Here is a 144,179-nt window from a genome sequence, read left to right as displayed (position 1 = left end):
AGGAAGCAGAAAGAGCAAACTGGGAGTGGCCTCAAAGCCTGCCCCCAGTGACACACTTCCTCTAGCAAGGCCACACCTCCCACACAGCACAACCAACTGGGACCAGGTGTCCATGCCTGTAAGGAGTACGGTTTTTCCACCCTGCCACCGCTGGTCTTGTCCTGCTGCCACGCCAGCCCCAAATAACACACAGAGACTCTGTATTTGATATAATGCTGTTGGCCCATTATTTGTTTCTTATAGGCTAGCTCTGTCTTAATTATTAACCCATTTCTGCTGATCTATGTATTTCTCTTACCGGGGAGCGGGCCAGCATACTGCTTTCTCCAGACTCTCCATCTTGGCTCCTCCTTACTACTTCCTCTTTCCTCCTTGTCTCCTAGTCCCTCCTATCTTCCTTTCCTATTGGCCAACAGTGCTTTATTATTAACCAGTATGAGAAACATATATACATAATGGCATCTCCCATCAAATGCCTGTTAATTAATACATGTTCTTATGTATACATATAATCTTAATAGCAATATAAAATTCCTTTCCACTGGTAGCCTGCCATAACTACATTGACCCGAATGCTTGGCTGACTATGACTTTGAAATGCTTTAGGGCACTTATCACTTCTACACTTGGGACCAGAACCTTAAAAAGCTATATAAGAGTACTCATACATATTTAGGGCATTTTACTTAAGCTGGGTATTCATCCTCTTCTATACATCATGATTTTAGTGTGTCTAAAACATTTCAGTGGGAACCACACTTGGTGAAAGACAAGAAACTAATGTGTACAAAAGTGACATAGAAGGAATCAAAAAGGGACTGGAGAGATGGCTCAGAGGGTAAGCGCACTGGCTGTTCTTCCAGAGGACCTGAGTTCAATTCCCAGAAACCACATGGTGGCTCACAACCATCTATAAGGAGATCTGGTGCCCTCTTCTGGTGTGCAGGCAGACATGCAGGCAGAGCACAGTATACATAATACATAAACAAATCTTTTAAAAAGGGAATGAAAAGTCCCATTGTTAAAGTAAGGAATGTGTCTTACATGACAATTAGCCAAAGGAAGCTCTCCATGTTTGCCCACATCCACCGCCTAGCTTACACCCATCACTACTTTCATCCATTCCAGCTGAAAGTTACACCCGAGGCTTCTAAACATAGTGTGCATCTTTAGCGTCTTTTTCCTCCTCTTGGTTTGCTTCCTCTTCTCTATCTCAACCTGCCAAACCCCACCACTTGGAAGTTTGATTCAGTCCTTCCAAAACAGCCCTTTCTTTCGCTGTGTGAACACAATCAGTGTTTAAAAAGCATAGCTTAAAAATGGTTGTAAAGCACTTCACACTTCATCCCCGTAACAGTCCTGTAAAGTACTATTTCCCCTTCCCTGATCTTCTCAGGTCCCTAACCATCATCTCTGTGTTCTCTTTTTCTCACTCAAAAAAAAAAAAAAAAAAAAAAAAAGGCGCGCGCGCGCGCACACACACACACACACACACACACACACAGTGGAGTCTATTTTGTGTTGGCCAACTACTCCTGGGCATGGGGACTCTCCATTGGAGAGGTATCTATTGAACATAGTTTCTTGGTTGGGGTGGGGCTTTGTGTCCACTTCCCTTTGTTGGGGTCTCTGCAAACACCATGATCAACAGAGTGCCGAACCACATGAGGCAAGAAGGGAGTCCGGTTCAAGATGACTCAGTAACCAGTGTTGGCTCAAACACACCGGGTAGTTTACTTTAGGCCTATTTAAGTGCAGCACAATTTGGGAAAAAGTTTCCTGGTGATAGTGAATTCAACCCTGTGTGTGCAACAAAAGCTTAAGACATGACTACATCAACATTCTTGTAAGGTACAAGTAACGTCTTCCATAAAGATAGGTTCCCTGGATAAACTGAGGAAGCAGGCTCTAGGTAAGCAATGTTCCTGGTGAGGGTCCTAAGGGGTGGAGAGACAGAGCTCTAGACTGACTGAGATAAACATGAGGGTCTGGCGGAGGCAGGGTGGCCTGGCCGCACAGATAATGCTGAGGTCACCAGATATATATATATATATATATATATATATATATATATATATATATATATAATCAATTTTGCAAGAGAGGGTTTCTCTGTCTAGCCCTGGCTGTCCTGGAACTCACTCTGCAGACCAGGATGGACTCACAGATAGGCTAATATGCTCCAATGTATCATTTTGTACATTTTAAACATACATAACAAAATTTTGTGTTGAAAAAAAATAACAAATATGTAAAGCTGGGTCACAAATCCAAAACAAATATGCAAATTCGAGGGCAACAATGTAAAAATCCTTAGTTCCTGAAGCAACACACACATCTAATAACTTAACAAGCTAATAATTTAATAAATGATTAGATGCTGATGCTCTAAACGTAGAAACAGTTTACCCAATTAGATGATGAACCCAGTCTCCTCCTTAAATTACATTCAAGCGTCATAGTTCAAATCTTGAACCATAGACTGTAACCCTTACAATAACTTAGTACATCTTGGTAGATAAACTCAAGAAGCAATGGGATTGCATCTTACCATTCTCTACACAGTGCCAAAACATCTGACACAGGAACTTAAGGAAGAGAGATTCACTTGGCCATCACAGTGGGGAGGAGTGGCGTGGTCCATGGCGGCAGGGCTTGCACCAGACCAGAGCAGGTGTGACCTTCAAGGGCTGTTCCTGAGCCATCGGGAGGTTTGCCAGCTCCAAGCCACCCTTATCTACATCCCAAGAACGTGGAAAACATCAGGTTTTCATGTAGATAAGATGAGTTTCTTTCGCAGAGTATGCTGCAGGCTCAGATAATATTTCTCCTTAGGAGAAGCTCTGCTGTTCCAGGCATAAACTTTGTCCATGAGATTGACATGGAGATCCACGAGTGAGCATTTCCTAGTGGAAAAGAGAAAGGTAAATTTTAATGCCATGCAAATGCCAAAAGGAAGACACACGGTCATTAGGGTGTCAGTAGGTATGAACACCCTTTGAAACTCACCCTTTTTAAATGCCCCGTAAGATGTTTAACAAATAATCCAAACAAGTTGGCAGCACTCTGGCCCAAGTGTCCAGTGTCTCCTTCCACAGAGACAGCTGAATTGTACTGAGAATGCACAAGCTAGGTGATAAGCCACCTGCATCACATATGCAAAGACGGGAAGACTGTAAAAGGCCAGCACTACCCCTGATCCCTGGAGCATCTCCTCTGGAATGCTGCATCACTCCCAGACACACACCCTACTGAACCGGCATTGAGGACCCTGGTGAGAAAAAGCTAGAGAGGCACCTCAAATATAAGAGGTCCTCAAATATAAGCATTTTTGACTAGTAGCTCAGAAACATTATTGCTCATTGTAATTGGGGGGGCAAATAAAAAAAGGCCAATCTTATACTTGAAGGGCACTGTAGCTTCTTTCAATTAACTAGAAGCCAGGACAGTAATGGAACCTTTAGGGAAATACTCCTAATAAACATTAAAAATGTTTACAGTCATGCATTTATCTGTGGACGCCAAAACCCTTAGTGGACGCCTGTCTGAAAGCAGGCCAGCATTGAACCCCATAGTGAATACACTGTGCTTTTTCTATAATACACACATACCTATGATAAAGCTTAATTCATGTTAGCAGAATATAAGAAATACATACAAACCACAACCGAAGTGTTGATAAGCTGTGCTAAATCCATATCATACCCCAAAGCAACCCGAGTGAGAAGGGAAAGTCTCTCTCCTGGGGAAGACCGTCAGACAAAGCATAGTGCTCACCTTTCTTGCTGCAGCTGCTGGGAGAGGTTCTGCAGGTACAAGGAGGGTGAGCTGGAGGGCTGCTCCAACTGGGACACATCCGCTGTGCACAGGCTCCAGAAGAAGTCGGCTTCCTGGTGAATCATGCTGGGGCCACGACACAGGGCCTTAGAGTCCCAGTTTCTTATTGCTGGCCCATCAACCTCTAGGCTGCTGTCCTTTGACTGGCTACCTATCACCTCATAGTTCTGAATAAAGAAGAGCTTTGGTTTCCCTATGAGAAAAGGGCACATGTCCCCCATGAACATCCTCTTGACACAATCAAAGGTCAACCCTGAGTGAGCCAGATCCACGCCCATTATTTTTTGGGAGGCTCCTCGGCTCACTATAACACATATAAAGCTGTCATAGTCTCGGTGTTGGCGCAGATGGACAAATCGGTTGAGAATCTGGGGTATATCATATGCACTAGGAAACAAAAAAGGCTGGACATAATAGCCCAAGGAAGTGAAGGTCTCTTGAAGATACTCTGCAGAAAACAAACAGAAAACAACACTGGAGTGAGAAGAGCCAAGAAGACACAGGATGTGGCTCCTAGCATGGTCTAGACCACTACATATCTGTTTCTGTGTAATGACACTCTGAGGCCTCCCGGTTCAGAAGTGAGGAAACATGAAAATGTGTGACTTGCATGTCCCAGGCTTCTCACAAAGGCACATTTCCTGCTACACTGCTGTCTCTGCCCACAGCCACCAGCAGATTTGACAGGGCTCAGATGCAACCCATCCAATGCAATGAAACCAAGAAAGAACAGAACAGTTCTCTTGTCAACCAAAATGAAGTGAAGGTTCTTCAAATGGTCCTTTCCTCAAAATTCATAGGAATGGGAAGTGTTGGCAGAGTGCAAATCCAGTCCAGATGGCTGCCAAAATGGCAGCATAAGTTATGAGTTCCCTCTGCTCGCTGTGGACTCAGACAGAGGTCCTTAGATCTAAGTTGTGATTATTTCTAGACTGCCCAGTTCTACTCCTAGTCTTGGGCTGCCTTTACCTTGAAAGGCAGTATAAGGCAGTAGAAAGAACAACAAATCCGCTTTCTAATCCTGACCTTACAAACACCTTGAACTGCAGGACAATAAGAAAGGCGGGTCTCCCTAGCTTTCAATGGAAGCATTAACAGCCACCAATCAGAAAGAATTCTGTAAAGATTAAGCAAGACAAATAAAGATCTGGTGCTACTATAAATAGTATTAGTTCTTATTATTTTGTTTAAAAGACTTTCCCCATATTCTAGAAGTTTCTATGGCTCTAGAGGTCCTATCAAGTCCACTTCTTTCTTATTTGTTCAGTTTGTCTTTAGTGGAAGAATAAAGACAGCATCTTAAATCAATTAGTATCTTTTATAATAATAACAAAAATAAGAACTCCTTTCTCTTCCCCATTCAAAAATTCTACATCCTTTCACATTACCCACACTTTTCTGTTATTTATTGGATCAACACCTCCAGTTCTTAATTTACTGAGCAGAAAAACTTCTCCATCTTAAACGCAGACACTCAGCAAGCAACCCCATTTCAGACTGTCTATCCGCTTCTCTGGGTCTGCTTTTGTGACTTGTCCCTAATGCCAACCCTTCTCCTGTGGTGTGGACTTCCACAAGTCTACCCTGAATTTGCTCCAAACCAACCACACAACAACTATAGCCCTGCAACTTCTGCTGAGAACAAAGGCCTGAGACTGCACAGCAAGGAGTCAAGGGGAGAACACAACTCATGACTACTGACAAGTTCTCCATGCTCCGTGTCAACTGGGCCCCATATGAAGTTCAGACGGTCACAAGCAAATCACATTCACAGCTGTGGCCTTCTTACTTGGCCAACTGCAAATAAGCTAGAAATGCAAGACGGGGAAACCTCAATTTGTCTCCTAGGAGAGAACTGGAGCAGAAAAATAAAGATGAAAAGGGAACACAGCTTTGGGTAAGCAATGATCTGGGATAGTCCCCTGACCGGTGGGAGCTAGCTTGCGTGTTTGGAATTTAACCTACTCAGACTATGAACAGTACCTGTGCATAGTATATACTGGAACTTTCCATGCCCTGCATCGTACCAAGACAAAGTGGTTTTAAAATATGTTCGCAGAATCTCTGACATTCCTCTCTTATAAAGATGAGTGGCACTTCTTTTTTTAACGGTAGACCAGACTTGCTAATGTCTCTACTGAGCCCTGCAACAGAAGTGTGTACATGAACTAGGGATATGACTAGTTGAGGAAGCCTGCCTAGCACGCACAAGGCCTTGTGTTTGAGCCCCAGCACTGAATTAAAAAAAAAAAAAAATGCAGCTTCCTGCTGGCCCTGTCTTGCCTTCACACAGCTGACTCTGGGAAAACCAGTACTGTATCACAAGAGCTCACTGGAGAGGACCACCTACAGGACAACGGAAGCCTCTCCCCAGCATCTAGCATCAGCTTTCCAGGCAGCCAATGAGTGGCCTACAAATGGCTCCTCCAATCCCAGTCAAGTCTTCAGTTGGCCCCAGCTGACTCAGGGTACCCCATCAGAGACCCCAAGCCAGAAGAGCCTACCTAAGCTGTTTCTAGAGTCCTGAATCACAGAAACTGGGAGAGATAATCAAATAAATAGTTTACTTAAGCCCCTTAATTGTAGAGTGATTTATATACATTATGAGATAATGCACCAAGTCTTTTGCCCTCTCTTATTAGTAAGAAGTATAACCATCTTTACTTAAGACTACAGTTATAGTCTACATACATCTTTATTTAACTAGAATATAACTGTAGTTATATTCTATAGACTTTTATCCTCTCCTAAAAATGAATTCCATTCTCTAACACTGAAGAGATATAAAGTACAGACATCATTAAGTCAGGATCAGCAAGCATCTTATTAAGGAAATGGGGATGTGATCCACAGGCTGCTGATAACCTATTGGATACCCCTCCTCCCCTCATAAGATCTGGGTGACAGAATGACTGAGCCACACTGACCCACTCTAGTCACCTCTCTGGGTTGTAAGCAAGGCTTTAAAGCCCAGAACTAAACCCAGGTTGGGTCCAGGACAAGAAAACAAGAGATGCTACATTAGGACTGTAACCACCTCTCAGAAATGAAGACACCCTAGAGACATATGTGCCTTTCCCTATGACAGACTTAAAATAACCAACCCCAAGAAATCAGGATTACCCTAGAACCTCAAGCTGGGAAAAGGAAAGGGCTAAAGCTCAGTGAATGGGAGATAGATTTGCCTGAGAGACTGGAATAGAGCAGACAATGATGGGCGGGACCAGACCTTGACCAGGACGGCTGGTACCTCCTGTCTTCTATTTAAACATAAACTTCCTGTAGGGACCCTGAAGGATTAGCGTGCCACTAAAGCTCTTCGTTTTTTTTCCCAATGTGGGCACACTGAATAGACGTCCTTTCTCTGCTTCTCACTAGTAATTGTGTTTTTAATTGTTCTACTGAGGAAAGGTTACAGAGCACAGCTTGTTAGCGCTGCCAGGGCTAGCAACTCCTGGGTAACAGGACTGCAGTCCCTTTCCAAAAGGTTTCCTTTCTCTTGCTATGTCGTGTTCTGTCCTCTAGGGGGCAGAAGTAAACAGGGAAATGCAGATTACAAAACATCATCAGTGAAGCCTCTTCACTGATGAAGTCTTTGTTTATTAAAGCCTTGACAGAAAGCTCAGCGGGCTTCCTTTCCAAACTGATGAGCACAGGCAGGACAAAGGCTGACTCATTCTCCTTAGGTTCAGTGGTGGCGTCCTGTCCCACTGCAGTCAGTAGATAGCAGCATGTGCCCGGGCTCCCTAGCTCCTCCTTGAGTCTTAGCCTCCTCAGAGGGGCTATGAGGAGGACAGGCAGGCATCTACGATCTAAAGCAGAAAATCCTTCCCCAGTACAAGAAGTGCCACAGACACTACCAGGAAGAACCCCAGATCCGAGTGGGATTTGGAACAAAACATAGCAGCCCTCCAATATGCTCCTGGCAAGGGGAAGTCACCCAGCAGATGCAGCCTGAGGTCATCGCAGCTGACATTCCCACCAGTACCATATTTCCTCTGTTAGATTGGCAAGGATGCCAGACAGAGTGGTACGCACATCAGTGTTCCTTTCCTTCTTGGGCCAGTAAAGACAAGCAGGTAACCCAATCTGATTCATAGGTGGGGACTGTGCAACTCTGAGTAGATTTAGAGCCTCCATTTATTCATCTATGATATAGGATTAATACCAACACCTAAACGAAACGGTGGGACCCAGCAGGGTTTCAGTAAAGATGCTACAAACTGCACTTATTCGAGGGTAATGATTAATTTTAAAGGAGATGAAGGCAGCCACATCAACACCCAAATCAGGGACCCTGCCATGTATCTCTTCATAAGTGCCACTTCTTATGACTTGGATGGAGGTCTCCCTACTCTAAACCAAAAGTCTTGATTCTGTGTCCCACGTACGACTTAGCTGCTATACTGGCTGGTTTTCTGTGACAACTTGACATAAGCTAGAGTCATCGGAGAGGAAGGAGCCTCAGTTCAGGAAACGCCTCCATGAGCTCCAGCTGAAAGGCATTGTCTCAATCAGTGATAAACCCAGGAGGGCCCAGCCCATGCTAGGTGGGGCCATCTCTGGGCTGCTGGTCCTGAGTTCTATAAGAAAGCAGACCGAGCAAAGCATGGGGAAGCAAGTCAGTGAGCAGCACTCGTCCATGGCTTCAGCATCAGCTCCTGCCTCCAGGTTCCAGCCCTGCTTGAGTTCCTGCCCTGCCTTCCTCCAATGGAGGAATATGATCTGGAAGTGTTAGCCAAATAAACCCTTCACTCCTCAACTCACTTTTGGTCGTGGCGTTTCGTTGCAACAATGAAACCCTAAGACAGCTGCCATGCTACAGGGTACAAACAGAGGAAGAAACGGTTGGGTGCTGGATTTGGAAAATAAAACTTGAACAAAATGCAGAAGGCCCACTTCTCCTTCCCCCACCCTGGAAACCCCACTCCCCCACCCAGACATAGCTTGGTAAGTTGCAACTGCTTTAGAAAACACTTCTAGAAGTCATGAAATGTTCCCTGGCCTTGCAGTTAGTGCAAGACAGCCACACGGCAGCTCACAACTGTAAGTTCAGTTTCGGGAAATCCATGGCACCAGACACACACATGGTGCACAAGTATATGCACGCAGGTAAAATACCTAAACATATAAAACACAATAAATAAATCTTAAAAAAATTCACTTGAGCTAAATAAGCAGACTTATCTTGATGCTTTCTATAAATATATGTGGAATAATTCACAAGAGACCCCCTCACCGGTCTATTTACAATCAGTTTCAGAGTGCCCTCCATAAGCCAGCACAAGGTGGCCAGGATACCCTGGGAGGAAAAGGGAGAACTCCATCAAACTGTACAGGAGAGGCATGGAGGGCAAAGCCAAAGTGGGTTTCTGAGCGTGTGCACACATGGACGTCTCAGGATCTCCCTGATCATCCTTCCATCTTGCTTGAGAAGCTCTCTTGACTGTTCTGTCTCTGTGTATGTCCGGCTAGCTTGCCCATGAGCTTCCAGAACATCTCTTGTCACCGCACAATGGGGCTGAGACTACAGTCACTTGAACTATATGTTGGCATTTATTTGGGATCTATGGATTAGAACTCAGGCCTTCGCATTTGTAAGCACACACTTTTACCCATGAGCAATCTAATCCTAAAATTACTTATTTTTTTTAAGGACCATGTGCTCCAATTTTCTTTCCTTTCCTTTTCTTTTCTTTTTTTTTTTTTTTTTTTTTTTTTTTTTTTCTTTTCTTTTCGGCTTGAGGACAATCAATTTTTATCACTTTAAAAGAAAAACCTCTAGGACTAGGAAGTTAGAAAATTCAGCAGCTAACAGGAGGAGGAGAATTGGGAAGAACAGAAGAACTGTCATGCCACTTGAGCCAACACAGAGGTCAGACATGTGACAGACAAGCAGCCACGTGGTATAAAATAGGCTTCTTTATAGGAAGCTATGTGTAACTCTGCACCTGGGAAGGGGACAACTACTAACTACCTCCTCAAACGTCTGTTTTACTAAGTGCCCCTTATCCCCTTACCAGAAGCTATGACAAGGGACACAGCCGGCCAAGCACACAACTCAGTCAATGTCTTTCAAGGATTGTAAAACCTTGCTGGGGAAGTAAGACAATAAGTGTGTTCATGCAGATGTCTGAAATGTCTCATGGTTCATTGGGTTCTTGGGGCAAATCAAAACAAAGGGCAGTGTGGTCTCAGGCACTGGAGCAGGCATTGTGGGAAAAGGTGTAATGTAAGCCAGAGCCTGAAGGATCAGGGCAACAGGAAAGCCTCTCTAGCCATGCCCCTGACATGGTGGAGATGGGGGTGAACGAAGGCACACTTAGGGGCAACAGGGGGTGGGAACAGAGCCAGCTGGCATTTACCTAACTTTGTCCTTGCTCACCTAGGCCAGCTAAGGCTTACACTGCTCCAAGTACACACTCAAGGCTATAAAGTACCTTCTAAGACTCTTTAATAAGCAAAGGTGACTACTGGTAATTCTTTCCAGGCTACCTCGGGTCAGGGGCAATAATATCAATGCTACACAAGTCAGAACAGGAGTCTGGGATACCTAAGACAGCTGAGAGTACTCTGTGGTACATACCTGTAACTCATCCATAATCCCAGCACTTCCAACACTCAAAGGCCTTACACTCCTTTCTGCCAACTCATTTTCTGCTAACGCTTTCCACGAGCCGAAGAAGCCTGTCCCATACCATGTGAATAGCAAGTGGGATGTTAACATACTTATCAGAGGGGGTACCGGGAGTGCATGTACCACATCACCTTTCTTTTTTTCTTTTGAACTCACAGAGATTCACCTGCCTCTGCCTCCTGAGTGCTGGATTTAGAGGCCACCACATTATCTTTTTAAACTCTAAAATACGAGGGCCTCCAGCAAGGGCCTGTAGACCTATGCTTCTTAAGTACATCCTGGACTTAAGCCTTGTGAAAGAGAAACTCAAAGGGAAACTCCGTGAATAATGTTAGAGTTTTAAGCAAATGTCTGCTTGGGCCCAGAGGACAAAAATGCCCAGAAAACCAATAGTACCTCATCACACACTCCTGTTCCCAGGAAGACACCACCATGAGGGGCTGGAAGGGCTTGTCTACCGCTCCTCTGAACAAAGTGTCCCTCTACCATTTGGAATGTCACTTGCCCCTTGTCCCCATGAGAAAGGGTCATAGTGAGTTCTCCACTTCCCCTTGCAGGAAGGTCCCTATTATATAAATATTACTAGAAGAAAATAATGTCCATTCAAGGTTCTGTCAGTTCCGTTAAAAGAAAAACCACAAAAGGAAGCATGGAGCAGCCCCTAGCCTGTCGCTTCCATAAGAGGAAGTTTCTTCACCATAACATCACAGTAGAAACTGCAGTGTCCGCTAGAAAATGCGTTTTGTCAGTTAAAGCATCACAAAAATATCAGAAGCAGCAGAGGGAAAACTATTTCCTCTTAAAAAAAAAAAAAAAAAAAAAAAAAACTGCAAATGCTGTCATTTACACAGGAACCTGCAAGAAAGCCAGACCCTTAAACCAGGCCTTGCGTCTACCTGCCAGTGATTTACATTTGCTTCTACACACCTAGGAAGATCAAGGCTAGCACAGCTCATCAACCAAGACCCAGCCTTTGCTAGGTTACTGACAAAGCTGTCTGCACACCACAGACATGTGCTTTCTACCAAACTGACATCATGAAGCCAGAATCCTCCAGCACTGCTATCCACCTCAGGAGGAACTCATTCTATAAGGACTCTTTTCAAAAATAATTTACCAAAAAGTAACCTTGTCTTTTCTCACTGGCCCTGAGACCAGACTCCACTTCAAATTTGTTCCACATGGGGCCAAAGAAAATAATATGCCTATAAATATTTAGGAGATTTGTATAGACTTTAGTTAAAGTCTGGGGTTTTTTGTTTTGTTTTGTTTGGGGGTAGGCTAAAAAAGAGAAATAATTCAAGAGACTCTATTAAACTCTGAACATTAAAGGACCGGTTTCGAAACCATGTTATTAGGAGAGCCTCCTCCATCAGGGCACCCCTTCAGTAAATATTTACTGAGTACCTGTGTGCGTGGTGCTTGCTCAGCTGCTGGTGACACACAGAGAAACACACAGGTGAGCTCTTCCATCTGCCCTTATAGAACTTCTACCAGCAGCCAGAAGCATGTGCTTTGGAGACAAGTCTCAGAACCCAGTTCTAAGGTAACTCGAGAAGCAGTTAGCAAGGTACCTGCCACACAGCAGGTCCTATTAAATGATGCACACTTGACATCAGCCTGTTTGTGCTGCTTGTGTTCAGAGCCTTTATTTCAGTTGGATTACCTTGTCTGCTTGCTTATTAACTAACCCCTGCCAAATGTTAAACATTAACCAGTTGGCAAAATTTACTAGACAGAAGAAAGCCCCTAGACGAAGGGCTCTAGCGAGGGAAAAAAGCAATGTAGTCTTTGCTCTGAAGCAGGGTCCCAGAGTGCTCAGTGAAAAGTCCCCAAGGGGAGTGTGACGATAGAGCTGGATGTGGGTGAGGAGACTGTCCTTTCTGTCCTTCCATTTCTGGTGACTGATGGCCTCCTGCTGAACCTCACAAAGGGATCTGGGATCTCTCAGCTGACAAAAGCACAACCTGCTGATTGGCCAGCGGAGCTGGAAGGTTTTATAAATGACCTCCACTCCAGTTTTACACTCAGAGGCAGAGTACATGAGTCAAATAATCCTGATGCTCCCTGAAGTGTGTGTGTGTGTGTGTGTGTGTGTGTGTGTGCGCGCGCGCGCGTGTGTGCGTGCGTGCGTGTGTGTGCGCGCGCGCGCGCGTGTGTGTGTGTGTGTGTGTGTGTGTATGTGCGCGCGCGTGCGTGCGCGCGCGTGCGTGCGTGCGTGTGTGTGGGGGCGCGCACGTGCACAGGGTAGTGATGAGCGCTTAAGTGCCCTTTACTCTAGCCCCATGATTAAAATCTAAGCCATGATTAAAATCTGGGCAATCATTTGCCAGGGCCCAACTCTGATGTACTCCTATAATTGGAGAAATACAGGTATGCATTTAGCCCCCACCCACAACTCAGCAACAGAATTCAGCACAGGCTCTGGGTGTTAGCCATGAATAACTAAGTCCTTTGGATACAGCAGGTTGCATCTTAATCTTTGTGAGTCCTTTAACATAAACAGAAAGCTGTGTGTTTAGATACTTCCTGATGGTGAATGAAACAAGACTGGGTACAATCAAGAATCAAAGAACAATTTCACAATATCCTTTACAACAGTAAGTGGCTCATTTAGAAGCTATTTCCTCATTCTTCTGTAGAGGTTAACAGGTAAAAGGGTGCCTTAGAGTTAGGGCTACTCCTGCTGTGATAGAGCACCGTGACCAAGGCAACTCATAAAAAGGACACATTTGTTTGGAGGCTTGCTTAGTGTTTCAGAGATTAGTCCATGATCATCACAGCAGGAAGCAGACAGTCATGGCACTAAGCGGTAGCTGAGAGCTTTACATCTGATCCACAGGAGTAGGCAGAGAGACACTGGGCCTGGTGTGGGCTTTTGAAACCTCAAAACCAACCCCAGTAACACATCTCCTCCAACAAAGCCACACCTCCTAATTCTTCTCAAACAGTTATCAACAGGGGCCTAAATAGTCAGCTATATGAGCCCATGAGGGTCACTACAAAGGGAAAGGACACCTCTCTACAGCTAAAGAAACACATTCCTCACACCTACCAAAAATACAACTTGAGAAAGTGGGATCGTAGCTGAAATCCTGGGAAAATAGTTTCATCTTTGCTAACTTGACTTTCTTTTCCTAAAACTCCCCATTGTAATATTTCAAGCGAGTCATCTCTGACTCATGCTAAGGAATGTTGACAGGCACGAAAGCCATGAGCTGCAGTGTTCACTCCTCTAAAGGAGGGGAGTGATGATTAAATGGGATGTTATTCCCAGCATCTAGGCTCTTCTAGTTCTCTCTTGATGCATCACCAGTGACTCAGTTTGCATCAGACATCCAACAACTGAACAAAAACAATTCAGATCCAAATGATGATGGCTCACAGGTGACACGTGGCTCAAACACCATTCACATCCCTCTAAGTAAACAAAGAGTTAACCTGTTTTTAATAGCCCCTGGGAAGGCTTTCATGCCCATCTGTTCCTCCTAACACATGGCTAGACTACCTATGTCCATCGTTGTTAGCTTGAGCCACTTGGCTAAGTTCTGGCCAATAGAATGTGGTTAGATGAGGCACATCACTCTCAGGCCTCGTCTCTGAAATCTGTAATGAGATCCTCTACACAGTCTCTCTCCCCTCACCTGTCAGTCACATAGGGGACGCTAGAGAAGACTCCAAGGCCCCAAAAGATGATGGAACCACTGACTGACCAACCACAAGGAGTAAAATGCAAGTAGCGAAACAGAGTGCACTTTGTGAGTGCAGCTAGTATTTACCGTGCTGCAAACCCAGCTTCCTTGGCCATGACCATGCCCTAGGGAATCAGTTAATCTGTGGCTTCTACACCTACCTGTGTCATTGCCGATGCAATCGATGATCAAGCAGATCCCTAGGGGCTTGCTCTGCATCCTGTAACTCTCTTCATATATGTGCTAGAAGAAAGGCAGGCATCATTAGAGATACTGGGTAATTCTCTGTTCCCTTAAGGTCTTGCCCCTGTGTCATTTCTTCTTTTGGACTGTCTTAAACATTCCTTTGGCAGGTGAGTCACTCAACAGACGTGGTCTAAAGTCATCACAGCTGACATTTTCCATTAATGTCAAATTTTTTCCTCCGTTCTGATAATGTACTGTTTCAGTTCTCACTTAATTTTAATGAGAATTGTCATCTCTTTACATGTGTCTTAGCTTTGCAGAATAAAGATAATTTGAAAGAGAAGAAAGATGGGTCATGTACCTTCACAGAAGCCTAAAGTAGCAACAAGAGACATCTTCCTAAGCCAGAACAAACAATGGCCTTCCACTGCCTCCTCCGCAGAGGAGGTTGTCAACCCAGACAAAAGCCAGGGCACAGCACAATTCAGTACAGCGTCACCGGCCACTTGTGTGTTCAGTAGTTACCCAGCCAAGACATGGGCTGCCACTTGGAATTTCCCTGCATTCCATGGTTCATTCATGCCATCCATTTGTTTTCTCTGCTATATTCAAGTTCCTGACCAATGAATTCTCAAGGGAATTATACACAGGCACCCAGTTGTCACAAATAACTTTTCCCAATGGTTTTGGCTATTTTGTTTGTTTGTTTGGTTTTTTTTAGGATGTCAGTGTTCAAGAAGATACATGTGTATACAATATCAAATCAGAGAATTTGTTCTTTACCGGAGGCAGAAAAGCTCCTGATTCCTGGATGGATGTCTTCACTGGTTTTCCTGAGGGTTAAGAGAGAGAAATTCGTTATGGAGCAGATCTTAACCACGCCCATGCTGGCTGAGTTCTTTCTATCATGGCTGTTTTCTTTGCTCATCCCTTAACTACCTATGCTTTCTCTAGCTAGAGATTCAGCCCAAAGTTCCAACCTCACGTGGAAGAGCCTGACTCAAAAGAAAACTCAAGAACCCCTGTCATCCCAGGACTATGTAGAAAAACCATTACACACAAGTGCAAGATGGCTCTCCTTTACCCTCCTCTGGATGACTACCCGGTGGCTGGTGGGTTTTTAACCTGATAAGGAGAATTCAAAAAAATCTCACTTCACTATACTGATAGCTTTCCTCCATGGACCAAAACTATGGATAACATCTAAAGGGAACAGCTTGGAGCGTGCAGGAAAGGGAAGCTTATGTATGTGTGCCATGTACAGAACAGATGGCCAATGTTTTCATAGCTCAGTGATGCTGGGAGATGATAAACTCAAATGTCAGCAGCAAGACACTGCACAGCAAGCCTGGAAAGTGGTGAGCCCACAGAAAACTCTTCTCCTCAACAATGACTCAATTAGCCTCCACAAGGGGGGGACCAACTGGCTCCTGAAACCACGGAAGGGCTGGCTCACACCTTCATGCTGAGCAGTTGTCATCCTGTCTCCTCATTCAAGCTCTAGGCCAAGACTGCAGCAAAGTGAGAAATGATGTCTAAAGATAGGACCAAAAAAAAAAAAAAAAAAAAAACAAAAACAAAACAAACAAAAAAAACCTAGTTAAAAAAAAAACAAAAACAAAAAACAACCCAACAACAACCTTACCAGAATCTGCAAGATTTAGGGGAAATGAGTTGGGCTCTTGTTTGTTTGTGCTCTGCCACTGTTTAGTTTTAGTTTGTTTTGTTTAGAGGCAGGCTCTTGATACGCAGCCCAGGCTGAGCCTGCCCCAAACTTTTGCTTCTCTTGCTTCAGCTCATGAGTGCTGGTATTACAGTCCTGGGCTGCCACACTCGGCTTCAAACTGCAGCTATCCCTGTTACTGAGATTAGAAGGGGATTTTGTTTGGTTTTCTTCTGTTATAACAATCGTTGATTAACAGAAAAGAAGCCCCATTAGTGAGGTTCCAGACAGTACTCTGGTTCCTGCCCAGCTGCTGTCCCCTTAGGACAGCTGCTGTCCCCTTGTTCTAAGCAACAAGCCTTCCTTAGAAAATATGTGTGTGGCTCACACCTTTAATCTCAGCACTCCGGATGCAGAGCTAGGTGGATCTCTGTGAGTTCGAGTCCAGCCTGGTCTCCAGAGCAAGTTCTGAGACAGGCTCCAAAGCTACAGGGAAACCCTGTCTCAAAAAACAAAACAAAACAAACCAAAACAAAAAAGTGTATAACACACCTATCTATCTCAGTGACATGCCTATCTTGGTTGAAGATTTAGAAAGAGCTAAGTGGTATTCACCAGCACCATCTAGATCTTTCAGTTTGGAAGTCCAAACTGATGCAAACACATGGCTTGATTATCTTAAACTTCTTAGTTTAAGGCCAGTCTACCTGAATGCTTTTCCTTTGATTAGTGAGTCAAGGTCAGGCCAAGACAGAAAGGCTAACAGTGTGCCCAGGTGTTGGGAGCCTCACCTACTTACCTGGACCAATCTATGATAGGGTCGCAGTGGAAAGAAAACATTTTTTTTTTTTTTACATTCCCAAGCAAGCATGTCGGGTCTCCTGTTTTTCATTTTAAACAGCATTGAGACTGCTAACTCTCCCACCCCACCAGTGCTTTAAGAAACAGGCTGTCACTTTGGGAATTAATTCCGTTCTCAACAGTTTTCATTGGAGAGACAAATGTTAGCTAGGGAGCGGCAGGCGTGAGTGGCACCATCTGGCTAGTGTGTGTGTGTGGGGGGGGATGGTTCTCAGCTTCGAGGAGCACACGCTGCCTGCAGGGTACACAAGCTACAGACAAGGCTCCATCGGGGCACAGCCCCACACATGTTAGTGCTCCTCTACTGCATACACAACAGATTCAAAGGTCCTTGGGTAGCACTGCAGTCCTCCATCATGGAATAGAGGCCTATTCATGCTGACTCTAAGCACGGGCTACCTCACCAGCACAAGGCTGAGTCTTTAGAAAGGCCTCCATGCAGCAAAGAAATGTTTTTTTTTGTTTTTTGTTTTTTTTTTTTAAAAAAATGATGCTATAAGGCAACCGTGGTAACACAGTCCTGCAATCCCAGCACTCGGAAGACTAAAATGGGAGCATTGTGTGAGTTTGAGGTTAGTCTGGACTATATAATAAATACCAGTCCAGCCAGGGATACAGGGCAAGGTTCTGTCTGCAGTTATCCCAAACAAACAAACAAATAAATAAGAATTTACATAATGCCGTAAGCTCAAGTGCAGACGTTTTAAGATAAAAGAGAACACATGGGTTGAAATGGACGATCTTTTAATTGTGTTTCTTTTCTTTTTACGGAAGAGACTGTCTGCCCTTGAGTGTCATTCTTCTTCCTGAAGCTAGAAATTTGGCTCACTATATTAGACCTGTTTAAATAGCTCAGTGTTTTTACACATGTGGCTCACTATCATGGCTGAATAATGTTTAACGTGGTCTGGTTATAGCTCCATTTCAGATGTCACATGTCTTGCAAATACAGCCAAGATGAGCTAAGTCAGAGAGGAACTACAATTCTCAGTGAATACATTTGAGGAATGTGTTTACTGCCCTTTGAGGGCTTAATTAAAATATGTGGATAAAAGAACTAGCCATCTCTAAAATGGAACTTTTTCTCTTTTTCTTTCCTTTCTTTTCCTCTTTTTTAGATGTCAGGGTCTCACTACGTTGCAAAGTATGCTGGTCTTGAACACATGGGCACAAGAGATACTCCTACTCCCGCCTCTCAAGCAGTTAAGTCAATAAGCAGGAACCACCGGGCACAACAGTGTGAATGTTTTTCCTGGTACTGGAGAGCAAACCCAGGGTCTCTTTCACACTAGTCAAGTGTTCTACCACTGACCCACACTTCAGCCCCTCATTTTTAAATTATTAAGCATTTATAAAGACTAGATATAAGAGATTGATGATGGCCTTACTTTGAATGCCAAGGTGTTCCACAAATCTGTGTTCTTTACTTCGCCCATTCTGGAACTTCAAATATAAAAAAGAAGGTCACACTGTTAGTTTTTTTTTTTTTTTTTTTTTTTTTTTTTTCAGAAGCTCACTATGTTACACCTCTTTAAATAGCTCAATATTTTTACACAGGAGGGAAAAATAAAAATATCACCTTCGCGGTTACCTAAAAATGAGCTGTGGGGACTGTTAACTCCATAAGTTCCACACTATACTGTTGAAGATCAAATCAACTCTCAGTAAGAAATGAAAACATGCTGGGCAGTGGTGGCGCACACCTTTGATCCCAGCACTCGGGAGGCAGAGCCAGGTGCATCTCTGTGAGTTTGAGGCCAGCCTGGTCCACAGAGAGAGTTCCAGGACAGGCTTCAAAAAGCTACAGAGAAACCCTGTCTCAACAACAACAACAACAACAACAAAAAGCAATGAAAGTATTATGAAGGTGAACCTAATAAACCTTGCATGCTAGGCTGCTTCGGAGAGCTCTAAGCCTGCTGTTAGAGTACAGCATGGGAGCTGGAACAGTCCCAACTTAGACCATGCTGAGACCAAGACTGACACTCAGCCTTTAACACAAAGGCACGCGCAGCATGGCTGCAAGTGTGAGGTTTAGCCATAAACTTCTGGCTGTGAATCCTGACTCCGCCAGTTCATACTTATGTAGCCTTGAGCAGCCATTTTACCTCACTATCTGCTTCTTCGTCTGCAACAGTGCAGATAAGAATAGAATAGTATCTGCCATATGTATGGTAGGGAGGTTTTTGGGTTTCTTTTTACTGTGTGCGTTTTGCATACATGTATGTGTCTGGTGCCATGTAGAGCAGAAGAGGGCATCAAATCATCCAGGACTGGAGTTACAGACAGTTGTGAGCCACCATGTGGGTGCCAAGAATGGAACCTGTGCTCTTAAATGCTAAGCCACCTCACTAGCCTTAGCCCAAAAGGGTATTTGTGGTGTTCCAATACTCACAAACACCAAGCCCAGTATAACATGCACAGAAGCACTTGATAAAAGCCTACACCCAAAGTCCTGGGTACAATCTGCAGCACTCCTAAATAAATAAATAAATAAATAAATAAATAAATAAATAAATAAATAGATGAGGTCCGTTTATGGCTTTTTAGAGATTTATTTGTTTTATGTATGTGGTGCTCTATCTACATATAGAGCTTACATGCCAGAAGACTACATCAGATCTCATTATAGATGGCTGTGAGCCAACCTAAGGTTGCTGGGAATTGAACTCAGAACCTCTGGAAGAGCTGCCAAGACTGAGCCATCTATCCAGCCCCCAATTATGGCTTTTTAAAAAAAATTATTTCTAAGCTACAAGATAAGTGATATGTGGGCATGATTCTTGACTATCTAGAACTCTGCATGAATCACCCCTGAAACACTAAACTGACCTCTCAGATGTCAGGACCTGTGTAAGATGACATCACTTCCTGACACCCTCTGATCACTCATATTTCAACAATAGCTGATCTCTGTAGCTATCCTAACCAAAGAAAGAAGTACATTATCCATTAAGCTTCATCTAAGAGACGGCTGTGTGTAAACTGAAGAAAGATATGCAATCTATGGTTTCCCCCAAGGAATAATATTGACTTGGTCAGAGCCTGGTCAGTGCCATCCCCTGAAATCAGATGCACACTCACCTTCACATGTTATTGAAAATGATCAAAATCAAAGCCAGACTTTAAAAGCATGACAGTGCAGTCATGTAATTGTTTGGTTTTTTAATACCTCAGATTCTTGTGCCAGGTAATACCATTGTAACTTCCAAAGCACTGTTGTAGCCTTCTATGAGATAAAACATAGCCATGTAGCCAGGCAGTGGTGGCACACGCCTTTGATCCCCACTCAGGAGGCAGAGGCAAGCGGATCTCTTTGAGTTTGAGGCCAACCTGGTATACAAAGTGAATTCCAGGACAGGCTCCAAGGCAATACAGAGAAACACTGTCTCGAAAAAAACCAACCAAACAAAAAAGCATAGCCATGCAGTTACTATATCTTGTGAGAAAACTTCCAGGTTCATATACTGTAGCGCCTGCTTACTAAATGGGAGCTCAAGCCACATGCTAGCTAGTGAGAAAGGAAGCACAAAGCATGTTGGAGCCAAGCAGGCTACATGGAGAGTGAAGATGTGTAGCTGCATTTGCAGAACAGAAACACAGTAGTGAAAATACAGAAGGGTTTGAACTAAGACAGCGTATGTTATAATAAACAGGTAGTGGGAGAAAGAGCTCAGAAAATCCTAAAGCTGGGTTGTCTGTGACTTAGTATATCAGAGACTAGAAGGACAAATTAAAAATTGTTCCTAAGGCCAGGCAGTGGTGGTGCACGCCTTTAATCCCAGCACTTGGGAGGCAGAAGCAGGTGGATCTCTGTGAGTTCGAGGCCAGCCTGGTCTACAGAGCTAGTTCCAGGACAGCCAGGGATACACAGAGAAACCCTGTCTCAAAAAAAACAAAACAAACAAACAAAAACTGTACCTAAGCAATGAGACGACTGCAGTTTATGGATATGTCAGGAGGGATAAGCAAAGGCCGGGCCTGGTGGGGACTGCAGGAGGTACATGTACATAGTCACTGTGCTTTACACATATGTGTTCAGTCAGTGGGTGGAGCAATGTTGCTCAGTAGTACCTCCTATTGCTAGTATTCTCCAAGAAACTGCTTATAAAATAGGAGAAATGTTTTCATGATACGCATTGATAGAAGTGTTAATAATTCAACCACAAAACTGGGCTCTAGTCTGTGTCCATCTCAGTCTGCATAACTTTAAGTGGGGTTAGGTTGATATTATACCAAGGTTTTTCTCATGATAGAGATTAACCAGGGAACAAGCCCAAGATGATCTGTGCTTCTTAAACAACCATAAACAACCATGTGATATTTATGACCATTAACTAGAAAAAGAAATCTTTTGCTCCATCACTAATTTTAAAAAAAAGTTTGCCAATTTGTAAATTATTAAGACACACTCAGTAAAAAGGTAACAGGAAGACTGGAGAGATAGCTTAGAGGTTAAGAGTGCTGACTGCTCTTTCAGAGGTCCTGGGTTCAAGTCCCAGTATCTACATAGTGGCTCACTAGTGCCTGTAACTCCAGTTCTAGGGGTCTGATGTCCAATTCTGACCTTGATGGGCTCCTGAACACATATGGTGTACAAAAACTCATACAGGTATACATGCATACACATAAACAAAAAAATAAAACGTAAAATATTTTTACATTATTTTTTAAAAAAGGAAATGCACAAAGAAGTAAGAATCAGGATATTTATTTTGCAGCATTGTTTCTAGTAACAAAAGAACAGAAGCAATCTATGTACATCAGCAAGAAAGAACTAAATACATTTTGGTGTATGTAGAAAATGGAAGCCACGAGCACTCCTGGTGGGACATGCCTATAACAGGCATTTAGGAGGCTGAAGCAAGAGGAGGGTCATTCATTGCAAGTTCAAGGCCAGCCTGGGTTACATATTGGATTCCAGGCCAGGCTGGGCTACAGGGTGAGATCTCATAAGAACCTTATAGCACAATGTCTAAGAATTCTCTATTCAGAAGAGTGGTGTGGTCATGCTACCCCTTGTACACTGCATGTGTGTAGACTATTTCTGCATGGTCAACAACTGGTCAAGAATAGTTGCCTTAACACAAAGGAACTGGGACATGAGTATTATGAGGTAGGAAGAAAACACAATTTTAAAATCTCTTTGGGGACACTTAAGTTTTTCTTTCTAATGGTACATCCTATCTACTTTTATTTTAAAAGTGAATCTTCAAACAAATAAACAATGAAAAAATATCCCATTATAGAAATAGACACATTTACTAATGCACATAGGGATGAGACTAAAAGAAAGTATCCCCAAATATTAATAGTAGTCATACCTAGGTAACAGACACACCACACATATTTTTTTTAGTCTCCAAATATATTATTGAACACTTTCTTTTTTGGGGGGGGGTTGTTGAGACAGGGTTTCTCTATCTAGCTCTGAATGTCCTCGAACTCACAGAGATCCTACCTCAGCCTCACAAGTGCTGGGGATAAAGGGACGTGCCACCACCGCCCACCAGCTGATCACTTTTAAGGTTTATAATCATAAGAAGGTATACACATTCTTAATCAGATACATGTCTACATAATTTGTTCAGCTCTTACAACACATGAAATGAGATGCACACTTTTATTACATCTCTGAAACCAGTTCATGCTGGCACTCAGCACACTGGCTCCAGACTCACCCTTGAACTATATGAAGGCTCTCTGATACTCAAGTTTGGGAGAGAAGCCTGGAGAGAGTTCATATAATTTGATGCTGCTCCTTGGCCTGTAAAGACAAAGAGAGAGGCTAAGGTCCATAAATTGTCAAGTGAGTCTTCAACAATGCTTCAGTCCCAGGCCATGGTCATCTTTCAAAACACCTTAGACCTGAACCATCTGAGTTCAGAACATCAGCTCAGATGACTTCTGCCCAGCAGCAAGAATGACTAATGGGGCAGCTGAGCTGACTCAGTGGGTAAAAGCACTCACCACCAAGCCTGACAAATTAATTTCAATCCCTGGGATTGGGTGGAAGGGAAGAAAAGACCACCACATGGCATATGGGTGTGTATGCATGTGTGCACATAGGTGCACACACTAAATAATTAAATAAATAAATAAAAATAAGCATACTTGTAAATTAAAAAGAAAATTAAGGGCCATTCCTATTTCTGATTGTCATTCAGAATGAGGACACACTGACCTATAGATAAGCAAGTCTCTGTCATGACCTTTATCCTGTGACCCTATGGTGATGGTGTAAGGGACAAGACCAACACCCTTTATTAAAGAAAAAAACAAAAGTGCCCTTTTCCATGAGGTTAAGCGAGACACAGCACACATGTAGAACAGCAATCAGGCCCAGAGACACCGCCCATAGTTGGATGGTGGTCATCAGGTCCAACATGGTGCGAGGTAACAGGGTTCAACCTACAACCCAAGTCGTGAAAGTTCACAGTCTCTCTACCCTTTAAAATCAGAGATGCAGACCTCTTTAAAGGCCAGAATGTTAAGATCTGCTTGGTGGCAACTTTCAGAGGGAGGAGATTTGCCAGTGGGGTTGGGACATTGGGATATGAAGGCTATAAAGGAATACGATTTCTTGAGACAGGCTGGAGGGGCCTGGGTTCTATTTCCACCATGGATAGACAAATGATGCCACCAACCATTCCTACTGCGCACTAAGACCACTGAGAGGCCAAATTTCTTACCAGACTGCATGTACTTCTGAATTTTTGTCTTCAAGTCTATTCTGTGGATATTCTTCAGGCATTTTTCTAATAAACTCAATTGATCTGAAGCAATCAGATTCAGTTTCTCCAGTTCAATCACCAGATCCAAGAAACTCTAAGAGCGCCACCAACAAGAAACACATGTGAGTAAAGGGCTCACAAGTCCCAGTGCAGACTCTAGACCATCTGGTCATAACAGCAGGAAAAGGTGACAAGATGAGACCTTCTGGTAACCCTTGGAGATCCCAATCCAGGCAGTTCTGCCCAGAACAAATCATCCTCCTGAATTTCACTCAAAGAGATGGGGGGCTAGGGCTGTAGCTCAGGTGGTAGAGTCCTTGCCTAGCATGCACGAGTATTCCCTGGACTTGACCTCCAACACCACACACCATGAGGGCTTCCCAGAGTATGTGTGTGCTTGGGGGTATGTGGCTGAGTAAAGGATTGATATGGGAAATCTTCATAATGTTGTTTGAAAGTTCTTAACATTCCAGATCATTCTGTCTCAAGAGATGGCTACCAGAAAGGGTGGGGCTCTCCTATTCATTCAACCTGAAACACCAGGGTCATTAAAGAACTAGATTTCTCTTGCTTCCAGTGTTACAGAGAAACCATCTGAGATGCCTAGCTCCTGGGACCACGGCAGAAGGCTGTCCACTTCCCTCTCTCCACAAGGAGCAGGCCCTACTTCTGACAGCTCTTTGGAATGGGCACCAAGAAAAGACAACTCACCTTGTCCTTGGTTACCTTGCCTCGGCCTGTGTAATCTCTTGTAAGGAAAACTAACGAGGAAACATCAGATTTATCCAAATTCTCACCAATCTCCATCATCAGCACCCTGTAAATCCCAAAAGTTTCTTTAGTAAACCCAGACAAGAATCCAAGAATCCAAGAACCCAAGCCTCACCAAGGCCAACAACTAGACTAATTCTTGTCCCATGGGATGTGTCCCTACTCTATAAAACAGGAAGCCTTGATATTCCCCCCAAGCCCTGACTATCTTAGCACTTACTGTGTAGACAGACTAGCCTCCAACCACTCCCGCCCATCCTCCTGCCTCTGCCTCCCAGGTGCTGGAATTATACATACATACCACACCTGGCCTTTCCTTTGCAGTAGAACACAGCACTTCCCTTTCTAACTAACAGCTCTGAAAACAACTGAGCAAGCAGACTTTTCTGAAAAAGCCCCTGGGTCCCCAGAAGTAATAGTGAAATGAAACAAATGAGTAACAGGAAAGACAGAGTTCGGAGTGGCCTTGTCCTCTCTGACAAGCTCCCAGTAACACTGGTCAAGAACCGAACTTTGACTCTCAGGAGTCTGAAGCAAAGAAACACTTCCAACCTCTTGGCCCGTGTTTGAATTTGAAAAGTAAAAGACATCCACCCTGGGGCTCCTGACCACAAATGTTAAGTCTGGAAAGCGCCTCCTGCCTTGCTGGCCTTAGCTCTGGCTGGAGCAGCTACCACACTTTGCCAGGACTCCAGTGAGGAGCCTTTCCCAGGTAGACTTCCACATGCTTAGGGATTCCTTTTGCCCTAAGTTTAGCTAGGCACTGGTGAAGCCTGCTGAGCAGATGGATGAATGGATCAACCACATCACCTCAACTGCCAGCCTCTTCTACAGGGCTTTACACCCCATTCCTACTCACTGCACCTGAACCTAGTCCCCAAGACTGGATCCCCCAAATGTGAGATCACTGACATCAGGTGATGGCTGAACAAGTGAAAATTTATCAAGAATAACAGTAACCCCAAGCATCTCACATAGAAAGCCACTTGACACAGTATCCAAAGAGACTCGAACTTGTGAAGCTCAGTTATTGTCTACGGTGGGGGAACTGAACCTAGAACCTTACACACCCTAAGTGAGCGCCTACCACTGAGCTCTGGGTCTACACATGTCCCTTCTATCTTTTCTGACAGGGTTTTAATTAAGTTATTCAGGCTGGCCTTGAACTCACAATCTTCCTGCCTCAGTGTCCTGGGGAGCTGGGGTTGTAGGCCTCTGTCACCAGCTGGGCTATATTAGTCTTTATTTGTAAAGTTAGTTACTGGCTCAGCCTGAGTGGGCTGTAACTTGTATGTCTGAGGTTTAACACAGTCCTTCCAACCCCAACTCTCAACAGTTTCCAAAGCCCATGCTGCCTTCAGCTCTTTTCAGTAGTTTTCATAATAGACACCATCCCAAAATACATATTACACAACCGACAAAACTTGCAGCCTGGAGGAACAGGAAGCAATTTAGAGGAACAAGGAGGGGAGGGGGAGCAGCTCAGAGGCTCTGGGACTTAAGGGACTCCAATGGTCCTCCTGCTTTAACCAGAAGGGAGCTCAAAGGTAGTTCACTGAAGAAACAACAGACTTGGGCTCCTCAGAGCCAGCAAGGCAGGACTACAGGAAGGGAACCCACCCTGTTTGTTGTACTTCCTTGGCTGGCTGGGACAGAGGAAAATTTAGAAAGGGCTACTGTTCTATGGAGGTAGGAAGATTACTCACTCTTGCTACTTCCTTTCTTGGTACCAGAATTTTCCAAAGCACAGCAGCTCCTATGCCATCAGGGACTGGCTCTATGCTGTCTCTTCTTTCTTCCTTGTTAATCTGTCCTTCAGGCACGCACAGACTATCTGTCCATTCCGCTTCCTTTATGATCTTTACTCAGTAAGCAATCCGTGTTTTATGAGTTCAAACAAGCTGTGATCCCACACCCGAGGCAGGAGGATTGCTACGGGTTGGAGGCCCAGCTTGGGCGACACAGTAAGTTCCAAGCTAACCTGAGCTATAATGGGCTTCCAAACAAAAATACTAAACACACAGAATCCAGAGAGTTCCACGCCATAAGTGGTATCACAGGTTGTTTGAGCAGAAGAGAGTGGAAGGGATGAGGTTCTTCTCCCTGCCCTCACCGTCTAGACCACCAAGCTCCCTCCCTCCCCGACTCAGAGCTGGGGAGTTACCTATAGTCAGAAACAAGGTGAGGGTTTCTGCGAAGGTGAGCCTCCACGGCTGCTTTGTCTGTCTTCAATACCCTCTTGAGCAGGTCGAAGCGCCTCACTCTATAGAGCAGTTCAGCCAAGGTAGCAACAGAGAGCTGACCTCTCTCACTTAAGCTGTCCAGGAGCTCCCTCAGGTTGGGTGGGGCCAGGTTCTCTGACACATCTCTACATAAGAAAAGCATCATCTCCTTCTCATCCTCATCAAGCGACTCCTCCACCTGGTGGATGACCTCAGCAGACACAGGGTGCACAGCCATGTCCCAGAAGTTGACAGCCAGGCTCTCACCCAGCTTCCATCCACTTAGCAGGGCTCCGAGTACCATGAGATGTCTTCATTTCGGAGGGCTTTCTTCATTGCTTTCAGAGTTCTTGCAGTAGAGGTGCTCTGTGGTGAGAGAACACTTTTTATCCTCCTTATCGGGATCACCTAAGATTGAAAGCATAGGCTTTCCCTGTCTTGCTGGTGTCTGTGAGTAGCTTCACCCTTGTAAGCCAACAGAAAGAGATCCCCAGTAGACAGAGTCAAAGATTGAGCCAAAACCCAAAAGTCACAGAAGGAAACCCGGCTGTTCAAAAATGAATTCAACGACAAAATTACCTCCCAAAAAATCCCACATGGTCTAATCAGAATGTAAAGAGGCAAGGGGAAATCACAGTTGGGGAACCAATGACTAAGTTACCATGAGAGAACTCAGAGGAAGAAGAAAAGCCCAGTGAGTAAGCAGCTGATTTGAGAAATTTGTCACAGGAATTGCTACTCTCACCCACTCCTTAGCCCTACCCAATGCCCTGGGTTTTGGTGAAGGGGCGCCTCTGGCCTCCGTGCTGCGGCAGGGCGGCTCCGGTACTTTCCTCACTCCCCTTCCCAGTAGCTCTTCCATGGTTCCATCCCTCACTCACAGCTGGAGGCTTCGCTGCAGCCCCACCCTTCCACCCTGGCTGACTTCACCATGAATGACCACAGGGCCCTCCAGCGGGGCTGGGCAAAGAGCTTTTTTAAGTTTTGACCTTGTTGACCTTGAGCCCTAGCAATGTTCAAGGTCCCCCAACCAAAATTCTCAAAATTCTCAATGGCACCATCAGTGGAGGTGTATGAAAGAGCTGGGGGTGAGATCTGGTGAGATGCCCAGCTCAAGGCAGGGAGGGTCAGGTACTGTCAATTTCTTCATCAGAACTGAGCAGTTTTCAAATTTAGGCTATAAAGGATAGCCACTGTGCTTCTGGTTTTAACTTAAAAACACATTTATTTATGTATTTGTTTATTTATTTATTGTGTATACAGGGGAGGGATTTGTGGGCATTCCACACACACCTAAAGGTCAGAAGACAACTTTCAGGAGTCAGTTCTCTCCTATTATTCGGGTTCAGGGATCAAATTCAGGTCATCACACTTTGCAGCAAGCACCTTTACCCACTGAGTCACCTTGCTGGCCATTATACATGAGACCATGTCTCTGAGCAAAAACACATAACAGAAAAACCCTCTGATCTCAGTAAAAAATGGAAACATAATCCAACTCTTAGTTGATAATGGCTTCACATATTTTGTATTTAAGTATTTATCTAAGACTGGTGTGGCTATGCCAATCTCAACATCCATTTATCCAAACGACTTAAACAGGACGATTTATAACTAAAGGGATGGAATTTACTAAAATCATCACTCAACGCAGAAAAAGCAGTGCTCAGAATACTTTTTTTCTAAAGTTCCAGTGACTAACTATGAGCCCCAGATAGCAAAAGCCTGCATGCCACCCACGGGGGCGTGCCACCCACGGGGGCGTGTCACCCACGGGAGGTGCCACCCACGGGGGCAACACTTTAACCTAACTGCCAGTTTCTGCGACAAGAAGGCCAACTTCTTTTTCTCCTCTGTCACTAGAAGCTGTAATGTGCTTAGTCGATGCTATTATAAGGTAATCTCTAAAATATTTATGTGTACAACAAGAAATAAATGAGGGAAAATAAATAAGAGACCATTAAACATATGAGCAAGAAAAATCCAAATTCTCCAGACATACTTGGAAAAGAACTGAACAAATCCAGTCTGCAAAGGCAGCCATCTAGCTTGTGTGGTTCCTCACAAACGAAACAACATGTCCAGTGTCAAGGCAGAGCAGTAGCTGCTCGAGTCGCCTTCTCCCACTATCAGGCCCACGCAGTCACGAAAGCTCACAAGAGCACCACTGTGCTGCCCCCCCACCTCGCCCCCGTGCTGAGGGAGGACAGTTTGGCAGCCAAATCTCAATTACTCAGGGGGAACAGCTGGTAGGGTGAGAAAATATTGGAAGGAAAACACAAATTCCTGTGCAGAGCCAGGCCATGCTTGGAAGCTGGGGTGCGGCTCAGACAGTTTTTGTGGCTGCCAGTATTGAGCACTTGACAGAGAAAAGCACAGAAGAGGTTGAACTATAATCTAGATTTTACTAGGTTTTCTGTTTCACCAGGCCAAAAAAATTATCATTTGAAAAATCCCCAAGACTGGGTTAGTCAATAAGGGCTCCAGAAGCAAATGCAAAAGCCCCACAGAAGATTCCCTTCCTTCCCATGTAAGAGGGTTTCTTTTCTTACTTTCTGTCCTCCCTCCCGCCTTTCTCCCCTTTTCTTTCTTTGTAAACAGACCCTTGCTGTGCAGCACAGGCCAGCCTCTGGAGTGCTGATAGGCTCCATCAGCCTCCATCTCTAGCTCCATCATATTTGAGCTAGAGAAGAAAATATCTTCCATTGAAGGGAAACTCATGTATTGGTTAGCATAAAAAAAATTACAGTCATTGCCTGCAGGAGGTGGCTCCCTGGTAAAGAGCACTTGAAACTTTCACAGAAACTTGGGGGGTTTGCCTCCCAACTTACAGCCTTGCATAACTCCTGCTCCCAAGGAATCTAGCACCCTCTTCTGGCTTCCGTGGGCACTGCATGCATGTGGTGCACATACACAACACTCATACACATAAAATAAAACCAAATAAACCTTTCAAAAATTAAAATCACCACAACAATAGACAAAACAAACAGACTTCAAATCCTCAGGGCCAGCATCTCAAAGTTCACACGTGAATGTGCTCAGGTGAGTTTAAGAAGAAACGGGGCCTGTATACGTTCCACAGGCCAGGTCAATAACTCTTATGCACAGAGAGTTTGTTCCCCAAGGGCCATTTAATGATCTCTGCTTTTGGTCATCATCCCCCAGTGATAGCACTTGGATCTGGTGGACAGAGGCTAGGACTGCTGTTAAATATCCCGAAATCTCTCATCTCCCTGAACTCAAGAACGATCAACCTCCCATGTCCATGGCACTGAGTCCAGGAAATCTCCTCAAGTTTCAAGTCTGCCTTTCTGTGCCTTATTAATGTCTTCTACCTCAACTGCTCCATGGCCAGAGACTGTGATGTGAGGTGCACTGCCCTCCTCCCCTGAGGCTTTGCATTCAGTGTGATCCCAGTGCCAGGGGACAGAAGGACACAGAGACAGGGGGATTCCTGGGCTCACTGGCCAGCTGGACTTGCCCACCATGAGAGATCATCCATGTCTCAAATAAAACAAGGTGCTGATTAATCTGAAAAAACAAAACATACATATGTAGAACGGAGCACAGAAATGCCTGCTCAGGTACACAGCTGATGTAAGAAACTTAAAAAAAAAAAAAAAATTACAGAAGGCCAAAAAGAAAGCAGTTTAAAAACTAATCATTCAAAGTTTACCATATATTATCACATCACACGGACAACATGTAGGAACCAAAGAGAAGCTATGCAAGACCTTGAAGGAACAAAACATGAATTATTAAAATGACATCACTAAAGATCCAGATAAGTGGAGAGCCATACTTTATTCATGAGTAGGAAGATTCAGTCTAATAAAAATATTAGCTCCTGGGGCCTGAGAGATGGCTCAGAGGTTCAGAGTACTGACTGCCCTTCCAGAGGACCTGGGTTCTATTTCTGGAACCCACATGGTGGCTTGCAATCAACTGTCACTCCAGTTCCAAGGGACCTGAAGGGTATGATCCCTCTTCTGGCCTCCACAGGCACCAGGCAGGCATGTGGTGCACAAACATACATGCAGGCAAACAAGCACACATATGAAAAAAGTAGCTCCCCCAAACATTAGTGAATAGGTTAAGAAAAAGAATTATCTTGCCAGGCAGCAATGTAGAAACATCCAAAGAGCAGTCATGAAGGAGGAAAAGCCCCAGCAAGTATTGTTCTTTCTGGTGAGGTGTTAAAAGGCAGTCAGTCCCTTAAAATCCAGGCTGGAGATGGAATATAAACACTATATTCAGCAGTTTACTGAAGAACAAAGCAGAGACAATAAAAAATAGATCATAACCAAACAATTAACTGTGATTATCCATGGACAAGATTTCCCATGTGGACAAATCCAAATATAATGACAAGCAAAATGCTAGATTAATGAGAGGTCAAAGTTTTGAAATCTACGACAAATAGAAGCAAGTTAGCTACAATTCCATAAACCAGAAACAACCAGGATGAATTCAAGTTTCAAAAAGACAGCATTTAGATAGCAGTAACACCTCATGTTTAGTAATAAGACATTTAAAAGAGAAATCATGAAACTTCACTAGAGTTAAGCAGATGGTTGAAGATTCATATTATGAGGTGTATGTGTGTGTGTGTGTGTGTATACAGGTGCATGTGCACATGTGTGAAGGCCAGTGACAACCTCAGGTGTCATTCCTCGAGCATCATCCACTTAGATATTTTGAGACATGGATGATCTCTCACGGTGGGCAAGTCCAGCTGGCCAGTGAGCCCAGGAATCCCCCTGTCTCTGTGTCCTTCTGTCCCCTGGCACTGGGATCACAAGTGTGCGGCGCCACTGAATGCAAAGCCTCAGGGGCAGAGGGCAGTGCACCTCACATCACAGTCTCTGGTCATGAAGCAGTTGAGACATTAATAAGGCACAGAAAGACTGAGGAAGTCTAGGACCTGAAACTTGAGTTTCTGTCTCTTCTGTACTAAGTCTTTACCAGATACGAGTACTATAGACAGGGCAGGGTTTACTGGTTCAAATGATAGAGAGGGTTTGGGGACAGCTGTAGGAGTTCTTGTTTTATTTCTTTTGAAATAAAACAAAGCCAGGCTGGCTTTGAACATACTATTTTCCCCAGTGCTGGGATTATAGGCTCATGCCACTACAACTGGGATTTTTGTTTTGTTGGTTTGTGGGTTTGGGGGATGGGTTTTTTTTTTTTTTTTTTTTTTTTTTTTTTTTTTGGAGATGTTGTTATGATTTTTTAAAGCAGGATCTCACTATCTAGCTTTGTCCTAGATCTCACTATATAGACCAGGATGGCCTTGAACTCACAGAGATCAGCCTGCCTCTGCTTCCCAACTGCTGGCATTGAAGGCATGCACCACTAGGCCCAGCACCAAGCCAGGTTTTAAGCAGTGCTGGTGACTGAACTCAGGGTTTCATTCATGCTAGGCAAGCACTCCACCGATAGAGCCACATTCCAAACCAAAGTCTCTTAAGCTCAATAAAAAGACATGGCCATCACAGTCCCCCTTTGGGGACTCCATTCAGCACTCCACTTGCCTCTCCTGAAGAATCACTTTCTCCTGACTCCTGAGAGGCATTGATTCCTGCCTGCTTTTCAAATACCCAATCCTGACTGACCATCATCCCACCACTTAACCCCACCCCTGTTTCAAACAGTGTCTATGGCCACACAGAACTGGCAACTGGACTTTTTCTAGATTCTAAAGGAATTCCCCTTCTCTTCAGATGAAACTCTCCTTCGACGTCTCGCTTCCCGTGCTTTCCCACACACACATATTTTCCCATTTGGTACACACTGCCTCGAACCTTGGCAACCAGTCTCAGTTTCATTTCAGGAGTAACCACTTAAAACAGCCACACAAGCTCAGCAAAGGAGATGAAAGCTCAGAAAGATAGTGAGCGGCAGACAGGGTCTGAGACAGCAACACTCCCAGCATTACAGTCGGAAAATGCTTAACATCGGGATTTCCAAAACTGCTGAGAAGGCTGAAGAAAGAGGCTCTAGGCAAGCTTCTAACAAAGGCCGTGGAGCTCCATGAGCCACCTGGCCTAGACCGGGGCACAGGCAGCCTGATGGTCACTCTGTTCAGGCGTCTGTATCTGACTCAGAGCTGGCACTGTGCACGTGTGCAAAGGGATGAATGAATGGCTTACATATGAGAGTACTGGGAAATGATCTCACTTCCTTCTCTCTGTACTGAACCTGAAACCAAACTCTGTGGCCAGTCTTAAATTCCCCCACCTTCTGCCTCCTGACACCACCCCTATAGTATCTGGGGTAGGCAAGTGAGCCAGGCATGCCCAGAACTTTTCGGTATTTTGTACCAAAACTCCTGTATCACTCTGGCCTGGGCTAACTGGGACGGCTGGTCACCCTGTACCCCATTTTCAGATCCCCAGTCTTTCCCACTCACGGCTAGAGAGGTAGAAGCTGAAGGGGAGAGGAGTTAACCAGAACTAAGGATTAAACCTATTTTGTAAGCTAATTAAAATACACATTTTTAAGGCGTTTGAACAGATACTCAGCATAGGTGAATAATTCTCATTAGAAGCCAGAAGTCAATGTACTCGCTATAAAATATAACAGAGGGAAACGGAAAGAGAGAGAGAGAGAGAGCCGCAGGTGCCTGTCACCAAGCCTGAGAACTTGAGTTTGACCCACATTGTGAAAGGAGAGAAGGGAACCGACCCCTCTGGGTTTTTCTGAACTCTACAAGTGCACCTTACTCCTTACTCCGTGCACGTGTAAACGCGCACTCAGGAGCACACACAACAAACAAACAAACAAACAAACAAACACGATTACAGCAGGGAGCTGAGGAAGGAGGAGCACACAGCACCGAGCCCGCAGCACCACTTCCTGTGTTTGGGGCATCCTTGAGGCAGTTTGTTTACAGGATTCTGGTCAGCCTCTTTTCACACACACACACACACACACACACACACACACACACACACACACAGACTCCAGCCTTCACAGTCCGTCCGCCCCAGTCCGCCTCCACTTTCCTGGGACACAGCACTCCTCAGCAGCTCCTACACAGAGCCAAGGTTCTTCCATCTTAAACAGTAACCATCACAAAGATGCTGGACCTGAGACCCCTAAGCCCTTGCTTTGTCTCCTTTCACACGAAGCTAGGACCCTGTGAAGGAATAGGCACACTGGGGTTCAGTTTCTTCTACTTTGACCACTCCTTGGCATGACTCCACCTGGACCCCCATCCCCACAGAGCCCTTAGCGCTGCCTCACACTGGACCCATCTAGAGCAGAAGGAAAAGCCAATGATGCTGAAGCTTTTTATTATGCAAAATTCTAATTTCATTCATTCATTTCGATTCTTCGAGACAGGGTTTCTCTGTATTGCTCTGGAGGCTGTCCTGGAACTAGCTCTGTAGACCAGGCTGTCCTGGAACTCACAAACAAAGATCTGCCTGCCTCTGCCTCCTGAGAGCTGGGATCAAAAGCATGCACCACCACAGCCCTGCTGTCTAATAACTTTCTTATTATAGACTTTGATGTCTATGCTGACTTTTTTAAATGTTGCGCTGAATATTATTTATCTTGGTCACTGAAGTTTTGAGCACTCTCCTCTCTTATAAATGGTGTTGGAAGGTGAATACCTACATTTGCCTCACCCTGCCCAGTCTTGATGACACTGCTCTTCTCCAGGGCTCTGTGAAGTCGGAGCTATCCCTGGCAAGGGCTCTTAGAAGTTCTTACTGATACTCAGCAGTCCTTGTTCTGAGTGTGTGCCCATGGGAACTTAGAGAGCAATACAAGCACTGGGGCTGGAGAGATGGCTCAGGGGTTGGGAGCACTGACTGCTCTTCCAGAGGACCCACATGGCAGCTGTAACTCCCCAGTGCCACCCTCTCCTGGCTTCCTGGGGCACAAGGCAAGCACATGGTACACAGAGAGAGACACCCGCATGCAAAACACTCACACACATGAACTTTTTTAAAATTTTAGGAGACATCGGCACCTCCTCTGCACTGCACCCGTATTTTAAACAAGATATAAAAAGGCATCAAAGGACAAAGGGATAAATCATTATAATCTCATAATATACACGTGCATATAGCAATAAATATAACATACATGTGTGTATAACATACATGTGTGTGCACATATGCCATTGAATATAACACACATATGCGTGTGCACATAAACACCATTGAATATGACAGCCTCAAAAAGAAAAGTGCCGATTCTGCCACTTGCCACGTGGGAATCCGAGGATACAATGTGAAGGTAAGAAAAACACAGGAAAGTCTGCATTTATATGCAGAATCTAATTTTTTTTTTAAGTCACATATGCCAGGCGGTGGTGGCCCACACCTTTAATCCCAGCCCTTGGGAGGCAGAGGCAAACAAGTCTCTGTGAGTTCCAGGAGAGCCGGGTATACAGAGTCAGTGCTGGGACAGCCTCCAGAGCTACACAGAAAAACCATGTCTCAAAAAAAAAAAAAAAAAAAAAAAAAAAAAAAGCCACATACATGGAAATGGAGACTAAACCGTGGTTACCAGGGTCCAGGGTGAGACGGGAAATGGGGAGAAGACATCAGGTCAAAGGATAGAAAGTCACAGACAGGCGGGATGAGCAAGCAAAAGGCTGAATTGCAGTCTGAGAACCGTTGCTCCTGGGGTTTCTTGCTCAACGTGTTTTGTGCTGAAAACTTTTGCTTAAAGTGTATTATATTTAGAATTTCTGCTAATGAGGGGATTTAGAATTGTTCTTACCACAGAGGGAGACATGGGCATCTAGGTTAAACAATGCCCTGCCCATCTGTCCAACTATACAAGTATTTTACTGTGAAACTATCTTAACAGGTATGTGTTTTAAATATACACCAGAATATTGAAATAAAGTCTTCATGCACCTGCTCTGCCCCACCAGATACCATCAATTTCTCCTTAAAATTCTTTCCCTCCATGGCCCCTCTCCACTATTCCTATCCAAGCCTTCTCTGGCCATCCTACCCTACCTAGAACACTCTCTGCACCTGCTGCCTAGAGTCTCCCTAAATGACTCATTCATCCCCTGGCCTCCGACTTTAAGCTGTGCACACCTTGCAGAGGTTCGGGTTCATGCCTGAAATTCTCCTAATTCAATCCTTTTGGTGACAGCTCTTCTTCCGCTATTGTTTACACGAGGCTACTCCTGGTCTGCTGTCTCTCTTCGTCTTTATCAATAAACACACACGGCCTTAATTAAAACTTAATTAAACAAGTTGTCTTCCATGAGCATTTGCCTTGATGATTACACTTCTCCACCCATCTGCACAGCAAAACCCTTCTTAACTTGCAGGCCCAGCTGAACTCCACCTACTGTGTCAATCTCCCCTGGAAGGGCCCACATGGGTGTAGTCGGTAACTTCATTGCAGAGAAGCTTCCAGTCAATCACTTAATACACCCTTTGGTATCTAGTATTAGCCAGAACAGGTAACAATAAAATGTTTGCTTTACTAAAGCAAACTTTAGTCATACTTCTGAAACTGTTTCACGGAAAGTCAAGTGCCTCCTAGCCATCTCGTGTCCAAAATACAAAATGTTCCCATCAGCCACACGGCAACCAGTATGACCAGTTAGCTTCCTTAGGTCATATTTAATCTGTTACTTGCCCTGCCTTTTGCCTGAAGCAAGGAGGGGTGTAGCAACAACAGCAAAGTCACCTCCATGGAGGCAGTGTGAAAACAAATGTAAATCTCAGCAACTTGGGCAGTCTCACGTTAAGTCTATCCTGCCAGGAGCAGAAAACAGCATGCAAACTCAGAACTTTCCTGGACCCGAGAAGCTATAGCGAGGTAAGAACATGAAGTACTTGAGAACAGAGGAGTTGCAAGATTCTGAACAAAATGCAACGTGGCCACCAAACAGAGCTCTGTACACTTACCCTGAATGTCACAGAACCCATCTTCCCCCTCCATTTGTGCCCGGGAACCATAGATGGTGGCGAGCAGAATAGCTAATACAATAAAACCTTTCCTCCCCCAGCTGGGCACTTTAAATATAAGGTATACCTCAAACACCGCTTTCTGCCCCTTCTCAAGTTAGTCAAAGGAAAGATATGCATGTCATCTTGTGGCTCCCGGTTGCTGGCTCTACAGATATGATTTAAAACATAGTCTAGAAGGCCACTGGCTGAGGCAAAATAATAAATACATACTAATTTGCGATGTTACTAGCCATGATTATTATTGATGACAGAGCAGGTACTAAAAATTATTTGGCTTCACAAGCAACACATTTCATTCATAAAAATAATAATGGTACAGATGATAAATGGTCCTGATTATAAAATGACACAAAAGTAGGTGTACTTTATATAGTTCTTTGATGAAACTCCTCTGCTTTGCATGTGCTCCTCCCAAACTTCCCACATTGCCAAGGTAAGAGAAGCTTGGTGACACAGACCCACAATGAACAGGAAGCTGAGGCAGAAGAACTGAAAGCCCAAGACCTGACTAGATTCAGTGAGTTCAAGGCCAGCCGGGGCGCCTTGGTGAGCACCATCTCCAAAAGCAGAAACAGAGCTAGGGCTGTGGCTCAGTGGTAGAGCCCTTGCTTAGCACATATGAAGCTCCAAATTCAATCTCAGTACTACAAACAAACAAAAAATAAATAAATAAAGCGGGTCTTCAAGAAGTGATGCTGTGCAATAATCTTTCTGTATACTGTGTGAAGATGTGTCTCTGGGACTGGCTTAATAAAAAGCTGAACGGCCAATAGCTGGTCAGGATTTGTGTGGCAGAGAGGACTCTAGGAAGAAGAAAGGTGGAGACTGCCATAGTCACTAGCCAGACGCAGAGGAAGCAGGGCGTGCGGATGAGGTAACAAGCCACAAGCCTCAAGGCAGCACATAAATGAACAGAAATGGGTTAATTTAAGTTGCAAGTGTTAGTTAGAAACAAGCCTGAGCTTTCTTAATTAGTAAGAAGTTCCTGTGTGGTCATTTGGAAGCTGGCTTACAGGACAGAACACACAGAAAAGTCCATGTACAAAGTGGCTAGAGCCAGGCATGGTAGCACATACCTAAAATCCCAGTAACTGGAAATAGAGGGATCCAGAAACAAGAGGAGAGTTGCCCAGGAACAATGAAACTCCTGTTGGTAGGAGTAGCCTGTTCCATCTTACCCAAAGTTAAATTTTTGCTGGGACAAACGTGTCATACCTAGGCCAAGCACTAAGTGCATCCTCCTACTTCTGTGCACTACCTATAACCCAATTCCAAATATCCCTGTGCTCCTACCTCTATGTAGCTGTCTCCATTCAGAAGGCTCCATAGCTCCTCTCAGCACCACGTGGAAAGACTGTACGTTTCAAGCTCTCTTCCAAAGCTTGTCCTAGTCCCCATACTGGATCTTGTACTGCTTCACAGCAGTTTTTACCGTCTTTGGGCATTGATTTTACGCTATGTAGGGGTTAGTCCAGGATGCTCTCACCTTCAGTCAGGTGCGTGGTAGGCCTTAGGCAGCTATCAGAGTTCCTGAGCTTACACACATGACTACACAGTTGCCGCAGATCGGCACACACAGAATGTCCATTTGTCCCTTTGCAACTAACACTGAAGCAAGATGGAATTGGTGGCGTGATGGGCTATCATACTTGGAACCTTGCAGATAGTGCTTGTGACTGTTCTATACTGTATGAAATAACCACAGGGCTTTTTCAGGGGTCTTAAAACATGATTCTGAGCAGCTGGGTATGACCCTAGGCAGAACCTCTTTATGCTGGCAAGACCTCTCACCTTAAATAGGAAGACAGTATCTGAAGCCAAGCTCAACAAATATCCTCTAGCCTTAAGTAAAAGGGTCAACCAATTCTCAGTACATTTCAATAAAAATGTGCCCTTTGGGCAAACTATTTCTAAAACTCTTACAATTTACGTACTGGAATCATCACTTGTCTAATCTCAAACCCAGTTTCCTATAAGTGTGATAGTTCCAATCTAGATTCAAAAGTGCCTTAAATTTTTATTTTATTTTATTTTATTTTATTTTTTGAGCCAGAATCTCTCTGCATAGCCCTGGCTATCCTGGAACCCACTACGTAGACTGGGATAGCCTCAAACTCAAAGAGATGCATCTGCTTCTGTCTCCCATGTGCTGGAATTAAAGACATATGTCACCATGCCCACCAAAAGTATAGAAAATTTAAAGTAATCTTTCCCAAGTAAAACGGCAGTTTGAGATCCTCAGAACTACTGCTATCGTGTATGTGGTGGCATCAATTAAAAACAGTCACCCATGACAGTCATAGCATTCACTTGCTTTGTTGGGGAAAGTCACAGGCAAGGGTTTGCTCCACTCATAAATAACAAAGCTTTGGTTTCCTTGGCAGACCAAAAAAAACAACAACAGGCCAAGCAGCTTGGTTTAGATAAGATTTCAAATTTTAATGTTTTGGTAAAACCTGAGTTCAGAGACCAAATGTCATCTTTAAGGTATACAAAAGAAGTGGCTGGGCCTTGTCTTTTGTTGCTGTGGTTGTTTGGGGTATCTACATCCGATGTAGAGTGTAGAGGAACCTGGTGTACATTTCCATGAAACAGCAGTCAGGAAGAACCATATTGTTTCTCGCAGCCTGGTAATACACACTTGTACATCCAGCAGTTGCAAGGCTGAGGCTGAAGAACAGCAAGTTCAAGGCCAGCCTAGGCAGGGCCATATACTGTACTTTTCTTTAAAACAAACACACAAAGGTAAGCTAAGAAGCAAACCCTAAATGCCTAAGAGAATAGCTCGATATTTAGTAGATTTGAAGCTTGGCTTGGATCGAATTAACATTTCAGCCTGGCAAATACATTCGATCAGTTACACAGATTCTCTAGCTTGGCCCTTCAGCAGACAGATCAGTTTGCAAACTAAAAAGCCATACATATACTGAGGATATAAAGCTTCTAAAATTCCTTTCATTATAGTTCTCCTTCTAATTATAAGAAATTTTCTTTGTTATGAGAGACTCTGAAATGGACAAGATAACAGAGAAAATAAAATTAGAAACTGCCCATCTGCCTTATCTGGTCGTCCTTGGTACTCTCGCCTGTCTGATTCTTTAGGAGTCTCTGACATTCATGAAAACACCCCAGGTTAAAGAGAGAGACTTGTTCAGGCTGAATGATGGCCAGCTTGTTTACGGACTGCCTAGACAGACAGTAATTGCATCGCTTCCCACGGGGACGGCTTTGTGATATATATAACTACCCAGTTCCCACCACAACATTTTAATAGGTTCCCCAGGCCTTATGTACAACTTTATAGCTACCAGTCAGATTAAAATAGCATGCCGTTGGGGTTAAAGCGGAGCATGAGACAGGCAGAAAACTTGTTGAGGTTTCAGTAGTCAACCCAGCCAAGGTTCTGCACGGAACTTTTTACTACTTTGGGTTTTCCTACTCAGAAGGGAAGTTCATTCAGCAGAGGAAGATATAAGTACCCACTTCCACTGAGTTCTGCCAGAAAGTTATGGTGACCGTTCTGGGGCTCTAACACCTATAGGTATGTGAGCAAGAGGTCTGTCAAGAACCTGTCCTTTAAAACAAAGAACCGACTGACTTTAAAAACTGCTTTTCAGTCAAGGATGGTGGTACACACTGTAATTACAGCAGTAGAGAGTCGGAGGCAGGAGGCTCAGGAGTTCAAGGATGGCCCGGGCTCCAGGAGACTCGATGGCAAACAAAAATGACTTTTAAAAGCTTCAAGAAAAATCCTTTTGTTTTTGTTTGGTTCATTGTTTTTAAGAGACCACAGATGTATAAAGGCAAAGGAAGTTTAAAAAAAAAACAAAAAAAGCAGGGCCCTTTCACTGGTGGACGAAAGCTCTGGTTCCCACTCTTGAGGCCAGATCATTACAGGACGTCATTTACAGTCATTTACTCCAAAACACACCAAGCCTCGGAAAAAGTTTAAACAGCAGGAGTTTTCAATGACAGTGAAAAACAGAGGCGATAGAAACTGATCAAAAACACTGATGGGCCTGGGTTAGTGGCTCATGCCAGTAATCTTAGTACATGGGAAGCTGAGGCAGGTGGATTTGGAGAATTTAAGGACAACCTGTGCTACGTAGCGACTTGCAAGCCAGCCTGGGCTATAGTGAGATGCTGTCTTAAAAAAGAAAGGAAGGAAGGAAGGAAGGAAGGAAGGAAGGAAGGAAGGAAGGAGATACTATATGTTCTTCACCTGAAGTGGACACTGCAGAAGACACAATCTTGAGTATGTGGTGAATCTGATATCAAGTTGGTAGAACTTAATTCTTCCAATGGGCACAACCTTAGACAGGGTTTCTCAGTGTAGCCTTGGCTATCCTGGAACTCGCTCTGTAGACCACGCTGGCCTTGAACTCAGAGATCCACCTGCCTCTGCCTCCTAAGTGCTGGGATTAAATGCATGCGCCATCACCGCCAGGCTAAAACTAAGGTCTTTTGCTCTTAAATTGTTTTTGTTTCCTGGTATTAAATGGCCAAATAAAGAAAAAGTGGCTGTGAGTGCAGACCATCAGTGAGCATAAATATAGAACAAGGTACAAAGAGCACAAGGGTACGATTTTATCTGGAAAGAAATGATTCAGGACACACACACACCAGTCTTTTTCTTTCAAGTGTGACACAAAAGCTAAGAACTGAAGAGTGATGGGGGAAATCAGGGCAAATGAAACCAATTGCAGAGGTTCACATTCTGAAGAGACCATTGCACAAAGATAGGACCAGGGAGGGGCATTAGGGCAGGAAATGTAGAAATAATGATACCACAAACATCAGTTCTTAAAGACAGTTTGGAGAAAGAACATCCATCATACACAAATAAGTGGGGAGGGAGGAAGCAAAATACACATTCTTTTTAAAAAGCAAACAGACTGTAGTTGAGCACACAATGTGTAAAAGACTGGAAAAAGCAACCTTTGGCTATCTCTAGAGAATGGACTCTCAAGGGGCGGGGCTGAAGATGGGGGATGGGGGGAACTGAGTCTCTATTTACTATGCAAGAGCTAAACCCAGGAATTTGTCAGAGAGGTTTTGAATATTAAAAGGCAAAGTACGAAGTGAAATCCTGTGCTAAGGGGCAAGACCACTACCCCAGGTTGGTAAACGTGGGGGATGCTCCTGTAAGTGGGGCATCGAGTCTGAGGGGGTGAAGGTCAGCTAGGGCATAACAACTGGTAGCGCTTCTTGCTTCAGAGATTTAAGAAAAACAAAAGAGCTTTGAGTATAGAAAGGCCCTTGGGCCAAGCCCTTACTGCCTTATTCTTGTCCAGCAGGCTTCTCCCCTGGGCGGGCTGTCCTTGGGCTTTGTCCAGGCAACCTCTCTCCACCGAGGTTACAGAAAAACAAAACAAAACTAAGTATCATGTCCACAATTTAGCTCCATCCAGAGCAGCTCACTGGATCAACAAGCAGGCCTTTGAGTCCAGTAACGAGTTTAATTCAATTGGCCCTCTCCAAGAAAGAACCAAACTTGATTTTAAAAGTGCCACAAGTCTGGAGATGCTATGAGTGGGTCCCCCAAAAAACCCAGAAACGACCAAGAGTGGAAGACAGGAAATGAACCCTTTCCTGCATTAACCAGGACAGCTCTAGGGAAAGGGAAGAATAGGAGGGAATGGGCAGGGTCTCAGTTTACTCACGCCGGGCGGTCGCCGGCTCATTCCTCTCAATAGTGACTCAGAATCTCGCCTGTCCTCGCCGGAGACCTCCAGAAAACTGAACGGACACAGACACTGGAAAGAACACAGACATCAGGAGGCAGCCTCCCCAACAGGAGTTCTAGAAAAATCTGCCTGCGGAGCTGGACCCAGCTGCTAGCCAGGTGACCTCACCAGCAAGTACCCGCCCAGCACAAAGGACATCGCCCCCTTTCAGTGACCAAAGAGGGGGATCCGAGGAGATGCGAATAGCCCCAGACCACAAAGGCTGAGCCAGGGCCATGCTGGATTCCAAGACCTTAATAGTAAGGCCACAAGACCAAACCGACTTCCGACTCTGCAGGCAGAACGGAGCAGCCCAGGCTCAGAAGCCCACCCCGACTCCACCTCCACCCCACCCCACCCCGTGCCCGCCACGCCTACTTCCCCAGGAGGAACACCATCCGGGCCTGGGGAACTGGTTTAGGTTAGCAAGTGTTGACATGCTAAAGTGCAAACGTCACCAAAAACAAAGTACAACATAAAACTTGTAGAAAAGGCCATTTAAGAAGCTGAGTGTGGTGGCACATGCCCAGACCTTTTTTTTTTTTTTAAATGGGGGTGGGTGGTTGCCAAGGAGGAAAGATCACGAATTGAGAGCCAGTCAAAAAAGAAAACTCCATTTTTACCAGGTCATCCAACACAAAGGTTACAAATAAAATAATTTGACCAAAAAGAAAGTTCCTGTAATGAAAACATTCAGAATTCACTTGCAGCTAGGCGGTGGTGGTAAGACTGGGTAAGGCAGAGAAAAATTACCCCATCCTCAATTCTTGCTGAGGCCATTTCAAGTTTAACTAGAATTTGAAGTCTTTGATAGAGAATCCTGTACCCAACTCTGTTCTAGGAACTCAAGTTCAAGGTGTCCGCCCCAGCTACCTTAGCTTCTGTTAAACTGCCTGCTGTGTAAACTTCTCCTTTCAGCTGCTTACTTTGCCTTCTGTCAAATTGCTTGCTTAAGCAAAGTGCTGACCCCCACCCCCACCCACAAGCCCCACCCCCATGCTTGGACATGGTTACTGCCTTCAGAAGCTCTGCTAGGGACATTGGAAGCAACACTTAGGTCCTAAAAACCTAAGGGTAGTCCCAGCTGGGAACTTTGGATTGGCTATAAACTATGGCTGAGTGGGCTCCCAGGAACAGAGGCACTCACCTTTGATCCTAGCAATACAATCAGAAGGCAGAGGCAAGTAGGTTTCTGTGAGTTCTAGGCTAGCCTGGTCTACATAGTGAATTCAAGGCCCGCAGAGAGCCTTGTCTCAGAAAACCGAAACATAAAAAATAGATACTAATTTGCTTACAAACCACGGTTGCTTGTGATACAGGACAGCTGAGCCTTTTGTTTTGTTCAGAACCTTTTTTAAAACTCATCATTTTTCCATCTAAAATCTCTTTGTAGACTACGGTTTTAGATTTTAGAACATTCCCATTGGTCAAGGCCTGACTTATGTGAACCCCCCTACTGGCCTCACCCCTTTAGTGTAGGAACAAATTTCAAAGGTTAACTAACCCGGAGAAATTTATTAGAGCCCTTAAATTACTTCCAGTTCTCCAGAACTGTGTATGTACAACAGTGACCTTTGTTCTATTGCAGTCCTTTGTTAATGTTCAAGCGAACCTGCCCCTCCCACGCCAAATTCAGACCTTCAGAGTTCTGCCCATCTAAAGTGGGTGAGAAAGAATAGCAGGATTGGGCTTACTTTAAGGTTGCATTCTTGTCATTTGTCAACAATACTAAAATGCTTTGGGAAATAACCTAGGCACTTCGCTATGTTCTTGAAAGTGAAACAGGAGGCACTGAGTAAACTCAATAGAGCATGCACACAACTCAGAAAAATGATCCCTAACATCAACAATTCAAAAACTGGTAGTTCAGACAGTTCAACTCCAGGAAACAAGTAACTCTCAAGATGTTTACGCAAGGTTTTTGTGGTTCGACCAGGCAAGTTCATCTTCAGTTTTCCTCCTGGGGACTCAGGGGTGTTCCCCCTGGGTTTTATGGGTGCTCCCTCCTGTTCCGGGGTCCCATTGACTGAACAGACCAGGCCACCTAGGGCTGGGGGCTGTCGCCGCCTGCAGTCGACCTGCTGGGACCCGCACAGTAGGAAGAGGCAAAGCGAAGCGGGACTGCGCACAGGACTGCGAGTGCTGCGCCTAGGCTGGTGCCCAGCGAGCCAAGCCGGCAGAGAAATTTTAGTCCTCTGTGCCCTCCCTGGCTCCGCCCGTCGCCCCAGTAAGCCGGCGAGCGGCTCGCAGCTGCCTTCTGGGACGAGCCAGTATGCTCGCAGCGGGGGAAGGGAAGATGCGGCATCTCAGCCTGGCGCAGCGTCGCTAGTAGTGCGAGTGGCGCGCGGGTGACACCGCGCAGGTCACGTACCAGTCTTTGCCCTGAGTGGTGGCTGGGGTGGCTCAGATCTCAGAGACTTCACTCTGTGGACATCGGGTCTGCGCAGGCAAAATGGAGACACTCGGAAACCGAAACCAGGAGAGCGGACGTGGCGGCAGGCGCGGCTTCCCTGACTCTCCGCCCGCAGCCTGGGCTGGGCCTTAATCTTGAGCCATCCTGTGTGTGCTGGGGACCAAACTCAGGTCCTCTACAGGAGCACGAAGCGCTGTAATCGATGACCGGTCTCTCCAGCCCCTTACTTGACTTTATGAAGGCAATAAAAGGGCTTTGGCTAGATATGTATGTCACTTATTTTAATTTGTAGGAATGTTTAAAATACAGCAAAACACAAATAAAATAGCAAGCAGCCTCCTTTCTCATTTAGTGGAATCGTCCCAGTGGGGGAGGATTGCTGGCTGTGCTGTAGTCCCTATTTAATATTCCTGCAATTCCCTCCTGTCTCCCAGTAATCTTTCTTCCTTTGTTTCTCTCTCTCTTTTTTTTTTTTTTTTTTTTTTTTTTTTTGTTGTTGTTGTTGTTGTTGTTGTTTTTGTTTTGTCCTGGAACTCACTCTGTAGACTAGCCTGGCCTTGAACTCACAGAAATCCGCCTGCCTCTGCTGGGATTAAAGGTGTGTTCCACCACCACCTGGCTACCGCACCCCCCCCCCCAGAAATTTTTCTAAGAAGAAGCCATACTTTTTAAATGGTTAGGATATTGACTATTGACTGATAAATTGCCTAGTGACTATAATCTCATGACTTGGGAAGCAGAGGCAGGAGGATCAAGCATTCAAAGCCACTCATGGCTACCTAGCAAGTTCAAGGCCAGGCTGGACTATATGGGATTCTGTCTAAAAAACAAAGACATTGACCAATAAATCATCTTTCTTTATATTTAAAGAACCCAGAATGTCTGATAATCTTCTTATAACATCAGTATCTTACCCCTTTTCTTTCATTTATGAATTTAAATTATTACATATAGTATATTTTGATTATATTCTCTCTCCTCACCAAACTCCTCCCCATATCCCTACCTACCCAACTTTGTGTTCTTTCTCTCTCTCCCCCAAATGACCCCAAAGCCAAAAAGATCAAGATCAAACAAAAGTCAATAAGACAAAAACAAAAACAAAAAACAAACAAACAAAAAAGCAACACACACACACAGGATGCTGTTATGTGTTGTTTGTTGGGTCCTGGGGTGCAAGGATGGGGGAACAGAACACCAACGTCTGAAGCAGAAGCAAACTTTGTTAAAAAGCACAAAAAGCTTACCAGTTAACTGGGATCACGGCCAGAGAAGGAGCTTGTGAAGCTGTGGAAGTTGGGGCTGGTTTGGGGCTTCTTCTTATAGTAACATCAAGCTCCCAAGCACTGGGTATGGTCAAAGAGCTTTCACAAAGAGCCTTGAGGTCAGGCCTAACCTCATATCACTTTTCAAGTTTTACAACTTGGGGTTATACAATGTTAGGATGTTAACTTAGAATGTTTTCGAAAGCCTGTGACTGCCCCTGATTGAGCGCAATGAAATACCCCTTCCCAGCAGGTATCAATTACACATAGTTTCATAGATCCTGACCCCTGAGGGGAGGGGTATGATGAAGAAGGCTCATTTAGGGCTGAGCCCTCCAAAATTTCTCACTCTCTACACACTGTCCAGTTGTGGGTCTCTGTTAATTCCCATCTACTGAAAAAGACGCCTCTGTGACCAGGGACTCTGTGACCAGGGTTGAGTCCCTGGTCCCATTTTATTACTTTGTTCTTTTAGTAGAATAATAGTAGTAGATTTCTCCCTAGGTTCATGGCCTATCTAGCCTCAAGTCTTTGCCCACTTTAGCAATGTTATGTATGGAATCTATCCCTTGCAGGGTCCTTAAATCCAACCAAAAAGTGGTTTGTTATTCCCAGAACATTTACACTGCTATTGTACGGGTGTGCCTTGTATGCAGGTCACTGTTGTAGGTCATAGGGTATTAAGGCCAACATTATTTACGACGTCAAGTCCACTGGAAGACATTAAAAAGGCACAGCTGCCCCTTGAGAACCTGTATCCACATTTGGATGCATCTACTCTTAACCTGAGCATCTCTTTACTAAACTCTATCATTACAATTTATGGCAAACTGTGTTCTACTCAGTCTCACAAATAGCTGGGGTTCCAGGTCTGTGCCCACCAGACCCAGCTCAAGATTTTTGATGGGAGATGTCATTCTGTAATATGTTTCTCTTATTGTTTAATGAATAAAGCACTGTTGGCCTATAGGAAAACAAGATAGGCAAGACTAGGAAAGGAGGATTCTGGAAGATATAGTAGAAAGAAGTCAAGATGTAGGACCCTCTCTCTGGTAAGATAAGACCATGTGGAAACACTTAGATTGATAGAAATGGGTTAATGTTTAAGACAGAGTTAGCCAATAAGAAACACTAGTAACCAGCCAACAGATTCATAATTAATACTTGTCTCTAAGTGTTATTTAGGGCTGATGCAGCAGTGGGACCAGGCTGGCTACTCCTAATAGATTTTAATCCATTCATTCACTCCTATGTGTTACTGTTTTTCTTATGTTTCAAGTTTTGTTTTTCATTCTTACAGGGTTCCTACAAAAATACTTGGATAACAAAAATTAACAAAATTAACAAAGTGTAATTTTTCTATAGGAGAGCATGCTGAGGCAAAAATGTTGTATCATGAACCCTCCCCTCCCCCCCAAAAAATAAACTAGTGACATATTGTCCCCAAATTCATCTTAAGAACCCCATCAAGATTTTACCACATCACACTTAGCCTAAGAGTCAAGCACTCCATCTTTTTTATAGATACACTTTTACTTGACCACAGGGTCACAGACTTAGAAAGTTCTATAAAAATGTAGCTATGCCCCCTTATTCTTAACAAAGAGGCAAAGGCAATTGTGTACTGTTGGGATTTTATCGTATTTTCCTGTTGCTGTTTTTCTTCCCTCTTTTTGATTTTTTGAGACAGAACTCACAGTGATCCACCTGCCTCTGACTCTCTCTCTCTCTCTCCCTCCCTGAATGAATACATATGTATGTATGTATACTTTTTATTTTGCTATAAAAGTGTGTCTGTGTGTGTGCACACATGTATGTGGGTACCTGAGGAGCCCACATCAGATTCTATGAAACTAAAGTTACAGCTGTTTGTGAAACATGTGGTGTGGTGTGGGTGCTAGGAACCAAACTCAGGTCCTCTAGAGAAGCAGCAAGCAGTCTTAAAGCAAGCGATCTTAACTTCAGGACCACCTTTCCAGCCCCTGATTTATGTTTTCTAAGAGATTAAAAAATTATTTTGATAATTTTTAAAATTCCCAGCTCATCACAGAAATGTTACATTCTGACTTTAAGGTTTCCTCCAAGAAATTTTCAAGGCAGTTGACATAAAATATGGACATTACCCAATGTGAAGTTGAAACTCTGCCTACTAAAAAATAACTTCCCCCCACCCTGCCCATCATTAGTTACAGTACATTTGATGGGAAGGTTGTCTACACCAGGAGCTATTGAAAGCCTACTCAAAATGGTGCCATTAACAAGATAGGTATGACAAATTCCACAAGCCAGCTGGAAGCCAGATCTTTCTAGAATGGCATGAGTTTAAAAATCAGTTCCTAAAACAGCTTTCAACTTTTGTAGCCAACTTTCATCTGCATCCCACAAACATACATTGTCTTTACTACTAGGGTTTTTCCCATGTGGTCAGCTCCAAAAAAAAGGGTTGTGTTTGGGAAGCACAGGAACACGCCTGGGGTCTTCCTCTGTTTTCACAGAACCCTCATTTCCTGATGCAATTATCCTCAATATTGCACTTTAAGTTGCACTTTGAGTTTTTCTGGATGAAGTACCCAGATCTCACTCATTTATTCTGTAACATCCAAAACTGCTTTCAGTGACTCTGAGGCTGAAAAAATAAAATAAAATAAAACACTGGACTGTGAATGCTTATTAGGAAGCTCCTAGGTGTCCAGGAAGCAGACAATGAAGTTGTGTCTTCATTAGATTACCATTGCTATGATGAAACATCATCATCAAAAGCAACTTTGGGAAGAAGGGGTATGTTTGCCGTGTGTATCCTGAACCACAGTTCACTGAGGGAAGTCGGGCTAGAACCTGGAGGCAGGAGCTGATGCAGAGGCCATGGATGGGTGCTGCTCTCTGACTTGCTCTTCATGGCTTACTCATCTTGCTTTTTTATAGAACCCAGGACCACCAGCCCAGGGATGGCACCACCCACAATGGGCTGACTATCCTACCTTACTAATTAAGAAAATGTCCTGCAGGCCCACCTTCAGCCCATCTTAAGGACTCAGCTGAAGTTCTCGTCTCTCAGATAACTATAGGTGCCTCAAGTCCACATGAAACTAGGAAGCCCAAGCTGTAAAGCCAAGAAACAATCTGCCGATCCTGCGTGTTTTAAACTTGAGTTGACGCTGAGATAAGTATCCATCCATAAAAGTTTATCCCAGTCCATAGACCCTATCTCTTAAACAAGGCAGTGGCGTGGAGCCAGAGCACCTGGGGCTCCAAAAGCCATCCTAAAGCGCATTAGACCAGAGCCTGCTGCATTTGCTGTTAGACTGTTTGATGGGTTCAATTTAATATTTCTCTCAGTTGCTAAGCACATAGCAATCCTCCATTGTTATCCTTCAGTCATAACTTCAGGCAACAGTATTGGAAAGTGGAAGCCTCCTTCCTGAACCAATGAATCTTTCATAGCCCATTTCCTTGGAGTACTTGATGTCTGGGGAGCCTCAAGGAGTTTTCATCAGGGTGAGCACTTGAAGTTGGGGCAATTTGCCATATGCCTTCATCCATATACATTACTATTGATTTATGAGTTCACACTTTAATCAAGGGGTGAAAATCTGTGTCAATTAATGCTTCTTTTGCTATTCAACTTATCTCCCAGTTGGCCCTGAGAAGACCTTTCAAGTTGACTTCGTGTTCCTTTGGTTCTTTGAGCACTTCTTTGATAGCTTTCATATCCGAATGTTCCACATACAACTTGCTGTCTCCGTGCTCCTTGCTCCAGTACCGAAGTCTGTCATTTCTTCGGGAGTTTTTATTCACTTTCCTCCAATTAAAAAACAAAACAAAACAAAACAAAACCCTCCACCTAAGCTCTGTTGAACAAAGGAATGTGAATGGGAAAAGGGGGGAGGGGAGGGAGGAGACTGGCCTCTGGGGACAGGAGTGGCAAAAGAGGACAGGCCAAAAGGGGGGAGAGGGGGAGAGAGAAGGAGAGACAGAGAAACAGGCAGAGAAGCAGGGAGAGAGAGAGAGACTGGAGGTGGGCAAGGCCCACTTTTAAAAAGGGACACAGTGAATGTGCACAGGTGGTGGCTCTTAGTGGCTGCAGCTGAGGACATATCCTGTCAGGCACCCAAGAGCAGGCCAATACAGATGCCTTAAATACTAACAAATGCAGTTAGAACACAATTATCCTGGGTAAGGTAACCCAGACCCCAAAGATAAATATTGCATGTTTTCTGTAAAGATGTTAGCTTTTAATCTTTATTTGTGTGTGTGTTTAGTCCAAATAACCACAGAGGTTAAATAGCTAGTAAGGGACTCAGGAGGGGGAGGGAATCTTCTAAGGAAGGAGAAATAGAATATAGTAATATAAATAGATGAAAGAGAATTTGAATAGGTGGGTGGGGTATGGAGGCAGAGTAAAGGAGAGAATATGGGAAGGAGAAAAGTAATCATCAATACTACTCAGCTACAATTCAACCTATAACAGCAACCATCCTACAAGACTTGCTAGAGCAGTAGCAGCACAAATGCTGTGGGAGTAACCAATCACTTTTTAAAAACTGTATTTAAGCTTTTAAGACCCACTCCATGGGATGAAGCACATATATGATGCTGCTAAAATGGCCAAGAACCTGAGAATAGATAGGTCGTGGGCCCTAGGAAATGAACCTGAGAATAGATAGGTCATGGGCCCTAGGAAAAACCTACTACTACTATTCTACTAGGGGACCATAACAATAAAATGAGTAATGACAAATTGCTATGCCTGTGGAATAGAGCATCACTCAGCCCTCACCAGAGAGGCTTGTTCTTGCGGTAGATGATAACTGACTGACACTTAGACCCAGACTGGACATTGAGAAGGTGAAGTGGAAACAAAGTCCTACCCCTAACCACAAAGCTATGTGTAATTGATACCTACTGGGAAAGGGAAAATCGGTGTAAATTAATCACTCTCCAGGGGAGGTCCATTACCTAGAGTCGTTGGCCAGTGAAAACAAGACTCCATGTTTTTGTGAGTGTTCTTTCTTTTAATTTTTAGTATTTTTTTCTTAGTGTTTTTTTAAGTTTTTGTTTTGTTTTGATTTCTATTTTTTTTAAGAGAGAGAGAACATTAAGTTGGGTGGATAGGGAGGTGGGAAGCATCTAGAAGGAGTTGGGGAAGAAAGATGAAAATATATTGTATAAAAAATGTTTTGATTATCTGTAAACTCAAAATTTGAAATATAAATTATATTCACCAAGATATATAAACATGTTTTTATTTTTTGAAACAGGGTTTCTCTGTATTGCTTTGGAGCCTGTCCTGGAACTAGCTCTGTAAACCAGGCTGGACTCAAACTCACAGAGATTCACCTGCCTCTGCCTCCCAAGTGCTGGGACTAAATTTTGCGCCACCAATGCCCAGCTTATAAACATGTTTTGAAATTTTTGTTTATTCATCTTTTTTGAGTCAGAGTCTTGTGTAGCCTACATTGTCTCCAAACTTACATTGTCAGACTGCTTTTGTATTCCTGACTCTCCTGCCTTTGCCTCTCAAGTGTGGGGATTATAGACACATGCAATGCCAAGTTATGAAATATAAATGTAAATGTAAAATATAAACTTTAGCAATTACAGAATCTAAATTCAGGAAGCCATTCAAAGAAATGTTGGGCAAATGTCTGAGTGGCTACCTTAATCAGGCTATGTGACACTTTATTTATTTATTTATTTATTTTGGTTTTAGAGACAAGGTTCCTCTGTGTAGCTCTGGCTGTCCTGCAACAACTTGCTCTATAGACCAGGCTGGCCTTGAAATTACAGAGATTCTTCTGCCTCGGCCCCACAAATGCTGAGATTAAAGTTTTATGCCACCACACACATCTATGTGGTGTCTTTATTTGTGAGCTCAGAAAAATTTTATTTTTTAGAAATCTAAATGTTGAGAATATAAGTGATTGTTGTTAAATACTCTCCATTTTGCTATGTTTAGCTGCATTATTGCATTTGGGGGTGGGGGAGCAGGGTCTCACTTTAAGAAGGAACCAAACTGAAACCATTTTGGATGGTACTTCCATTTTCAATTAGGGTCATGAAGTTTACGTTCCCCGCACTGTGGACAGAGGTTTCTGTCCCACCCAGTCCCGTAGCCCTTTAGTCCCAAATAAACACACGGAGGCTTATATTGATTATAAACTGTTTGGCCGATGGCTTAGGCTTCTTATAGGCTAGCTCTCTCTTAATTATTAACCCATTTCTATTAATCTGTGAATCGCCACGTGGTCTTGGCTCACGGGTGATGCTGCCCTCTTTCTTCCTCAGCAGCTACATGGTGTCTCTCCCAAGGCTCACTCACTGAATCCCTCTTCCCAGGCTTCTGGTCTGGCAGCCCTGCCTATACTTCCTGCCTGGGTATATCTTGTCTGTCCATTTGCCAAAACAACTCTATTAATCAACCAATAGGAGAAACGTACAGAAGGACACCCCTCCCCCCCATCACCAGACCTCCCTGGTTAACACACTGATCAGCAGGGTGAGACGTGAATGGTAAGCAAGCTGCCCCACCACACTCAAGTAAAGCAGCCAATGAGAACAAGGTAAATGCACCACAGCACAGTGTTCCCAGGAAAGTTTCCTATCCCTGAACCCTGGTTGGTGGGAATTGTATCTGTAACTTGGCACAGATTTTTGTGGTTTTCAGATTTAAAAGTTCTATTACACTCTGGCTTAGGGTCACAGTTCGGCTCTGGAGTTAGTTCTGTAGCCCTGATTGATCAGTAGCAGCTTGATTACAATAAACTTTGTCATCCGCACTGGTGTCTGAGTTGTGTTGGCTCCAAGCAGATCCCTCAGCATCATGTAATCCAGTCTGCCCTTGAACTCTCTGTGTAGTCAAGACTATCCTAGAACTTCTGTTTCTCTTGATTCAATTTGCCAAGTGTTTGGAGATGAGATGTGTTCTAACATACCTGGCTATGATGGAGTAATTTTGTACTAAAATGTTTGGGAAGAAAACATTGTGCTAAGTAAAAGAATCCAAATACAAGAAACTTCACAGTGTGTAGATTATTTATACAAAATTCTAGAGCAGACAAGTCTGTGAGTTCCCATGAGCCAGACTAGCTGTTTCTGTGGGGTTTCCTGATGCTCCTGACCCCTCTAGCTTCTACAGTCCCTCCTCCCTCTCCTCAGCAGAACTTCCCAAGCTAGGCACAATGCTTGGCTGTGGGTCTCTGAACCTGGCTCCATCAGTCACTGGATGAAGGCTCTCTGCTGACAACCAGAGCAGTTACCAATCCCATCACAGGATGTCTGTTCTGGCAGTACATCCATTGCTGCCAGGAGTCTTAGCCGGGGCCATCCTTGTAGATTCATGGGAGTTTCCCTTGCATCAGGCTTCTACCCGACTCTGTAGAGCCCCCTTTCCAGTCATCTCTCTCAGCACTATCCCCCTCCACCCACTCCCACCCCATTTTCAAGTTCCCTTGCTCACCCTGTTTAAAACTCTTAAAGACTCACAGCCACGGTTCTAAGTCTCTAGAAGGCAGGGCCAGGATCCAAAAGAGCACACCACAGTAATTGTGTCATTAAAATTTTTATGCAAATCAAAAGAAAAGCAAACAAAAGGATATTATCAAACTACCAAAAGTCAGCGACATCTTTGGTATGTATATTTCTCAATTCTCTAAACTTCTTTCTCAACCCCGGGGAGTTTTAAAAACTATCAAAGCCTGAACTCCACCCCAGGGATTTTTTTTTAAACTTCCCCAGCAATTCTCTTGTCAGCCAGGACTGGAAATCATTTGTCTAACAGAGTCTCTGATTACGCAAAAACATGATTAATTTAAAAGCATGGCACAGGAAAATTGCAGACACGTGGGGAATAGATTTAGAAACCAAAAGGACACACTCTGCTTTTGCACAATTTTTACCTCTTCCAAAGCTCAAATTCTTCATTTGCTTCCATAGACAAGCATCTTTGGCCGTGTCCCTCCAGTTTCTGTACCCACGAAAGCTCTGCCATTTCCTGTTAAGGACCAGTCTTCTGTCTTCCTTTTGAAGCACTAAGGGAAAAGGACTTCAGAATTTGACCAAGAGAGGGAGTCAAGGTCAGAGAAGACAAAACCCTCAGAGCCTGATGGCCACCAGCTGGTTCAGTAACGTCACATGCTCAGAGGGAGAGGCTGACACAGATGGAGGGGAAGCCTGGCTATAGAGACAGCATCTTGGTTGCACACTGCTTCTCTGTGCTTGTGTTGACCTAGTTCCCTTCTGCTGTTCCACTCCACTGCGGGAAAGTCTTTCTGAACACAAAGTAAATGCTCAGACACCCTGGTCTCCCTTCTTTTATTTAAAAAAATATATGGGAAGGAAATATAATGCCAAATGAAAGAAGCTAGACACAAAGGCACATGCACTGTTTTAGTGCCTAATACTGGAGTTAAAAATAGTACTGTTCTCTCTATGGTGCAGGCATGAGCCCCAGGAGATCGTGAGGCCCATGGACACATCCCCTCCCTGGACCTACAAAGCAACTTTTATTAGAGGAGGACCATTTGAAGGCAAGTATATGATAAATGGTAGCTATGATGTCTTGAACATATTAATATGTGCTTTATATACAATTAACTCATGCAATCTTCCCAGAGTACCATCATTTCCAGTTTGCTAATATGAACCTAAAGGTCCGACAGGCTAAATAATCAAGACATCAGAGGTTAATATCATGTTTGAAATAATAGACAGAATTGCCTTCCCCTTTGATAGACTAATAAAGCCAGGCATTTAGCACCCTGGCCCCTGTACCTTTCTCATCTGAGCATCCAGCAGTCCTGAGACATTGGCTGTGTACCATCTGGGAACACGTCAGCCTATAAGTCACTCTCCATCCATGTTCGCCCCAGAAGCAAACATCCCTTAAGCTTGTGCATGAAATACAGTTTGCCCTTGAGTTATAGACTTGGCGAAGAGGCAGAGAGACAGAGGGTCTTTGATCATATGAATGCAGTTCTTGGGTACATAGGTCTGGAGGTGAGCTTTTGTGTGGAATATCTCCTGGGTCTCACAGACTCTCCTCATCTCTCACCACCATGGGAGGAAGATACAACCTGGGAAAAGCTGGAGCAGACCCATTGAAATCAGGGCCTGATAGCTTCCTCTTTTTCTACAGCCCTCTTTCAAGGCTCTCTTTCTCTACAGCCAATAAAGAACAAAAAGATTTGTGCGTTTTCATTGACTCTAATGGCCATTAACCTTGACTACACCTTGAGCTCTCCCTCCAGAGCTTTGGAAACAGGAGTTGGATGCTATCTCAGACTAACTAAAATCCTAATCTCTGCCAAGGGGACTCAGGGTTAGTAGTTTTTAAAGTGTGCCACATTGTTTCAATGTACATCCACACTTAAGAACAATTGGCTTAATCCAATGACTTTCTGCCTCCTCAATCATCCATAACTCAAATCCCAGGTGAAGAATACAGGGTTTGTGTAGTCAGTAAATAAATTAAGATATACAAGTGGAGAGATGAGCTCAGCTGGTAAAGTGCTTACCACGAAAACATGGGGACATAAGACCCAAAGAACACACAAAAAAGCCAGTTGCCAACATCAGAGTTGGGCTACAGGCTCAGGAGACCCCGAGACTACCAAAAAAATATAAGCAATTGCCACAAAACTACATGGTAATAACCTGTTATTAAAGACACCACAAGTTGTGGTCACAGGAGTTGAAAAATCAAACTGAAACTGGGCTGAACACATCCTCCCTGCTGCCTAACTCTGATGGTGCCAAAAGGTCTGTGCAGGGCACTGATGGAGAGTTGTGATTAATAGTCTTAAACAGCTGTGAACCCTGAATGTTGTACTACTGAACAACAAGGCAAGGTGTGTGAACTTGTCCAATAGTGGCAAACCAACCCCTTCCTGATTGGTTTGATGCCTACTCCACAGAAGAGAATTCAAATCTGGTGCTATAAACCTGACCGAAAGTCCATGGTTGGGGATGTCCTAGTGTTCTTGTTTTGCTAAATGAACATGCCATGCCCATCAAATTACCTTCTAAATAATGATGTTGGGGCTGGAAAGATGACTCAGTGGGTTAAGGTATCTGCTGCCAAGCCTGAAGATGTGAGTTCAATTCCCAAGACCCACATGTTGGAAGGAGATTTGGTTATCTGTCTTGAGTTGACTTTTGATGCTCACATATATAGACAGACAGATAGCACACACACACACACACACACACACACACACACACACACACACACACACGTGCCAGTGTATGCATTAAAGAAAAAAATAATGATGTTTATGCCCATAGATCAGTCTTGTTTTGGCCAGAGAAGCTTCTCTTTCCCATGGATAACAGTTACCGCAGGATTCATAAATGGTCAAAATGATGAAAATAAGTGACTGTAGAATGGTCTGTCCTAAAAGGGACATGTATATAACCCACCTCCAAGGTCAAGAAAGACTGTAGAAGAGGGAGTAACAGCTAGAGGAAGAAGTGGGACCCTGTGTTCTTGGCATGCCATGACTGCTGTACTCTTGAAGTCACAGAAGTTATGATTACCTGCTCAAGAGCTTTCCTGTCAGCATTATATCATAGTGGAGGAAGGTCCCATGAGGCCCTACTGCTCCCTGACATCTGCAGACAGTGGTTTCTGGAGGGGACGGTGTATTTTTCAGTGGCCACCAATGACTGACATTGTGTTTTCGTTTTATCATCTTTAAATAGGTAATAATAGCAACAGTCCTAACCACATAGAGTTACTACAAATATTAAATGGATCTTCAGAATGTGTCCGGTACATGGCAGGAGGATTTGTGAGCTAGTTTTATGTCAACTTGAAACAGCTATAGTCATCTGAGAAAAGGGAACCTCAGTCGAGATAATGTCTTTGTAAGATCAGGCTGCAGGCAAGCCTGTAGGGCATTTTCTTATTAGTGACTGATGGGGGAGGGCCCAGCCTATTGTGGCTGGGGCCACTCTGGACTGGTGGTCCTACATGCTATAGGAAAGTAGCCACGGGGAACAAGTCAGTAAGCAGCATCCCTCCTTGGCCTCTCCATCAGCTCGTGCCTCCAGGTTCCTGCCCTGCTTGACTTCCTTCAGTGATGAACAGTGATGTGCAAGTGTAAGCCAAATAAACCCTTTCTTCCCCAACTTGCTTTTGGTCATGGCGTTTCACCATAGCAATGATAACCCCAACTGAGACAATGCCAAATAAAATAACTAGTAAATACTGCATGCCTGGCACTGATGTTGGCTCTAAGAAATAGTGAGGAAAAGACATAGAGTGTGAAAGCTGTGCTAGCACTCTTCAAGTCATTGCTTCTCAAACTACCACAACTCAGTGCAAAATCGTAGCCAGGTATAGTGGTGCACATATGTAATCAGTCCCAGCACTTCACAGGCTGAGGTAGGTGGATCAGAGTTCCAGGCCAATCAGTCTTGCGGTGAGATACTGCCTCAAGAGCCAATAACAACAGAAGAATGAATAAAGAAAATGTGACGCATGTGAAGGGCCCAGCCCTTCACCCAGCCCCCTTCCTTGGCAGCCATGACAGGCTGCAGAAAAGACCCAGCAAGAAACAAGAAGCAGACTCCTGACTTGGCAGGATGTGCTGAGCCCCCTGACCTTACCAGATCTTGCCCTAAACCTACTTACTGGGAAGAAACTGCCAGATACCCTCCATGTGGTAAGGAACCAGTCAGAAGTTAGTCGGCAGCTTTGGATGTGCTTTATTGATAATAGTGGAATGCAGTGGGTAGCAATGGCCCTTGGATGGCCTCCAGGTATAACAACCTTTCTGCAGCTGCAGCTGACCAATCAACTCAGGACAGGTTCCACCAGCCCAGAATTGTGCAAACCCTGAGACTGTTGCTATGCAACTAGCAGGTCTCCAGACATCCCACTTGCTCTACCCCCAATATATGCCCTGCCCCATTGTGGATTGGGGCTCCTCCTACTCCACCTGCAGTGTCAGAGAAGCCACCAATGACATTCCCTTCCCCCTCCCTCTCTAAGCCCCACCTTACTACTTCCTGTGTCTGTCTATCCTCAGCCCTCCAAAAAAAACAGACTTTATTGTCAGTCTCAGGAACATCAGAATACAATCAAAATATCACACAACACGCAATGAAATTTTAAAAGATTTGTTTTTATTTTATGTGTTTACCTGTTTTTCCTGCATGTATGTACCTGTGCACTGTGTGTACAGTTTTGGAGGAGGTCAGAAGAGGGCATTGGGTCCCTGGAACTGGAATTATATAGACATTGCAAACCACTATGCCGATGCTGGGAACTGAACCAGGATCCTCTGTAAAGAATAGCAGTGATTGGGGCTGGAGGGATGGTTCAGGGGTTAAGAACACTGGCTGCTCTTCCAGAGAACCTGAGTTTAATTCCCAGCAACTACATGATGGCTCACAACCATCTATAATGAGATCTAGTGCCCTCTTCTGGTGTGGAAGCATACATGCAGGCAGAATGCTGTATACATAATAAATAAATAATTTATAATTTTTAAAAAAGAGTAACAGTGCTCTTAACTTCAGAGCTGTATTTCCAGTGCCTATAACAAAAAGACAACAAAAAGTTTTTTTCAGCCATAAACATTTTCAGGAAATAGATGCAACATGAAATAATCATAGTAAGCAAATTAAGCCATTCTTACAAAGACAAATGCCTTATATACCTCCTCTTATATGTGGTTCCTACATTTTGTATAAATAATATAAACACATGAAAGTAGAAGCTACACTGTTTAGGGAAAAGGGGGCTAATGACAAGGAGATGGGAAGAAGAGTTAGAGGGATATAAGAAGGAATATACTCAATGTACAATATTCTTCTTGAAAGAAAGTGTCCTTATGTAACTCAGTACCATGCACATATACAATAAAAAAATTTAAAGAAAAAATTAAGCATAATCTAAAACTGTAATAAGGAAAAAATAACTAGAAAGTCCCTGAAAAACTTTAGTTCATGCTCACATTTTACCAGCAAACACTTGAAGACCAACATGGCTAGATAATCATCCATAGTAACTCTCTTCAGGTTCAATTTCCTCTTTTTATAAACATTCAGCTTCCCCCTTGACCATGCCGTTCCCTCACTGTCTAGTAGATCCCCTCTGTCATTAATTTTTTCCCTTTGAAGCTTAGAATTCAGGACCAACTTTTTTGTTTTGTTTTGTTTAGAGACAGGGTTTCTCTGTATTATTTTGGAGCCTGTCCTGGAACTAGCTCTGTAGATCTCAAACTTACAGAGATCCTCCTGCCTTTGCCTCCTGAGTGCTGGGACTAAAGGCATGTACCATCAATGCTCACCAGGACCAACTTTTTAATTAGTCTTTTCACTACCCTCAATTCCTGTCCCATGTATCCTGCTGGGAACACTGCAAACTTGAATGAACCTAACCATCTGCCAACTCTGCACCTCACCATACAAGTGGGATAAAGCCACTCAAGAGCAACATGGTGGACTCCGTCTCATTAGACTTTAATCTCATTCAAATTGGCCAAGTCATCCTGTTTTGATGGTCTCGGACTTCCTATAATTGACTGCAAGCCTTCACTTGACTTCCCTCACCCAGCTAGGAAATGTCCTTGCCTTCTATGTTTCAGAAAAGGTAAAAGCCATTTGTGATGGTAACCTTGACTCAACTTTAGAATCATAGGGAGACATACCTCTGGGGTGTCTGGGAGAATGCTTCCAGAGGTTTTAAATAAGGGGGAAAGACCTATTCAGAATATAGGTGGAATCAACCCATGGGCTGGAGCTCTGGACTGAAGAGGAAGAAGGGAAAAGTGAAACACACACACACACACACACACACACACACACACACACACAGAGAGAGAGAGAGAGAGAGAGAGAGAGAGAGAGAGAGAGGCAAATAAACTTTTAAAATTTTCTACCATACCCCAGAAGCTATACTATAAAACTTGTTAATTCATTGAAAAACCATTGTTGAGCTCTTACTATATTTCAGGCACTTTGTTTAAAAAAAAAATCTGCCCTCAATGAATTCCTAAGGAGGACACATAGACATAAAACTTAATGAATGGTCAAACAGTGGTGGCACACACCTTTAATCCCAACACTCTGGAGACATAGACAGGCAGAGCTCTGTGAGTTTGAAGCCAGATTGGTCTACAAAGCTAGTTCCAGGACATCCAAGGCTACACAAAAAGAAACCCCATCTTGAAAAATTAAAAAAACAAGACAAAAAACAAAACCCAAAACCTTATTGACTTATGCATTATGCATATATTTGTATATACTCATGCATAGTGCATATTATTTTAATGATAATGCATATGGAGTATGCATAGAAGGCAATACCTTGTCAAGAAATAATTTTTAGCAAACAGAACCAGGGGAAAAAGAGAGGCACTGAAGTGTGCAAAAAGGTATCATTAAATTAATTCAGTTTATTTTTAAGATCCTTGGGGTCTAGTTATTTTTATCACAAATGCTAACAAGTTCTTTGGCTGATTTCCTAGATTATTAGGAGCTGTGAATTAAGGAGGTTGAGGGGAGAGCTTCCAGAGTTGGATCAGGAGCAAGCAGTGGCAGCTGGCTGCAGATGAGGCAGGAGAAAATATGATGAACATGACAAAAAAAGCATCTGGAGCCATCTAGTATCTGGCATCTTTGTGCCATGGACCAGTACAATAACAGATGCTTTCAATCAATGCCTGAGTCAGACAAAGGTTAAAGGATGTTCTCTGCATGCTATTTCAAGAGGGAGAAAAATACTGAATGCATTTCAAAAGGCTTTTTTTGTACAAAATATTTCAAATGCAAAAGCAAGCTTAAGCTTTATGGAATTGAGTTATTTAGGGTATTCACTTAAATGGTGACACAGAACAACAGGGAAAATATTGTCCTTGATTATTACTAACACATAACAACACTAAATTCTACAATAAAAATAATATATAATAAAAATTCTATTTATAAATTAAAGGCAGGAATAAAAGAGAAAGCCAAACTACTGTCATGGGGGGAGGGGGGTTGGAACTAATGGTAGCTTTGAGAACTGCTTGAACAAGAGTATAGCTGTGAGACTAAGATGAGCTGGTCTCCAAAAGTCAGTTATTATTCCGGGGTATGTTTAAACTGCAGCAGAGGGGCTGGAAAGATCACTCTGTTGGCAAAGTGTCTCCCATGTCAGCATGGATACCTGTTTTTAGATCCCCAGCACCAATATAACAGCTGTGTGGGTTCACATAGTTCTATAACCCAAGCCCTGGGAGGAGCAGATCCCTGGAACGCCTTGGTCAGCCAATCTAGCCATTGAGTATAAGGAGGGAGAAGACATGAACCAGGGAGGTGTTAGGAAAGGTGTAACTATGTTTCTGTTTCTTCTCTTGTTTCCTTTGTATTTTTCTTGATTAATCTTTAATATTGGAAGGCCAGGGCTGGGGTAGAGTCTTGCCTAGCATGCACTAAGGCCCTGGGTTTTATCCCATCAAGACTCACAAAGACAGAGGCTATGGCTGTTTTGTTTCTTGTGAGTTCAGCACCTAGGACAGTGACTGACCTACAAATGTTCTCCGTATTAGTTGGGTAATACAGCCTGATTCAACAACGTAGTGTCTTAATGTCCTAGAAGTTTGTTTTTTCATTACCTGGGTGTTGAGTGTAAGGATTCTAGCATGCATCTTCCGCTTATGCAATGGTTGGAGGGACTGAGGCTCTTCATAGACTGGTTTCACCATTCCCAAGGTGTTTGTTCTTCCCAGTGTTCAGCTATCAAATGAGAAGAATGTGTGAAGAAAGCACACCTGCTTCTCGAAAGTTGTGCCTTAAAATGTGACAAAATGTATCTGCACATGCACTCACTAGTGAGGACTAACCATTCAGTCACAGTTGCAGTCATAGGCTGGAAGGGCTTTGTCTCTGGCTTGGTAGCTACTTCTCAAAAGCCAACCATAGTATGGAAAGTGAAGTGATAGTAGTGGGTAGTTAGCTATCTCTGCCACAATGCTTAACCACTTACTGTATGTGTGTGAATGTAAGGAGAAGGTCTCTGGAACTTCCTAACTCTTTATAAATGTAAGAGCATGCAAATCTCAAGGAATAGAGCTTAAATACCATCACTAATGGCTCTCTTGATATGTATTTCATGCTACAGCAAGCTGGAGTACCAGGTATCAGTGTGTCCCTGGTCAGCACGGCCACCTAAAACCAAACAATAGTTAGCAGAGTGGGAATCATTGCATAGGAGTCCTGGGAAGCCACTACATGATACTGTGAAGGTGAAGTCTAAATTGTAATGGAACCCCAGGATACTGGATAGGTAAGAATGATAGGCTGTCCACCCAAGAAGTAGACACTTCACTCCGTGAAGTGAAGTCAGTCCAAGGGAGAGCCACTGTGTTACAGGTGGCAGCACTGCAGTGTCAGGGCTACCTAAGCCCTTTGGAGCAGAGATGAATCCATTACAAGTCTCACTTGCCAGATGTGGGACTACAGCATTTGGTGTCTGCCCTGTTGGGTGTTCTTTGATCTGATCGTTCCTTGCTACATCACCATTCTTTTTTTGGGAATGTGAATGTATACAGTTTGGTTTTTTGATTTTACAAGGTGTCACAGTTAAAAGGCTATCTTGAGCCTCAGAATACTCTGAAGTCTTTAGTTTTAAACAGTGTTGGGAGTTTGGAAAATTGGACAAGATGCATTTTGCAACAAGAAATGGATACAAGTCTATGGGGTAAAAGGTGGAGTGTTATAGTTTGACTGTGAAATGTCATTTGTGGTGATACTTTGTTTATGATCTAATAAAACTTGCCTGGAGATCAGAATGCAAGGCTGGCCACAGCCATAGAGGCCATGCAGTGGTGGTGCATGCCTTTAATCTCAGCACTAGAGAGGAATGAAAGACAGGAGCTCAGTCTGTATTCAATCTTCAGTCATGCTGAGGATAGGATCGCCCTCGTCTTGGTAGAGGCAAGAACTCTCTAGTGGTTGGCTGCTTTGTTTTTCTTATCTTTGGGTTGAACCTCAATATCTGTCTCTGGGTTTTTATTATTCATGCTACAGTCCTCATGGGCTCATATATTTGGACCCTTGCTATTTTGCTGGTACCCTATTGGGCAGGTTTGTAGCACCTGAAGAAGTGGAGTCTGCAGACAGTGTATCACTGGAAGCAAGCAGTGAGGCTTTACAGCTCAGCTCCATCTCCTGTTTGCCCTGCGCTTCCTCAGTGTGGATGCAATGTGATCAATCAGCAAGCCTCTTGCCCCCGCTCCCATTCTTCCTCTTTCTGTGGCCATGTCTTACCGTGGTCAACTGTGTCCCTCTGGAACTGCAAGCCAAGTGAAACCCTTTCTCCCTCAAGCTGCTTTTGTCAGGGTATTTTCGCACAGCAACAACAGAACAGTACCCTAGACACCTCCTACTGGACATAACTAAAACCCGGATCTGCAAAGTCTTTTAAACAAAGCTCAGACAATGGGCATCAGGCAGCGAGGGGCAGTGCCGTCACAGAGGCCCATAATCACCCTAGTTTGCTGTCTGGAAGGAGTTTCTAGGTCATGTCAAGGAGGAAGAACCAGGGCTAAGTCTGAGTGTCTTCCTCCTTGGAACAGAGAGAGTCCAGGGAGGCCAAGGTGGCTAGAGATTGCAGGGCAAAGTACCTGAGGGGCCAGGACAACACTGCTGTAAGATAGATAACACTAGGTATCTGCAAGTCACCCCCACAAGCTCAGCTGGGTGCTAATCAGTGCCTATGACTAAGAGAAGAACCACCTGCTGGGAAAGAGGCAGCAGTTTTAAAAGCTCTCACAGACATAGGGATAGTTAAAGTCTGTGCTGAACAGAATGAGAACTCTAACATTCATGGACCTCTTAGAAGTGAGGAAACGTTAGTCCCAGATGAAAGTGAATTCTGACCCATAGAACAAAACCTAAACGTATGAAAAAGATTAAACTGTTTATAAGAGATTTAGCTGCATTTCAGAACAAGGCTAAAAAAACATTTATAGAAATAAAAAAAAATTCAAAACCATACAGTGCATAAGATAAATCTACAATGTCAAGTGTTTAATTTAAAATTATGAGAGTATAAAGAGTAAGGAAAATATGATACATAATGAGGAAAACAGCCAACAATAGAATTAGGCTTAGAAAGTCCACAGACAAGCCAGCACTTTGGAGGCAGAGGCAGGCAGATCTACACAGAGAAACCCTGTCTCAAAAAAAAAAAAAAAAAAAAAAAAAAAAAAGAAGAAGAAGAAGAAGAAGAAGAAGAAGAAGAAGAAAGAATTAGTGTATAGAAATATTAAAACAGGCCTTTTGGCCGCGGCAGCCATCTTCCAGTAACTCGCCAAAATGACAAACACCAAGGGGAAGAGGAGGGGCACTCGCTACATGTTCTCTAGGCCTTTTAGGAAGCATGGGGTTGCTCCTTTGGCCACGTATATGCGAATCTACAAGAAGGGTGACATTGTAGACATCAAGGGAATGGGCACTGTTCAAAAAGGAATGCCCCACAAGTGTTACCATGGCAAGACAGGAAGAGTCTACAATGTCACTCAGCATGCCGTGGGCATCATTGTAAACAAGCAAGTTAAGGGCAAGATTCTTGCCAAGAGGATTAACGTGCGGATTGAGCACATCAAGCACTCTAAGAGCAGAGACAGCTTCCTGAAGCGGGTGAAGGAGAACAACCAGAAGAAAAAGGAAGCCAAGGAGAAGGGCACCTGGGTTCAGCTCAAGCGCCAGCCTGCTCCACCCAGAGAAGCACACTTTGTGAGGACAAACGGGAAGGAGCCTGAGCTGATGGAGCCCATCCCATATGAATTCATGGCCTAATGTACAAAAAGAAATAAAGACCTGGACTGTAAAAAAAAAAAAAAAAAGAAAGAAAGAAAGAAAGAAAAAAGAAATATTAAAACAGATGGGAAAGGGGGGCTCCTTAGGGACGTGGAGGAAGGTAGGGACAGAAGGAGTTGGGAAGAGGGTAAAGGGGAATGGTAGGACACAAGTGATCTGATGGGGAACTGGGAAGGGGGGGTAAATACAGGATAAAGAAGGAGATGGGTAGAATACTAATTAGGATGTCAAAAAAGCTGCAAGGATGTATACTATTGACTAAAAAATTATAATGCAAGTAATTCAGTATATAAACATTCATAAACAGTCCTAATGAACTTTTTCCGTCTGAGCTGGCAGCGCTTCTTTCAAGAGCCAAAGACCACCTGACAAAAACTCCAATACCAGGCATGAGAAGCCCTCTTGTGAGTTGATGTCCTAAGCATAACAGCCTACTGCTGTTACCATTGGTTACCTCCCAGAGGTAGAGAGTAAGTCCCTATTGTCAAGCGCCCAGAGAACCTTGAGTTGACAGAGACCTGAACCCCCTCCCTGAGGACTAACTTTCATTATATCAGAGGCACATGCAAGCTTCTGAATGGAGGCAACCAACAGTCCTGCCCACCAGTGATGCTTGATCCACATCAATGACCAGCATGGCACAATAATACTGTGAGTGCAGTATTGGAGCACATACCTTTCTGGAAAACAACAGCTCTCTAATTGGATTTAAGGTATGCTCAACAAGAGGGATACCATGCCCGGTACTGGAAACCTACCTAACTAATCAGTGCTAGTGAAGGCATGGTTATTAGAGGAGAATCTGGAACCACTAATTGACTAAACCAGCATAATCCCTAGCAACAATCTAAAAACATTTCTTCTCATACCCACAAATGAATATAATCTTCACCCTCATCAAGGGCACTTGATGGAGACTACCATAGAAAAGCACAACCAATCAAAATGCAGAGTTGTGGAGTCCAGTTCCAGTGGCAGCTACATCCATAAAACACTCGAGCATCTTAGACTCAGGGAACATTCTGGAAAGAGGTGGAAAGATTGTAAGATCCAGGGGATCAGGGAGTTTGCTGTGAAATTGTAGCTCCTAGTAACATCTGAAGCTAACACACACAATCTCAGCAACATGATTGTCCAAACATGAGCTGAAGAAAGATGACACGGATGAACATGTCAAGCTGAACAGGGAAAAGTGTGGCAGCCCAGAAGAACCAGCTTCCGGCTGCAGACAGGGCTCAAAGGGAAGCGCAACAGTGTAGCACAAACTAAGACTTTTGTCTGAGGGGGTTAGGAAAAAACACATTCACACCTATTCTGATGGTTTCTCTCTTTATTCTCTTAAGTTGCTCTCATGGTGTTCCTTTGTTACGTTCTCTTTTTTCTGTCCTACCTCTCATTCTAACTTTCTCTTTACTCTTGATGTTTCCCTTCTAACTTTCTCATATGGGAGGCTATCTCTTCTCTCATTGTGTTTCTCCCCTGAAGTTCTTTTCTCTTCATTCTTTGGAGCTTAAATACCCACAAAATCTTTCAGGCATTACATTTGAAGGCCACATTTCACTTCTTAAGTAAATGATAAAAAGCAGAGTCATCCTGACAACTCACATGCAATAAATCTAGATAACTTTGTCAAGAGCGAGGACAGGCTTTCTCTCAGTCAACTCCCTAACTGGTGGGCTGTAACTCTGCAGCTGCAAAGAGAGAATTGTCTTTTTTGTCATCTGCTGTAGAGAGGCAGCCTTGGAAAACTAAACTACAAAGGAGTCTAAGAAAAATAAGGAAATTGTGTGCTATATCCTGTACTTCGAAGTGTATAAACATTTTAAAATAAACTAAACATTTTGTGGAAAGGCCTGACTTTCTCCGACTCAGAGACTGCTTACAGAGAGCCTGATTACCATAAAAAAAAAATCTCTTAGTATCAGCTCAAATAGGCACTTCACAAGAGAAAGCCCTTAAAATCTAAAAATGTATGTAACCCTTGATGATAAAAATAAAAGAGAAAATTTTGTTTTAATTTTTTGTTTTGTTTTTCCAGACAGGGTTTCTCTGTATTGCTTTGGGAGCCTGTCCTGGAACTAGCTTGTAACTCTTTCTTGGGGTTATGAAGTCAGATATTTTTTGAAGCCCTGGCCAGTTAGAGAATCTTTCCCTGTGGTGTATCTGAATAAAAGCCATAAAACTGAGGTTAGGAATTAGCGCAGATAGTTAATCACTGTCCTAGGTTTATCAGCCAGGACTGGCAGAGAGACTGGCACAGCATTTAGGTGGCTTTGCACTTTTTACCTTAGTTCAACAGAGCAGACAGCTTGTTATGTGCCCTTGGACTGCTTTTTTCTGGGAATAGTTTAATCTTTAAAAGCCATTAGTGCCAGACAGTAGTTATGCACGCCTTTAGTCCCAGCACTCAGAAGGCAGAGGCTGGTGGATCTCAGTGAGTTCAAGATCAGCCTGGTCTACAAGAGCTAGTTCCAGGACAGCTTCCAAAGACACAGAGAAACCTTGTCTGGAAAAACAAAAAGCAAAAGCAAAACAAAACAAAACAAAAAACCCTTTAGCAAGGCACCTGGTCTAATCTAAAGCTACTTTGAAATTTCAAATCGGCTAATTGTGCACAGATATCTGGCAACTGGGGAAATACAGCTGTTTTCGTAATGCCAGGCTGAGCTTTGATCCAAGGCAACTCTTAGGAGTGACCTATATCCCCTGACTTAAGTAGCATTACTTTGTATTCATTTTTATTCATCAAAACATTGTTAATATCAATTAGACAATACAGATTAGGGAGGATCCACCTTCTTGACAATCCACAGATAAAAGCGTCCAGTAGACTAGGATGTATTCATGAGATACACACACACTAGATACGGGCAATGGGGGAATTCTCCATAGCTACTAGCGAAAAATTGCCATAGCACGTGTGAAATTACAGACAGAAGCAAAAGATATTCTGGAATGTGTAGCCTCATGGCCTTGCCTTCACAATGTTCTCCCATCAGAGAATTTCTTCCTGGTAGGCTGACACCTTGAATATCAGTTGCCATCTGCTGCTCTTTTCTTTTCCTGTCTTTGTTGTTGTTGTTTTGTTTTGTTTTTGTTTTTTGAGACAGGGTTTCTCTGTGGCTTTTGGAAACTGTCCTGGAACTAACTCTTGTAGACCAGGCTGGTCTCGAACTGACCCATCTGCTGTTCTTATGTCATGGCTTCCAGCAAAAAAGTACAAGAGGCAACTAAGTAAAGCTGAGAGCCAACTTATGTAAGTTGGTTTCTGACCTTTGTATATATGCCATGCCACAATAATACTACCCCTATGCACACAGCATGTACTGGTACACATACACACTATAGATAGATAGATACACATATATATATATACACACATATACACATACGTACATACATACACACATACATACATATAATTAAAAAAGGAAAATTATACTAAAGAGTAAATAAAGTGGAGAGCAGAAGACTCATGCATGACATCAACCTCTGTCTCCACTTTTATACACATACATGTGTACACATACACAAGCATACATCATACACACAATAAAAATAAAATTCTAGATATAATTACTGTACTTGAGATGAAAAATGCATTGCATGAACTAAACAGCAGCTTGGAAACTGAGGAATATTAGTGAACTTGAATAGAGACCATTCAAAATGAAACCTAGAGAGAAAGAGACAGAAAAAACAAAATAAACACAATACTAGAAAAGTGACAATATAACTTTAACAGACTAATGTTCCTGGGGAAGGATGTGAAGGGATAAAATATGTGAATAAATAATGTTTGAAAATTGATGAATCAGTTGAAAAACCTATAGATCAAATAAGCCTAATGAACAGCCAGTATAAAAGTCATAAATGAAAATACACCAAAAAAAAACCCGTAGTGATCAACCGCTTGATGACATTGACATGTTGAGCAGAGTAGGCACATTAATAATGAACTCTGAGTCACCCAGGATCTATCCCTGTCACATTAAGGAAAGTAATCAAAGCACTTCTCCTTGGTGTCATTTAACCAAGAGTGAGCCCAGATTTGAATTCTCTACCATGCTATTCCTGTGTCTTCTGTCCTTCTTTGTCTGTCTGCTGTATAAGTCCAAATGTAACAAGTATGGTTTTTCCGCCTGCCGCCTGGTCTTGTCCCGCCACCGAGCCAGCCCCAAATAACACATAGAGACTCTGTATTTGATATTATACTGTTGGCCCAGTTACTTGTTTCTTATCGGCTAGCTCTGTCTTAAGTATTAACCCATTTCTATGTATTTCCACATGGTCTTACCGAGAGCGGAGGAATGGTGGTTCTGTTCTCTCCAGGCTCTCCATCTTGACTCCTCCTATCTACTTCCTATTTCCTCCTTGTCTCCTAGTCCCTCCTATCTTCATTTCCTATTGGCCAACAGTGCTTTATTCATTAACCAGTATGAGAAACATATATACATAATGACATCTCCCATCATCCAAATCTGTGCCCGCCTGAATGCTGACTTGTCAATCTGTCCTTGCAGCTGTCTATGTGAATGTGTCTGTGTGTACATCTGTCCCTAACAAAGGGCTTTGCTCTCTTATTGAACAGCACAGACATCATCACGTGGGAAAGGAATGAGGGATATTTTATAGAAATCTTTAACAGAATTTTATAAGGGATTAAGCCACTGGCTCCAGCTGACCCAGATAACAAACAGTAATAAAAAAATCATTGATTACTAAGCAACATGCATACACCGCTTTCATCATTTATGGTGGGTATTCATTTATAAGGCCACTTTTAGCCTATTTGCTGTCTCCAGCAAATGATAGAATGACACATATGCTTTGCTTTTAGATCAGAGACATGGAAGGATAGATAAGATTACAGCTATGTATTATCTTCGGTTGTAAACTTGGATTACATGGAAATCCAAGTTAGGTAAGGTTGTTTATTACATTGTTCTCTTGAAAGCAGGTTAAACAAACAGACTGAGTACATAGAAGGAGAGAAGTCTTTAAGTCTTACCTCACCTCAAGGTGTATTTTTCGCTCTAGCTGTGAGTTCCAGAAAATGTTCTAGTCTCTTAGAATGTAAGAGGTATTATTTTTTTTTATCACAATGTATTGTCACAATATGTCCCTGAACAAGACTGACCTATCAATCAGTCTTGGAATTTTCCCTTTGGTCAAAGCCTGCCTGAACTAAAGACATGGTAGCCCTGGAACTTTGCCAACACACAAAGCTTCATGCCCACCCCATTACAGACTTTATAAGACAACTTTTGAAGTCCTGACAGCTGGACTCCAGCAACAGGCTGTAGTCACTGTCACCAGCTTCCCTTTAGATGGTTGTTCAGGGTTGTTTTCTCTGCCTGCTCAGCACTGTGATTGATCTCTTGAATTTTAATCCATGCTTACATCCTTGCACAACCTGCTTTTCACAATCCCTTTGGACAGGATTTTCTAGCTTTGGCTCTCAGCACTTTCTCTTGACACAATTTGACAAGAACCCTTTGTCCAGACCTCTGCACTCATTTCCAACAGACTTTATTACTCACCTTTCCTACTGTTTTTCCTGTGAAAAATTTCCAGAAATGGGTAAAAAAATTCTGACTATGTATCCATATTCTAAATAATGCCTACATCTATTTGACTGCTACGCTGGGTTCATCAAGCTGAAAGCTGAGAATTTCTATTGCACTTGTTTTATAAATTAAAAGGCTGAATTGAAATACAGATTCTCTTACTTCAAGTATGACTTATGAGAACTAATTATGTATGCTTGTTACCCCAGCCAATGTGGAGTAGGAACAAATAGCAACAGGGCATTCTTGGGCAAGGTAAATAAAATATTTTTGGGTGCCTTTTGTGGTTTTTGAATGTTTTCTTCTAGTATTGTCAATAAAAAAATATTTCCATATACTCTGGTTTCTGATCATATTACGCTTTAGTAATACCACTCAGATATACACTAGCTACACACCACACTTACACATTTGTAGAAAGTCCCTGCATTGTGGCCTATGTGACAGCACAGAATGAACCATTGCATTGAGGCATTAATAGTCACAAAGGAAGCTGTCGAAGAAATCCAAGAACAGAATTTTACTCTTTTTTAATTTTGATTTATGTTTTAATTATTTACTTTTTACCTTTTTATTTTATGTCTATGTGAAGGTGTCTGATTACCTGGAACTGGAATTATAGACAGCTGTGAGCTGCCACATGGGTGCTGGGAATTGAACATTCAGTACCCTTTACTGGCTGAGTCATCTCTCCAGCCCCCCAGAATTTTACTCTTATTTGATGAGTGTCACTACCCAGGGTGAGTGAAAAGGACGGGGTGAGAAATGAGCATGAAACTATCTGGCCTTAGCATCAAGGAGTTCACAGTCTAGAGGTGAGAGCAATCGTAAACCAAGTCCATGCATCATGACAAGAGTTTGAAGTGTGTGGGGGGGGGGTGACACTTTAACATTTACGGCAGGAATCAGGTCCCTCTAAAATAAAGAGGGGGTGAGCAGATAGCCTGGAGTTTCAACCAGTCACCAGATGTTGAGTGTTGGCACTCTGTGGTGCTGTAGTTACACCTTTGTGGTTTCTGGCTTAGCAAGCAGATACCTCTTGTGGCTAAAGGAGGCCACAAGCCCTTGAGCAATGATGACACTGCCAGAAAATTTGCATGACTAGGGCATCTCTACCCCTTTACCAGCCAGCCGTTCATGTATGTTCTCTGCATTTCTCAACAGTCTGCTTATACAGCTCATCGGCTTTAGTAATGTTTTAGAATTATACATTTCATTATGCTTTCCTATTCATACTACTACTAATAGATTGGCCTGGACGGATAATGGAAGGGGCGAAAAATGATATCAAAAGGAGAGGGAACCAATGAACTATTGGGTGATAGTTTCATCAGATGGAGGTTTCCAAACCAGGTGTGATAGCCCAAACCTATAATCTCACTAACTGAGAGGTCAAGAAAGGAAGATGCTGAGTGGTGAGTTCAAATTCAGCCTCAGTTATTTAGTGAGTTGCTGCCTCAATAAATAAATAAATAAATAAATAAATAAATAAATAAATAAATATTAATGTGAATGGATCAGAAAGATGGAGGTCAGCTGGGCTACATGAGACCTGTCTCAGTCTTCCATCCTTCCCCTTCCCCCTCCTCACAAACAATCAAACCTCAATGGCCAAGCCATGCCTCATGTCTATCACCCTAGAACTTGGGAAGCTCAGACAACAGAGCTTGAGACAGCCTGGACTCTGTTTCACAGGAAGGACAAAACAGAAGAGAGAAGGAAGAAGAAGGAATATAAAGAAGGTTGAGGGGGGGGGGTTAGCATGGTGAAAAGTGGGAGAAGGTAAGGAGGGGGAGGAAGAGGAGGAAGAGGATGAATAATGAAATTTCCCTGATTCAAACCACAATTACAGATTTCTGTTTCTGGAAAACATACTCTGTGTGGAAATAATTTCTCTGGGGCTTACTAGGTAGTACAAATCCCACAAATAGCATCAGAAGAAAAAGAGAGAGTAACAGTCTTTCACTGAAATGCAAGTGTCCAGAGAAGAGATGTATGCGTTGTTCATTGGTGTGTCTTGAGTGCAATGAATAACGCCGGCAAAAGTAAAGTGCCAGGAAGTATTTGTGAAATGAGAACAAAGTTCAAGGAAGCTGTGCAGAAATGTTCCCTTCCATTCGGGTCACAGCTCCAGGGAGTCTCCTTGATTCTGATGTTGGGAGAAGTTGGGCACATATGTCCCATTATTTGCATATGGGTTTCTGTTTCTGATGATTTTGACAACTCAAAAAACATGAGGGCTGACAAGATAACTCAGGAGTTAGAGGTGCTTCCTGAAAATCCTGGCAAGCCCAGTTCCCTTTCCAGTACTCCTGAGAGAAAAGACCCTCAAAAGTGAGCTTCACAAGTTCTGTCTCCCCGCCCCCTTCCCCTCTCCCTGTCTCCCTCCCTCCCTTTTTACTCTCTCTCCTCTCTCTCACACACACACTACTGCCGCCTCCAACAAAGACCAGCATATTAAAAGAGGAATTTTTGTAAATGTGATCACCAGGCTGTTTTAGACCCACGATGGCCAGTGTTTTTTAGCATGAATGAGCAGAGGGTAGGTATATCACATGTGTCAATGCGTAGGCCCCACTCAGTTGTAAAGTTCTTGCCATTGAAATAAAAAAAAAAAAAAAAATGCTCCCTGGCTGGGTGGTGGTGATGCATGCCTTTAATCCCAGTACTCAAGAGGCAGAGATAGGCAGATCTCTGAGTTCAAGGCCAGCCTGGTCTACAGAGCTAGTTCCAGGACAGCCAAGGCTACACAAAGAAACCCTATCTCAAAACAAACAAAAAGGAAAGGAAATGTTTCCTGACTCTGCAATTTATGTTCAAGTCATCACCACAGGTCCTTTGTGATCTCGTGTACAGTCACCAATTCAGTGAATTCCCCTCCAGTTTTTAGATATGGGAGTTGCAAAAATTTTCTCACTGAAAATGATAGTCTTTATAGGTTACATTTCAGTTTCTAATTATGTCTTGTGTGATTATAATACCTAGTTTCAGGACCTCATGCTGCAGCGTTTGGTTAAAATCACATGGACTCTCGGGTCCAGGTGACACCTCCTGCAACCCCGAATCTTTCTCAGCAAGATGATTTCATCTGCACTGACAGAGGCAATCTTTATTTTTAGGATTGTATTGCTATGGTTACTGTGAACCATGGAGTTGGCCTTCAGGATTACACCCCTGAACAGATAGTATTTGGCATGGAAATTTAGAGACAAGATAATGTGTGAAATTAAAATATATATGCATATATATATATATATATATTACAAGAACTGTAATCTTACAAAACATTTGCTCAAGCATATGACTCAATTAAACACATTATTAAAAAATTTTAACCTCCTTCTTACTCTAAATAAGGAAAAATTCCTGACTAGTATATTTTAAAAAAGGAAATTTTAAAAGATGTTTCATTGATTATCAAATAAGAAGAAAACATCAAATGCTTTTTTTTATTTCCAAATTCAGTTGCAACCAAGAAAATAAATATAAAATAGATGACACATTTATAGTGAATATTAAACTCTTTCTTTATAGTGTTTTTAAATTAATAGTTTACAAACAGTATAACTTACAAAAACCTAAATGCAAAGTATTTCTTTTTAGACATAATTTATCTTGAGTAGCTTGGTTTGGCCCATGACTAAGAATTATCCATTCAGTTTTAAAACAAAACATGACAATATATGATATTTCAAATGACACAGACCCGATTTCCATCTGTGTACATAATGTCCTTATTTTGCAATGTACATTCCCAGAAACATAAGTCTTTAGTAACAACTAAAATTCTTTCCAGTTTGTTTTGTAACTTGTGGGATATTTCAAAAGAATTACTTCACTTTGTTGCATGTGAGATTAAACAGAAAAACAGATCTTGAAATATGGGAATTTCCTTTTTACTACTAAGGTCCTATCTAACATTGCTAATATATAGCAAAGGTGATTCATTCTAACAGATTCTAAAGCATTAACAATCTTAAGTGAGTTTACATTTTTTATGTTAATGTTATCATAGATGTACATGAAAACATGTAAATGTAGAAATGGAAGGCAAGATATAGATGAAGTGTGGTTTTAAAGGCCTTTCTAAGCATGCTGATTCTGTAATATGTTAGCCAAGTCATCTTGGCAGTATACTCCTGGGGCAAGGTTCCCTGTACTGATAGCTGGTCCAAGTCCATAGTTCTGTCTTCTTGATAGTTTGGAGGGAAGCAGATGGTTTTCCCATGGTGAGTTTTCACTAGCAACACTGCTGTCATTCAATAGCTGTGTGCTTTCCTTGTTTGCTTGTTCCTATGTTATTGGTCATTGGTATTAGCTTCAGTCAGTGGTTTCTTTGTAAAATTTTCTTTAAGCTGCTCAGGTACTTAATGAAGGTTAGTTATTTAAAACTTGTGGATTATAAATTCCACCAAGTTGGCACACATGAAAGTGCAGCCTGTAGCGATTTTCTGAACCTTTGTATTGAGGTTAGAACACCTCTCCCTCAAGAGGTTCCTTCCTAAATTCTAGTTAATCACTCCGTACCCAGTTTGTGAGAGAATACCCCATTTTGAGTTTACTTATTATTTCTCAGTCTGGTGGCAAAGGGCTGGAATCCCAGGTACTTGGGAGACTGTAGCAGAGGACCATAAGACCAGCCCAGCTTATAGGAGTTCAAGGCCAGCCTAGGCAACCTATTGAGGTGCTACTTTAAAATAAAAGAGAATGAGGCACTGGGCTCAATCCCTAGGGCTGAGTGAGAAGAAATTCAGCTAGACACAATTCATCCGCAATAAATTAGAAGTTTGAATGCTTTTTCCTTCCACATCAGTGGATGGTCCTGCCTGCCCTGTCCACCCTGATAGACAATGCAACGTAACATTTCTATGGGCTCTCAGACCCGTATTCAAAATCTAACTTCAAACCTACTAGCCAAACTACTTTAGGTTTTGTAACTTTCATTCTACCGACTTATTCCACATACAAAGTAGGTCTAATAATACAGTTACATATTATCATGCATGGTGCTTATTTATGAGGCTAGGTTCATGCAATTAGCATTATTTGAATGTTCTTTGGTCATGGTTGAGAAACAAAAACCACATGAAGTGCATACTAGCTTAAATAATGGCCACATGTAAGACAACAGGAGTTGGAATGCTTTGTAGGGAATTAGAGCAATAATTTCAAAATTCAGGAAACAGAAGAAAAAGTTCATTCTTTACTTTCACCAACAATGACAAAAAAAAAAAAAAAAAAAAAAAAAAAAAAAACCAAAAAAACAAAAAACCGCCCTGTCTTGAAAAACCTAAATAACAAAAATGCTCTCATTTTTACTTTCAATACACAAAGCACTTTGCTTCTTTTCCTCTACATAACCCAGCAAGTGAATGTACAATTACCCTAAAATGCAAACTTTTTTTTCTCATTTTTTTTAAAGACAGCTTTGGAGCCTTCCTGGAACTCACTCTGTAGATCAGGCTGGCCTTGAATTCACAGAGATTCACCTGCCTCTGCCTCCCGAGTGCTGGGATTAAAAGCATGTGCCACTACCACCTGGCTGAATGTAAACACTTTTAATAGATACAAAGTCATCTGGGTTATTTCCTTGCTCGAACTTCTGCAGTTTTGCTTTTTAATGATGCTGAGGATTGAACCTAGGGTCTTGCACATGACACTCACCTATCCCTCAGCCTGGTGGTCTATCTTATAAAAAGACAGTATTGTTGGATGTGGTGGCATCCTCCTGTGATCCTAGTACTCAGGAGGCAGAGGCAGGAAGACTGTCAAAAATACAAGATCTTAAATGTAACAAAACAAAACGAAAACGGAAAGCAGTGTCAATTTCATCAAAACTACCAGATGTATTTGCTTGAAGATGTGTAGACAATGTCTTTATTGTTTTAACTCTCTAGGACTTCTAGCAACATTCTTCCTCTCTATCTACCCCTCTCCTTACATCGCTCATTTGTGTCTCCCCCTCCTCCCCATGTCCACTCCTAAATATCGGTATGACCAATAGTTCTCAAACTTCGGTAGTGATTATCTCATTTTTCTTCTGTTATGTTTTACATCCCCTAGATATCTGTGCTGGTTAGATTTGTCAACCTGACACAAACTAGAGTTGTCTAAGAAGAGGGAACCTCAGTTAAAGAATCACCTCCATCAGATTAGCCTTCAGGTGAGCCTATGCCACATTTGTTGGGTTAATGATCGATGTAGGAGGGCCCATTCACTGTGGGTGGTGCCACCCTGGGCTGGTGGTCTTCGGTTGTGTAAGAAAGCAGGCTGAGCAAGCCAGTAAGCCGTGTTCCTCCGTGGCCCCTGCTTCAGTTCCGGCCTTCTGGCTCCTCCTGTGAGTTCCTGACCTGATTTCCTTCAGTGATGAACTGTTTTTTGGAACTATAAGATGAAATAAATCCTTTCCTGCCCAAGTTGCTTTGGTCAGTGTTTTATCACAGCAACAAAGAAGTTAACTAAAACTGCTTCTATTTTTGAGCAATTTGGTATTATGATTGTGCTGCCAATTTCCAAATAATGAGAAATTTCTCAGAGGTTAATTATTAGTCTAATTTCTATGTAGTTTGAGAGTATGTATTATATGATTTCAGTTTTGATTTTTTTGTTTGTTTGTTTTTGCAGAGCTGATGTTTTACTCTATAATCTTAACGCTACTGAACTTGGTTTCATGGCCTGAAATCTAATCAGTTATGGTAAATGTCCCTCATGCTCTGGAAATGTGTGCTTTGCTTTTGTTCCAGTGTTCTATAAATATTACATCAAGCTGGGCGGTAGTGTTGCTCAAGACTTCTGTAGCCTTGTTTTCTACTTATTCTATCAGTTACGGAAAAGGAAGTGTTACAAGCCACAGCTATGGCTGTCTCCCCTTAGTTCTGTTCATTTTTGCTTCAGTTATTTTGAATCTCTGCATAGATATTTAAGATTAGATAGGGACTAGTACCTTTTCAAGACAGGGTCTCACTACCAAGGTTGTCTTCCAACTTGCTGTCTTCCTGCTTCTGCCTCTCAAGTAGCTAGACATACAGGCACACAACACAGTACTCAGAGCAACTTGTCTTGTGTGTGCATGTGTGCATGTATGTGTGTGTGTGACAGATGTTGGGTGTCTTCCACCATCGCTCTACCTTATTTATGTTTTTTGAGACAGGGTCTCTCATTGAACCTTACTGTTGTTTTGGCTTGACTGGCTGGCCAGCAAGCTCCCAGGATCCATCCCATCCCCCAGTACTGAGGTAACAAACATGCACCACCATGCCCATTTTTTCTTGGGTGCTGCATATCTAAAAGCAGGTTCTCATTCTTGTGTAATAAGCACTTTACCAACTAAGTCTTCATCCCAGTCCAAAATTTATCTTTTAATTGGTATGCTTTAAACTTTGGACCAATCCCAGCACAAAGGAGGCAGAAGCAGGTATGTGAGCCTGAGGCTAGCCTGGACTTATAGTGAGTCCTTGTCTTAGTCAATCAGTTAACTTTGGACCACATACTCTCAATGTAATTATTAACAAGTTAATCATGTTATTTCTAGGGACCCCAGTGCTTGTTTCTTTCTCTGTATTCTCTACACTGTATTTTTCCTTTTGATGTAATTTTTAAATTAAATTATAAATTTAAGTGATAAAAACATCAACATTATACAAATTTTTGGGTGTGATGCAATGTTTTGATACATTTGCACTGTGTAATGTTTAGATATTACACATTTTCATTAAGTAAAATAGCAGCTCATCACTTAATTTCAAATTGTGGCATAGTCATCATGTAAAATGATTCACTAACATTCATATAATACAATTTTATAGTTCTTGTGTTATAATTGCCATTTATCAAAGATATAATTATCAAAATCAACCCATCGTAGCATATTATATTGATAACTAGAATATTAAATCAATAGATGTATTTTCTTAAGTAAATTCACTCTACTGTTCTTGGCAGGATGCTTAAAGTAGGCCAGGGGCAGACCAGATCCTGGGGCCTTGCTGGCCAGCCAGTCAAGCCCAAACATTACAGAGACAAGAACTTGAAAGACAAAAGTTGGTTTCTTGAAAATAATCATTGCTGTTAGTTATTCTCATTAACATGCAGTGAACTGAATGTTTGTGTCCCCCTAAAATATGTTGACACTCATTTTCTCTGTGATGGCATTTGTCCAGGGGCAGGGACATCTCTGGTCATGCTCACTGTGGACTCACAGATGTCCCTGTCTCTGCCCTCCCTTTTATCTACAATAAACTTTCTCCTCCACCATACTTAAGAGCAGTCATGTCTGAATTTCCTTTTTATTTCTTCTTTTTTTCATTCATCTAGTGCCAAAGTCTGGGACCAGGCATGTCCTTTCTTTTTTCTTTTTTTTTTTTTTTCAATCATTATTTAGAGGCAACGGCCTTTGGGAGATTAGCTGGTGAGGGTAGAGCAGTCATGAATGGAATTAGTTCCTTATAAAGAAAAGGACAGAGTGAATGAATCCCCCTAACCCAGTGCAAGAATCCAACTTCTATAAACAAGAAAGACAGCTCTCACCAACAAACCAACTGTGCTAGCAATTAACTGCAGTTCCTTTTTTCTTTTTCTTTCTTTTTTTGGAGACAGGGTTTCCAGATCAGCACTAGCTCTGTAGACCGGGCTGGTCTTGAACTCACAGAGATCTGCGTGCCTCTGCCTCAAGTGCTGGGATCAAACACATGCGCCACTATTGCCTGGCTTTTTCTTTATTATTTTTTTTTTTTTGTGCACTGGTGTTTCTGCTTGCATGTGTGCCTGTGTGAAGGTGTCAGATCCCCTAGAAATGGAGTTACAGATGTGAACTGCCATATGGGTGCTGGAAATTGAACCCAGGACCTCTGGAAGAGCAGCCAGTGCTCTTAACCACTGAGCCATCTCTCCTCCTCCCTTAATTGCAGTTTCTAATGATTCCATTTTACCACTTTACTGCTCATTCTGACTTATTAGCTTGAGTACTCAAGGAAAGAATATATCTTCTCAATAAACTATTTAAAATCTTATTTTTATTTTAACATTTTTTTTAATGTTTGCATGTTTTGCCAGCATGTATGTGTTCCAATGTGCATGCCTGGTGCTCAAAGAGGCCAGAAGAGGGTGCTGAATCTCCTGGAATGGAGTCACAAGTTGTTGAGCCACCATGTGGGTGCTGCTGGGACTCAAACCCAGGTCCTGTGGAAGAACAGCCAAAGATCTTAACTGCTAAGCCACCCCTCTAGCCTCTTGTTGTTGTTGTTTTGGTTTTCAGACAGGATTTCTCTGTGTAGCTCTGGCTGCCCTGGAACTCACTTTATAGATCAGGTTGGTCTTGAACTCACAGAGATCTGCCCTCCTCTGCCTCCTGAGTGCTGGGATCAAAGTCGTGTGCCACCACCCAGCTCTCTCCAGACTCTTAGTCTTAACTAGTGACTCAATGTTAAAGATTTTACATGGGGAAAAATGTTCAATTTATTAAAAAGTATCAAGGTTTTTCTCAACATGGCAACAGTGAGGATTAAGAAAAGAAAATAGGATTAGTAAAGAAAAATGAGCACAATAATAGGTATGTCCCTCTAAACAGCAAAACCAACTCCAATTTTAAAACCTGGAGAGTTAGCTGAGGGAGGAAAGACAGTGGTCTGACCCAGCACTGGACCCTCATGCTATCATAAGGACCGGCCAAGGGGGATGTGGCCACTGCTGTAATAGTGGCACGACTGTCATGCAACCACTTTGTTTGGATTTGAGGCCTGCTCCGCAGGAGGGACTTCAGGCTTGGTATTGTAAGCCTGGTCAAGTCCCCAAGAGAGAACTCAACTACCATCGTTTTGCCAAATGGTCACTTTGTCAAACTGTCTTTTAAATATCTATGCTTATACTCAGATTATCTTCACTCTCAACCTTGGTAAGAGCTCTTTTTGGCCAGCAGCAATCAATATAAAGAATACTAATTGGGGCTGGGTGTTGGTGACGCATGCCTTTAGTCCCAGTACTTGGGAGGCAGAGGCAGGCAGATCTCTGTGAGTTCAAGACCAGCCTGGTCTACAAGAGAAGTTCCAGGGCAGGCTCCAAAGCCACAGAGAAACCCTGTCTCGAAAAAACAAAACAAAACAAACAAAAGAATACTAATTGGTCAAAATGCTGAGAATAAATTACTATGGTGTGCTTAGCCCTAAATGGAACATATAATATCAAACACTCTACAGAGACATAGACAGACAGACAGACACACAACTTAGGGAATATCATGGAGAGAGGACAGAAGAAATGTGGAAACAGGATAGGGAAGAGCACCAAGAAATGCTGTGTTCTGGATGTGACATGGCTGTTGCACTGTGGTTACCTATAAGATTCAGCCAGCCAACATTCCATCATAGTGGAGGGACCCGTGAGGTGCTAACTGTAGTCAAGAAGTATTGGCAATTGCTGGCTTACTTGGGGTGAGAGTCATGGTTTTTTTTTTTTTTTTTTTTTTTTTTTTTTTGGTTTGGTTTGGTGTGTATGTGCTCGCGCACGCACTACTGGTAAGTTGTCTAAGCTCCAGTAGGCAGCTCTACATCTGTGTACATACAGGGTAACTGGATTAAATATGTCATTTAAAAAAAAAAAAAAAAGCCCCCTTAGAACACATCCATTTGTTAAATATGGTGGCTGCCTGCTACATGCAGAATAAACTTTGGCTGGTACTTCAATACCCAACATTCCAAACAAAATAATATATATACACATACACATGTATGTATATTTATCTGATTCATTTATTTGATTATTTATTGAGATAGTCTATGTAGCTTAAACTAGCTTCGAATTCATGATCCTCCTCAGCTTCCCAAGTGTTGGGATTATAGGTACATACATTAAATTTTTTCTCTAATTTTATTTAAGAGCTACAAAATAAAAGTTTTCCCTTACTTTATTAAACCATTCTTTCCAGGACAAACATACAGCCAAGGGTGATAGAGTGAGGGAATCTTGTTCTTATGAGAGAGAAGTCACCACGCTTTCAGGTGCCATCTTCAGTGATGTTTCTTATCATCACTCTGGGAAGTCAGTAAATATTCAGCCCCTAAAGCTACCACAAAGGCAACAGATCCCCATTTGAACCCTTTCAGTAACACCTTCATGAGGGAGACATTCTCTGCAAAGCCACCCATGTATCTCCAAGCCTCATTGCTGAAAAAGAGAAGAGAAATGATAATCACACGCAATTCACATTAACTCACTGAGCCAAATACATTTGATTTTTTTCTTTCTTCAATACTGAAATGTTACATTAGTACTTTTTGTTTTTGAGACAGAGTTTCATTATGTAGTCCTGGCTGTCCTGGAACTCACCATGTAGACCATGCTGGCCTCACAGAGATCCATCTGACTCTGTGTAAGTGCTGGGATTAAAGGTATGAGCCACTGTGCCCAGCATTGCTTTGTTTTTGAAATGGGGTCTCACTCTATAGGCCAAGCTGGCCTCCAACTTGTGGCAATACTGCTGCTTCAGTCTCCTGAGCTGTAAGGCTACAGGCATAAACCACCACACCAGGTTCAAAACAAGATTATTTAATATTGTAAACCAAACTAGGAATATATGTGGGGCACAGGAGAATTAAGAATATAAGACCAAGTTTCACATATAAAATATGAAGTTGTCTTTCTGTTCAAAGTTAACTACTTACCTTCCTTACATTATTGTAATAAATATTAAGCATGCTAATGTACAATATATTTTGTCTCAGAAGGTTGCACACCTGATGTTATTACTACTCTTGAAGAGGCTCAGTCTTTCCTTGTCATACAGCCTGAGCTTCAGGAGACTGATCTCCTGCTCTGGTTTGTTCTTTTGACTATACTGAACAGAGAAGGAAACAGAAAGCTGAGAGCTATAGGGAAAAATGTTTTCTTGCAGAGATAATCTAAATTAGTGGGTCAAAAAAAAAAAAAAAAAATCACCTTATACGACACACAAAAAAATGAACTAAAAAAAAAAAAAATCTGTCTCACTAGAAAATATAGAGGGAGCCATTATAGGTTTGAAGAGAAAACTGACTCTAGAGAAATGTTCAGAGACCTACAAGACTGACCCCAACTAACAATTTGAACAACAGCGGAAAGGCTACCATAAGTGCCCTTCCCTGATGATAAGATTGATGACTAACTTATCCAACATCATGGAACCCTCATCTAGTAGCTGATGGAAACAGAAGCTAACACCCACAACTAAACACTGAACCGAACTGGAATCCAGATGCAGAGAGGGAGGACAAGACCAGGCTGCAGAAACACATAAAGACAGCTGACCCGAACAAGGAGGAGCTAACGGGCCCCGAGACTGATAGCTGGGAATCCAGCATGGGACTGACTCAGACCCCCCTGAACATGGGTCTCAGTTAGAAGGCCTGAGAAGTCTAAGGGACCATGAACAGTGGAACCAGGATGTATTCCTGGTGCACAAAAGGACTTTGGGGGCACATCTCCCATGGAGGGATACTCCCTTAACGTAGAGACAGGAGAGAAGTCCTAGTCCCTACTTCAAATGACTTGACAGATTTAGATGGCCCCTCCTGGAGGGAATCACCCTACATATGGAGTGGGGAGGAAATGGGAGGGGAGAGTGGTTGGGGGGCATGAGAAGGTGGGAGAGAGGGAAGGAGGGAAAGGGAACTGAGATTGATATGTAAAATAAAAATAAAAGATAGATTAATAAAAAAAAAAAAAAAGAAGAAGAAAACATGGCAAAACCACACAAAGATGTTAGAAGTTGCTCTCGATGTAGAACTCTGAAACTAGATCAGGCTAGCCTAGAGCTCAAAGAGATCAGCCTGCCTCTGCCTCCTGAGTGCTGGGATTAAAGTCATGCAGTACCACACTGGGCCTATTGCATATTCTGAACAAAATTTTAGAAAATAAGAACACTGGCTGAACCAGGAATAAGAACAAGCTAGGACAATATGGCAAGACTGATTTATACCTATAATCCCAGTGTTCAGAGGCTGAAAGACACAAGTTTGAATACTGTTCAGAATTAGCCCGAGCTACAGTTGCAAAACCACTGGCGAGGGGGGGGGGGATCAAAAGTTTAAAGAAAATGGATTCTTTTTCCATGTTGCCTATTACAATAATGCAAGAAAAAAAATAAAAGTTTACAGTTTAAGAATGACAAAGTCTCTGTAGACAAAATGATCATTTATTCAAAGAAAAGTTTAAGGGACATATAAAATAATTTGCTAGGGCAAAAGTTTAGCTAAATAATGAATGGGATATAAAGTCAGTGTGTGAAAATTAATTACAATTTTAATTGTCAACAACATAATTTAAAATAACACTTATGATAGTACCAGAAATATGAATAAATTCAACAAAATGTTCAAGATCTATATAAAAGGTAAAAAATAATGCTTAAAAGTTCAAAAAGTCATAAATCACATGTGTTCTTAAAGACTCATTGTTATAGTCACATAAATTATCTCCAAACTGATGTGAGTCCAATAGAAACATGGAAAAGATTCTACTATAAATTTCTGTGAAATAGTGAATGAGAACCCAATTAAAATCCAAGTCAGCTATTTGTAGAAATTGATGAGCACACACTAAAATTTATAGGCAAATAAAATAAGACCCAGAATAGCTGAACCAATGGAAGGCAACTGGAGAAATTATACTATACTATTAAAGGATTGTGGTATTGGGCCTAAGTGCAAACAACAGAGAAACAAGACAGAGTCCAGAAATAGACCACATAGATATTATCTATTATTGACATTTATCAGATTAACTCAACTGGGAATAACCTTTTGATAAATGTTCCTGAACCAACTGGATACCCTCAGATAATATTTGCCTCCCTTCTTCCTTCAAATAAAATGAAAACTAACTCATGGTGCTAAAGTGATAGCTCATTAGTGAAAAGCATGGGCTGTGTTTCAAGAGGCCCCAGGCTGGATTCACAGCAATCACAGGAGTTTATATCTCCAGTCTCAGAAGATCCAACACCCTCTTCTGACCTCTGCAGGAACCACACACACACATGTTGTAGAATACTATTTTAAGGTTATTACATTTGTTTATACTGTGGAACATTTGTTTAATGATGCAAAGATGTGTTGCATTCTTTTATGTTTCATTTGTTTAACTCTTTGAAGCTGTGTTACTTTCCCTGTCTAAAACACCTGATTGGTCTTATAAGGCCAATAGTGAGGCAGGAGAAAGGATGGGTGGGACTGGCAGGCAGAGAGAATAAACAGAAGGAGAAATCAGAAGAAGGAGCAAGAAGAAGGAGAGAAGGGTGTTGATATGGGGGCAGCCACAAAGCCAGCCATGGAGTGAGAGTGAAAGTAAGATGGAAGTAAGAAATGCAAAAAGCCCAGAGGCAAAAGGTAAATGAGATAGCTTAAGAAAAGCTGGCTAGAAACAAGCCAGGTTAAGACCAGGCATTCATAAGAAATAATAAGTCTCTGTGAGTATTATTTGGGAGCTGGGTGGAGAGCCCCCCAAAAGAGCATAAAGCCAAAAAAAAAAAAAAAAAAAAAAAAAAAAAAAGGAAAATAACAAGCAATAACACACAAGTGGTGCACAGACATTCATGCAGGCAAAAACCCATACACATAAAGATAACTTTTTTTAAATAAAAAGATTAACTCAAAGTAAAAGTAAATCATCATATCTCAGTTCAGGGAAACCATAAGCTGAGAGTGATAACACATGCCTGCAAACCCAATACTTAGGAAGCTAAGACAGGACCATCAGGAGTCTGAGCCTGGCTTGGGTTAAACACATAATTACTCAAAAAGAAAAAAAAATCCTAGATGAGATGCAAAAGTAATAGTGACAAGAGAAAAAATACTTAATTGGGAATTTATTGGCATTTAAAACATTAAAAAATGAAAACAAAAAAAAACCAGGTTATATACTAACATATACTCTGAGAAAACATGTACAAAATTTATATATGATGAAAGGCTTATTTTCAAAATATATACATAACTGTTATAGCTCATAACAAGGGGTCAACAGACCCGAGGATATACTACACCCCCCCAAAAAAAAAGATACACACATAAAATAATTAACATAGTCATCAGTGTTCATGGCATGGGGCGTGGCCCATACCAAACTTCTGCTGACATAGTTACTAGAAGGGCTTCATCTCTTTTACCTTTTTTTGAGACTGGCTCTTATGTAGCCCACGCTGGCCTCTAATTTGATATCGAATGGTGCTGTAATTCCAATCCTCCTGCCTCCACCTTTCACAGGCTGAGAGTACAGGCATGCAAACACCATGTTTGGTGTTGGAATAGCTGAAGTTAATAGACTGAAAACACTACATACTGATGAGACCATTGAACAACTGAAATTCTCATCCACTGCTGGTAGGAAGAGAAAATAGTAACACGACTTTAGAACATGGTCTGGCATTTATTTACAAAGACCCACAGACTTATCATGTAATCCAGAAATCCCACTCTTGGTACTTACAGAAGGAAAATGAAAATACATGTCCATACAGACTTGTGAATAGCTTTAGCAACTTTACTCATAATAAGAACCAAGAGCTGGAAATATTTTTTTCTTGAGCTGGAAATAATTTGAATGGCTAATGTGAGAAACAAAAAGTGTGGCTCACATCTTTAGTCCCATCATTCTGGAAGCAGAGGCAGATGAATCTCTGAGTATGAGGCCAGACCAGTCTTCAGAGTGAGTTACAGTTCCAGGACAGGCTACACAGAGAAACCCTGTCTCAAAAAACAACGAAGCAAACAACCAACAACAACAAAACAAACAAACAAAACTCCCCAAAACCCAAGGGTACAAAGTATTAAGTTGGGTTGCAAGATAGGCTTTTTGGAATGAGTTTTATCCCTTGACATTTAAAAAACAAAGCCAATAAAAGAGAAAGCTCAGCTCCCTCTGCCCCTGAAAAACAACATTAAGTGAAAGATGAAAGACACTTCCCACAGAATTCTAATATAGAAAGTATTAGTAAGGAAAACACTAGAGACAGAAGCAGAGCTGTAGTTGCCAGGAGCCAGTCATTGGCAGCAGCTGCAAAGGGCACACATTTTCTGGAATAATAGGAATATTTTGCATCATGACTTCAGTAGTGATTTCATAGTTGCCATTTGTAAAAACTTAACAAAATAATAATGAGTTAACTTTAAAATAGGTGAATTGGCCAGGTGGTGGTAGCATATGCCATTTAGTCCCAGCACTCGGGAGGCAGAGGCAGGTGGATCTCTGTGAGTTCAAGGCCAGCCTGGTCTACAGAGCTAGTTCCAGGATAGCTAGGGCTACACAGAGAAACCCTGTCTTGAAATGCCTCCTCCCAAATATATAAATAAATGAATAAATAAAATAAAATAGGTGAATTGTACTGTACACAAATAAAGCTAAGAAGCCATTTTCGCTGGGCAGTGATAGTCAATGTCTTTGATCCCAGTATTGGAGAGGCAGAGATAGGACAGGTAGATCTCTGTGAGTTTGAGGCCAGCCTGGTCTACAGAGTGAGTCCCAGGACAGCCAGGGCTACACAGAGAATCCCTCTCTAGAAACACCATTCCCCCAAAAAGCCATTTTTCAGAATAGGAAGTGGAGCAAAATACTGACTCTCTGAATTCACAAGCCACTAGATCTGGGCCATCGAGAGAGCTCAGTGGGTGAAGGTACTGAGTGTGCAGCTTTACCCCCAGGACCCACATGGTGGATGGAGAGGCCTCCCTTGAATTGTCTGTATCTGCATACTTGCACTGCGGCAGAAGCATGTCAGCATTCCTGCCCCGTTAAACAAAGAAATAAAAGTCACTTCAAAAGAAGAAGACATTTCTAGACTCATCTTACCGAGCCCACGGATCCCTCAGCCCTCGTGCAGCAAGCTTCTTCTGGACTGCTTCTAACGGTGTCCCTTCTATTTTCCACTGTCTGTAATCTGGAAGTACCAATTTACCATGACCATGACCATGTCCATGTTCGTGTCCATGCCCAGGGGCCATGTCTATAGGAAAGAAGGGAAAGAGGTTGTAGATATCCAAAAGCCAGATTTGATGTTTACAAGTGAAATGTTTTGAAAAAAGATAAATACCTGAAAGTTCTGAGTACAAAGCTTTTATAAAGTATACTATTATCACTCGGGAGGGAGGGACATCACTACTACTCGATAGAATTTTCTTATGTACATGACAAGGAATGTGTTTTATCAGACATTTTCCCAAATGAAGTACACATAACTTTATCACTGGGGTACTTGCCACCCCATCTTACAAAAAATATTTATTTACTTGAGACAGTCTTATCTAACTCAGTCTGACCAAACTTGAAATGTAGTCAGGAATGGCTCTGAACTCTCAATCTTGTACATGCCCAGTTCCTGCTTTTAAGGCCTTATTTATTTGTGTGTGTGTGTATGCGCCCACGTAAAGGTCAGAAAACAACATAAAGGAACCGGTCCTCTCCTCATATCATGGGAAAAGTGAGTTACACTGCACTGAGAAATGAATGACAGGGAATGACAGGAAATGTACACATTTATGAACAGCAAAGAAATAAATTCAACAAAGAAAGAAAATTTAATTATAGGAAATTTAAACGCTCTCTGCTTATGCCAGAAGTCATCTAACTCTAACTTAGAAGTTAGATGATGACCAATCTCCATTAAAGGTGGCTTACTCTAGCACAGGAAGTGTTGAATTACTTTCCCTAAGGAATGTTACTTCCACTACATGTAATTTTACAGCTTACCAAGGGCTTTCAAGTACATAACTCAATTTTCCATCATTTAAAAACCGAGATGACCATAAACATATAAGGAAATAAAGACAAATGAAATGCTATTACTTTAGTACCCAATCCTTAACCCTAGGAATATGAAATAGACATGATTTTGTGAGGCATCCGTTGGAAATTTCCTAGTTTAAGTATATTCGGGTCGGGGGATGTTTTTTAATCTACCCAAATACAGTCCAGAAATCCAGGGGGCAAGGAGGAAACTGCATGTGGCAGCGGCGGGGATGTGGGGGGTAATCTCTGGGATTTGGCCACTACAGGAATTCTCAGGGCATCCCCCAACCGCCTCCGCTCAACTGTACTTGGCGGCTGCGATCCCCTCCTCCCGGTCTGAGCTGGTCCCTCTCAGCCTTGCACTTCTGCACTTCCCTACATACAGTCTAGATTATTCCTAATCCAGAGGTTTCCCATCAACTCCCTAAATTACCTGACAGCAATCTGACCTCTCAGGACACTCAATAGTCAACCTTCCAGCTGGAGCCAACCGGAAGCGGATGTCGTGTCCTCGAGTTCCTTTCGGCAGGAACACGGAGGAGTAGAAGTTAAACGTTCCGGTCCTGGCGTAAGGCTCCCAGACAAGGTAGAGATGACACAAGGGAGACTGGAAATGGATATTGTTTTCCACACTTTGCTGCCGGAATCCGACTGAGGTAGGCTGCGCTGAGGAGAGGGCAGGGAAGCCGTGATTTCCTTGCTCCCGGGCGGAATCTTTAGGTGGGCGCACCGAGGGGCGGGCCGAGGCCAGGCGTAGCCAATGAGAGCGGCCGTTATTAAGCGCGTGGGCCCACTCAATGAGAGGGCTGGTTGTTGTGCTGCAGTTGGCAGGCTGCTGCGGGAGGCGGTGGCGGCAGGAAGCCTGAGGCTGCGGGGTGACAGGTAGGCGGCGGTGCTGTCTTCGCGGGGGGAGGCACGCACAGAGCCGGGTGAGGAGGGTTTCCTTCTCCGGCTGCGGACGCGGTAGCCGCGAGCTGGCTAAGGTGTGGTGGGGAGGCGGCAGCGGGACTGGTGGCGGACCCGGAGCCCTGCAGACCTGGTAGCAAGCTCAGGAGGGTCGTGAGGAGAAGGCGGCTGCCGAGGCGGGCTGGGGCTGAGTGTTATGGGGCGACCCGGGGGCCTAGCAAGGGCGTGAGGGTGGCGGTGGCGCGGGCTGAGGCGGGAAGGAGGCGGGAGCAAGGCACAGGTAGTGAGGGCTGAAGGAATTTCTTGAGGAAGCCTCGGGCAAGAGAAGGACGCGGCGTTGCAGACCGCTGAGGGATTCCGAGGGGGTTGTTCTTGGGGCCGTTTCCTGGGATAGGGAGCGGTGCGGAGAAGAAAGATATTTATCGGTGGTCAGATCTAGAAACTAGTGGCTGTACATTATGTAATCCTTGGCAGTTATTTTTTCCAAACAAGTCGACTGGCCCTCGCGGAAGAGGAGCTCTTGCAACCCATTGATACATCGGAGCACTTTCTGGTTGTTGTTGCTGGCTTCAGTGTTTTCTACCCAGGCAGGCTCTGTGGGAGGAGGACAGCATGAAGGCAAGAGTAGTCACGAAGCGCTTATCCCAAATAAGGACTTGGGTTGAGAAATGACACGGCGTTAGCTCTAGATGAGTGTTTTGTAGTACACGAATTTGCTGCTTTGCGACTCAAAACTGCTTAACCTCCAGAAAAGTGGAGAACCTTTTAAGTCTAAAGAAGAAAGTAAATGCAGATTAGAAGATGAACAGTCAATTAGTTGGCACGCAACTTGTCCCCAAGGGTTGGATGTTAAGGATTGTGAAAATAAGATGGGAATCTAAACAGAGGAGCGTCAACTTCTAACTGATTCGCTTTGTTAAATCTGAGAAGCTAGTTGTGAGTTATTTTTCAGATTTAAAATAAGGTCTTTGGATGTCTTGGACTTAGATTTTAAAATGTATTTTACAAGTTAAAGATTATTTTGTTTTGGAAAGTCTTTTAAATTCACGGGTTGACTGGTGAAATACGTACTAAAACAAACCTGTCAGCATGTGTTGTGGAAGGGCATTTGATTTTATAACTCATTGGAAAACTCATCTTAAAAGACTAGAAAACATTTTAAAAGGCAACACTATATAAAATTATTGAAAGGCAGCTGCTTGGGATGCTGCCTTCAAGTTAGAAGATGAGGATAAATAGTTTTCAGGAAGTGTATTATTTTTCTGGGCTTGCTTTTGAACTACATGTTAGGAAAACTTTCCAAGATCTGATTTTTTTCTACTATTTGTCATTTATGTTAGTACATGTTATGTTGTTTTAGAAAGAGAATTTATATTTTTGTTTTAGGTAAAATGCTATAATGCTTTACACGCCTGTAAATAACTCTTTATTTGCCTTTAGTTTGATAGATTTAAGATAGTGTGAATGTTTCTCTTATGTAACCAGCCTACTATAGCTATCTTAGAGAACTAATGGCTGATTTTCAGTGGCCAGTAGGTGTCATTGTTGAATGCTATAAATCGAACAGGCAATAGCAAATTACTAAATAGCTTAAAAAACACTATCTCAAATTATCATCTAATAGTATCTGGGTTATTATTTATAAATCATAGTTTTATTTTCTGAAAGATTTCCATGTCAAACTGTTTGTAAGTAATTTGAAACTTTGATTTTAAGAAAATATTATTGCTTGCTTCAAAATGGATCTTGGCAGTTTTTTTTTTTAACATAACCCTTAAACTGTCTTTTTTTTTTTTTTTTTTAATTTTTTAGTCTCACTGTGTAGACCAGGCTGGCCTTACCAATATCCACTCACCTCTGCCTCCTAAGCATGGAGATAATAGGCATGTGTCACCACAGCCAGCCCCCAAAGCTCTTAATAGGCAGTGTGGATTTCTTTCATTCTTGTTAGTACACAGCATTGACACCTTATTGTAGTATATTAAGTTCAATGGTTTTCAGGCTGACTGAGCTTTATTATAGAAAACAACAGTACCAAATAATTAAAAACTAAAATGATAAATTATGGGCAGAAGCCTCAATCAAATTGTACTGTCAGCTACACAAAACAATTTTTTGCTGGTCTTTTAATACCTGAATAAGTGATTTTGTGTGTGTGTGTGTGTGTGTCTCATTGTTTCCTTTCCCCAACCCCAGAATAGTTTCCCTTTACATCTTTCCCTGGTTAGTAGACCATGTACTTTTCCTATTACAGGAACTGAATACTTCCCAGTGTCTAAAATGTAATATAGTAGATTTAGTGAGTGCTGGCACAGAAATCTATGAAGATGGTTTACACCTGCTGTTAATACATTTCTTTGCTGCCACAGCCTTCCGATGAGCTTGTCCCTTTTCTCTCTCTGTTCCTTATGTTTGCTATTAATATAGTACTTTCTAAAAGGAAGGGGGGTTGAGGGGCTGAGGAGATGGCTTAACAGGTGTAGCACCTGCCATGCAAGTGTGAGGATTGGAGTTTGGATCTCCAGGACCCACATAAATGCCAGGTGGTCATTGGTGGCCAGTCCATGATCTCTGCACTTGGGAGGCAGAAAGAATGAATCACCAGTGTGAGCTGGATAACTGGACTAGTGGCACCCTTTGGGTTCAGCTAAGCATGCCTCAGTTAATATGAGGTGGGGAGTGAATGAGGAAGACACTGATGTCAACCTCTGGCCTTCACATGCATCCCCACTTGCCCATATGTATAGCCACACATCACATATGTACACATACACAGTACACACAAAAGAGTCAGACCTACTTTGAGAATTCTCTATAAAGATAGAATGTCTCAAAATAGTCCAGGAGGTTTTTTAGTTTTCAAAAAGGGGACATACGCATATATTTTATCTGTGCTTCCCTTTAGAATCTTAGTGAAGGGTGGGATATGAAGGAGGTAGATACATTTTACAAGGAAACAAATCCCTGAATGATTTAATTTGTATCTGGCCTTCACTTTAGAATCTTTGATTCATTTCAACTTCTGTCACTTGGTATGGTATGAACCAGTAACAGCAGCTTTAGCTGAATAAACCAGCTGCCAAATCTACCAGTATTTTATAGCTATAAACTTGTTTCCATTTAATGTCATAGCTAGGGCAGCTTTTCTAGCCAGAAGTTGAAGTTGCCAAAAATAAAGATGTGCTGTTTTTGGTTTGAATTAGTTTTTACTTGGCACTTAACTGCTTTCCATAAGTCAAGCAATTTTCTTTCACAAATTAGTCCTATACTAATTAATTTGCACAGATATTTACTCATTTTGTTTTCCGAATGTGTCAGAAAGCTATATTGTCCTTGAATTAAATTAAAATTGAGAAATAAGAATTGTAAGTTTAGCCTGGTGGTGGTAGTACAACACCTTTAATTCAGGTGGTTGGGAGGCAGTGGCAGGTGGATTGTGTTTGAGGCTTGCTTGATACTAAAGATCCAAGTTCTCGGGCAGCCAGGGATACACAAAAAGACACCTTGTCTCAAAAATCCAAAAAAAAAAAATCCCCAAAACCTTAAAAAATTTTTAAAAAAGAATTATAAGTTTACTTGACTAAACAGTTTTCACTGGGACTTTGATATAATTGTGTAAATCGATATTTGAGCAATATTCACTCAATATTATGTAGTAAACTTAGAATTATATAGCGTTTGATCTTAACATGATCAAGTTTAGAGATTTATGGATTGTATTTAGACCTAATGTTTAGAGATTTGGATGTTTGAGACAAGTATGAAAAGAAGTAAATAGGAAGGAGTATAAATTCAGAGGTGTAATATATAAAGTGATTTAATTATCCATTAAATTATGGTAATTTTTAGGTTTGAGGATTAGTTGCCAAAGTAATAGTCATCTCATCTCTGAGCTAGATATCCTTAGTTCTGCTGGCTTTTTCTTTTATTTTTATCATTTACTTAGTTTGTTTTGAATACTGTACTCATGTCCTGAATACTGGCCTTGAACTCCTGATCTGCCTCAACCTGTCAAGTGCTGAGATTATAGCTGTGTGCCATTAAACCCAGCTATTTTATCTTTTTAAGAAAGTGTTTTATTAGTCGGGTGGTGGTGGCACTGGGAGGCAGAGGCAGGTAGATCTCTGAGTTCAAAGCCCAGTCTACAGAGCATTCCATGACAGCCAGGGCTACATAGAGAAATCTTGTCTCCTTGTCTCAAAACAAACAAGCAAAATTGCCTTTATTTACTATGTCTATGTACATTTGTATGTGTGGCTCACGTACAGCACATGTGTGGAGTTGGTTCTCTCCTTTTACCATGTGGGTTCTGAGGATCAAGCTGTTTGTCAGATTTAGTGGTTAGCATCCACTGCCATCTCACCTGCCTCATTTTTATTTTTTAATTGGCACAGTTATATATACTTACCAGGTACTATATGATGAAATCAATTTTTAAAAATTCTATATATGAGTGAGATCATGTGATACCTGTCTTTCTGTAACTTACATTTAACATAATGTACTGCAGGTTCATCCATGTTGTCACTGATGACAAGATTTCATCTTTTAAATAGTATCTATTATATATATGACATATTGTCTTTACTCATTTCAGTAGTTGGTAGACACTTAAGCTGATTTTGTCTTTTGGTTATTGAGAATAGTCTGCAATAAGCATGGGATACCAGTGTCTCTCAATACTGATTTCCATTGGATTGTTGGTGTGTTAGCTGATCTCTTATTAAAGACAATGAAACTTGGCTTATTTGTATTCTATAATGTGTTATGTAGTGCTTTATGTGGGCCTATGGAGTAAGACATAGAAGGACCAGGTTATTTTTTATTTAAGAATGAAAAACAGTCAAGAGGCTAGAGGTGTGGGTTGGTGATAGAGCATTAGCATGTCTGCAAGGCCCTAGGCCAATGTGGACAGTGTGAACAAAAGAAAATCCATAAGTGACATAATCACTGTAAGAATTCACGAAAAGTTTTGCAAAGACATCAAATAAGAATTTAAAGATGTTTGGCTGACAAGATGACTCAGTGCATAAAGGCTGTTACCTCCAAGCCTGCCCTCCGCCCCCAAAACTCACATCAGGATGGAGAGAGGCAACTCCTAAAAATTGTTCCTTTATCTCCATACATAGAGTGACACGCATGCATGGCCCATATATGCACTATATACAAAAATAAGTAATTGTAAAAATGGGTTAAAATTTAATATACAAGTGCAAAAGACATTAAATGGAAAGAAAGTATGAAGGCTTTGTTCAAACTTTTTATGAATTAGAAAAGTGGGATAATGAGAAGCAGCCTTAACTTTTGTTATGTATGTGTTTCTTCGACTTTAAATCTGAGTCAGTTTTTCTCTTACAGAAGAATTAGTGCAACTTTTGAACAGCTTTTTAATTTTTAAAAATTTATTTAATGTGCTGGGCCATGGTGGCACAGATTTCAGAGAGTTCAAGGCCCTTTTGGTCGACAGAGTGAGTTCCGGGACACCCAGGGCTACACAGAGAAACCTTATTTCGAAAAACAAAAAAAATTATTTTATGTGTATGGGTGCATGGCTGTGTACTGTGTGCATGTGGTGCCCATGGTTACCAGCAGAGGATGTCAGATTCCCTGAAACTGGTGTTGTAGACAGTTGTGAGTTGCAATATGAGGAGGGGAATTGAACCTGGGTCCTGAAAGAACAACCCTGTTCTTAACTGCTAAGCCATCTCTCTAGCCCCTTAAACAACTTTTTAACATCTTTTCAGTAAAATGTTTTATTTCCCCAATTCTTTTTTTCTTGCAGTTTTGTTTTTCTGGTAACCATTTTGCAAGCTATGTTACTTTTCTGTACTATAACCTGCAGTATTGGCAAGAGATTGCAGTACTGTAGAATGACAGTTGTTCTAGCTCCTCACCATAACCTGCAGTGTCAGCTAGAGATTGCACTACTGTACTATGACAGTTGTCAGTGTACTGGACTCTTTTCTCCCTTCCAGCTGAATTGTAGATGCTCTTCAGTCAGCCTTACCTCCTGCTTGACCCTTCCATACCATAGAAATGTCTGAGACTTTATCTGTATTACATTGAAGCACCTCTAAAGTGACTGGAGGTGTCTAGTTTGTTGCTAAAGTTGGGAATTGTATTTTGGTTGCTAAATAACCTCTGCTTAGCCAGGTGTGGTGGTGCATGCCTTTAATCCCAACATTCAGGAGGCAGAGGCAGAGGCAGGTGGAGTTCAGAGTCGAGGATTGCCTGGTCTACAGCCAGGGCTACACAGAGAAACTCTTTCACAAAACAAAACAAAAATCACTTCTTTGTTTAAATTTTTAAAAATTGAAATAAATAATCTAGGACTGATAGACCTTAGAGTTGTCAGGCAGGACCCAGGTGCCTTCTTTGTTTCTCCTTTGTCCTTGTTTACTTTATGTCTTCCATTCTGGAGGTCACCTAGTGATTGATACTGGCTCACCAGTTCTGTGCAGAGGAAAGAAAAACAAAGTGGGTACATTCATCTTTTAAGAAACAGCTTTAGAAATCCTAGGCAGAACTTCTATGTTTTTGGGTTTTCTGTTTGTTTGTTTTATTCTTTTTTTTTTTTCAAGACAGGGTTTCTCTGAGTAGCCCTAACTGTCCCGGAATGCTCTCTGTAGAACTGGGCTGGCCTCAAACTCACAGAAATCCACCTGCCTCTGCCTCCCGAGTGCTGGGTTTGAAGGAGAGCACCACCACTGCCCAGCCTAATTTCTTTGATTTTTAACAAGTGGAACTCAGTCTTTTGTAATCTATAATTGCCAATAAAGTTTTAAAATGTCTTAGTTGCTGGGTGGTGGCCAGCCTGGTCTACAGAGTGAGTGCAAGTGCCCAGGCTGCAGAGCTATACAAAGAAACACTGTCTTGAACACCCCCACCGTGGGCTCAGGGGTAGGGCTCTGTTGTATATAAACTAGTAACTTTTCTCATGCTTGCTTTTCTTCTGTATGCTGTGTCTGTTATTGCTGTTAAGATACTCATTTAATATGAATAAACTTCTAACTATATATTTGATCTGAAGAACTAGAAATGCAAACACAAGAGAGAATACAGTCTGCTCCAGAGAAATTGTAGTTTAATAATAGGATTTATAAATTGTGTACAAGTTTCTGAGAAGAAAAAGTATTAAGTTTTAAGGTCTATTGGGAATAACTACCACTGCCTTTGCCTATTACATCAGTTTTTAAAGGTGTAAGAGGGAGAGGATAAATGACCTTTTTGGAGGGGCATTATGAACAGGAAGAAATTAGTCTTTCATGTTCTAAGGTAAAGGAAAAAGGCTGTTCCTAAACCCAAGAAGAAGGGGTCTTCAAAGTCACTCTATTGTATTTTATCTGCCACCGACATTTGTCTTCTGCTTTGATATCTGCTTATCAACTGGTTTTGATGTCACTTTTCTGAAGAAGGCATACTGGTGCACCACCTAAAATAAGCATTCTTTGTTCCAAGAGGCTTAAGAGATAGTTTCAGCACATTTTTCATCTTTAAGGTGTGTTTATCATCCAGAGAAACAACTACCAACGAATGACGCTTGTGTATGGTTCATTTAGAAATTAGCTCATATGACTAAGTTAACCAGTCTCAAGAACCCCAAGATAAGTTGCCAAGCAGCTCAGCAGAGTTAATGGGGTAGTTCCTTTCAGTGTCCAAATGCCTGAAAGACAGAGCTGATGTAGATACTCTACACCAAAATTTTCTGCCTTGAAATCCAGAAGGGGCAGAGGTTTGACCCTCAAAACAACAAAAAATGCTATTATCCTAGGGGAAAAGCATATTCAAGCAGGAAGAACACTCTTACTTGGGGAAGGTTTAGCATTTTTGTTCTATTTTGGCCTTCAACTGATTGCGTGAAACCTACCCCAAGTAAATGAAATCTGTTTCTCTTGGTCTTAAGATAGTTAACTGTCATCCATAGAAACCTCACAGGAACACCTAGGATAATGTTTCTCTAAATATATGGGTAAATGAGATTACAAATAGTTTTACCCAGGGTAGGACACAAATATATTATGAAACAGTATTGAACACACAAGACAGGGTTTCTCTGTGTAGCTTTGTAGATCAGCTGGCCTAGAACTCACATGATATTTTAATGTCTCTAATAACTATTAACTTGACAATGAAGACAGCTGTAATTTCTGCTAGTATCCAAATCACAGAAAACTTTTGCCCCCCCACCATATACATTCATAATCTAATGAGAATATAAGTCTTAGTAGTAGATTGAGAAAAGAATTAGAACTTTGTTCTTTCTGAAGTACTATGAATTCTGTTCACAGCCCTGGGTCCTAGGTTGACAACTTGTTGGTGTGGGGGAAGAAGGCTGCACTGATAGAGGGAAAAGCTTTGTAAGAGGATTTCATTTGAGTTGAAAGAAGAGTCGTTAGCACGCAGGTCAGGATATTCCCAAGGGGAGAGTAGCTGTAGACTGTAATGCTTGGAGAAGTGAGACAGCCTGAGTTCTCAGGGAATCACTGGTAACATTGATGAGGGAGTGCTGAATGTGGAGTACATTGCTGTCATTCCTGCACTCAGTACCAGCCTGGATTGCCTAGCAAGACCTGTTCCAAAAAAATTAATAAGTAAGGATTGGAACTCTGTGTTTAATTTTTACTCAATCCCTGCTAACAGGGTCATTTGTTCATATGCCTAGTGAGCAAGTACTAATTAAAACAAAATTTAGCCAATATATGTGTGTGTGTGTGTGTGTGTGTGTGTGTGTGTGTGTGTGTGTGTGTATGTGTATGTGTATGTGTATAAATGTAGCTTTTACTTAAGGACCTTGTGACCAGGTGGGATAAACATGATTTTCTCAGCATAATCAACTTGTGTGATATTGCCTGGTGTGGTAGTATGTACCTGTACTTTAAGCACTTTCAGAGCAGGATTGCAAGCTTGAGGCAGCCTAAGCTAGATAGTGCAAGACTCTAGGGAGTAGAAACAGTTTTTAGAGTCTAGCTTGACAGAGAGTTGACCCCACTATTTACTAATTATGTGACCTTGGAAAATGATTTAATCTCTCAGTGTTTCCTTGTCTGTAAAATTAGGATAAAAACAGTTACATGGGGTTACTGTATATAGATAGATTATGTAAAATGTCTGAAATAGCACTAGTATGTTGGCTAGTTTTATGTCAACTTGATATAAATGAGAGTCACTGGACAGGAATGAGCCTCAATTGAGAAAATGCCTCCACAAGAGTGGACTGTAGGCAAGCTTGTAGGGCATTTTCATAATTAGTGATCCATGTGGGAGGGCCTGGCCCATTGTGGGTGGAGCTACCTATGGACAGGTGGTCCTGGGTTTTTATAAGCAGGCTGAGTAAGCCATGGGGAGCAAACTAGTGAGCAGCACTCCTCCTGGCCTCTCCGTCAGCTCCTGCCTCTAGGTTCCTATACTGCTTGAGTTCCTGTCCTGACTTCTTCCAGTGATGGACAGTGATGTGGAACCAGAAGCCAAATAAACCCTTTCCTCCCCAAGTTGCTTTGGTCATGGTGTTTCATTATAGCAATGGTAACCCTGACCAAAACAGCCAGTATAGTACATGCTCTAAAAAACCAGCTAGTTTAATAAGCCCTATAGTAATGTACAAATCTTTAAGAAGAAATTTAGGCTGAGTATTTATAAAACCTTAGAGGTTTGAGAGATGGCTCAGGGTTGAGAGCACTGACTGCCCTTCCAAAGGACCTGGGTTCAATTCCTAGTGCACACATGGCAGCTCACTACAGCTTGTAACTCCAGTTACTTTCTGGCCTCTGCTTACACTGTACATGTGTGTTGCACAGACATACATGCACACAAAATGCTCAAATACTTAAAAATGAAAAACAATAAACCTAAAACCTTAAGAATAGGAAAGATTTCATTAAAAACTACTATAAGAGGATTGATAGATTTGATTAGCCAATTTTAATTGTTATAAACTTTAAAGATGACTGCTTTATATACATTTAATATTATATTTCAAATTAGAAAATATACATTAGAACTTTTCTGATACTATTTAAAAGTTAATAATTGTCATTGTTAGAAGGAGGAAATGTATTGGCGCTTAGACGCCTAATTCCTCTTTCATTCCCTTAATTTCTTTGTTTTATTTTTATTTTTTGAAATTGTCCCATGATGTAGCTCAGACTGACTCTTTCAGACTTGGTATCTTCCTGCCTCAGCCTCAAGTGTTGAAATTACAAGTTTGAACCAGGATACTCAGTCTCCTCTATTGTTTCATGCTTTTTCTTTTTAGAGATTGCATAATGTCTAATACCCAAAAGAATTAAGGTCAGGGTCTTGAAGATACATGCATACCCATGTTCCTTTCAACATCATTCACAATACCTAAACCGTGGGAACAGTCAAGTACCTTTTAACAGATGAACTGATTAGCAAAATATAAAATTCCCTCTGCATACACTGGAATATTGTCCAGCCTTAACAAGGAAGGACATTCTGCAGTATTCTGTAGTAGGTATTAGTTAGTCACACAAAATACTGATTCTTGTGTGAGTTATTTAGACTGCTCAAAAATCAAGACATATTATACAGTGGTGGCTACTAGGGTATAGATGGGCGGAGAGAACATGGGGAGTATCAGTTAATGGTTATGGAGTTTATTTTTGTAAGACAAAAAGAATATGAAGATAATGATTTACAACCGTATGACTGCATGTTAACATAATTGAACTGTATGCTTAGATAAGGTAGTAAAATTTATATATGTCTTATACTACAATAAAAAATAGAGAAGAAACAACAAACAGGAAAGAGTCAATTAGCTTGCATATTTTTACCTTAAAGCTTGTTTTGAATTGTGTCTGTTAACTACATAAGAATGGGACTTTTTAGAGGTTAAAATGCAATCACATCTAAAGATTACTTTTTTTCATTCTGTTTTTTGAATACCAGCTTCTTTAAATGTTATAATTCCTCTTATTTATTTATTTATTTATTTATTTATTTATTTATTTATTTAGAGTTAGAGCCTCTTATGGCTGAGAATGACTTTGAACTGATCCTCCTGCCTCAGTCTCCTTCTAGGCAATGGGGTACCATGCTCAGCCCATTCTCCAGCTTTTCTTTTTAATCTTTTTTTGTTGCCCGAATGTTTGTTCCATTTGTTTTCCCAGAATCTCAAGGAACCATGATGTCTTTTAAAGAAAAAAAAAAAAAGACCCAATTTTCAAAGCTGCCTCTAGGGAATGGCTTTTGGCATTGGCTAAAACTCCAGGTCAGTGCAAAGCAATGATAGCTTTGTAGGTGGGATATTCCAGGAAACTTCATTTCTCTGGGATGAAGCCCTGAAGGCACTTTAACCTGGTGTGCCTGACCTTCAGGGGCTGCCCCAGTAGTTCCCACTGTGCTTGTGGGCTGTTAGTTCTCAGCTGTTGTGGAGCATGGGAACAGGGCAGTTAAAACTCTACACAACTCTCTGTTCTTAACCAAATTCAGCCTGCCCTCCCCTTATGTGGGGCTATGGCTGTGACATATGTGTGTACAGCATGTATGATTTATGAGACTGCTGGTCCTCACCTTGCTCCTTGTTTGAAGCAGGGTCTCTTGTTCAGTTTCTACTTCAGGCCCTTGAGCTTCCTGGGATTTTCCTGTCCTCACCGCCCCTCTCTCTGTATGGGTGCTGAAATTATAAACACACACTGTTGGAGTTTGGAGATCCTGACTCTGAACTCTGGTCCTTAGATTTGCATGGCAAGTACTTTATCCACTCAACTATTTCCATTGCTGCTTCTCTTGAATATACACTTTTCCAAGTTCATGAAGCACTTTAGTGTGACAGTGTTTCCCATGCTTCATTGCTTTTATGGAGGGTAGGTTTTCTGAAGCCATTCTCCTGTTGTTTTCACTGCCATCACCTATGATACAGTTATTGGCAGAGCTCGGTGGGTACCCAATGAGGATTCCCAGGGAATTAGACAGGGATGTGTAGCTAGCAATAGATACAGCAGGCTAGAGTTAAATGGTTAGAAACTCAGTACTAAGGAGGGCTGTGACGCTTTGTGAGCCATTTGCATAGCACCCACCTTTTCTTGTATTTGTATTATGATACATTTGTTTTGTTCATGATTTATCTGTTACCTGGCGGTCCTGATTGGGGAGCTTTTCCATCTTCCCCTCTCTCAACCAGTTTCTTTGATATACCAACCTCAGCCTTTGTGTAAGCTTTTTCTGAATCCTAGTCTGCCCTATTTTCTTGCCTCAGTGCTACTAACGCAATTTTTCCTTTCCTTCCTTGTATGTGAAATGGCTGTTTCCTTGTGCAGACATTGTGGATATAGTGGTGAATAAATACTTTCTCACAAGTGTGGCTTGTCTTATAGTCTAGTGGGGCAAAGTAGATAGTAGATTAGTTTGTTTGGTTTTACAGTGTGGAAGATTGAACACAGGACCTTGTACATGTTAGGCAGGTGTTCTACCCCTGACTACAGATGCTCCACAGTAAACAAGTAATAGTAACTACCATTCAGAGAAGTTAATATGATTTGGGGATCAAGAGGGTTTGAGAACAGGTAGTGGGCTCTTCCAGGGATCCATTTTCCTTTATGCTTTGAGGAGGTGAGACCTGAATAAACTAACAAAACAATGTAAGCAGCTGGCTGCACAGGCACTGACAAGAATGAGATTTGCATGTTGAAGAGATTGCAAGACAGTGTCACTAAAGCAGGCAGACAGCCAAGAGTGGAAAAGAGAATTCTTACTAAAACCATTGGTATCTAGGACTTGTCTTTGAGTAGTAATAATTTTTGTTACTCATTGTTTTCATTATTTTCTTTACTAGACTGACCTTTCTGCATCATAATGTTGCTGGCCTGACTTATAATGTTGGCTTAATTGTGCATATGTTTTGAATTAAGTATTGCATACTAGTTCCTAACGTTCAGTATCTCTCAGAATGTCTTTCTAATAAGTGTTTTGAGTAGTGGGAAGTTTTTAGTTGTTTTCATGATTTTTATCCCTTAATAAAAATGCACCTTCTAGCTGGGCATTAGTGGCTCATGCCTTTAATGCCAGCATTTGGGAGGCAGAGGCAAGTAGATCTCTGAATTGAGACCAACATGGTCTACTACATGAGTTTCAGGACAGTCAGCACTGTTACACAGAGACCCTGTCTCAAAAATCAAAACAAAACAAAAAACACAAAAAAAAACAAAACAAAAAGCACCTTCTAAAATTTCCATAAGCTCCCCAAACAGCCGCATCAGCTGAGGATCATGGTTTCAAATACATGTGGGTCATTTCTCATTCAAACACCACATTCCACCTAGGCTTATGGATATCTCCTGTTGCAAAATGCAATTAGTCCAAATTCAGAAGTATCTATGGTTGTTAATAGTCTCAACACTGTTCAGAGTTTCTTTCAGAACTTTGACTATGAACCCTTGAGCCGGCTGTGATGATGCACACCTTTAATCCCAGCACTCGGGAGGCCAGTGTGGTTTGCACAGTGAGGTCCAGACCAGCCAAAGTGGTGTTTTATACTATTACTTGTCACCTTAGAAGTATTTCAGACAGCAGATGATCTGCTTTCCTATTTATAATTTGAAGCAGAAAAATTAGAAGTACTATATGACACATAAAATGTAATCAGTAATGATTAAAAATACATCTTTTCCTTTCTATTGGGTTTCTAGCTAGAGTTGGCCCTGTGTAGCCGAAGATGACCTTGCTTTCACCTCCAAGTGTTGGGATTACAGTTGTGCACCACCATACCTGCTTTGTGTGGTGCCTTGTGTATGCTAGGCAAGCGCTCTATCAAGGGAGCTACATTCCCAGCCAAAAAAAAAAATATTTTCTGAAGACTAGCTAGCTAGTCCTTTGTGTTATATTCTAGTTATCTTAGTATTATTAGTATTAATTATAGATAATGGAAGAAAAGTTAGATGTGTGTGGGTAGTTCTTATACCCGAATTCCCTAGTTTTTCTCACAGAGCTGGAAGTTTTAGGATAAAATTAGTGGATCAAAACTTACCCTTTATGGGATCCAGCTTACCCTCTATGGGTAGTTAACGAGTGCTGATTCCTTGTCTTGGGGGTACACTGCATAAATCTTTCCCCTTGCTGGTCTCATTGGCTCAGTTAGCTAAACTTGGGATAATCGAAAACATACAGGAGTTTGCGTTGGGTCCCTGCTTGATTTGAAGTCTACTTCCATCTTGACTAATTTTATGTTGCTCTGTTTTCAAGTACATTATTTTTCTGGAAAGACTATTGTTCCAATACAATGTTTTTTTTTTCTCTCTCATACATATTATAGTTTTTCATATACTAGTTTAATTTAGCACATTTCTTTAAAGGTGTTTAGCCAGAGCTGGGCAGTGGTGGTGCACGCCTTTAGTCCCAGCACCTGGGAGGCAGAGGCAGGCGGATCTTTCTTGAGTTTGAGGCCAGCCTGCTCTGCAGAGTGAGTTCTAGTACAGCCAGAACTGTTACACAGAGAACCCTGTCTTGGCGCGGGGGGTGGGGATGGAGGGGGGGTTAGTCAGGTATGGTGGTGCATGCCTTTAATTCCCAGCATTTGGGAGGAAGAAGCAGAGGCAGGAGATCTCTAGTTCCCTGTGCTCCTTTCCACCATTTACATCACTATACTTAGGAAGGAACGACCCATGGTCTTTAACCTGTCTCTAATATGATTGGTAGGCAATTTGTGAGTCCTGAACATGGCCACCTCTAATCACGAGACACTTCTTTTTCTGGATCCCTGCAGTCTTCTACATGCACAAAATAGAGTTAGTTAGTTTTCATGTGACCATTGGAGTGGGATCCCTGCGGGTCTCTAGAGTGCTTCTGAGTGGCTCTGTTTTCATTCTCTGATGCCTCAGGGTCGGCACCAGGTTTGCCCTCCTTCCACTGAAGCCTTAATACTCTAGGAAGGAAGTTGATAGTTCCTCACTGACAGTGTCCGCGATCTCGAGATCTTTGATCCCAGCACTGGAGAGGCAGAGGGAGACAGATCTCTATGAGTTTGAGGCCAGCCTCATCTACACAGTGAGCTTCCAGGCCTGCTGTATGGGACCTGTCTCAAAGAAAAGTTTCAAGGAAGAAGGTACACTTTTGTCTATCATTATCTTGTTGACAAAGGGAAGGCCATTCCCTAGTCTTTTAATTTTCATTTCATTCTTTGTGTGTATGTGTGTGTACATACACAGGTGTATATGCACATAGGTGAGCTTGTGTGTGAGACCAGAGGTCAGTGTTAATGTATTTTCTTCAATGGTTCTCCATCCTTTAGTAAGCTATCTTTTACAATAAATTTATAATGAAAACACTTGCAAATAAAGTAAACATACACTAAAATTGAGATCAAAGGTATACAACTCTGAACATTTTTATTTATTTTATTTTATTTTATTTTGAGACAGGGTTTCTCTGTGCAACAGTCCTAGCTGTCCTGAAACTCACTTTGTAGACCAGGCTGGCCTTGAACTCAGAGATCCACCTGTCTGTCTCTTAAAAAGGTGTGTGCCACCACTGCCTGGCCCTAACTCAGTGAATTTTTATACAGTTACTATAGGCATTTAAATGGAAGCTGTGGAACTTCACTTGAGATTCAGTACTGAGTGTATTTTATGTACTTATCCACAGCCAAAAAATTCATGACAAAATTAGAACTAGAAAAAATAATTAGCAAAAAAAGAAAAAAGAATTAGCTTTATGTCCTCTTGTATAACTCTTGTCTTTCATAACTGAGTTACCCACATCAGTCCTTCCTCATTCTCTAATATTTAGCCTTTATTGTTGTCTTTATGTTATACTGTACCTACATGTACATTTGTTTACACATATAAATATATTATTGACTGGATTCTTCATATGAAAAAGAACATAAAAGTTGTTTTATTCTTTCTGAAATTGTGTGACCTTGCTTAATATTATATATTTTAAGTCAGTCCATTTTTCTGCAAATTTTTAAACTACCGTTTTTCTTTAGAGCTGAATAGTATTCATATATTTTTCCCCAGATTTCCATTATCTGTTCATTTATGATGGGTAAATAGGTTGATTCCAATTCTTTGCTCTAATGAATAAACTTGGAGATGCAACTATCTCTATGGGAGGGTATGTCATTCTCTGGGTATATGCCTAGGAGTAAAATAGATGGATTATATGGTAGCTTCATTTTTAATTTTTTGAGAAATATGCAAACTGATTTCCACAATGGCTATGTTAATTTGCACCCTTACTGACAGGGAGTAAGTGTTGTCTATAAACAGCCATTCTAACTGGGGTAAGGTGGTATCTCAAAGTAGTTTTAATGTGCATTTCCCTGATGGTGAGGGATATTAAATACTTTAAAAATTGTTATTGGTCATTTGTGTTTCCTAAAAAGCAAACAACAACAGCAAAAACGATCCAGTTAATTTGCCCATTTGTTGATTGACAGATTTATTTATTTATTTGATTTTTCGAGACAGGGTTTCTCTGTATTGCTTTGGAGCCTGTCCTGGAACTAGCTCTGTAGACCAGGCTGGCCTTGAACTCAGAGATCTGCCTGCCCTCTGCCTTCTGTGCTGACAGTTTTATTTTTATAGCATTTGACTTCTATAATTTTTTTGTAAGTTCTGGATATCAGCCCTTGTCTGAAGTGTGGCTGGTATAGATTTTTCTCCCATGCTGTGGACTGTCTGTGTGCTCTGCTGACTGTGACCTTTGCTGTACAGTACCTTATTTTCATGGAGTCCCATCTTGGGTTAGTCCTTGAGCTGTGGTGTTCTATTTAAAAGTCCTATTTTAGCTAATCCAGTATATTGAAGGGTATCCCTGTATTTTCTTCAAAAGTTTTCAGTGTTTCTGGCCTAAGAAAGATCTTTGATCCATTTTGAATTTTTTTTTTTTTTTTTTTTTTTTTTGGTACAAGATGAAAGATACAAATCTAATTTCATCTTCTGTAGATAGAAGTCCAGTTTTACCAACACCATTTGTTGAACAGGTTCTTTTTCCAAAGTATGTTTTTACTTCCTTTTTCAAAAAATTAACTTAGCTTTGTGGTCTGGTCTGTCTATTCTATGTCAGTACAGGACTTTCTTTATCGCTATAGCTCTGTAGTAGACTTTGAGGTTGGGATTTATAATAATTCCCTTTGTAATGTTCTTGGTTCCATATGAATTCTTGTATTTTCTCTAAACCAGTGAAGTATGACACAGACATTTTGATAGATAGTTCACTTATTCTATAAATTAAGTAGTATAAATTCTGCCATCCCAAGAAAATGGACTCAGCAAACTGGCCATGTTTTTTGTTGGCAGATTTAATATAGTTCAATTGCCATTGTCAGTGCTTTTGTTCATTTAAAAAAATGTTTGCCCAAATTGGGCATGATTGTGCATATCTGTAATCTCAGCACTGGGGAAATTCAGGCAAGGAAGGTGGCAAGTTCAAGGCCAGCTTCTCTACAGAGTGAGACACTGTCTCAAAAAGAAAAAAGAAAGAGGAAGGGGATGATGGAAGTTAAATTTGGTTGTTTACACAAATGTTTTGCTGTACACCTGCCCCCCCCCCCAAGCTGAGGACAGCTTTCAAGAGTAGTAAGTTCTCTCCTTCCACCATGAGGGTTCAAGAATCAAACGCAGGTCTTCAGACTTGACAGCAAGAGCCCTAACTCAGTGAATCATCTTGCTGGTCCCTGAAATATGTACTTTTGTGAGTAGTGTAAATTAGAGTCAGTATTTTTTGTAAGGAAAAGACTAGATTTTATAGTTTTTTTTTTTTTCAAGTGAATCTCCAGCAATTTTTAAATGTCGTGCCCAACACCTTGAGGATAATTAATGACATTAAAATTTGAGACTTGTGTCTCCAAAATAATGTGTTTTTTTTTTTTTTTTTTTTTTTTATGTGATAAAGGGGCACAAGTGTGCTCGTTATTATAGAATGTGTTAGGGATAGGTGAGCTACAGTGAGTAAGTAAATATGTTTACTGCACAAGTGTCAGGGACCTAAGTTCGGTGTAAAAAGCTAGGTCTTTCTGCCTGTGTCTGGAATGTCAGTGCTGAGGGGGACATGATTTATGTCCATCTGTTGATAGAAGACAGGCGGGTCTCTGGGATTTGCTGGCTGCCAGCCTAAACAAAAAGTGGTAGAGCTCCATATTCAGTGCTGTAGGAGGGAGGGGGTTAGGTGGGAGGCAATAGAGGCAGACTCTGTCTGCTACATGACCTACAGGTGCATGCAGCCTCACTGGTTGTACACGTGCACCATGAGTGCTTGCAGACACACAAAAGTGAAGAACTGCTATATTTGTGTGTGTGTTCTTGAGAATATTCTCTTACTGTTTGAATTTTTTAATTTTTATAGAGTTGGAACATATTTAACTCTCAACAAATGAATTCCACACTTGAACTCTGCTGCATTCCTGTGCCGCCTCCTCCTTTAAAAAACTGATCTTAAGACAGGTAAAATTATGACCTTAACTTTTTAAGAGATGAAGAATAAATTTCCCATATGATTAAGCATGTTAAGAATTTTTGGTAACCTTTGGTGAGTAGCTTTATTTATTATACAATTTTACCTGAAATAATCACATCTTACTAACAACCTTTGAATTCTCAAGTTTTGAATTATTTTAGTAATTGCATTTAACAGATGTGTTATCTGGATTTTATTTCTGTTTAGTTAATTTGTTCAGCACAATTGTGGTATCAGGGTACATCAGGATCACTGTTGTTCAAAGCAACTTTTGTGGCCATGGCTGTGTTCCTTTTCTGTTCTGTCTGATATAGGAAAATAACCACATGTAGCTTCTGGGTATTTGACATGTGGCTAGAGCAAATAACCTGCTCTTTCCAGTGCTTATTAATAATATACAAAATATATAAACTCAAAGCCAGATGTTGTTTTGTTTGCCTGTAAGCCCAGCACTTGGGAGAATTAGGACTCATATTGACAAGGTTCAAAAATAGGAACAAGGAACAAAAAAACTTGCAAAGATAGTGCTTGGCTGCATGGAGTCTGACCACCAGCTCCAAGCATCCTGATGAAAAGCTGCTGTGTTTTATGAAGTCTACAGAATGGCTGCAGGCAAGGGGGCTCAAGGCCACCAGCCTTATACCCATGCCAGCTAAAACTGAATAGATACAGACATAGGTTTGCCATCATAGAACCTAGCAATCACATGTTGCAGACTTGAGTGCCAATGTGGGGAGTAGACTCACAGAGTTCAAAATTCAGCCTGATTGAGGACTGACACTATGGTTGTGTATGTGTTCCTTTACCATCTTCACACCCTATGAGGAATAATGAACTTGTTTGGGATGGTGTCCTAAGTATCTGTATAAATCCACATTAGGAGAACAGGATAACCAACATTAGGTTCTCAAGCATTACAGAAAATACTAGTTTTTGGAGTACATGACAGATTGCCTTAGGAAGTGATGTCATCAATAAAGCTGCCCAAGGTATGTTCACAGACTCTCCAGCTGCCCCCCCCCCAAATGAGGCCACAGCCCCTTACAGCTGAACAGAGGGGATGAGTAAGCCCAGCCCTAGCCCTTGAAGCTACAATGTAAATTTTCCCAGGACTAAATCATACTAAAACTTCTGATAATCCCTGAAAAATGTAGGAAAGTCAAGAAATGCCTGACGTTCAGGGGGTTTGTCTGAAGGCTGTCTTTCTCCTTCAGGTCCCCTACACATATACACCCCACCCAGTCCCCCCCCCCATGTTATCATCCCGCTCACTTTTTTACCCTAAGTGGTCTTAATGAAGTGATTTTTTTTTAAAAAATGAAGTCCTCTCTGGTCTTTAAATATATATATTAATTTATTTGTGGACAGGGGTGGGGTGTGTGATAGTCATAGCACAGCCTTCTGGCGGCCGTCAGCTCTCTTCCTCCCACATGTGGGCTTTAGAGGTTGAACTCAGAACTTGAGGCTTGGCAGCAAATGGCTTTTACCCACTGAGCCATCTCTATGGCCCTCTCCAGGTTTTGGAAAGGAAGCCTCCCTCTCTCTCCAAGGCCCTGCTGTTGTCTGGGATATGATGCTTTATCTGTCCTAACTACTTTCACATTCAGGACTGATCATTGTGACACCTGTGAACATGAGACACTGAGTAAAGAGCAATCTGGAGGGTAATTAGTCTCAGCCTTCTGGACCTACATTTAAAAATTCATTCTTTTTGGTTGTGTAATGCAGGTTCCCAAGGAGGCCACAGGCATCAGATTCCTCTAGAGTTAAGAGTTCTAGGCGCCTATGAGCCACTTGACTTGGATGCTAGGAACTAAACACAAGTCTTCTGCAGGAGCAGTATGCTCTCATAAGTTCTGAGCTATCTCTCTAGTTCCCCAAGCACACGTTTATTATAACACAGAATAGATCTAATTTCTGTCTTTCCCAGAAAGCAGGAAATACATTTTATTTGAATTAACTTAAATAGCCATTTTCAGCTTAGAGTGACTATATCATATAGTACAGTTTTGCCTTAGGGCATTTAGTCTTTTCAATAATAGCTGAATAATCTGTTTTGGACATACATTTTGAAATGTCTTCATTTTTTTCCCAATTTTCTGGGGTATTGGGGAGGGTTTCTCTGTATAGCCTGACTGTCCTAGAACTCTCCTGTAGACCAGGCTGGCCTTTACCTCAGAGATCTGCATACCTCTGCCTCCCAAGTGCTGGGATTAAAGATATGTGCCACCTTGCCTGGCCTGAATTTTTTTTTTTTTTTTTTTTAAACCCAGTTTAAGACTTTGCAGTAGGGCTGGAGAGATGGCTTAGTGGTTAAAAGCACTGGCTGCTCTTCCAAAGGGCTCAGGTTCAATTCCCAGCACCTGCATGGCAGTTCATAACTCCAGGGGATCTGACACCCCCCCCCCAAGACATTTAAAAAAAGGAAAAGCTCAGAGAGGGAAAGACTTTCCTTACAGGAATTAAATTCTTTAAAAAAAAAATGTAGTAACAGTTATTACTGTCTCATATGTTGCACTGGTAATTCTATAGTTTTGTGTATGTATATATTTGGGGAGGGAGGAATTGAGACAGGGTTTCTCTGTATTGCTTTGGAGCCTGTTCTGTAGATCAAGCTGGTCTTCAAAACTCACAGAGATCCGCCTGCTTCTGCCTCCTGAGTGCTGGGATTAAAGGCATGCACCACCAACGACCGGCTGTTAGTTATCTTTATTTTTGATTCCCTTGAAACCCTTGAGAGCACTTATTTTCTTTTAATCCCTTGATGTAGTCTTAGTATTTTCAACAATATTTCCAATAACCGATCATTAATAATTATTCTAGGATAAAAATGCTTCTTGAGTTGTGAAAAACTTAAATAATTGTAACAGCTAACATAAAGTATACACTATTCTAAGACATTGTGTGTTATTCTGCTATGAAGAAAAAAAAAAAACTTTGTCAGTTGGGTGTGGTGGCAGCATGCCTTTGGTCCCACCACCAGACCAGCAGACAGGAGGATCTCTGTGATTTGAGGTCAGCCTGGTCAACAAGCTGAGTTTCAAGCCAACTCGGGCTTCACAGTGAGACCACGTCTCAAAAAAACCCAACAAACCAAACAAAAACAAAAAACCTTTATCATAGATACTTCCATTGTCCTTATTTTATATAAAAAAGGAGTTTGAGGTGACAAAGAAGTAATTCTTCCAAAAAAAAAATTGCATGTTTGATGGGCCAAAGTTCTCTTTAGGCCATTACAGTGTATTAGACTTGTTGTGTTCTCATTCTGTGTTGGGATCAGTCAGAGTCAGGGCCGTTTGTATGCTTGGCAAGCACCTTACCAGCTGAGCCACATCCCAAGCCCTAGCACTTTCTTTTCTAAAGCAGGGATTTATAGTTTTGCTTAGATGTCAGAACAGTCTATGAGTATACACTCTTCATAGCCCCACCCACAAAAGCAAGTAAATAAATAAATGTAAGAGCCTTGTTTTCTCTCTTATATCTGAATTTGTATATTTGTAGTTTCACTGTATCAGTATTCTAGTTTTTATTTATTATAAGCCATTTCAAGCTGTAACAAAATAGATGAGTAATATAATGAATTTTGTGTACTGTTAATTAAGCAAAATGGCTAGCAACTTAAGGTCAGCCATTCAATGCAAGGGGCTGGAGAGATGACTCAGTGCTTAAAACTGCATACTGCTATAGAAATCTGAGTTTGGTTCCTACCTCCCACATCTGGTGGCTCATAACCACCTGTAATTCTAATTCAAGGGAATCTGATGCCCCCCCTTTTTTGCCTCTGAGAGTACATAAATTCACATGATTATACCCCCACACAGACACATCACATGTATGTATTTTTTAAAAATATTTGTATCTAATTTACTCTTCTGCCGTGTGTCTGTCCCCCTTTTATATGTCATAATTGAAACTTGATTTTAATGAGGTTGTTCTGGTTTGCTTTTGATTGCTTTCATAAACACCATGACTAAAAGTGTCCATCATTGAGGGAAACAAGGTAGAAATTCAAGGCAGGAGCTTGCAGCATAAACCAACAGAGCAATGCTGCTTACTAGCTTGTTTGGAGTCTCACATTTAGGTACTTTAGTTACACATTCAAGACCCACCTGCCTAGGGATGGTGACTACATCCAGCCATGGGCTGGATTCTCCTCCATCAATTAACAGTCAAGAAAATATCCCACAGACAACAGCCATGGGCCATTTTGTCAGAGGCTGTTTTTCAGTCGAGGTTCTTTCCTGTTTCATACATACCCAGTTGACAACATGAAACATTACACACAAGGTCTTCAGCACCAGTGTCTTAGTTAGGGCTTAATTGCTGAGATGAGACACTGTGACCACAGCAATTATTGTAAAGAAAAACATTTAATTGGTGCTGGCTTACAGTCCCAGAGCTTTAGTTCATTGTCATCTTAGCAAGAAACATGGCAGAGTGCATGCAGGCAGACCTGGTGCTGGAGAAGGAGCTGAGATTTCTACATCCTGATGCACAGACAGCAGAAGTGAATGCTGTGTACTGGACCACGTAAAAGACCTCAAAGCTCATTCGCACAGTGACACACTTTTCTCCAACAAGCCCACACCCCTAGCAGTACCACCGTCTATGGGCCAAACATTCAACACAGGAGTCTGTGGTGGCCATATCTATTCAAACCACCACACCTACTCAGTGATTGTAAACCACAGAAGGAACCCCCCATTACTCTAAAGCAAACGCCAATCATTTCCCTTGTAAATATTTCAGTATGTGTTGTGTCTCTAAGGACCTTTTACAAAAATACAGTAGGAAAAAAAAACCTTTTTTTACTGTTATTAAATATAAAAATAAACTTTGAGCAGGGCAGTAGTGGCATATGCCTTTAATCCCAGCACTCCAGGAGGGAGGTTGGTGCAGGCAGATCTCTGAGTTCCTGGCCAACCTGATGTGCAGAGTGAGTTCTACAGCTTTTAGTTTTGTTGATACAAGGTCTTGCCGTATAGCCCAGGCTTGTCTTAGAACTCACTACATAGCCCAACTTGACCTCCACAATTCTCTTTCCTCTGCCTCCTCAGTACTGAGATAATAGATACATCCAATTTAAGGATTCCTTCTTTGCTACTTTGAAGTGGGGAAAATGTGAAAGCATGAAGACAATGAGTGTCTGACATATCATTAAAAAACAAAGTTTATTTTTTAAAAGTTTTAACTGCACTCCAAACTAAGCAGAATCCTCTATCTAAAATACAGACTAGTTGATTTTCTTGATTAGTAAGATGGATATATTATGTACCTTTGGTAATCTCTGTAGGTAATGCTGTCTTCAGTTTCATTTCTTAAAAAATATATTGTAGATAAAAGAAGAATAGAAGGAAGATGCTGGGATCGGAGCGAGCTGTTGTAGAAGAATGGTTGTCAGAGTTCAAGGTAAATGTGTCCAGAGTTCGAGGATGGCAATGTGTTCTGTGAAGAGCCCCGCAGATATCTTTCAAGTGGAAGTTACAAAACGTGGAATAATACTTCTCTGTATGAACAAGGGTCGAAGGGATTATGTAGAAGTAAAATAATGGTTAGGATTAAAATATATCCAGTAGATGACTGGAGTTGTCAAGTTTTAATACTAATGTTTGTTTCCTGCTTCAATTTCCTGTGATTAAAAGTCAAATAATTGTAATTGAAAACTGTATGATGGGGAGAGGTACAGGGGAGGACAGGAAGGTAAGGGAACTGGGATTGACTTGTAAAACAAGCTTGTTGCAAATTTAAAAAAATATCAAAAAAAGGAAAACTATATATAATGTACATTTGTGAAATGTGTTTTGTAAAAGCATAAGTACAGGAGCTGAAATATATCCTGCCATTTTGTAGTCTAGATTATTTTTAAGTGACCTGTTTCTGTGAAACCTAGCTATGATATGTAGCTTGTAGTCATTTTTGTGGCTAAACAGTTATTTTTATGTTAATTACTTAATACTACTTATTTTACATTTTCTTAACTCTTATTTTAATCAAGCAGCATTCATATAAAATAAGTTTGCTTCCTAAATGTTAAATTCATTTTGTTGTCCTTTGGTTTTATCTTAGGCATTACCTGACACTCAGATCACCAGTTATGCAGCAACTTTACATCGGAAAAAAGCTCTTGTACCAGCACTCTATAAAGTTATCCAAGATTCAAACAATGAGGTAGGGAAATTTAAAAAGTAAGTTCTAAGTAGTAAGGTGACACCTGTCCTAAAATCGCATACGTGTGGGTGTGTAGTCTTCTGCCTCCCTTGTGGGTCTGGAAAGCTTCTCCTTTTTCATCCTGGTAGCTGCTTCGGCTCTCTCCACTCCCAACATTTGAAGGTGTTCTGGTCTGTTTTCCTGATGGAGGTGATGTGCTTTGATTCTCAACTGCAGTCACCTTCTTCTCAATGGATTGTTTATTTAATGTATATTTTTTTTCCTTTGTGTCCTGGAATGTTCGTTCTCTGGAAAACAAGCTTTAATGGTATACTTAGTCAACCGTCTTTATTTTAATATCATTTATTCTTATTCCTTAATACTGTAGTGATATTTATAAGCACTCTGATCAGTTGTAAACTGATAACACAAAATTATTCTGTTTATTAAGTTTACTTGAAAATTATCAGAGGAAGTGCTTTTAAAGATCTAAATAGCAAAGATCAATAAACAGAATAACAGTTAACTGTTACTCCCTCTGTGGTAGAAGATGAAAACGCAGCGACTGCATCTATCTGTTAACTTAGCCCAGATACACACAGTAATTTTGCTAACACAGTCATTCGACATAAAGTTTTATCCACTGGATTCATGTGTGCTTTGACATGAAAATGAAAGGAACACACAGGAAAGTAGCTTCTTATCTCCCCAGATACAGCCTCCAAGAGTGTCTCTGCTGTACACTGCAGCGAGCTGAAGAAGTAACCGTCAGGTAACCATCTCCTAGCCGGCAGTCTAACTCAAAGTGCATCTTTACTTTGTCTTCTTCTCACTAAAAGCTTGCTTATTGACCTCCTCCTCCCTGTCTCCTGTGTTTGAATTGGCTCTCAGCCTTGCATCTACTGTTATTTCTAGCAGTGGCTGCAAGAGTCATTTGCTGCTTTTTCTCCTGCTGTGTATTGCTGAATTGTTAAAACTTTGGACATGGGCTGTGTATGTGTGAGTGTGTAGATAGATGTACACACTCATACACACATAACTTTAGTCAGGAGTATTTTAAATTTTCTAAATAATAAATGTGTATACACCCTGCCCCTCGTCTTGCACTATCCTAACATTTAAGCTTTGCTTATTAAAAATTATTTGTTTTATGCTTTTCTCTTTAGATTGTAAGCTCTTCATGGGCAGTGGTCATATATTTTATGATTGTTACTTCTCTAGAATGCAACATTTTATTGTGTATATAATGAGTATTTATTAAATATTATATGCTTGGGATGTGGCTCAGAGGTTAAGTGTAAGTAAATAAATAAGCAAGTAAATACTGATTAGAAAATAATAATACAAAAAGTCAAGTACTACTAAATCTGTAGTACTCAAAAGATATGAAAATGTTCTCATTTTAAAGAACTTTTAAGGAAAAAATTTTTTAAGGTAAGACATTTTTAAAAGTTGCTCAGACTATCGTGTATATTATGCTTTATAATAACACATGAGACAAAGTCATGGTTCAAAATGGAAATGGTAGCTTGAGAAATCCAGGCTTAAGACATAGCATTTATTGTCATGAAGTTTTAAGGGAAGGTCTTGGTTCCATCCTTATTTGTTGTCAAATCAGAAGCTTTTAACTAAGACATTTGAAAATCCAGGATAATAAATTCTGTAGAACCTCAGAACTGTTGTGAACAGTAGTTGTAGACAGGTACATTTAAGTCCTGATTTTATTATATTCTGAAGTATCTTCATGCCACCAAGATGTTATTTTAGAAAATGGCACATGCTTTACTTAATATGAATTGAACTTAGGATAGTCTGCTTTATCATAAACACCCTTGATATGAACTTCTAGAGTTTAATGTTGCATGTTGTGACTACCCTTGTTACAGCTTGACTTTTAACCTCTATACCCCAATACTGTTTTTTTTTCTTTCTCATTTTAACAGACCCCTTAGTCTTCTAATGGTAATTCCATTGTGAGCCCTCCACTCTGTTAAGTCCCCTCTGTTCGTTTTATATTTTGACTTAATACTCTGCCTTGCACCTTTTCTGAGATGGGTGTGCAACTATCTGACTCTTCTGTCCCTGCTTCCCATCTCCTCATGAGTGTACAAGGTTAGATGTATAAGGATTGCTGGGCAGTGGTGGCACACACCTTTAATCTCAGCACTTGGGAGGCAGAGGCAGGTGGATCTCTGTGAGTTTGAGGCCAGCCTGGTCTACAGATCAAGTGCCTGGACAGCCAAGGCTACACAGAAACCCTGTCTTGAGGGGTGAAGGGGGTGGGGTGAGGACTGAGATCTGAATTCATGTCCTCGGACTCAGTGTCAAGTGCTTTACCCACTATGCCATACCTGCCCACCACATTTCCTTCAAACAAACAAACAAACAAACAAACAAACAAACAAACCACCTTCTATTATCTGCCTTATTTCTGTCACCAGCACAGATGGACTTAAATCTTCACCTCACATTATTTCTTCTACTCAGGCTAGGCTCAGGTTTCTGTTATTTCACTCAAAACTCTTTCAAGTATTTTCATCAGATAGTATGTCTCAGTATTATGTTAAAACAGTATTTGATATTTGATTAATTTAGGAAAAGCGTCTGTTATTCCTGTTTTTTTTTTTTTTTTTTTTAAAGCCAAAGATGATGATTGGTATTACTTTTGATGTGGATGGTAGTACTGTTTTTTTCTTTGTTTTTTTTTTTTTTTTTTTTTTTTTTTGTTTTATTTTGTTTTGTTTTTTTGAGGCAGGGTTTCTGTGTAGCCCTGGCTGTCCTGGGACTTTCTCTGTAGACCAGACTGGCCTCAAATTCAGAGAGCTCCACCTGCCTCCTGGGTGCTGGGATTAAAAGCATGTGTCCTGCACCCCCACCCCCAACCTGGCTGGATAGTACTATTCAGTGGGGTTGTTTGTTTATAGTTTGTTTGAGACAAGATCTCATGATGATATGCAGCCAAGAACACCTTTGAACTTTGATACTCCTGCTAAGATTATAAATGTGTGCCACCATTTCTGATTTTCATTAAGAACTTCAGAAATATTAGCATGATATAAATGCTTAGAATTAAAGGGATTTTGTTTTGTTTTGTTTTGTTTTTTGGTTTTTTGGTTTTGGTTTTTTGAAACAGGGTTTCTCTGTGTAACAGCTCTGGCTGTCCTAGAACACACTTTGTAGACAAGGCTGGTCTCAAACTCATAGAGATCTGCCTGCCTCTGCCTCCTAAGTGCTGGTAATAAAGGTTTTAATAGACATCAATGACAGGTTTTAGTGATCTTATTTTGTACTTTCTTATGGAAGGTGAGCCACTGAGATGACTCTGGGTAATGACACTTGCTACAACCTGACTTGGATCCCCAGAACTCACATGATGGAAGGAGAGAACTAGACCCACAAAGTTGTTCTCTGACTTTCATACGTGTACTGTGGCATTAAAATGCACACGTACATAAATGTACCAAAAAAAAAAAATATATAGACTAGAAGGTCTTGGTAAGGACAGGGAAGCTCGCCAAATAATAATATAGCACACTGGCAAACACAGACTACTTATCTAATAAATTTAGTAGACTAGTATGTCAAAAGGTATAGTGATAGTATTAAAGTACTTAGAATTAGAGGTTTGGTCAGTGTAATATGTAGTCTATTGAGGCTTTGTTGAATTGACTCATATATGGAGGAGTTAATTTTAAGAATAATTTTATAAAAATAAATATTTTCCGTTTTAAGAAATACAGTTACAGCTCAAGCAATAGAAATAATATTGCTCTGTTTTTCTTTTAGCTGCTGGAGCCTGTCTGCCACCAACTGTTTGAGCTCTATCGTAGCTCTGAAGTCCGACTCAAGAGGTTCACACTGCAGTTCCTGCCTGAGCTGATGTGGGTTTATTTGCGACTTACAGTTAGTAGAGACAGACAGAGTAATGGCTGCATTGAGGCACTTCTCCTAGGAATTTATAATTTGGTGAGTTGAAAGTGATTTTAAAATATTTTTTAAATCCTCTGAAATATTTGAAGATTGTTTAGAGAACAGCAAATTGAAATGTCTATTGAATAATATTTTGAGTTGGATCTAAACATTTGTGACAAGTTTTGTATAAAGTTGTTGAAGATATAATTGGTAACATTGTTAGATCAGATGATTTACTTCAAAGCATTTCTGAGCCAGTATTTATGAATGTCTTTGTCATAAGAAACTAGCTGGGTACTGAAATGATCTACGTGCTTTTGGGGCACCTTCTCTACTTCAGAAGACATAGTCATAGATGACTAAGTCATTACTACTTTCTGAGGAAACCGTGTCTGTAAAGGTATACTTTTGATCACTTTTGATTGGGAATAGATGAGATTTTAAGACGAAGTAATTGTCTTAGGGTATCTTTTGCTGTGATAATATACCATGACCAAAAGCCACTTGGGGAGGAAAGGGTTTATTTTTTTGTAGTCCATCATCTAGGGAAGTCCGGGCAGGAAACTAGAAGTAGGAACCTATGAAGTAGCCATGAAGTGGTGTTGCTTACTGGCTTGCTCTTTGGGGCTTGCTCAGCTTGCTTTCTTAACACATGTAAGGACCACCTAGGGCGGGAGGGCGGGGCTGGCCCTCCCACATCAATCATTGATCAAGAAAATGCCCCACAGACTCACAGGCCAGTCTGATGGGGACATTTTCTCCATTAAGGTCCCTTCTTCCCAAATGATCTAGCTTGTGTCAAATTGACATAAAAGTAACCAGCACAATAATCAAGTGTGCATAACAAAAGGAAAATCCAGTTAATTCCATGCAGATAAAAAGCATAGAATATACGTACAAGCTGAGAAAGATGCTTACTTCTTCTGTTGTTGTTAAGCTTTTGTTTTCATTGTCATTTTTGTTTCTTCCTGTGCAGCTTAGGTGAGCCTCAGCCATAGTATGTAGTTCAGGCTGACCTTGAACTCTTCTCTTGATCTTGGGCCATAAGGTCTCATTCTTGATTCTTACTTTAGCCTCATTAAGGCCAGGGTTGCAGACAAGTACCACTGTGCCAGCTAGAAAATCCTTTATCTTTTTTGGAGAAAGGGTCTCATTATATGGCTTTGGCTAGCCTGGAACACAGTACATAAATGAGACTCACCTTGAACTCACAAAAAACTTGCTCTTGTCTCTGCCTCCTGAGTGCTGGGATTAAATGTGTACCCCACCACATCCAGCAAGAAAATCTTTTTATTGTGAAGAGTTCAGGTTTCTTTAATAGGCATTCACAGGGAAAGCAAATGAGAGTTTTGAGAGTTATATACATGCTAAGAGGATGGATGTAGTGTGGTGCAAATTTCATAATTTCATTTTTCTTAACAGTTAGTAATATTCCATTGGAAATATGTCCCATTTTTATTATTCAATTTATAGATATTATTAATAAAGCAACAATGAACATGAATGAGCAAGTGTCTCTATAGTAAGATATAGAATCTTTTGCATATATGCCCAAGAATGATGTGGCTAGAACTTTGGTAGATCTGTTTTTAAATTGGACCTCATAAAACTTAAAAGTGTTTTTTTAAATGAAAAGCTAACCTGATTGTTTTTGAGATAGAGTCTCACTGTGTGGTTCTGGCTGGCCTTGAATTTACTATGTAAACCACCATAAAATGGTAACTGCAGTACTGGATATTTGAATAAGTTTATGTCAATTGTTTCACAATGTAAATGTATCAAAACTTCACATACACAGGAAATATATGTGAATTCTGTCAGTTACGGCTCAGTAAAGCTGGCAAACACTTCATTTGTGTTATAATAATGTGCTCTTATTTTAGTGTGGGTCTCTTGGTTTTAGTCATGTTTTGTTTACCCATGTTTCTACTAAAAGATCTGATCAATATTTTGCCCTTTAGGATCTAATCACTTTAAATCTTCCTTTTCCATGTAACCTGCTTTTCTGCTTTTGCTGTCATGTTGGATTTGATGTAGTGTAATTTGTGATCAGTATCTCTGTGGGTAACAACTCTGCCACAAACATATACCAGTTTGTTAATAAATTTGGAAGGGTATGATACAATAATATTTTTTTTTGTGCTATTGTCTGTAAAAATCTTCACAATTACCAATAGTATATTCTGTTAAAGAAGTAATTTTTATTTATTTTGCTAAAGACAATATTACATTGTTTTTGTATATTTTTATTATAGGAAATTGCTGATAAAGATGGAAACAATAAAGTGCTGTCTTTCACTATCCCTTCCTTATCCAAGCCTTCAATATACCATGAAGTAAGTAACATTGGGAACATGGAATATTTCAAATTAGGCTGAGAAAAAAATAAAATAAAATTATCCTTTACCACAGTACTGTGAGTACTTTTTTTGTTTGTTTTGGAAACATGACATTTTGTAGCCCAGGCAGGCCCAAACTCACCAAGTGGTAAAGGTGACCTCGCACTCTTAAACATGATTCTGTCTTCCAAGTGAGATGATTACACCACCATGTGAAGGGCCCTAATATATACTCTTTTCTGTTTCGAGTTGAGATGTCTCAGTGGTTAAGAACACTGACTGTTCCTTCCCTATGTTCAATTCCCAGCACCCACATGGTAGGTCACAACCACCTGTAAGTCCAGCTCTAGGTTCTCTGACACCCTCTTCTGGCTTCCATGGGTACGGGGCATGCATCTGATACACAGACCTACATACAGGCAAAACACTCATACACGTTGAGAGGAAGGGAAGGAGGGAGGGGTTATAGAGGGAGGGAAAGAGGGAGTGAGAAAGGAAGGAAGGGAGGGAGGAAGGAAGCAAGGAAGGAAGGAAATAGGTATTGGGCCAATAGATGACTTGGCACATAAAAGATTCCAGCCACCAAATCTGACAACCTGAGTTTTCATCTCTGGGACCCATTTAGTGGAAGGAAAGAACTAACTCCCATGAATTGCCCTCTGATTTCCATTGTGCACACATTTACATTAAATAAACTAAATGGAGTGAATTTCTTAAATCTATTTTTATTTTATGTTTTTGTTGTTTTGCCTGCGTGCATGTCTATGTGAAGGTGTCAGATCCCCTGGAACTGAAGCTATGAGCTGCCAGGTGGGTGCTGGGAATTGAACCCAGGTCCTCTGGAAGAGCAACCAGTGCTCTTAACCACTAAGCCATCTCTCCATCCCCTGTGGAGTACATATTTTTTTTAAAGAGTAGATTGTGTGTAGTGTCAGATTTGTGTCGGGGAGTTAGTATTTAATGGAAAAATTTTCTCTAGTTCTTGTCTATTCATTTATTTTCTGTCACCAGTATTGTTTTTAGCTGTTTGGGTTTTTTTTCTTGTTTTGCTTTCTGACACAGATTTCTCTATATAACAATCCTGGTACTCCTCTCTGTAGACCAGGCTGACCTTGAACTCGTTGAGATCCACAGTCCTCTGCCTCCTAAGTGCTGGAATTAAAGGCGTGTGCCACCACCACTCAGCTCATTTTCAGCCTTTTAAGTCAGTTTTTAAAATGAATTTTCAAAGAATTTTTTCATATTGTTTATTGATTATCTTTGTTTAATTCATTTTTAGTATTCTTTAGGAAAGTAATTGCTTACAAAAGTGTTGATGCTTCATTATTTTTCAGTATAAAGAAGTGTCATTGCCATTGTTGCTGTTCAGTGACATTGGTTTTGCTTATGTTTATTCCGTTGAAGAAGATGAGTGTACTCATGTACTTATGATTATATAGGTCTGGGTTGCTGTTGAGCTGAGCAACATTCAGGAAGGAAATGTGTTAATAGACTTTGATGTGTCAGATTGTGAGCATTTAAAACGTTTACCCTAACGATTTTATTCCATTTTCTTTTTTTTTTTTATTGTGGAACTTTTTTGTGGGTTTTTTTTTGGGGGGGGGGGGTTCGAGACAGGGTTTCTTTGTGGCTTTGGAGACTGTCCTGGAACTAGCTCTTGTAGACAAGGCTTGTCTGGAACTCACAGAGACCTGCCTGCCTCTGCTTCCCAAGTGCTGGGATTAAAGGTGTGGGCCCCTACCGCCTGGCTGGGTTTTGTTTCTTTTTTAGTTTATTTTTTACATTTCAATCCCAGTTCCCCCTGCCTCTTCTCCTCCCACTCTCCCCCATTCCTCCCCAATCTCCCATCTGCTCCTCAGAGGGGTTAAGGCCTCCCCTAGGAAGTCTACTGAGTCTGTCTCATCATCTAATGAGGCAGGACCAAGGCCCATCTCCACTTCCCCCCACCCCCACATCTGTGCTGAGCAAGGTATCTCTCCATATAGAATAGGCGCCACTAAGTCAGTTTGTGCATTAGTGTTAGATCTAGTACCCACTGCACAATATGGTTCTGTGCATTTGCCTGCAAATTTTAGGATGTCATTGTTTCCTACTGCTGAGTAGCACTCCATTGTGTAAATATACCACATTTTCTTATAGGGGCATCTAGGTTGTTTTCAAGATTTGCCTATTACAAATAATGTTGCTATGAACATAGCTGAGCAGATGTCATTGTGGTGTGAATGCGCCTCCTTTGGGTGTATGCCCAACAGTGATACTGTAATATTTTGTGGTAGGTTAATCCCTAATTTTCTGAGAAATCACCATACTGATTTCCACAGTGGTTGTACAATTTTGCACCCCCACCAGCAATGGAGGAGGAGTGTTCCCCTTTCTCCACATCCTGTCCAGCCTAAGCTGTTATTGATGTTTTTGATCTTAGCCATTCTGATCGGTATAAGATGAAATCTCAGTGTGGTTTTGATTTGCATTTCCTTGATAACTAAGGACGTTGAGCATTTCCTTAATTAGCTGTCTCTCTGCCATTTGAGATTGTTCTGTTGAGAATTCTGTTTAGATCTGTACCCCATTTTTTAATTGGATTATTTGGTAGTTTATGTCTAGTTTCTTGAGTTTATGTATTTTGGAGATTAGCCCTCTGTCAGATGTGGGGTTGGTAAAGATCTTTTCCCATTCTGTAGGGAGATGTTTTTGTCTTGTTGACCATGTTCTTTGCTTTATGGAAGCTTCCCAGTTTCAGGAGGTCCTATTTATTAATTGTTGCTCTCAGTGTCTGTGCTACTGTAGTTATATTTAGAAAGTGGTTTTCTGTGCCTATGCATTCAAGGGTATTTCCCACTTTCTCTTCTATGAGGTTCAGTGTAGATCCATTTGGACTTGAGTTTTGTTCATGGTGATAGATGGGGATCTATTTGCATTCTTTTACATGTTGACAGCTAGTTATACCAGCACCAGTTTTTGAATATGTTTTCTTCGGTTTATACTTTTACCTTCTTTGTAAAAAACTAGGTGTTCATAGGTATATGGGTTGATATCAGGGTCTTTGATTCAATTCCATTGGTCCACCTGTCTGTTTTTATGCCAATACTAAGCTGTTTTCATTACTATCGCTCTATAGTAGAACTTGAAGTCAGGGATGGTGATGCCCTCAGATGCATTGTTTTTGGCTATCCTGTGTTTTTTGTTTTTTTATGTGAAGTTGAGTATTGTTCTTTCAAGGTCTGTGAAGAATTGTGCTGGGATTTTGATGAGGATTGCATTGAATCTGTAGATTACTTTTGGTAGGATTGCCATTTTTACTATGTTGATCCTACCTATCCAAAAGCATGAGAGATCTTTCCATTTTCTGATATCATCTTTAATTTCTTTCTTTAAAGACTTGAAGTTCTTGTCATACAGATCTTTCACTTGTTTTGTTAGAGTTACCCCAAGATGTTTGATGTTATTCGTGGCGATTGTGAAGGGTGATGTTTCTCTGATTTCCTTCTCAGCCTGTTTGTCATCTGTATATAAGAGGGCTACTGATTTTTTCGAGTTAATCTTGTAACCTGCTACATTAGTGAAGGTCTTTATCAGTTGTAGGAATTCCCTGGTAGAATTTTTGGGGTCACTTATGTATACTATCATATCATCAGCAAATAGCGAGAGTTTGACTTCTTTTCCAATTTGTATCCCTTTGATCTCCTTCTGTTGTCTTATTGCTATAGCTAGAACTTCAAGTTATATTCCATTTGCAACACACATTATCCTGTCTGTTTTGTGATTTAATGAAACTTTTTTTTTTTTTTTAATTAGTTCCCCTGAGACTTTGTTTTGTGTTAGAAATAGTCCTGGTCAACCAGGATTCATTTTAAAATGGAATATTTCTGAGTAATAAATTTTAATGTAGTTATTTGTATTGTTAGAAAATAAAATGGATAGTAGTGATATTAACAAATGGTTATTCTGACAAGAAAAACGTGAAGTCAATTGCATAGATACTAAAGAGATTTTTATCATAGTCTTCAAATCAACATTGTTTGTTTTATATAAGTAGTTGTGTGTTCTGGAATACAAACAAATATAAATATATTTCTTTCAAACCCAAGTGTTTTCAGCAGCTTTTCTTTTTCTTAAATATAGAGTAACTCCATAATATTTCAAAAGGTAGTGATATACTTCAAATTTTATGTCTTCTACACATACTTTCCGAAATAAAGTATAAAATGTCATTGAACAGAGAAAACTTATTTCAAACTACATTTTATTTAAACAAATAAATACAATTACATGATACAAATTTTTAGTTCATTTTGGAGACATTATCTCATGCTATATCTTATTTTTTTTTTGTAGCCCTCAACAATTGGATCCATGGCTTTAACAGAAGGGGCATTATGTCAGCATGATCTCATCAGGGTTGTATACAGTGACCTTCATCCTCAGAGAGAAACATTCACTGCACAAAACCGGTAATGGTTAAAACTACATAGTGGGGGCTGGAGGGATGGCTCAGGGGACAACCACTGACTGCTTTTCCAGAGAACCTAGGTTCAATCCCAGCACCCACAAGGAGGCTTAGAACCATCTGCAACTCAGGTTCCAGCGGATCTAACACCCTCTTCTTGCTTCCAACAGCACCAGGCATGCATGTGGTACACATACACACATTCTGGGGAAATATTTCCATATATAAAATAAATCTAAAATAATTTCAAAAAACTATACAGCAACAGTGGTTAAATTATGCCTAATAGCTAAGTATAATTAACTTCATTTCAAGCTTGATATGAATAGAGTCCAAAAATTAAATGTGTCATACTGGTAAAATGCATTATAATACAGGCTGAGCATCCTTGTCTGAAAATCACTTTTTTTGGGGGTGGGGTGGGGGGGGTGAGGGGTAGTTTGAGATCAGAATTCTCTGTGCAACTTTGGCTATCCTAGAACTCACTCTGTAGATCGGGCTGGCCTTGATCTCATAGAGACTCACCTGCCTCTGCCTCCCAAGTGTGCGCTACCACTGCCCGGCCCATAGCATAAAGTAATACATAGTAAAAGTTTCTCCTTATCCTCACTAGCACCTGACTTCCATCTTCTGATCTTAGTAGGTACAGTGATGGCATAATTTTTACTGTGAAGTATCTTTACAAATATACATAGTTTTACCCCCAAATTAAGTATGCATTACTTCCATACAGTTCATCAATAAAAGTTGTTGTCTCTCATCCCTCCTCCCTTCCATTTTCCTTCTTCATAGTTCTCTACCACACCATCCATCACCTATTACATATACCATTTAGCAATCAATGGGGAGGATTTATTTTATTAATATAGCTGGGTGGAGAGAGGGTTCTTGTGTATCTGGTAGATAGAGGTTAGGAATGCCGTTCAGCATTCTGAAGTTTCTGTAGGGCATCAGATGCCCTGGAACTGGAGTAGCAGGTGGTTGTGAGCTGCCATGTGGGTGCTGGGACCCAAGCCCATGAGTGCTGTAATTAAAGTTATGTTCCACTATGCCCACCCTTAACTTTTTGTTTGATTGTTCTTTGTTTATTTATTTATTTATTTAGTTAGTTTTTGAGACTGGGTTTCTCTGTGTGGCTTTGAAGCCTGTCCTGGCACTTGTTTTATGGACTGGAACTCACAGAGCCCCACCTGCCCACTTCTCCTGAGTGCTGAGATTAAAGACCTATGCCACCATTGCCCAGCTTCCTTAATAAGTTGAAAATATTGATGACAGCAAGGGTTATGAGTCATAATAATAATGGAAACAAACTACTGAGGAGGATTCTATGGTGACCTGATTAAGAAGAAACCATTAGGATTTACATTAGGCATTGCTATAACCGTTTAGTAAGTATATAATTTACTATTGTTTTTGATAGAAATAAATAATTGCGATCATTTTTTGTTATTTTTCTAGGTTCGAAGTCTTGAGTTTTCTCATGCTATGCTATAATTCAGCTATTGTGTATATGCCTGCCTCATCTTACCAATCTCTTTGTCGAATGGGTTCCAGGTAAAAAGATTAATTATTATTATCATTCATATTCATATTGTTATTTGGGAAGTATTATATATGCCAGGCTGTTTAGCTTCTGGTACAGTAATACATAAAATTCACAGAGCTCTCATTCTTATAGGAACGAAAAATATTTTAAGGGTCTGGAGAAATGACTCAGCAGTTAAGAGTATTAACTTAATTTGCACAGGATGGGTTCACATCCTATTATCTACACAGTGGCCTACAACTATCCTTATTTAGTTCCAAGTGTTCCAGTGTCCTCTTCAGAACTCTGGTAGTGCCATCACATAAGTGCACATAGACACATGCAGATGAACACTTATACACATAAAATACATAATTAAAAATTGTGAAAAGAAGATTATTTTAAGCAGAATATTTCCTAGCTGAACAAGGAGCTGGTCAAGTCCGATAAGTTTAGGATCATTTACAGTTTACCAGATTGCTTCCTGGATGTATTGTTTTTATAAATCATTTTAAGAGTTTTGAATAATAGACCTATGGGAAAAACTTAAGAATGTGAATCTTTCCCTTATATATTTATGGCCTCACATAGTGCAAGCTGACCCTTCCAGCCTCTGTTTCCTCCATTGGGATTATAGGCATGTTCCTTTATATATTTTGTAAACTATTGTCTATATTAGAAATCTGTGTGATGGTAAAGGAATATTCTCTGTGTGCTACAGATTAGTCTTTATTACTTCAGAATTTCTAAAAAGTTAGACTTGGCTGAAATTTAAATAGCTAATGTACAAAAAATATTTAAAGTAATATAAATCTGCTTAGTGTCACAGAATTTCAGTTCTGAGCTTATGTATTACAACTGACTTTTAACTTTAGAAAAGTGACTGCCCCTGCCTCCAAGAGTTAAATCATATACAGTGCTAGCCAGGCAGTAGTGGCACATGCCTTTAATCCTATCCTAGCACTAAGGAGGCAGAGGTAGGTGGATCTCTGAGGCCTGCCTGGACCTCAGATTGAGTTCCAGGCAGCCAGGAAGGAATACACAGAGAGATCCTGTCTTGGGGCGGGAGGGGAATCACATTCAATCCCTCTCTTCAGCAACATAACAAATTCTTGGACCAACAAGATGGCTCAAAAAAGGTATACAAACTTGCTGAGAAACCTTTAAAATGTGAGTTCTCAAAAACTGAAACTACAAAGCTGGGTGCAGGAACCCTCTTGCAGTACAGTGGCAGACATAACACAGTGGGAGAAAGGAAATGAGTTCACAGAAGTTGCCTTCTGATCCCCACAGATATATCGTGAGATATACACGCATACAAAATATTGTGTTTGTTTTTGTTTTGTGAGACATGGTTCCTCTGTGTAGTGCTGGCTGTCCTTTAACTCACTCTGTGGACCAGGCTGGCCTCAAACTCACAGAGAGCCACCTGCCTCTGCTTCCTGAGTGCTTGGATTAAAGGCGTGTGCCACCTCTGCCAGGCACAAAACAATAAAAAGAAAAATAAGTTCTCACAATTTAGCAGCTCATAATATCGCACAATTGTTATTTCATAGTTTTTATAAGGCAGGAGTGCATACATGGCTTACTTGTGCCTGGGGTCTTTTCTTTTTGAAGACAAGGGTCTCATTGTGTGCTTCTGGCCTGGAAGGAACTCCCTGTGTAGACCAGACTAGTCTCCAACTCACGAAGATCTGCCTACTTCTGCCTCCTTAGTGCTGGAATTAAAGGCATGTGCTACCTACTGCACCTGGCATCTTAGAGGTCTTTTAAGACTCTAAAAAGACGTAAAGAACTGTATCCATACATGGCTTTTTTTTTAATCTAGATGCCTGCCTGCTGGAATCTGTCCTCACTTTCATGTCTCATGGGCCTCCTATCAGAAGCAGTTATGATATCACAGCTTGCTTCTTCAAATCTGAGAGTATCCAGTATGATGTTACTTTAGGAATAGTTATACACATAATGTACAAATAGTGTACACACAGTGTGGAATCCTTTCACCTTACTACATTGTGTTGGCTAGAAGCAAGTCACATGTTCCTCTCTAAGTGGACAAAGGAGACACAACATAAATACCGGAAAGGAAAGTTGACAGGGACCAAGAATATGTCTGTGAGAAATGCTCAGATTCACAGTGCTATTCTGTTACTGAGAAGAGTACAGTCTTGATTATAACAAAACCATGTAGTTTGAGTAATTGACAGATGTCTAATCCAAATTATCCATAACTTTTAGTTTATAGATTATCTTAAAATTTAATATATTATTTTACCCCACTTAACAATATTAATGGTAAACAAGGTTCTTACCTTTAATGTAGATTCTTTGTCCCCTGGAAAACTTTTAAAAGCTGTTCTGAACCTTGTTTTTAATTGATATTCAAGTTTTTTCATCTTTCTTAATAATTGCAATTATTTCTATTGTGTGACCATTGATACGATAAAATCATTTGATTGTTTTAAAAATATAAAAATGTAAATACCACAGTAATTCGATACCTATTCTTGTCCATTAGGGAATAAATGAGCAAGCTTCACCTTTAATAGTCTGATTTTTGTTTTAGAGATAGACTTTATAGGTGAGACTGATCTCACATTTGTTGCGTGGCCCAGGCTGGCTTCCTTTCTGTCTCTTGAGTGCTGGAATTAGAGGCATGTACCAATATTTTTATCAATGTAATGCTATTTTCAACTTGCCGTATTTTTATTACTTTATTATATTCTATATATGTATATAATTTTTAGTTGATTATGACACTAAATTTTTTCTTCTGAACTTACTTATAATTAACCTAAAACTTGTTATAGATGTTATAACATAACTGTTTATTAAGATTCCATTTTTAGAAGCATCTCAGTGAAATGAAAGGCAGTTGTTCATTATATTTGACTAATAGTGGCTTCAATGGTCTTGGTTGTCACTGCCTACAGAGGTGATAGCATATTCTGTTTGGCATCATGACCACTCTTACATCTCTTGAGCATCCTAAGGTCCTCAAAAGAGGACCAAGGAGTTCATTTGGTATCAGACTGATAGGTTAAAATTAAACGTAATTGACAAGAACACATTGATACATAAACAGCATGCAGAATAGATTCAAGGGCAAGCTTGATTATAGGAATAATAATTCCTAGCACTCCAATGACAGAGGCAGATGGAGTTTTGTGTCCAAGGTTAGTCTGTGCTACATAGAGAGTTCTAGGCCAACCAGGATTACATAGTGAGACCCTGTCTCAAAAGAAAAGAAAGAAAGAAAATAAAATTCATGCTGCTACCAGAAGTCCTTGGTCTACAATACCAAGGAGCAGAGGTGCTACTCATGTATAGACAACAAATCTTGCTGAGTGAGATTGTTCCTTGTAGTTCCATTGTGGAAGGAACAGGTCCATGTGCCATGAGAGTCACTAATCCCACTGCTGGGCTATACAACAAAGAAAATGAATAGGTAATAATTGTGCAAGTTTATTTTGCTTAAGTAAAACATCAATTAAATAATTGTGGTCTCATGAATAACAGCATTTTAAGTGTATTAAGATTTATCTACTACCTAGTAAGTCTCCACTGCAATTTAGGATGGAAAATAGCTATATATTTATATGTTTGAGTGAAGGGGTAAAAAGATGTCTGTGAAAGAGGTGGTTTGTTAGCTATTTGGGGAAACTTGTTACTTTTTATGTAGCCCACTAGATAGAATACATGCTTTGTGAATAAAGGCCTGCTTTAAAAATAAAGACAAAACAGTAGCAAGGGGTGATGACTCCTTAAATGAATGATTAGGCAATCAGGAAGTCACATGTTAACTATTGTATTTTCCTAGGGTTTGTGTGAGTGGGTTTCCAAGGCAACATGAGAAACAGTGGAAGGAAATCTGTGGTCGAATAGTATTAGATCCTGAATTTATGGTGCAACTTCTCACAGGAGTTTACTATGCCATGTAAGTAGGAAGAAGATGAGTTGTTCTGCACATGGGAACCTTTTATATTTCTTCTTCTTTCTAATAGAATCCTTTGCTTCATGATAGACCTGTTACCTTGTTTTTTTTAATATGGTGTCTATTCAATACTTTAAAATAGTCAGTTAATAACATGACTAGTCATAAAATTAGATCCATCTTAGAAATTTTTAAGTCTTCTATTTGGAAACTGTATCATTTCTATGTCATTCATTATCATGATTATCACGAATACTTTAAATAGATTACTCTGAATATCAACACATGGTAAAACCCAATTTTTATATAGAAACCTCTGTAAACTACTTTAAATATAGAATTGAAACCTTCATTTTGTTATTATAACCAAAGTTAGGATAATTCAGCAATGAAATAAAATTTGAAGTATAAATTTTTTTTATAACTAAAGTAGTATCATAATAGCTTAGAACTGTTTTAAAGTGCTGAACATTATTGATATCTATTAAAAGTACTAAATAATCCATCCCATAGGTATAATGGACAGTGGGACGTTGGCCAGGAAGTACTTGATGACATCATTTATAGAGCTCAGCTAGAGCTCTTCTCTCAGCCACTCCTGGTAAGTTATTTTTTTTTATACTCTTTTTCCCGTAAAGGGTAGAGAGTTACTTAGGTCCTAGCTGTGGAGGTATGTTGACTTCCTTCCCACTGGGTTTTTTGAGACAGAGTTTCCCTGTGTAGCTTTGAATCCTGTCCTGGCATTCACTCTATAGACCAAACTGGCCTTGAACTTACAGAGATCGGCCTGCCTCTGCCTCCCGAGTGCTACATGTATGTCTGTGTGAAGGGGTCAGATCTTGGAGTTACAGACAGTTGTGAGCTGCCATGTGGTTGTGGGAACTGAACTGAGTCCTCTGGAAGAGCAGTCTGTGCTTTTAACTTCTGAGCCATCTCTCCAGCCCATGTTGACTCTTCTTAAAGCATATATGCTCTAAAAATGTTGCCAATGAGCAGAGGGCAGGAGAGATACTGAGATAAATTGAAAAATGAGATGTTTTGAAATCCTTAAGAAAAGGGAAAACCAAGTTGACCATAGTAGTCTACACTGGTAATACCAGCACATGGGACCAAGGGGATTGCCATTGGTTGGAGGTGATCCTCAGCTATATAGTAAGTGACAATAAAGCTCTGTTAAAGAGGGAACACCACATAAGTTTTCTTCTGATGCATAGAAGAAAAAAAAGCTATTTAGGCTTATGTGAAATCCTTTTTGATATTACAATCAAAACTAGGACAGTTTAGAAATGCAGTAGTAACTGAAGGAGATTATTTTTCTCCACATAAATTTAAATTCAAATTATTACCTTTATATTAAAAAAAATAGAGAGCTGTGTGATAGTGGTGGTGCATGCCTTTAATTCTATCACTCAGGAAGCAAAGGCAGGTGGATCTCTGAGTTCAAGTCCAACCTGGTCTACAGAGTAAGTTCCAGGACAACTAGGACTACAAAGACAAACCCTATCTTTAAAAAAAAAATTCATGGCCTTTGAGGCCACAGAGGGACATAGATAGGAACAATAGTTGCTGAAATCTGTGGGCCATGCTGAATGGCTCTGTCCATCATTGGCCCTGGGATAGATGGCAATATCCCTTGCTGGACACTGCAGCAGGAAAGCTGCCCCTGCACTTGGAGAGGTGGCTGTGCCCCTTCTCATAGGCCATCCCAGTGGCCCAGACCACCTAGCTCATTTACCACCCAGACCCAAATCCTCGGCCTTGGATTGGCCCACCCTAACATCTACCACATTTATGGACCTACTGGTGTGTGTGAAAGGACTGGTCCTGTGGAACGTTAACTACAGGATCTCCAGGACTTACGGCAACAGCAGGATATCTGAGAGGAGTTTCCATGAGGGTCCAATGATGATGGTGTGCCAGAGGCCTTGAACCAGACCAGTGACTCATTGCAGTGAACATTTTGTGGGTAGGGTCTGTTGGACACAAGGGTATATACTGTGTGACACACCTCAGCACCCAGTGCCACTAGGATGAATGAACAGGTGTTAGACATAGGAACAGAGTGGATTTTGTTCGTTTATTTTGTTTTTAGTTGATTTGGCGGGGATGCTTCAGGGTGAGGGGAGAATATTGAGGAATTGTAAGTTGAGTATGATTGGGGTGCATGATGTGAAATTATCAAAGAATTATGTTATTTTTAAAAAAGTAAAATTAACATGCAGTACACAAAAAGAAGAATATTCTCTGTAGGTGTAAGAAAACTCCAATTATAGTTGTATTCTGTTTTGAAGATTCCATACTTTCCAGTGTACAGGGACTTGTGAGATAACTCAAGATAAAGTCACTTGAGTTCAATCCCAGAACCCACATGCAAGGAGAGAACTGATTTTCACAGGTTGTCCTATGATCTGCAGAGTCATATCCCAGAACCTATGTAAAGGTGGAAGGACAGAACTTACTCTGTAAAATTGACCTCTGACCTCCACATGAGCATAATGGCAACCTCCCCCACAGTACATGCATACATATACACAATAACGAAGTTTAAAGGAGAAATGTAGCATACAATGGGGGGAAGACGAAGGCATTCTTTATGCTTTGGTGAGGATAATATGACTCTTACCATCCCCTTGCAGAAGCAGTTTAGTATGAGTGTTTGTTTTCTTAGATTCTTTATCCCACATCTAGTTTTGTGTCTCTGGAAACTGGTACCTTAAAAGAGCATTAGAAAGGGCTGGAGAAGTGGCTCAGTGACTAAGAGTATTGGCTGCTCTTCAGGAGGACCTGGGTTTGATTCTCTGCATTCACATGTTGGTTCACACCCGTCTGTAACTCCAAGTCCAGGAGATGTGATGCAGTCTTCTGGCCTTTGTGAGCACCAGGCATGTATGTGGTTTGTGTGTGTGTGTGTGTGTGTGTGTGTGTGTGTGTGTGTGTGAGTGTGTGTATCCACCCATACACATAAAATAAAATTGAAAGTAATAGAAATAAATTACAGTTACTTTTTTTTGTTTGTTTGTTTCTGGGTTTTTGGATTTTGGAGACAGATTTTTTTCTGTCTAACAGCCTGGCTATTCTGGAACTAGCTCTGTAGACCAAGTTGACCTTGAATTCAAAGATCTCCCTGCTTCTGCCTTCTGAGTGTTGTGTTAAAGGCATTTGCCACTGACACCACCTAGCCTACAGTGTTACTTTTAATTGCAAAGAAATAAAAATAGTCTAAGTATTCCCATAACAGAGAACAATTGAAATTTGATATTTTCTTAATGAAATTGTTTGAGAACTTATATTAAAAGAAAAAAAAGTAACAGGTTAAGTGGGAAAATATATATGTATTTTAAATCTACATATGAAAGGGAAAACAAAATACTAGTACTTCTAGGTAATTTGACTGTATATGGGTTCTCTCTCTCCTTCCTTCTTCCCTTTTCTTCCTTCCTATGTGTCCCTGTGTGGCTTTGAATTTATAATTCTGTCTTGGTCTTTCAAGTGATGGAATTACGGTGCCACCATGCCTGACATGCTTTTATTTTTTTACTAGTTATTAAGCTTTCTGTAGTGGTTTTGTGATACTTAATATGTTTATGCATTTTTCTACTTGGGGTAGTTTTTAAAGCTGTTTTATTTACTTACAACATTTTTAATTTTAAGCTCAAATAAATTTCACTGATTCTAGCATTTTTTTCATATCTAAAAGCTAAACAAAATGAAGAAACAAACATCTTCTGTATTACTGATAAATACTTAACCTTACTAATATTTATCAAGCCTTGAAACAGCTTCCTACTCCAGGTCTATGTGGGTAGATCAGATATACTTTCCTAGGTTGCTGCATCCAGCATGTGCTTGTCCATGTGCAGAAAGAAAGAAAGACAATCCTGACAATCCTGTAGCCCAAGGCCTTTGCTGTATTACTGTTGACTGGTTTAGAGACACACCAGGCAGATGGCAGTTGCTTGCTAACCAGGTTTCCCAGTCTCCTCCTTAGAAGCATAAATACCAGGAGACAATGCCGACATGTATTCAGGGCAAATCTCTGCTCATAAACACACAGGAGTGAGTGCAGGAAAGTGTTACTATTTTATCGCAGATTGTCTTCTGTTATTTATCATATGAAAAGGCAGGAATTTATTCTAACTTGTTTTATACCTTGGTACAAATATTAAACCTTTTTCTTTGGAGTGTTCTTTGCTTTTGAAACTCAACAACTTCAAGAATCCAGCGTGGTATATGATTTGCATTTTAACAATAAATTTTCTCTTAAAAAGAATATATTATATTGAAAATAAATATTTCTGACACATCATGCTTTTATATTATCAACTTTATATGTTACAAGCTGTACATCAAAAATAGTGGAAACATGCAATGTAGAAGAGGTAAGAATTGTATGTTGGTTGTAAATTTGTATAGACTTGTATTGCCCATGTAGGTTGCCAATGCCATGAAGAACTCATTACCATTTGATGCACCTGATTCTTCACAAGAAGGCCAGAAAGTACTTAAAGTAGAAGTTACTCCAACAGTGCCGAGGATTTCTCGGACTGCAATTACAACCGCTTCAATCCGTCGCCATAGATGGAGAAGAGAAGGTAAGCATAAAATTCCCGTAGTTTGTTTACTCATGGATTCAAGTAAACTTACCACTGTTTGTCCAGAACGTCTAGTGCTTGATAGTAATTAATGCTCTGTGTATTAAAGTAAAATATTTTCATTTTTAAAATGGTACTAGAAATATGGTAATACTTTGATATAAAAATACATCTGTTTATAAAGTAGGAAGATGATAGACTGTTCTCTTAATGTTAAAACATAAAATAAGACCTAGTTAAATTTTGTCTTTTTTAAAAAACTAGTAATAAAAATAGGAAAAAAATGTTGCTGTAAGCCTATTAACTGGAAAAAGGTACATGTATGAGCACTGTGGGAGAAAAGTATATATATGACTGGTCAAACTAACAGTATAATACAAGCTATCCATAAAAAAATTGTTACTTTTTTATTTTTATATTTGCTCTCTCTTTTTTCCCTAAGAACTGAACCCAGCAATATTTTATAGACATTTGTTACTTAATAGTCAAGCTGTCTTGCTTATGAGACATCATCATTTTTAATGATCCCTATTTTTTGTCCTATTCATTTGCAAACCTCACATTGTTCATCTGCTGCCTTATGTGTGTGCAAGCTGTGCACACACATGTAATTATAGAGATAACTGTTTGTGTTATTATCATATCCATATATACATTCTCTTATCTGCCTGGGTCAGAATGCTCAGAGAGGAACAGAGCAGCACAAAAGTACTAAAATGTTATATGTTGAATCCCAGATGGCTTTGACTTCTCAAACGAGGCTGACTCGAGTATTCCTGGCTCCCCGATCCAACACGGCTCCACTGACCTAGGGATCAAACGTGTGCAAGAGGGGGAGGTGCGCAGGACCCCTGAGCATGGCTCGCCGGAGCCCAACTCAGCAGCAGCCACAACAGAGGGTAGGACAGAGATGAGGAGGCAGAAGTCAGTGAGGCAGTTGCTGGAGAAGGACCCTGGCTCTCTGTCCCCAAGCAGAGCACCTTTCCATTCTAGTGTGTGTCTGCACTACCCCTGGGTGTACTAGCTCCTCTTTGCAAAGCAACCCTCCTCCCCATATGCCTAGCGCCAGGTTAGGTACAACCTTTAGTTGCCATTTGTGCTGGCCTGGAGTCTGCATTCCTGTGTCATCAAGCAGCAGCTTGGCATGGCTACTAACAAGGCGGGGGCCTGGATGAAAAGGTCTGCAAACGCTTGGAGTTTTCATTACTGAGCATGTTTATTCTAACATTCAGGAAAAAAAAAAAAAAAAAACCCGCATCCAATGGTCATGAGCCTTATTAGTCAATATTAATGTGTACACTTGATAATTTATTCTGTAAAAGTCTGTGAAGAGAATTTTAAAATGCAGGTACATTTAAGAAACTCAAGTGGTGCTGGCATTTACCTGTTTTCTAGGGTGTCCACTTAACAAGTATTTCCCTTCTCTGACAGAATGCTGGTGTTGACTGGCTTCTTAACAGCTGGACTAAGTTGTCTAATGAATCACTGACATCTCTTCCCTGGAGATTCTACACTTAACAGTTTTTTATAAATAGTGGTTATAGCTCCCAGATGGAAGTGAACTGTGCTGTTTACAGGTCAAGTACAGACAAGATCCTTGTTCCTGCAGTGTAGGTATTTACACATAAAAACCCTGTGTCCCATCACCACTTGGAAAAGAACACTTCTCTCTGACAGGAAAATACTTGCCTGCTGCTGGGTCTGAAATGTCATATTAGTTAGCTTTGTGGAAGAGAGAACTGTAGCCAAATGCTTTCATTATTTAGTTTATTACCCCTGGAGTACCACTAGAAAGCCTTATACCAATAAACCTAGAAGTGGCTTTAAAAGAGAGTAACTATTTCTACTTACTTTAAAGACCAAACATACATAAAATATTTACCTTCTACCCTAAGGACATGTCTTTTTCTCTGGTGTATGAGAAATTTGAGCATGCTCAGTAAGAATCTAAATGTACCCTCAGTTCCTCACCCACTTGCCCAAATTGTCGTACTTCATTTAACAGTATTGCATGTGCATGACCTAACGACCCCAAATGTGGTCCTGTTTCAGAGATCTTCTTGACATGGCTGTGGAAGATGTGACCTTCCTTTTTGTCTTTCTGTATCTCTTTATCTTACTCCTAGCAATTAGTTGTATCTTGTCAAAAAAGAGTAGATAGGAGTAGATTTGGAACTAGAGTGGATCCAAACTAAACAACAGTGTATTTCTCATTCTTGATGACTAATTAAGCCATTTGATATTTATGAATAGTTGTTGTTAGGATGTTGAGATTATTTGTGCTAAAAAGAATGCCATATTAACAGACATTCTTGCAAGTGTGACTCTAGGCCGAAGCATTACTTCAAGTTCATCAACCATATACTTTGAAAAAGGAACCAAAATAGTAATTCCTCTTCAATACCTTTTTAAGTCTATTAAGTCCCCTGATACTGTTAAACTTTTAGTTTGTGGTAGTTTGCAAGGGTATATAGCCCAAGGAAAGTGAATATATTTCTTTAGCCTGCTTGAAGCTGGGTGTGGTGGCACATGCATTTGACCATACCACTTGAGAGATGATAGTATTTTTTGTTTTTTTTAGATCAAGACCAGCCTACTCTACATGCGTTCCAGACCAGTCCCTGTCTCAAAAAAGGAGAAAGATAATTTTATCTCTTAACCTAGATTAATTGCGGTTTTAAATAAGTATTAGTAGATAAACTTTATAGGAAACTTTCTATGAACAAAAAGATCAGTGAAACACTTTTCAGTTGCGTATTCTTGAAGTCATGGATGTTATCACAGACAGAAAGACCACAAAGGGAAATTTTTTTATTTTCTTGGGGCTTTCTGTTGTTGGGTTTTTTTTTTTTTTTTTTGAGATAGGACTTCACTGTGTAGCCCTGACTATCCTAGAACTCACTCTTTAGATCAGGCTGGCCTCCTCAGAGATATATCTGCCACCACTTCCCTCCCAAGTGCCTGGACCAAAGGTGTGTGCCACCACACCTGACTTTGAGAGTTTTTAAGACAGAGAAAAGGAAATTGAAATTTGAGAATTTTGGTAATTCCCTAGAACAATGAAGCTTTTATATCCCACCTATAATGTACTTTAAAATAAAACCTGTTCATAGTAATAATATTTTATAATAAAAATGTGTTTATTAGGGCAGGCAAAATTGTTCCGGTGTTAAAGGTGCTTGCTCTACAAGCCTGACGATCTGAATGTGCTCTGTAGAACCCATGTAAAGTGGATAGAGAAAACCAGCTCCACAGTTGTCCTCTGGCCTACACACACACACACACACACACACACACACTGATATATACATAATACAAATGCATTTTTAAAAATTAGTTTATTATATGTTTAAAGACTTTAAGCTTTTAAAATAGTGCCTATGATTTATGTATAATCAATGTTCTATTAAAATGAAATAACAGTTCTAGTATATAAATAACAGTATATTCTCTTGCATGGTGGCTTTTGATGTTATCATCCCTCTTATAGTCATACTGCTTGGGCACCAGACCTGCATGTAGCAAGATTTAGAGCCAACACTAAGTCTCTCAGTCTCCTGTCCTAACAGTTTAGATAAACCCAATCCAGTTTTATATAAATATTTTTTATTTGGAACTCTTTATACTACTTATAAGTCAATTATTAAAAGAAGTAATGTAAATCTGAACTAAAATTTTCATTTTTGAGGTACATGATGCTCAGTTCTTTTGAAGGGATTGAGAGAAGTAGTGTCAGTTGCTTTTTTTTTTTTTTTTTTTTTTTTTTAAGTAAATGTATTTTTACATGACTTTGCATGGTGATTAAACATGAATTTCCTGTAGATATTTATACTTGTATTTATGTTTATACTTATGCATATATGTAACAAGTTGCCTTTTTGCCTAATTTGATTCCTTTTTTTAGAAGTAAAATTACTAATCCATGTGAAGAAATGTAGCTAAAAATATTTTTATTTTTCCAGGTACTATGTTAAGTAAAAGATTACTTGAATATGTTATGTTTTGCTTAGGTGAAATTAGTATTTAGATTGTTTGCTAAAATTTGCCTTAACTATCATGTTAATATCTGTTTTATAGATTCATACTTTCTTTCAGTCTGGGAAAAATATTTTCAAATTTTGAAAGAAGAAAAAAACATTAATTTTGAGACTATTTGAGCATACTTTTCAGTAAGAAAATTGGGCTGTCTGGAAACTACAACCTCATTATAGTATATATGATTCTCTGCACAAAAGCTAAATGCAGACTGTGATATGTAATACAGCATTGCAGTGCTCTGTGGACAGTGACAGCACTCAATCTGTCAAGAATGTAAACTGTGCCAGGTGTTGGTGGCACACGCCTTTAATCCCAGCACTCGAGAGGCAGAGGCAGGCAGATCTCTGTGTGTTTGAGGTTAGCCTGGTCTATAGAAGTAGTTCCAGGACTCCAAGACTGTTAACAGTGAAACTGGCTTGAAAAACTAAAAAAAAAGTAAAATGTTAGGAAATACATAAAATAGTAGGAAAACCCTGCTAGTTTCCTTTGCTACCTCACAATCAGTACATTAACTATGGGAATATGGAAATCAGGTTTCATAGTGTGTCCATAAAACAAAAATTTGATTGTGAAGTTACTATAGCAATGTAGTTTTTCAGTTGGCAAATTTAGTAGATAATAAAGAGAAATATATTAAATAGCTATATAAATGCAGTTAGCTGCCAAATAGATAATGCATTTTTATTATAATTTAAAAGGTTTGGCCTCTAGGCCTGACTGACCTGGTATAATTCTGGGTAACTGAAATTAGAAGAGGATTTATTTTGTACAGCCTGTGCTGTATGATGGGTTAAAGAGACAGTGAGGCAAGAGTTTTGTTTAAAGTGAGTAGATTCTGTGACTTCAAATGGATGGCGTTATTAAAGTGTTGTTTTAGTTTCTTGTGCCTACATGTTGATAGTTTACTAGATAATGTTTATGGGTAATTTTACAAAATCAGGACAAATAAAGCCATATGAGAACAATCAAGAAGATCGTGTTAAAATTAGAATAGAGGTTTATTCCCTAAAGTGCTAAGGTCGTTACAAACCTATAGCAAACATTCATGAGATTAGGTCAGTGTTATTCACAGCTGCTTTTTACTTAATTTAGCTACTGCTGAATCTGTCTGATTTATCTTTTAGGGGCTGAGGGTCTAAATGGAGGAGAGGAGTCTTTAAACATGAATGATGCAGATGAAGGATTTTCGTCAGGGGCTTCTCTCAGCAGCCAACCACATGGGACCAAACCATCCTCTTCTTCTCAGAGGGGAAGCTTACGGAAAGTAGCGACTGGGCGCTCTGCCAAAGATAAAGAAACAGCATCTGCCATCAAATCCAGTGAGAGCCCTCGAGATTCAGTAGTTCGCAAGCAGTTTGTACAAGCAGCCGATCTTAGCATAGATTCGGTAGAGCTGACACCGATGAAGAAACACCTGAGCCTGCCTGCTGGCCAGGTGGTGCCAAAAACCAATAGTTTAAGTCTAATTCGGACAGCCAGTGCTTCCTCAAGTAAATCATTTGACTATGTAAATGGCAGTCAAGCAAGTACCAGCATTGGGGTTGGCACTGAGGGAGTTACTAATCTAGCAGCTACAAATGCTAATCGATATTCAACTATCAGTCTACAAGAAGACCGGCTAGGTCATGTTGGTGAAGGAAAAGAGCTCCTCAGCCCAGGAGCCCCCTTAACCAAGCAGTCTCGATCCCCAAGTTTCAATATGCAGCTAATATCCCAGGTGTAGTTTTGATGTCCCTTTATTCTGCTTACCTTTTAAACTGAACATTTCATTGTGCAAGACACTTCATCCCACATTGTGAAAAAAAAAAATGTCATTGTAATCAGATCTGATTTAGCTTAGGTATCTTCATACTGTATTTTGTATGGAAACAGCAATAAGGTTTTCTTTTTCCCTTTAACCTCTCTCCAACTATTCCTTGTAAATGTGTTTGTGAAGCAGTGTGAAATGTTTGCCTTTTCCACACCTTCCTTTTTCCTTGGGTAATGTGCAATCCATTGTAGGCTGATCGGTCCCATTTCAGCACTGTGAGACTGAGGAGATGTTAGAGGAAATGGTGTATATGATCCCTATGAAGTGATTCTTTGGCTTTTGTTATAAACAAAACGGGTTTGTTCACATAATCTATGGAACTATGAAGATAACTGGATCATTTTTTTTTCTTTCTTAACCAGGAGTGCCTCAGAGATTCTGCTATGACTTTGAACTTCTCTGAGTCTGTGCAAGTTTATATTCTTGAGAAGCAAGGGGGAAGGTGGTAGACTCCTGCAATTTTTCATTAAAATGAGGCTAGCTACCCCCTTCCTTTATCCCAAGGATATAAATGTTTAATTATTGAGGCATTTAAATCAACTTGTGATCACCTCCATTGGAGGGTGGGGCTCAAGTTGATTGTGTAATTGATAATGCACTTTCTCAATGGCTCTCTAGTCATTAACAATATGTCTTCCCTCTTCCCACAAGAACTTAAGGACATTTCTGCCCTTAAAGTTTGAACTAACAAATCAGAAACTCCAAGGAGCATGTTCTATTTCCTAGGAATGATTGACACTTTGGTGCTGGGGTTTTGTGGGAAAGGGTGTTCTTTGTTTAGTTTGTGTGAGATTGTATGTGAGGTGAAACAAATTGTTATCTTTTTTTCCCTTTGTGAGTTGATGATGACTGAAGTAGAAACTGTACGTCTTCAGGTAAAGAGAGGGATTTCTCAGTCCACTTTTTGTGATGTCAGACTATTGGAGAAACCCTTTCAGCTGCTTCCTAGATGTACCTAAATTCAGTCAGATATTGGATAAAGACACCTGAAGTCCTGAGATCATATACTCCAAGGAAATACATCAGGGACAGATAATTGGTTGAAAACACTGACACATTTTTATAGAACATTTCTACCAGAGGGTACTGACTTGATTTCTCCACAAGGAACACACTGCCTTTGAGTTTAATGCAATTTGTGTATCTTCTGATTATCTGCAAAGGTTCTCATTTTTATAAAACTTTGAAATCATGCCAGTAAGCTAGATATTGAATGTAGTAAGTAGCATTTGGTAACTGCTAAGAGGCTACAAAAATGCATTATTGGTATAAATTTGTTTTGTTGTGATTTGGTTGGATAAGACTTTCTTAAAATCTCTTCTGGGTGTCAGGCCTTGTTTGAAAAATAAGGGAATATATTTGGATTTTGAAAATCAGTATTGTGACTTTAACTGCTGTCCATCTCAAAAACATCAGTTACCCATGCCCTTGTACATGTAGGCATTTATGTATTATTGTGAAAGAAAAATATACTGCCTTCATTGAAAGCAAGTGTTCTCTTAATTGACAAAGTTGTTTTATCTCTATTTACAGTAGAATTTGGTAAATTAACCAGGAAAATGCCTCTCATTTTTTTCACACATAAACCACCACCACTTTTGGAAGAGTTGTTTGTCTGTGTGTCTGTTTGTTTAGGGGGCCTTGTGTTAGACTCACTGTTGATTGGATTTGATGCTCTATAAAGTTTTTCAGCTCCCAGCAAAATGGAAAACTTGAACCTCAGATATTATTCACATCATTGCCAAAATTTGGAGTAAAGCCAATGGCTGATTCGTGATTTATTGGTTTTTAAAATATGCATATGATATACATATGCAATTATCACAGACACATTTTAGTCCTATTTCTACTATTAACTACGTGATATAAAGTAAACAAAAATGTAAACCAGTGAGGTAAATGTTTTTCTAACATGCTAAACAGAACAGGTTTCTAGTGCAAAGGGATGGTGTCAGTCACTGTGCAGCAGAACACACCTGTTTATGTAAGAGACTTATGGGCCAAGTGCACATAGGTTGGCATCTAAATCAAGCATCTTAGTTAAAGCACAAAAGAATACCAAATAATTTGAAATTATAGATAAACTATAGTAAACACAAGAAAATGTCCCTTAATTAGAAATTATATAACTGTAAAGTTGGTTTTAAGAGATTTTTCAGGGGCACACATCTTTGATTCCAGAACTCTGGGAGGCAGAGGCAGGCTGATCTCTGAGTTCATGGTCAGCTTGGTCTACAGAGCAAGTTCCAGACAGCCAGGGCTACACAAAGAGACCCTGTCTTGAAAACCCAAAAGAAAAAACAAAACAAAGTGTTCTTTTCATCTTAAGAGGCTTTCATTTGTTAGTACGTATAGATTTTGTATATACATCCCCATTAATATTTCATGACCCTATAACATTTGAATTCCTGTTCTTTGGGCCATGATTCAGTCTCAAAAAAGAAATCCTTCATTTATACTGTATAGATATGGTCCTGGAAAAAGTTTCCTTTATAAGACAATAGTTCAAATGAAATGAGTTAAACAAACTGTCCAATATTCTAAGAATCATTTTAGCCACTGTTAAATGGTTTAGAATGGTTTTTGTTCATTTTCACAGCTCCTGCTACAAATATAAGCCTGAAGTGTCCATTCTTTATCCTTTAGCAACTTCTCTTTAACACTTCTCTTCTTTCATAAAGACATTTAGGGAAGAATGTTTGTTTTATGTAATTTTAAAAAAATGATTGGTGCCGTTGGTGCCAGGTCTGATTATGGAATACAGCATCTGAAGCTTTAGGAGCTCTTCTCTGTGATTTTGGATTTATGTTAGTAATAAGGAAACCTAAATATAAAGTAAGCAGTCAACTTAAAAATATATTAAGCAGCCAGAGATGTAATAGTTGTCATTTAAATTCTTGTTCCTTTACTAGCACCCTCACTTTTCCAATCCATTGTTCTGTGCAGCTCAGAACTTCCATGCTAGGAGAGACCCTAGAGATAATCTAGCAGCTCTGTCTGCCATACACACACATTCATCCTCAGGAAACTGAGGCTCAAAGAGATTGTGAAATAAGGTCCATAACTGAGAAGCAGAGCCATAATCAAATCTTGTCCCTAGTCAGATGCATAGCCACGCCCACTGCCTCTTGTTACCCATACTTTGGTAAATATGTATGTAAAACTTTACCATTTCTGCAATTTCCTTATGTTTCTGGTTTAGTAGTTGGTGAACACACAAAGTATTAATTGCAGAAAAATGTAAAATAATAGAGATGGGGATGTGTCAAATGCAGATATCTGTGTAGCACATTATTTTCTAATTTATGCCTTATGAATTCTCTGCCACATAAGTTATATGCTGCCATGTTATTTGTACTTGTGGGGTTTTGTTTAAATGTAAAATAAACCCAGTGAAATGACTTTGATCGGTGTTGCTAACTATTTGGAAGTGATTTTGAATCAGCCAGTTTTCAGTCACAAAAGGTACAATGTAGAGGATTGCACAGTAATGATAAATTCAGTTCCATTCCATTTTAAGCTAAAGGGAGACAGACTGTTCCTTACTGTGCTTAGAGCAGATACAAGCAATATTCTTAATGTATGATGGAAAAAGGTTTATAGTCAGTATGACGCTTATGAGTCCATGTCTATAACATGTCTGCTGTATGAAAACAGCTCAAAGTGGTAGCGTAAGCTGTGCTCACTGTCTCCAACCTGTAGGCAAAATCCCACTTAGTGGCTTTAAATGTGGTAGAATTATTTATAGACACCAGGATACTGAGAACTGCTTTGTTTGCACTGTTTATGTGAGTACTTTAGTGCAGTGGTATTTTTGTTTTCCTGCCTCATTTTATGGGGTTCTTGGTGTCCATTTTTGAGTACTTTGGTTGTTGACAATCGGCTGTCTCATTTAACTCACTGCATGTTGGCTTATAAACAAAAAATACTAGTTTCTGTCTTTGTGGTAGGGTAGCATACTGTAAAACACTGGGAAGGAGGATCACTCCATTTGTGATCTTGGATTACATTATAAAGG

At 41.0% G+C, this 144,179-nt stretch overlaps 4 protein-coding genes across 14 annotated transcripts in view; 2 read left to right on the top strand and 2 right to left on the bottom strand.

Moving 5' to 3' along the window:
* The window catches only part of Cflar (CASP8 and FADD like apoptosis regulator), a 61,555-nt gene extending 16,738 nt beyond the window's left edge, over positions 1–44,817 (bottom strand). Inside the window, exons 1-11 of one of the 5 annotated variants that reach the window (XR_007834874.1) lie at positions 44,660–44,817; positions 42,226–42,318; positions 26,546–26,969; positions 24,322–24,427; positions 23,569–23,704; positions 22,558–22,643; positions 18,265–18,319; positions 15,136–15,185; positions 14,328–14,409; positions 3,778–4,285; positions 2,552–2,906 (exon numbers count right to left, since the gene is read on the bottom strand). Coding sequence is in view for 4 of the 5 variants with exons in the window: in XM_051190269.1 (XP_051046226.1) it covers positions 2,771–2,906; positions 3,778–4,285; positions 14,328–14,409; positions 15,136–15,185; positions 18,265–18,319; positions 22,558–22,643; positions 23,569–23,704; positions 24,322–24,427; positions 26,546–26,907 (1,521 nt within the window). In the remaining variant the exon portion in view is untranslated. Of the gene's footprint in view, positions 1–2,396; positions 2,907–3,777; positions 4,286–14,327; positions 14,410–15,135; positions 15,186–18,264; positions 18,320–22,557; positions 22,644–23,568; positions 23,705–24,321; positions 24,428–26,545; positions 26,970–42,225; positions 42,319–42,417; positions 42,517–42,666; positions 42,740–44,659 lie in introns of those variants that run through there. The other 4 variants (XM_051190266.1, XM_051190268.1, XM_051190267.1 and 1 more) reach the window with 4 other exon arrangements.
* A 19,436-nt stretch (positions 44,818–64,253) lies between these two features.
* Positions 64,254–64,773, top strand: LOC127226268 (60S ribosomal protein L21-like). Its single transcript, XM_051190173.1, has one exon. The coding sequence runs from the start codon at positions 64,276–64,278 to the stop codon at positions 64,756–64,758; it is 483 nt and encodes a 160-aa protein (XP_051046130.1). The 5' UTR covers positions 64,254–64,275; the 3' UTR covers positions 64,759–64,773.
* Positions 64,774–81,190: 16,417 nt separating this feature from the next.
* On the bottom strand, positions 81,191–88,645 carry Ndufb3 (NADH:ubiquinone oxidoreductase subunit B3). 2 transcript variants are annotated; one of them, XM_051190264.1, is made up of 3 exons: positions 88,528–88,645; positions 87,159–87,312; positions 81,191–81,506 (listed from the first exon to the last, which is right to left on the bottom strand). In XM_051190264.1, exons 2-3 carry the CDS (start codon positions 87,308–87,310, stop codon positions 81,350–81,352), a joined length of 309 nt encoding a protein of 102 aa, XP_051046221.1. In that variant the 5' UTR covers positions 87,311–87,312; positions 88,528–88,645; the 3' UTR covers positions 81,191–81,349. The 2 variants fall into 2 exon arrangements, with proteins under 2 accessions (XP_051046221.1, XP_051046222.1); XM_051190265.1 differs by lacking the exon at positions 88,528–88,645 and adding an exon at positions 87,400–87,447.
* Positions 88,646–88,877: 232 nt separating this feature from the next.
* Positions 88,878–141,767, top strand: Hycc2 (hyccin PI4KA lipid kinase complex subunit 2). 6 transcript variants are annotated; one of them, XM_051190258.1, is made up of 13 exons: positions 88,878–88,976; positions 107,307–107,404; positions 112,754–112,826; positions 113,484–113,585; positions 117,351–117,530; positions 119,732–119,812; positions 124,151–124,266; positions 125,721–125,816; positions 129,608–129,724; positions 130,235–130,322; positions 134,154–134,313; positions 135,051–135,212; positions 139,476–141,767. In XM_051190258.1, the coding sequence occupies exons 3-13, from the start codon at positions 112,776–112,778 to the stop codon at positions 140,072–140,074; spliced, it is 1,752 nt and encodes a 583-aa protein (XP_051046215.1). In that variant the 5' UTR covers positions 88,878–88,976; positions 107,307–107,404; positions 112,754–112,775; the 3' UTR covers positions 140,075–141,767. The 6 variants fall into 6 exon arrangements, with proteins under 6 accessions (XP_051046215.1, XP_051046218.1, XP_051046219.1 ...); XM_051190261.1 differs by having other exon boundaries at positions 107,307–107,489; XM_051190259.1 differs by lacking the exon at positions 88,878–88,976 and adding an exon at positions 89,019–89,133.
* The last annotated feature ends 2,412 nt before the right edge of the window (positions 141,768–144,179 follow it).

The sequence above is a fragment of the Phodopus roborovskii genome, unplaced genomic scaffold, assembly GCF_943737965.1.
Source record: "Phodopus roborovskii unplaced genomic scaffold, PHOROB, whole genome shotgun sequence".
In the NCBI taxonomy this organism is placed as follows: Eukaryota; Metazoa; Chordata; class Mammalia; order Rodentia; family Cricetidae; genus Phodopus; species Phodopus roborovskii.
Note: the sequence above shows the minus strand (reverse complement) of the source record. Positions and strands in the feature narration are given on the sequence as shown.

Coding starts and splice junctions, on each gene's coding strand:
- Hycc2 (XM_051190258.1), top strand. CDS start 112,776: ATGCTGGGATCGGAGCGAGCTGTTGTAGAAGAATGGTTGTCAGAGTTC. Junction 124,267..125,720: donor ACATTCACTGCACAAAACCG/GTAATGGTTAAA, acceptor TTATTTTTCTAG/GTTCGAAGTCTTGAGTTTTC. Junction 125,817..129,607: donor CTTTGTCGAATGGGTTCCAG/GTAAAAAGATTA, acceptor GTATTTTCCTAG/GGTTTGTGTGAGTGGGTTTC.
- LOC127226268 (XM_051190173.1), top strand. CDS start 64,276: ATGACAAACACCAAGGGGAAGAGGAGGGGCACTCGCTACATGTTCTCT.
- Ndufb3 (XM_051190264.1), bottom strand. CDS start 87,310: ATGGCCCCTGGGCATGGACACGAACATGGACATGGTCATGGTCATGGT. Junction 81,507..87,158: donor CTGAGGGATCCGTGGGCTCG/GTAAGATGAGTC, acceptor TCTCTTTTTCAG/CAATGAGGCTTGGAGATACA.